Genomic DNA, 144,179 nt, shown 5'->3' on the forward strand with positions numbered 1-144,179 from the left:
AATTGCTGAAATCAAGGCAAACAGTGTGTTGTGATCAATTCTTAACCTTTATCTGGTAAAAACCTTGGAAATGAATGGAATCTTTATTTCACTTTTAAACTAGGGTATACAAAATAAAACATAAATGAACACAACAAATATCACTGACCAAGTTGAAATGCTATTCTAATTTAAATATAACTGTTTTCCTTAGTACTCTTAAAGGGATATAAAATGGTCTGTTTCATTGATATAATACAACAAGCATAAAGCAGGGGGTTATCCTTAAAGGGACATTGCACACTAGATTTGTCTTTGCATAAATGTTTTGAAGATGATCCATTTATAGAGCCCATCTGGTAGTGTTTTTGTAACAATGTATAGTTTTACTTATTTGTAAGAACATTGTGCTGATTTTCAGACTCCTAACCAAGCCCCACAGTGTCAGATGTATACACGCTTGTACAGACTCCTGCTGGCTCCTGTTTATGTTATCTGTCTTTCCATATGCAGGGAAGAGGGAGGAGTGTCTGCTCGTCTTGTTTTACCAGCCCTTTTCAGTGAGTGTCCCAGCCTAACCTCATAAACAGTGCTAAACTTGTACCTTCTAAGTAAGTTTTTAAAAGGTTCTATACTGGATTTTTATATCAGTATCTGCATTGTATTCTTTATAGTAGTGTCTATTACATGCAGTTATATGGAAATTGGCGTATACTGTCCCTTTTATAGAAATCATTGCCATAAGTATTATTCATCATTTAAAATGAATTTTACCTTTTATTTCCCTTTTTTTTTTACTTTTGATTTTTATTAAGGAAAGTATTTGTACAACAATTGTAATATTAACAATACGTTACATAAATCCTTATTTTAGCAATATTAACAAAATATCATTTAGCCTGTAATAGCAAAATTGACTAGGGATAGCTTTACATATCATATCATATATCATATCTAGAGAGGAATGTCCCAACTTTAATGTAACTTAAAAGAGGGTTCAAACGACCACAATAATAGTTGTTCAAGTCAGTTGCTGTGAAGTTCTTACATGAGTATAATGACAAAAGTAAAAAGTGTGAGGTGAGACAAAGTACCCAAACAATTAGCAATATCATAGCTAAAGCTAGGTGTGTAGGGAGAACAAACTTGAAGAACAAATAGAATAGCACTAATGAGGCAATCTAATTACAGTAAAAATATGACCCATTTAGGTAGCACCACTAGGGTCCAGGGAGTTTTAGGGGGTATAGGGTAAGAGGAATGAGAGTGAGAAAAAGAGAAAAAGGGTTGCACTGAGGAGCGCTAAAGCAAGAAACTGAAGTGAAAAGGCGTTCATAGTTCAGTCGGGCAGAATCAACTCCTTTTTTTCTAAACTCAGTCTCTAAATTCGAACCATGGTTCCAAGATTGCCCAGTAGCGATCCATATTATCTATTGCATTGTAATAGCCTTTTTGCATGTTGGCGAGATGGTCGATCATTTGTATAACCTGAGGTATGGTAGAGGCATCTATTTTTTTCCTACACCGAGCCATACATACTACTGCTGTAAGAATAATAGATATTAGAGCTTGCTGAGATTTTGCAGTATTCTTAATACCTATGTGTAGTAATGCCAAAGCTGGGGTTGAAATTACTGTTATTCCCATATCTGTGAACAAGCAAAAGACTTGTGCCCACATAGAGGAGATTTTCGGACATGACCACTAAATATGTGTGTCTGAACCAACTTCTCCACACTGTCTCCAGCAGTCTGGCGAAGAATTGGAGTAAAGTTTAGCTAATTTATGTGGGGTTTGGTACCATTTTAGGAGAACCTTAAAATAAGTTTCAATATATGAGATACAATGTATAGAACCTTTAGTTAGAATGGTTGCACGTTCTATATCTTTAAATGTAAATTGTTCATTTAGTTCTCTTTCCCAGGCTTTGATTTGCAAAGGAATGGCTTCACTATAGTCACTAAGCAAGAGGAGATGGTGGACCATGACTGGTTTAATCAATTTACTCCCCGCCCTCCATCTTTTTTCCCAATTAGTACATTCCTGGAGGTTCATCTTTGGATACCCCCAAGCTTGACAAAGACTCAACACTCTATGACTTTCAAAAGGGAGCCATTTAGGTGCCTCATCTATCTGCTCTGTAATCTGTCTGGAGTTAAGCAGTTTGTTTTGTCTGTAGAAGTCACTTATTTCTACATAATTCCAATTGGACCAGTCAGAGTCATCTATATTTGGGAGGCCAGTAAATAGACCTTTAAGACCGTGTACGGGCGAAGGATGTGGGGATATCTCTTTATGCTGTCTAAGTGTATTCCGGGTATGGCAATTTCCTATAATTATATCAATAGTGAGCAGAAGATCCTGCAGTCTCTGTTTAGGAATCCATATTAGATCCTCTAGCTTTATACCCTTGGGAAGAAGGGCCACTTCAAGATGAAACCATCCTGGTTTTTCTGAATTATAACTCCAGCCCGCTATATGGCCAATCTAGTGGCATTGTGGTATAGATAGATATTGGGAAAAGCAATGCCTCCCCTAGAGTATGTGAGTTGGAGGATGCAATTAGCAAATTTTCAGCATTTTACCTTTCCAGACATATTTTAGGAATAGGGAATGTAGTTGGGATAAGTATAATTTTGGAATCGTAAATGGGATAAGTCTGAATAAATACAGAACCTTGGGCAAAATTGACATTTTAAGGGTGGCAATGCGGTCCATCCATGAGATTTCCCATTAGTCTCATCTGAGTGTTAAGTATTTTTTTATCTCAGATTTTAATGGATCAGCATTGCTCTGAATAACTCTAGAGATCTCTGGGCCTAACAAAACTCCCAGATATTTAATCAGGCCAGTTTTCCACCCAAATCGAAAGTGACTGTTAAGATCTACTAAAGTCTCTTCATCAATATTAATTGCTAGAGCTTCAGTCTTAAGAACATTTATCTTATACAGACTAATTTTACCACATTTCTCTAAAATATTAAAAACTTCTCTGATTGAGGATGTAGTATTAGTTACCAGAATAGTCACATCGTCTGCAAAAAGACAAATTTTCTCTGTAATGTCACCTTTTGTTATACCTTCAATTGTGGAAGATATTCTGATCACCGGTGCCAGAGGTTCCATAACTAATGCAAAGATTAATTTTGAAAGGTGACAACCCTGATGGGTTCCGTTAGTGATGTTAAAAGGTCTGGACTGAAAGACTATCCCTCTGACTGTGGCAAATGGACTAGAGTATATTGCTAGGACATTGTTAATAAATTGTAAGGCAAAACCAAACGTCCGTAAGACATGCCAGATATATTCCCATCGCACCCTGTCAAACGCTTTTTTCAGCATCTAAGGACAGGGCTGCCATGGGAACTCCTCATTTTGCTGCCTCAGAAAACACATGGAGCTGTTTTCGAGTATTATCAGTCCCTTGTCTACCAAACGTGAATCCCACCTGATCCAAGTGAATGATGGTGAGTAGAAGATTAACAATTATATTGGCTCACAATTTGGAATACATCTTTACATCTAAATTTATTAGGGAAATTATAGTTCCCGCAATGCAGAGGATCCTTGCCTGGTTTTGGGATCGTAATAATTGATGCCTTCAATAGTTCTATAGAAAACCTTCCCTGGCTTCCTACCTCATCAAACAACAATTGTAGAAGGGAGGATATATGTTGCCTAAGTATTTTAAAAAAGGTTCTCAGTCGGTAGAGCATGAGACTCTTAATCTCAGGGTCGTGGGTTCGTGCCCCACATTGGGCGTAATTTGTTTATAGCACTGCAGAATCTGTTGGCGCTCTATAAATAACCGATAATAATAATAACCATCAGGCCCAGGGTTTTTATTGGGTTTGATCTGCTTAATCACTTGATTAATCTCGTTTATGGTGAACGGTTCTAAAAGCGAGGTTTGTGATTCTGCTGGGAATTTGGGCAATTTAAGTGTTTGAAGCAATCTTTCTACTGATTCGAGCGGGGGGTGTTATCACTTTCAAACTCTTTGAGATTATATAGCTTAATATAATAATCAGCAAAAGTGTTACCGATAGCTTCAGGTGCCAAAACTCTTTTCCCATCTATATCAAGACCTTGTATCCTAGAACACACGGTTCTATCTCTGAGCTTTCTAGCAAGAAGTTAATTGGCTTAATTACCTTTATAGTACATTAAGTGCTTGAATTTTAGTAGATTAAATTTAACTCTTTCTGACTCTCGTTCTAGGAGTTTCTGCCGAAGGGTAGCAATTTCCCTAGATAAAACATCTGTTGGGTTTTGTCTATTAAGTTTTTTCATTTTTTGGAGGTTAGCTGCCAATAAACCTAGATGGCCCCCTTTCTTTTACTTAAGTTTCGCTGACATGGATATACAAAACCCTCTAGTATATACTTTATGAGATTTAGCGAGACAAATTAAATCTAATAAATTTAGTGACTGTGTTTATAAGGTTGTCTCGAAAGCATTGTTCCTCCCAGAGGTAGTTAAGGAAGTTCCATACTGGCCTACCCTGAGGGGAATGTGGAGTGAGTACATCAATGGTAACTGCATCATGATCTGACCATGTGCAAATCTGTATACGAGAGTCAGTAATGTAATTCAGGAGTCTTGAATCTAAAATAATGTACTAGAATATATCTGGTGTGAGTTTGAAAAAAAAAGTATAGTCTTTATTGTCTGAGTAGCATGTCCTCCAAACATCATAAAAGTCATGTTGCATAGAGACTGCTTTAAATTTAGCCGCTGAGAACAGAATGTATGAGTTGATCTTTTTACCTTGTTTCAATTTTTTGTTAAGGATTGGGTCCCATATTACATTAAAATATCCCCCAACCATGATTGAACCTTGTTTAACCACTGTCATCTTACTTAGGACTATTTTAATAAATGGAATTTGTTGTTGAATTGAAGCATATAGGTTTACAAGGGTAAATCGTCGGCCATTGAGTTTTCAAACACAGATTATGTATCTGCCTTTGCAGTCTTTTACTATGAGCACTTGTTCAAATGCTACATCTCTGTGTATTAAAATCACGACTCCTCTGGTTTTTTCAGAATAAGAGGCTGTGAAGCAGTGCGGGTAGAACGGTGATTAATATGACTTTAGCTGGTCTAATGTCCAGTTAATTTCTTGCAGAAGGAAGACATCAGCTTTGAGCCTCTTTCTTTATGCATTTAATAAACTACGTTTAGTGGGGGTATTTAGACCTCATTTCCTTTTTTTTTTAACTTCATTTATGAAGAGTCCATTAATTCCTGTCACTCCACTTCGTGTGGTCTCTAGAGGAAGGCGAAGGAGTAGCTTTTCTTGCAAAAAAACATATGACAGTAGAACTGAAGTTCTGTAATGCTAGTTATCTTATCTAGCTGCAGGTATATTTCCAAGTGCTGTTTTAGAAGGAAAACAAGTAAGTTTGTTGCTATTTTTAACACCATCTGTTTCTTTTTATGTTTACTTTGATTTAACTTTTTATTTTAAATAAAGGAGTTCTGTTTTGTATCCCTTTAATGTAGTGTTGGTCAATATCTGTGCAAGATAGACCTTGGTGTCAAAATAAGTTAATGGATGACTTATCTTTAAATGTTTGCCCTTTTTACACAAACCAAGCCTTCAGACTAAAGAAAAAGAAAAGGTCTGGAAAGCATTTCAACTGACAGGACCAGGGGGGGATTTGAACCTGTGGCTCTGAGTCTTCTGTCGTGTTTTCTTGTGTTTTGAGCCACAGCCAGCTCTAGCTGTCTGGGAATATAAAATGCAATCTCATGCAACTTAAAATAACTGCCAAATGTGTATTTGTCTAATTGTATTTTCACCTGTGCAAATCACAGGTGCTCTCAATTTTGGTTATACTCTGAGCCAATCCTATGCAAAACCTCCCTATTTAAGGTTGCCTGTTAGCCTGCACATTGTCTTCACGTTTCTGTTTTGTCGCAAGCCAGAACCTGTTTCCTGTATTTCAGTACCTACTTGAAGGAAGACTTCACCTCTCAACCTGCTACACTGTTTACAAGTTTGTTTTCTGCTTTGTGCAGATTCCTGCACTTCAGTTCTTACCAGGAGAAATAATTTTCGTCTAAATCTGCTACACTGTTTGCAAGTATGTTCCCTGCCTTGTGCAAATTTCTGCACTTCAATTCTTACCAGGAGAAATACTTCATCTTTTGAATCTGCATCTCTGCTTACTTGTTTATTCCTTTCCACTCCTGGCATATGTGAACATAATATACCTGAATAGTACATATTTAAAATATTCTGTAAGTATATGCTCATTCAAAGTATTTTGTTATTTAAATAAATTTGTTATCTTTTCAATCTATATGGCTTCTACTAATCTTCATTTAAAGAAACTGTTCCAGACAATGAGGCTCTCAAAAAAATATCCTGAGACAGAACATGACACCTTTGAATATATAAATGTGTGCCAGAAACTAATTATAAAAATAATATTAACATCACATTTGAAAACAATTGTTTTAAATGCAAATTTAAAAATACATAATTAAGATATAAAATAGTTGCCCATCTATATAGATTTTAAGAATTCTGTTCTAAGTTCCACGAATATTTCCTTTTTTACTCACATTTCAATAAGCCACTTCTATTGGTAAGGATTTGTAATGAGAGTCGAAGTGTGATGTCACTAGATGGGGGCTTGGCCTATAGCCGTTATAGTCTATATCACAGTTACTAAGTCCTTTTGATGTACACAAGCTGAGATAAATATTGGACCATGTGAATTATTTGGGCAGGTTCCTACCAGATTTATCCACAGTAATCCACCCTATCAGTGAGTTGTTGAAGAAAGATGTTGCCTGGGTCTGGGGAAGAAGCTTTTATACAGGTCAAGTCCCTGCTGGGGTCTGCCCCAGTGTTGGGGTTCTACGACCCTTCTAAAAAGAACATGGTTAGTGCTGATGCAAGCAGTTATTTGCTAGGGGCTGCCCTTTTGCAGCTGAATGAGAACAAACTACAGCCTATTGCTTACTGTTCTCGTACACTGACGGCTGCAGAATTGAAATATGCCCAAATTGAGAATGAGTGCCTGACTGCAGTTTGGGCCTGTCAGCGCTTACAGCGTTACCTAGTGGGTTTAGAGAAAGTTAGTTTTGAAACTGGCCATAAACCACTAGTCTCTCTAATCAATTCATATTATATTGACAAGACACCCCTAAGATGCCAGATACTTCTTATGAGGCTGCTCAGGTTCAATGTTCAGGCAGTGCATGTGCCGGGGAAACAACTGGTAGTGGCAGATACACTTTCCAGGCCCCCGCTGGCTGCTGCTGAAAGATCTTCAACTGAATCAGATGTGAAAGTGTACATGGATTCAGTTCTTGCATCTAAATCCATCTCATCAAGGAAGCTAGAACAAATAAGAAATGAGACACGTTTAAATACAGATCTTCAAGAGGTTATTAAATACATACAGAAAGGTTGGGCCAAGAGCCAGGTAGCCTGGATGTCTGAGCTCTTGCCAGTCAGAGTTCACAGCTAATGGAGCTGGATGGTTTTGTGCTGTTCCAAGACCGCATTGTTATTCCTGTTAGTATGTGGCAGGAGATGTTAAAGGGACAGTCAAGTCCAAAAAAACCTTTCATGTTTTAAATAGGGCATGCAATTTTAAACAACTTCCCAATTTACTTTTTTGTTCTCTTGGTATTCTTAGTTGAAAGATAAAACTAGGAGGTTCATATGCTAATTTCTTAGACCTTGAGGACTGCCTCTAATATGAATACATTTTGACCACTAGAGGGCATTAGTTCACATGTTTCATATAGATAACATTGAGCTCATGCACGTAAAGTGACCTAGGACTGAGCACTGATTGGCTAAACTGCATGTCTGTCAAAAGAACTGAAATAAGGGGGCAGTCAGCAGAAGCTTAGATACAAGATAATTACAGAGGTAAAACATGTATTATAACTGTGTTGGTTATGCAAAACTGGGGAATGGGTAATAAAGGGATTATCTTTCTTTTTAAACAACAAAAATTCTGGTGTTGACTGTCCCTTTAAGAAAGATTTTCAGTGGCCACTTGGGCATTACAAAGTGCAGAGAAAGGGCAGCTATGGCAGTATAGTGGCCTGGGATCAGCACCAACATTGCAAGCCACGTGTCAAATGTGCCTTTTGCTAGGAACGCCGGCCTACTCAGAGAAGAGAGCCCTTAATTTCTACCCCACTGCCTGCAGGCCCATGGCAGAAGATAGCCACAGATTTGTGTGCGCTCCATGGGAAGAAGTACCTGGTTGTGATCGACTTCTATTCCAGGTATTTGGAGATTGCACCCCGGAATGAGACTACCAGTCTGGCTGTTATCACTCATCTCAAAAGCTTGTTCGCACAGTGGGGCTAGTGGAGCTAGTGAGTGATAACGGAATGCAGTTTGCTTCCATGGAGTTAAGATCTTTCAGCAGTAATTATTTCATCCATTCTATGTCAATTCTGCATTACCCGCAGGCCAATGGAATGGCCAAAAGGGCAGTTCAAACAACCAAGTTCATTCTGAAGCAATCTGATATGTACCTAAATCTCTTGGCCTATAGGGCAACTCCCATCCAAGCAACGGGTTTAAGCCCAGCACAGCTGATGTAAGGACACCAGATCCGCACAACTCTACCCTCTGCGGGTGTCTTCCAGCCAGCCCCCTCTATTCCATGGCATGAGGTCCTTAGGAGGAATTAAGAGGCGAAAAGGGGCTACCGATTATTCTACGAAAGAAAGCACCCTGTGAGGCCCTTGCAGGAGCTGAATGTGGGCCAAAATGTCAGAGGTAAACTGGATGATAAGAAGACCAAGGTCTCATGTAGTCTTTACTGAAGGAGGGACAGTCACACGTCAAAATAAGACATCTTAAACCAGTACCTGAGAGTTTGGGACTGGATGCCTCAGAGCCACAGCTGGTGGGATCCCCTGTTTTAAGAGGGGGGACTTCCCCTCAGCAATACCACAGCTGGGATACTTATTTGCATGAAGCAGACTCTCAATCACCTTCTACTGTATCAGAGGATAGTTCATGTAAAATGACGTCAAGTGGAAGAGTTGTGAAACTTCCAGCCCGCTACCAGGATTAACACTGTAGTTAGAGCAGTGACCAGAAGAATGGGCAGAATAATCCCATGGTCACTGTGGACTAGGGTAATCTACCCCGATGTCCAAGACAGGATTGCATTTCTTGTTGTTCATATATATTCTCTTATAACTTGTTATTTGTTGTATACTAAAGAAAAAAATGTATGCTTCTAGTATACCTTATTTGTTGTACTCTAAAAAAAAAAAAAAATGTATGCTTTATCCTTTGAAAAATGGGAAGATGTGATGAGAGTGGGACATCACCAGATGGGAGCATGGCCTATAGCTGTTATAGTCTGTCACAGTTACTAAGTCTGATGTGTTTTGCAGTCTGTATACTTCTATGCTCTGCATTAAAATAGGGTTTTACCTTCTATGCTGTGTCCTGCATCTCATGACAGGATCTTTTTTAAGCCACTACAATATTCTATATTTTTTTATCCAAACATATTTAAATGGAATTCTGTTACTTTTTCTCCATTATTCATTACATTTATACCACTGAAAAAATATGCTCAGTTTAAAATGTCATGTTAAAATATTTTTAAGATGTTAAAGGGCCATGATATGGAAATGTTGAAACACTTAAAAGTGATGCAGCATAGCTGTAAAAAGCTGACTAGAAAATATCACCTGAACATCTCTATGTAAGAAAGAAAGATATTTTACCTCAAAAGTTCCTCCGTAGCCACATCCCATTGTAAAGGACTTCTAAGCAGCAAATCAGTATGTCTGTCCCGGGACAGCTAAGGGAGTGAGCTTTGTGAACACTCATGAGATTTCATAGTAAACTTCCTTAAACTGATTAGGGAAATAAGATGAGACTTAAGTCAAATCTCATGAGATCACAGTAAAAGAGTTCATGACCTCCGCACTGTTGATGCTGATTGGCTGCTGTTCATTTCTTCATTTTTTTAAAAAAAATTTTTTACCTGCAGCTGGGCAGTAACTGAAGCATAACTTTTTACACAGAACCTACTCTGCTGAGCTGAGGAAGTTGCGAGGTAAAATATCTTCCTTTTTTACATAGAGATGCTCAGGTGATATTTTCTTGTCAGCTTTTTACAGTTATACTGCATCAGTTTCAAGTGATTTAGCATATGAGTATTATGTCCCTTTAATTTTCATTTTTACATTTCTATTTTTGTAGTAAACATGTTATGAGTAACTGGATTTAGATACTCCATATTTTGTCATATAACTAGATCTAAATACTCTTTAAGTTTTTATTTTTTTTATTTTGTGTGTTTTTTTTACAGGACCATAACTACTGGCATCCCTGTCACTAGCAGTTGTGACTTGCACCAGACCAAAATCTTTAGACAAAAAAGTAACTTAATCTCTAGAGGTAGCAAACATCTGGTGAAAAGGCCTTTTCCTGACAGCATTGTGTGTCTATCCCAAATTTATAGCAACCTGACCACTCAATTCCTAATTTATTAACACTTAATTTGACCTGGTATAAAGTCTAAAAAATGGTCATAAGGCAGGTAAACCTCATTTAAGATGGTTCAAACATTAAGTTATTAGAACATAAAACCAATTTTTTTACTGAGAGCTAGCTGCTGATTGGTGACTGCATATATGAAACTTGTCATTTGCTCACCAGATGTGTTCAGCTAGCTCCCAGTAGTGTATTGCTGCTCCTTCAACAAAGGAAGCCAAGAGAATGAAGCAAATTTGATAAAAGGAATACAATGGAAAATTGTTTAAAATTATCATTTGATATCAGTAAGAAGTATAAAAACACAATCTTTATTCCAAAAACATATTGGGAAAACATGTATAAAGCTGTGAGGTGTAGCTTTATGTAGCTTTGGTGCAGGCGATCCTGCAGTCTATAGTTAAGAAGCAGTGGTCATCAGACAGCTGCTTCCTACCCCTCACGCCAGCTCTGAGTTGGCAGATTAAAATCACCCTGGACAAGTCTGACTGGAGTGATTAACATCCTCTGCTGGCACGCTAGCAGGGGGTGGCATTGCACCAGCAGCTGGTGGTGCAATGATAAATGTGGGCAGTGTATTGCCATCCACTTGCTGTGATACCGGGCGGACAGGTTTGCTGGAGAGAGCCTTGTCCACCCGGTGCTTCTTATGTTGGCCTAAAAGTGCATCTCATGCAACGTAAGATGGTTAGAAAAGTACATGATCTTGTGCATTTTGGTGTTTACTAGGCCAGAGCACTCAATGCATAGTAAGATATTTAAAATAAGTTTTCTAAACAGTGAAAATTATTAGTGTGAATTCTAGTGTGAATTAAATTAAACTTATCCAGTTAAACAGTAGCTAACACAATAACTTTTAAAATCTATATTTAATCATAGATTACGAGTTTTGCGTTAGAGGCTATGCGGTGCAAACGAGCAGTTTTCCCTCACCGCTCACTTAAATGCAGCGCTGGTATTACGAGTTTTCAGAAACCCGTTGTTAAAAGACAAGAAGTGAGCGTTGAGCAAAATTTTGCTCATTACCGCACTCCAATACCAGCGCTGCTTAAGTTAGCGGTGAGCTGGTCGTACGTGCTCGTGCCCGATTTCCCCATAGGAATCAACGGGGAGGGCCGGCTGAGAAAAAATCTAACACCTGCAAAAAAGCAGCGTGAAGCTCCCTAACGCAGCTCCATTGATTCCAATGGGAAAATAAAAGTTATGTCTGCACCTAACACCCTAACATGAACCCCGAGTCTAAACACCCCTAACCTTACACTTATTAACCCCTAATATGTCATCGCTGACATCGCCAACACCTACATTATATTATTAACCCCTAATCTGCCGTTCCGGACACCGCCGCCACCTACATTAGTTATGAACCCCTAATCTGCTGCCCCCAACATCGCCGACACCTACATTATATATATTAACCCCTAATCTGCTGCCCCCAATGTAGCCGCAACCTACCTACATTTATTAACCCCTAATCTGCTGCCCCCAACATCACCGACACTATATTAAAGTTATTAACCCCTAAACCTAAGTCTAACCCTAACACCCACTAATTTAAATATAATTTAAATAAATCTAAATAAATATTCCTATCATTAACTAAAGTATTCCTATTTAAAACTAAATGCTTACCTATAAAATAAACCCTAAGCTAGCTACAATATGACTAATAGTTACATTGTAGCTATCTTAGGGTTTATTTTTATTTTACAGGCAAGTTTGTATTTATTTTAACTAGGTAGAATAGTATTAAATAGTTATTAACTATTTAATAACTACCTTGCTAAAATAAAGACAAATTTACCTGTAAAATAAAACCTAACCTAAGTTACACTAACACCTAACACTGCACTATAATTAAATAAATTAAGTAAATTAAATAAAATTACCTAAATTAAATTGGCTAAAGTACAAAAAAACCCACTAAATTACAGAAAATAATAAACAAATTACAGATATTTAAACTAATGCAACTAACTATGCAATAAAAGTTTTAAGTTTGTTTTAACAAAACTTGAGCCTGGAGATTTAATACAAGCAAACCACTACCAGACAGTCTACCTTTTGGAGGGCTGCTGTATATCGAAGAAGAGCCATAGAGAGCCAGCTGGTCAGCTCTGATTGCCAGCCTGCTTCCACAAGCCCACTGGTGTGCTGCGCCAAAGTGTGAGTACCCTGTGTACAAAACATTAGTAGTGGGTGCTGACATTATTCAATCTGATACACACATTTGTGCACCTCTCTTCTTGTGTATATTTACACCTAATCTAATAGCCCTATTAAAATAAAAAAGCCCCCCAAAAAAAAAAAAATCCTAGCCTAAACTACCAATAGCCCTTAAAAGGGCCTTTTGCGGGGCATTGCCCCAAAGTAATCAGCTCTTTTACCTGTAAAAAAAAAATACAAACAACCCCCCCAACAGTAAAACCCACCACCCACACAACCAACCCCCCAAATAAAATGCTATATAAAAAAATCTAAGCTCCCCATTGCCCTGTAAAGGGCATTTGGATGGGCATTGCCCTTAAAAGGGCAGTTAGCTCTTTTGCCGCCCAAACCCTAACCTAAAAATAAACCCACCCAATACACCCTTAAAAAAACCTAACACTAACCCCCTGAAGATCGACTTACCGGGACACGTCTTCATCCAAGCCAGGCCGAAGTCCTCAACAAACCCGGGAGACGTCTTCATCCAAGCCGTGCGAAGTGGTTCTCCAGACGGGCAGAAGTTTTCATCCATCCGGTGTGGAGTGGGTCCATCTTCAAGACATCCGTCGTGGAGCATCCTCTGATTGGAACAGCCAATAGAATGTGAGCTCAATCCTATTGGCTGATTGGATCAGCCAATAGGATTAAACTTCAATCCTATTGGCTGATTGCATCAGCCAATAGGATTTTTTCTACCTTAATTCCGATTGTCTGATTTTCTATCAGCCAATCGGAATCTAAGGGACGCAATCTTGGATGACGTCACTTAAAGGTACCTTCATTCAGTAAGAAGACTCCGGATGAAGAGGATGCTCCACGTCGGATGTCTTGAAGATGGACCCACTCCGCGCAGAATGGATGAAGATAGAAGATGCCGTCTGGATGAAAATTCTGCCCGTCTGGAGGACCACTTTGCCCGGCTTGGCTGAAGACTTCTCCCAGCTTCGTTGAGGACTTCGGCCCGGTTTGGATGAAGACGTCTCCGGGTAAGTCGATCTTCAGGGGGTTAGTGTTTGGTTTTTTTAAGGGTGTATTGGGTGGGTTTTATTTTTAGGTTAGGGTTTGGGTGGCAAAAGAGCTAACTGGGGGGGGGCTTTTTTATTTTAATAGGGCTATTAGATTAGGTGTAATTAGTTTAAATATCTGTAATTTATTTATTATTTTCTGTAATTTAGTGGGGGGGGTTTTGTACTTTAGCTAATTTAATTTAATTTAGATAATTGTATTTAATTTAGTTAATTTATTTAATTATATTGTAGTGTTAGGTGTTAGTGTAACTTAGGTTAGGTTTTGTTTTACAGGTAAATTTGTCTTTATTTTAGCTAGGTAGTTATTAAATAGTTAATAACTATTCTACCTAGTTAAAATAAATACAAACTTGCCTGTAAAATAAAAATAAACCCTAATATAGCTGCAATGTAACTATTGGTTATATTGTAGCTAGCTTAGGGTTTATTTTATAGGTAAGTATTTAGTTTTAAATAGGAATAATGTAGTTAATAATAGTAATTTTATTTAGATTTATTTAAATTATATTTAAGTTAGGGTGTGTTAGGGTTAGGGTTAGACTTAGGTTTAGGGGTTAATAAATTTAATATAGTGGCGGCGACATCGGGGGCGGCAGATTAGGGGTTAATAAATGTAGGTAGGTGGCGTCGATGTTAGGGACGGCAGATTATGGGTTAATAATATTTAACTAATGTTTGCGAGGCGGGAGTGCGGCGGTTTAGGGGTTAATATGTTTATTATAGTGGCGGCGACGTTGGGGCAGCAGATTAGCGGTTAATAAGTGTAGGTAAGTGGCAGCAACATTGTGGGCAGCAGATTAGGGGTTAATAAATATAATGTAGGTGTTGGCGATGTTGGGGGCAGCAGATTAGGGGTTCATAAATATAATGTAGGTGTCAGTGGTTTCCGGAGCGGCAGTATTATAGTTTTTTGCAATGCGGGAGGGCCTCGGTTTAGGGGTTAATAGGTAGTTTATGGGTGTTAGTGTACTTTTTAACACTTTAGTTTTGAGTTTTATGTTATGGCGTTGTACCATAAAACTCTTAACTATTGACTCTTAATTGTGTTAGGACACTTGACAGGGTAGGGTGTACCGCTCACTTTTTGCCCTCCCAGGAAAGACTCGTAATACCGGCGCTATGGAAGTCCTATAGAAAAAAGACTTTACAAAGTTTACGTAAGTCGTTTTACAGTAAGGCCAAAGAAGTGTGCGGTGAACCTAAACTTTCAAGACTCGTAATACCAGCGGGCGTAAAAAAGCAGCGTTAGGACCTCTTAACGCTGCTTTTTTACCCTAACGCACTACTCGTAATCTAGTCGAAAGACAGGTAAATATATAAATAATTATGCACAAAAGTCATTAAACTATACTCATGTACAGTCCAATATCCTGATTTTTTAAAATTTAAATACTCAATAACTTTTAACTTTCTGCATACGTTTAAAGAGAAAAGCATAAAAAATATATTCTTATGCCCACTTAACAAAAATAATGAATAACATTGTAAAAAAAATGGTAAATACATAAATAAATAATTACTGCTAGTTAATAAAATCATAATCCAAATTAAACCTTTAGGGAACATGGCTTTTAAGTTTAAAAAGCCAAAACATTTTTTGTTTGGACAACTTATGTTTGTCACCTCTTCTTTTGACCAACTCAAATTCATTATATTTTAAAGGTATCTACCCTTTTTTCATGGACATTAATAAAGTGGTAAAAATTATAAATGATGTTTATTAGTTGTAATATAGCTGAGTCACTTGAGTATTTATGTCTCTTTTAGTCATATTTACATACTGCTTGCAAGAATGAGAGCATCAAACAGACATGCTATAAAACAGGTAAAACAATAAATGCAAAAAATGAATTGCCTAGTGGTCCTGTTCCTTTGTAACTGGGTAAACTTTCCTCTACTCTCATATCAACAGTTTCAGTGCTTCACCCCTACATTGTATATGGGCCCCATGTATAAAACTGCATGCAGACAAGGTTCTCAACTTGAGAACTTGTCTGCACGACTTTGTGGCATACAGACAGTGGACACTGTTCACCTGCAGCCCATATGTGTAATTATACACTCAAGTGAGCATGCAATGCCACCCTCTTTCCTCGAGCGACCAATCGCATGAGAGAAGGGCCCGTCAATCACCCAGAGCATGTACAAACCTGATAGCAAGGGCTCTGAAGCAGCTTGCACTGCTTAGTACATGGCGCCCATAGTGTACTGTAGACATATGTTTAAACTCAATGAAACTCTCCTGCTCATTTGCTCACTTTTTTAAATTTTGGAGACTAATTTTGACTATTGTGCAAACATCCTGGAACCCAAGTTTCTCAGAATTTCTTTTCATCTCTTTAATACTTTAATAATTTAACTCAAGTGCTTGGTTTCTATAACATTTTTTTAATGTAAACTTCCTTATAATTTTATTAATGTAAACAAATTATCTGAAAAGGATCAAAATCCCTTATAGGATTGAAGACCAATCATTTAAAACCCACCTTTCATCATCAGTCATGTTATATGTAGAGAGATTAATCAGGCTAACACTATTATTCCACTCTTTTTACTTCCTATAGGTAACACCTCTTCTGACTCTAAGTGCCTTTCTTGGTTCCTTGCCTTTCTGTTTTCTTCAAAACTGGACAAAAAAACAAACTAATAGTACTGGGGGTATGTTCTCTGATAGTTTCAGGAGGACCCTTATTTTGTTGGCTAGAACTTACTTTCTTGAGTTTCTTATAATTAATCATTAACTCTGCCTTAGTCCTGGCTCCCATGTCCAATGTATTGATACTTTTACCTCTATGCTGCTCAATGTGGGGGGCAATCCCTTGTCCCCCTATCTTACACATTATAACTAGGGATGTCAAGATTGGTCTGAGAACAAATATTATCTTTGTGCCTGAGGTCAAAAAAGCAAATGGTGAAGCATCATCTTCCATAGTTTTCAACTTTGTACCTGAAACAATAATCATTTTTTGAACTGGTAAAATTATTCATAGTTCTTATTATATGATGACTTAAACTGTATGGCATGTTTAATGCATTTTTAATTGAATGCTTTACATCTAAAAGATCATTTGACAAAGCACAAGTGCATGCCTTCCACATGTCCATTTGGAATTAATCTTTATTAATTATAATTTTATGTTTGGGATTTTAAACATGAGTACATTTAACTAAAACAATTAATATCTGATTGGCTGCCTTTAATTATATTAGTTCATTTAGAGCTCATTTAATTTGTTATCATTAGTGAAGTTTTTTCTTGCGTGTCATTTTGGAATTTGTTCTTTTATTTATGATTCTTATGTTTACAACATATCATTTTAGAAGACAACTTCTATTAAAGTAATTACCTTGAAGAAGGTGACTTTATTTACCCAAAGATATATAATTGTAAAAAAAAAATAACTTTCTGGAGATTGGACAAAATATACTGTAACAATGACTAATAAAACTTAAATTGAAAAAGAAAATCAATAACAAAGTCGATCAATATTTTGTTCTGCTACGAGGTACAATATGATTATATTTTATTTCAGCTATAGTTCATTAATTTAATTCTTTTATGCAGTACATACATAATATTGTAAATTGGTATTTTGATTGCATTTGAAAGAACTATATAAATTGTTCCAAAGTCAACGCATTGCACACATACATATATAAAAATATATACTGTGTATATATATATATATATATATATATATATAATCCATTATAGAAGAGGACTGCACTCACTGGATTTGGTATATAAAATAAAAAATGTTATTAAGGTGACGTTTCGGGGTACGCAGACCCCTTCCTCAGACCAGGCCTGCGTACCCCGAAACGTCACCTTAATACATTTTTTTATTTTATATACCAAATCCAGTGAGTGCAGTCCTCTTCTATAATGGGTTATTGATATACCTGACTTGGCACCCTGGTTGATGTCCCTATTGCATTGTGAGTGCAGACACACATGGAAGATATATATATATATATATATATATATATGTGTAAATCTTCAGAAGTATAGCATTTTTTGAAAGCAAAATAGAATATGTACTAAATTGTGTGACTTAGATTTATCTGCTGGCACAGCCACAAAGAGCTGATTATATGTACATTTTTTAAATGGAAATCAGTCCTTAGAACATTTCAGATGAAATACTTGAAATAATCAAACACGATACACTGAGGACTTTCATCATAATGCTGCCCTATATGTTTCTTTTTTTTAATATTTGTTGTTTTTTTTCTAGCTTAACAAGAATTAACATTAAGAAAATGCCTTTGCTATGATAATATTAGTGGAACAGCATCAAAGATAAAAAAATGAGAGGATTTATTAAAGTGAACATAAAATGTATGATATTTTTGGCATAGCATGTTTGTAAATTAGACAAAGGAGCTTTATGCTTTTAAGGATTTTTGCCTTAGGAAAGGGAAACAAAATTGCAATTATCAATACAACAGATGGGCAGATATATGTGTGTGATAGAAAATGACATTTTCTCTGGAATAATGTTTATGATAACGTAGAGTAACCTAGCATGCAAATGAAGATTATAATATGTGTTATGCAACATCTTCTGTCACAACAAACGTTATATCATGTAAAAAAATCATATACAACAGAAATTGCTGAAAGTGATTGTAGCAATCATTTTCAATAAAGGATAACTGCTTGCTGATGAGACCTCCCTAATGTATGGCCCCTGTTTATATCAAAGCAAATTTCCTAAGGAAGAGCACTGCATGGCTTTTTGGGGGGCTTTTATATTCAAGCCTGCTCTAAAACATTTTAAAATCTTTTTGTCTAACTCTTTTGACACTATAGAGTGCATGGGGGCAATTAGACACCTTTATTCCATTTACATTTTATTTAGTATTATGGGATCTTTAATAAAATGAACTAATCACGTAATACTACCTTCCAAATGATTATAGTAAAATATTTGTTAAAGGGACAGTAACGTCAAACTTAAAGGATTAGTCAAAATTAAACTTTCATGATTCAGAGAGAGCATGCAATTTTAAGCAACTTTCTAATTTATTCCAATTATACATTTTCTTTGTTCTCTTGCTATCTTTATTTAAAAAAGAAAGAATCTACGCTTAGGAGCCAGCCTATTTTTGGTTTAGCACTTGGGTAGAACTTGCTAATTGGTGTCTAAATGTAGCCAAGCCAATCACCATCTTGATAATTAATATAACATACATGTGTTCAAATGCTATCTACCTTCACATTATTTTCATATTCCCATCCTTGGTCCTATATTTTCCCTGGTATCTTTTGTAAAATATATATGTGGAGAGAGAAGAAAGTTTGTGTTAATGCAATGCCATTACATTTTTAGTTTCAAAACAATTTACTGTATAAATTTTGCTGTATTTAGGGTCTGCAATGTATACATTATTAAATATAAAATCAGCCTCTTATGGGGGGAACTTCCGGGCAGCGGCCATGACTGGTCTCCACATGCTGCTACAGCATTTCACTGAAAATCCTGTAAATTTTACTTCTACGTACTTGATCTACACCATACTTTTGGAGAACTAAACTACATATTGGAAGCCGCACCCAAACTACCTAAACTCATGAGATTTGCTGCTGGCATTGGAGCCCGGAGCCGATATAAGATCTAGGCCTCTATCATACCCCCCCGGCGGGACGTTCAGCCCTGTCGTTAAGCTGCGCTCTAAGTGCTTTATTTTACAAACAAAAAATGTTCCTTTGAGATTATCATAGTGCTGTGAGTGCATGTTCCGTGACGAGACAACGCTAATTCTTTGTACAAGAAAACTTCGTACACCTGCCTAACGCTTTTGCTGAACTCTTTGTGATGGAGGTCCCTGCACTTTTTTTGGAGGAGCTACGCAGCTTACTGAGCAGACATCATGCTGCTTTGGAGGACTCGCTAATCGCATCTTTTGGAAGTAAAAACCCTGACCTACCTCAGCAGTTCTGTCGAGCTAACTCCAGTGAGGTGCGATGCGGGGGTAGTGGTGCCTTGGGGCCCCGGCGCTTGCTGCCTAACGCTACCACTTCTATGGAGAAAATGAGTGGCCGTGATGTAGAGCCTACGCTTTGCTGTGACAGGGAGCCAGTGAGATGGCCAGAGTTTGCATGGGGAGACCTACTTGTTATTTCTCAAGTCACTAATCCTGCACCAAATATGCCCAAGCTAATTGTCAGGGAGATCAAAGAGGCCTCCACTCGTAGCGAGCCGGCTTTCCCAGCCCAGAAATCAGGTCAGAACAAGGGAGGACTTCAAATAGCATATTTCCCTGTGGCTGTGTTGCTGCCTTATCAGCTTATTCCTGTGGCTTTACAGTTTTACAAATGGGATCCGGGCGGTCCGGTTCATCTTATCACTATTACAGTATGACCTGGACTTTCAGACTCAGGAGATAGCTTGGAGGTAATTACCTATAACAACTCCCCATACAGTGCATTTGATGGTACAGGGCGACAGGAGTGACTTTCTTTTTATCTACGAGGGATTGTTCCATATTATAGCCTAATACTTATAGCTGAACTTTTGGACGTTTTCTTCACAGAGAGGCCATCCAGTCTTTCCACTATAAGCGGCTGCCTACCATTCTGTGGACATAAGATCTAGCTTATTGAACTTACTTTTATAAGCATGGTCTTCATAGATTAATAAATCATAGGGTCCGTTTCACCACAATCATTACTGAGATTGCATGCTTACTGTAACGCACACATGCTTGGTATGTCTTTTTTCTGCAGGCTGGTCCTGCACTTCTACTGGTTATCTTGTACACAATAATGGTCGTTTAGGGTAGCCCATTTATTTGTTGGAGGGCATTTATGTACTTACAGGGTACACCTGCATAACATAGATTAACTCATGGTTGTCCCAGAGAGATGACATAGTTTCTATCTAGTCTAGCATGCCTTATTACTATAGCTCCTTAACCCTATATATAGATTATGAGCCATTTATCATACACTGCAAAGCTGATACAGCCCCAGAATATATTTGGGCAATCATATAGGACCAGTCTCCTGCTAGACAATCTCTGCCTTAACCGCCTGTAGTGAGGGATCTCCTAAATTATAGTTAGGCATCCTTTTAGTAATATTTCAACTTTGAATATCCCTTGTTTCAATGTTTAATGTTTGAGCCTATTTTATGTGTGTCTCTATATTTCAAAGTTAAAGTTGCGACTCCAAAATCTAAAAAATGAGGTAAACAGTATAAGATCCATGAGTGGTCTTTTATAGTACAGGTAGCCTTTTCTCATAGCAAATAACCCACTTGGTCAGGGGTCCAAGAGTGGCCCTTTACATTTAAGGAGAGGCTTACACTATCACTGGCATGACTGAAGAATATACCTATTACACATTGTAAACACTTTTTTGCATTTTTGTCATCTTATTTGTTGATTTTATTAACAACGCTTGTATTTACCTTCCATGTATTGCATGCTCAGCTCTGTATGGCGTTTTCTGTGATGGTATCTATGGGGTGTTTTAATATTGTATATGTATGCCAAGTTTTACCTTAATAAAAATTATAAAAAATAAAAATAAAAAAAAAATCAGCCTCTTATGACTCCATTTTCTTTCCAAAATACATACATTTTTCATTCTACATATTCTTTGTCTTCATATATGTTTTTTACTCTTGCTTAAAAGCTGTGATTTCTCATACCAAACAACCAAGTTATTCAAGTGTTGCAAATATAACCATTGACTTTCAATGACAATCTGAAACAAACACCTGGAGGAAGTATTCATAAACCACTCAGTCTTACAATGCCAACCACAACACTTACATGGTACAAATATATTGTCAAAACATAGAATTTTATTTCAGTGAAATGTTCAAACCCTTTGCCTAAGGAGAAATGACATTATTTATTGAGTGCATTAGCGAGGTTTATAACAAACAGCCTTGATGCATTCCTGGGCACATTAGCAAGACATTTTTATGATCATTTTTACAGAGTTATGTTATACATAGCAATGAGATTGCTGGTTTGATGCAAAATAAATACATCTTTATGATAAAATACAGTCTGGTAATAATATTGACAGAAGTTCACTGTGACGTTTCTGTGCTTCAGAAGTAAGAGCCAAAATATATCTTCTCAATAACAGCAGATAGTTGTTTTTGTAAATATTTTGGTTAGAGAAGTAAGAAATACTTGGGAAATGTGTAAGTATTGCAGTGATTTGAATGTTCATACTTAAAGGACCAGCAAATACTGTAGATTTGCATAATCAACAAATGCACGATAAAAAAAGACAATGCAATAGCACTTATTGGCCGAATTACCAAGCTGCGAGCTGCTCGATAACTTGAGGCAGCGGACAGAAATCAACCGGATCGAATACGATCGGGTTGATTGACACCCCCTGCTAGCGGCTGATTGGCCGCAAATCTGCAGTGGGCGGTATTGCACAAGCAGTTCTGGTCAACTGCTTGTGCAATGATAAATCCAGACAGTGTATGCTGCCTGTCGGCATTTATCGATGTGCAGCAGACATGATCATGTCCGCTCGCACTTTGATAAATATGCCCCTTCGTCTGAACTTCAAATAGGTAGTAGATTTTTTTTGGACAAATTTCAAAGTTATGTCTATTTCCACTCCTCCTGTATCATGAGACAGCCATCAGCCAATCACAAATGCATATACGTATAGTCTATGAATTCTTGCACATGCTCAGAAGAAGCTGGTAACTCAAAAAGAGTAAATATAAAAAGACTGTGTACATTATGATAATGGAAGTAAAAAAGTTGCTTAAAATAACATGCTCTATCTGAATCATGACAGTTTAATTTTGACTTGAGTGTCCCTTTAAGGGTCCCCAAATATTATATTTTCATTCAGCCCCAAAAACTTTTTGAAAAAAATCTAATCCTATAAATCAAAACTGTAGTTGTGAAATTTTGGGTAACAGTCCTAGTGACTTAGGAGGGTGGTCGTGAGCGGAAGATTATTATGCTCTAGACGGGAGTTCTATAATATGTTTTATGGTAAGGAGTATTTACGCATCCTGTCAATGGATTCCAGGTTCCTGGAAGCTCTTTTGGGATTTTCTTAACAGGGATGATGGTAGCTTACAGTGACATTAAAGTAAAATATAATGGATAATGGTAGCTTACAGTGACATTAAATTAAAAATGCAAGCTATACAGTAAAGTAAAACTTATTTTTAGGTTAGAAATATTATATTTATTGTTGATAGCTGCTGCTTTCCACTGTTTGTTTATCATATGTCAACCAAATGCTTTCTGTGTTTTACTACTTCATCAGCTTGGGATTGGATGCAGTATATTTAACTAGAAAAATATATACCATGTTATCTCCTGTGTTGCCTGTTTTGGGAATATTAATTCAGTCTAAGCATAGTTAAAAAATATAATAATAATAATTTTGGCCTAGATTGCAAGTGAAGCATTATCGTTATCCCAGAGTCACTCAAATAATTGTGAGTTAAAAAAAAAAATACTACAAGTTCACTTGTGAGAGCAAAAGATTAAATACCACTTTCATTACTTGTAATGGCAAGCACAATGCGTAAATTAACGCTCATTTTACAAGCTGATGGTTATGCACGGTGCTTGAGTGATAATTAATTTTGACCAAAGAGAAATGTTCTGGTGAAGAGCTATAATACAACTGTAGCACTAAATACCCTTTGCACGCGAGAGATATTATCACTCCACTTTGTAATACCAGTGCACGCTAATGTGCACTGGAATTACAAGTTAAGCGCAATGCGAACACAACCTTGCATTTGCATTACTAGGAAGCATTGCTTTCACGAAAGCGCGCTTCCTTAGTCTCCAATAGGAGAATCGTTCTGCTGCCGTCAGAGACAGCACAGAACCTAATTGCTGCATTTTTAAATATATATGTATATGCTTATATACATATATATTTATGGGTTAATATGTTTATATACACACATATTAACACATAAATATATATGTATATAAGCATATCCATATATATATATTTACAGGGAACACACAGTTCCCATAGACCACAATGTAAAACTTTCCAGTGCTTTTTTTTTCCCTAACACCTCACACCCGCCAACATTAAAGCCCCAAAACTGCATAGTGCAGCTTTTTTTATTAAATAAAAGCATGTTACATTTTTTTTAAATAAAAAACTATAACAAGGACATTTGGGACACTATTAGAAAATTGACCAGAGATCTAATCTTTGGTTGATTTTATTAGTGCTAAATGCTACCGTCAGTTAATGGTAGCAATAACCAGCCACTAATAATGGCTGGTTATTTATTGCGCGCCCGCAAATGGCAAATTTGCCACTTTGTGGGCACGCAATAATTTAGCGCTTCACTTGTAATCTAGCCAAAAATCATTACAACTTCTCATGATAGACCAAAAAACTGGCCTGTTTTATTTTCACACTATTTAAAAAACATTTTAGAAAGGAATTTTGCTTTTGTGCATGGAAACACATTGACGCCCTTTTAGATTTTGAATATACAATGGACTACCTTCCTTAAGTTTTACAGTCCTTTGCTATTAGTTGGTACTGAAATTGAAATATTTAAATATATTAACTGTCCAGTTATATGTAATGTAACACAAAACATGAGAACCAGTAGAAACTGAGAATGTATAAATCAAAATCGCAACATCTAGTGCAAACACTTTTATAGAATGGCCTACTTTCCATTGAGGTGGTAAATTGTTGAAACTGGTGATAAAAACATTTATCTCCATTAAAGTCTATGGAGATTTTTTATGTTACCACTAGTTTCCATGCTTTACCACCTTAATGGAAACTACCCCAATGCCGGTATGTATTTTCTACATGTTTTCTGCTAGCTGCCACTAGTGCATTGCTGCTGCCTCAGCAAAGGATAACACGATAATGAAGCAAATTTAATAATAGAAGTAAATTGGAAAGTTGTTTATAATTGTATGTTCTATCCAAATAATGAAAGACAGTTTTGGGGTTTCCTATCCCTTTAAGTAAATTTATTTCCCAATTGTTGGGGCTATAATAACAAAGAACCAAACACCTGATTCTAAACAGTAATAGTTTAACATGTAAACTTTGTAAGTTGTAAGTCCCGCAGCGATTACTAAACAGGTATCCACCATTAGAGATTATCTGTTGTAGCAATTCAGAGCAGACAAAAACACCAGTGGCTGCTGAAGCCTGCAGAACTTAAAGTGAATGTCAAGTTTGATGAATCAGTGCCCGGTTTTTTAAAACCCTATTAAAAACAGGGGCACTTTCATTCATCAAACTTTCCATTTCACTCGTTTTGTTAAAATGCTTACCTTTTAATCTTGAAAGCCACTCCCGCACTTCTTCCGCCTGTCACAAGCCTCTTGATATGTCAAAAATGACGAATCCAGCTTGGAGGATGCTGTATTCTTCATTGCTGACGTATGAAGTGACAATCGGCAGGAGGGGGACTCGCTGGAGCGGATTTCAAGATTAAGAGGTAAGTATTTTAACAAAACGAGTGAAATGTAAAGTTTGATGAATGAGAGTGCCCCTGTTTTTAATAGGGCTTTTAAAAATTTAATTCATCAAACTTGACATTCATTTTAGGTTCCAAGTGCTTTCTGTTGTACAATACACATTAACTCCCTAGGGAGTTAAGATATTTTTTCATGAAGTGGCACAAATATGCACATATATGCATTTGACATTTGATTTTACATATTGATAATAAAGTTATTGCAGAGTGGTTTTAAAGTTGTATTCCCATTTTTATTTTGTGTAAGTAAATGTTTTATTTAAAGTGACACACACACCATCCATGTGATTGATGTAAATGTCAATTATACAAATACATTTTTGTGAACTTTGAGTGCTGTATTTCTTATTGTGGGTTTTTAATTCATTAATCCAATACTTCTAAGTTTAAATACATAGCACCTATACCCAATATATAAAGAAGTGAATGGGGTAGTCCTTAGAACTGAAAAGGTAGTGTTATTGGGACTTATATCTTAAACTGTTTTGTATTAATATGCAGGCACTGTCCACCCAAACTAAAACAAAAGTGTTAGACTTTAGAAAGGCTCATTTCTCATACATGGAAGAATACCTGAACAACATTTTTAAAGGGCAAACACACACACTTATTATGGGGGAACTAGAACCGAGGCCGCCTGATACACAAACTCCAATACGTGTTTCAAGGTACAGGCCTCTTCATCAGGTAATATGTGATGTGTTGTCCTACTTTCTTTTCATAGGAAAAGTTATTTATTGATGTATGTTTTATTTGCTTTTAATTTAATTCTAAAACTTTTCTTACATATTGCTAAATAATATGCAAACCTAATTGTGAACTCAATGTTTTATGAAATTATGCAAATTGTATATATGTTAAGTAAAGGAGGAGCAAACCAAAAGAACTTTTCCTATGAAAAGAAACGTATGACAACGCATCACATGTCAGCTGATGAAGAGGCTTGTACCGTGAAACACGTAGTGGAGTTTATGTATCAGTCGGTCGGACATCAGTGATTATCCTGCAGTGAAATTTTAAGGATTAAGCTCCTTTCACTATTAATGCAAGAATCAATTTTTTAGCATATTTTACCCTGTAAATTGGATTGATATTTTGAAAAAAGATAAATTTGATCTGTTTTATTAGCAATATATGTTTCTAATGAACGCTGTCCTTTTCCCCTATCTTGGTCAAAAGGTGGAAATTCACGATTGTTTTAAAGTAAGATTAATATCTATTGGATAGCTGCTTTCTAACATAATGCAATTTCATATTACACATTGGTTAATATTTAAAATACATTTCTTGTTTACAGATATATATTCTAGAATACAATTTCTTTTAAAAAAATATTTGAAGAAAACATATTTTTTAAATATTGTTCAAAGACATGCTCTGGGGTGTATTATATACCAATATTTTAGGTTTTTATAAAAATAACAGACAAACACAGTCAGATTATGATATGCAAATATGGATATGCAAAAAAAAAAGGCTAAGCATTTAATTAGGAAGCCTATCTCACATGTGGCAGAGAAGATAGCACAGTTAGTGAGACCTGGAAACAAACCCTTTATTAGATGTGTCACAGAAAGGAGATTGGAATAGTAAAATTGAAAACAGTTGATGGTCTAATAGTAGAAGGAGATAAGCAAATTAAGGGATGCTACATTAAGGGATGCTACTAAAAATGGAAATGTGCTCGGCACTAATCTTTTTAAATACCTGATGTTTTATTGGTATTAGCAAAAATACATGTAAATAAGTCAGTGGGTCCTGAAAATATTCATCTAAGCATTTAATCAGTCACCATTAAGAAATTGTTCTAAATGATTGTAAAATAGCAAATGTAGTCCCTCTTCATAAAAGGGGCAGTAGGATATAATCTGGTAATTACAGGCCAGTCAAGTTAACTTAATTAGTAGAAAATTAACAAACTAGATAGAATTAAGATTTACATTAAGACAAACAATTCAGAGGACCAAATTCACTATGGTTTTTATTTGGGGAAAACATGTCAGACTAATTTAATTTACTTCTTTGATTATGTAACTAAAGTATTACACCAGGGTAAAGCAGTTGATGTAGCATATCTAGATTTTAGCAAAGCATTTGACACTGTCCCATAAAACAACTAGTTAATAAACTGTATCTCCTTGGTCTAGACTCAAAAATTTTGAACTCGGTAGAATTCTGGATAAACAACAGAATGCCTTAGTAAATGGAGTGCATTCAGCAGAGGGAGCAGTTACTATTGGTGTTCTGGGGACTGTTTTGTTTAACATATTTAGCAGTGATATCAAAAAAGGGCTACAGGGTAAAGTATGGCTGTTTGCAGATGACACAAACATTTGTAATAGAGTTGATGTTCCATGAGTTGTGGACCAAATGTATATTGTTATATTATATATCAAACAATTGGAGGATTGGACAAATCACTGGGATCTAAAGTTTGACATTGCAAAAAGACAAATTATGCATTTAGGTAAGAAAAATCAAAACATCAATTACAGACTCAATGACACTTTACTGACTATTGCAAATGAGGAATGTGACTTGGGAATCATTAATTCAGAAGATTTCAAATGTATTTAAACAAGGTAGTATTGCATTGAGTAAGGTCAGCAGAATGCTTAGTAGAGGTATTTGAAGTATAAATTGTAAGTTTCTTATGCCACTTTACAAATCACTAGTTGGGTTCAGTTCTGGAGGCCATATCTCCAGAAGGATATAGACAAACTGGAATCTACATACATGGTCTAAAAAATAAAATTTAGGCTCAATGGCCTAAATATGTATAGCTTAGTGGAGAAAAGGGAAAGAGGTGACATGACAGTAACTTTGAAGTATGTTAAGGGGCTTAGTAAAGCTGATTATGTGAGTATTTTTCATTGAAAGAAAAAATTAAGAACAAGGGGTCATTATCTCAAGCGAAAGGGTTGTAGGTTCAGAAGTAATTTGTGGAAGCACTTCTTCACAGGAAGGGTGGTTGATTCTTGGAATAAACTTCTGTTAGAGGTGGTAAAGACAACCCTGTGGGGGACTTCAAAAATGCCTGGGATAAGCATAAGGTTATCCTGCAATTTAGATACATTTACATTTTTAGGGTAATTGGGCACACTTGTTGGGCCTATTGATTCTTAGCTACTGTCAAAATCTAAGTTTCTATGTTCTCTTTCAAACTGAAAAATGTGGGTGTATGATAGAAATCATTTTAAAAGTACAGTATCTTTTGTTTTGATGTGGTCATAATAAAAGAAATACATTGAGGTTGTTGAATTAATGGAATTTTTACGACATTGTTAATTAATACATTTGAGTGTGTGTTCCAGTAGGTGCACTATAAGATTTAACAGACATATATTTTGTAGTATACTGTTACATTTCTTATGTTGAAGAATGTATTTATTTATTGTTATGCTGCATTTTATTGCCAGAGTTTTAAAAGGACAGTCTAGACAAAAATAAACGTTCATGATTCAGATAGGGCATGTCATTTTAAACAACTTTCCAATGTACTTTTATTATCAAATTTGCTTTGGTCTCTTGGTATTCTTAGTTGAAAGCTAAACCTAGGAGGCTCATATGCTAATTTTCTTAGCCCTTGAAGGCTGCCTCTTATCTGCATGCATTTTGACAGTTTTTTTAACTAGAGGGCATTAGTTCATGTGTGCCATATATATATATATATATATAACATTGTGCTCACACCCATGGAATTACCTAGTAGTCAGCATTGGCTATAATGCAAGTCTGTCAAAAGAACTGAAATAAGGGGTAGTCTTCAGAGACTTAGATACAAGGTAATTACAGAGGTAAAAAGTAAATTAATAAAATCGTGTTGGTTATGCAAAACTGGGGAAAGGGTAATAAAGGGATTATCTATCTTTTTAAACAATAACAATTCTGGTGTAGACTGTCTCTTTAATTAAAAATATTAAACTGTTACAAGTCATATGAAGAGCTTATCTGAGAATTAAATCTTTGATGAATATTTCACTGAATTTCCTTAATTTACTGCTGCTAATTTTGTTTTTAATTTTCTCCCTTTACATGAGTTTTTAATTTATAATTATTTTGCCATAATGAGATTATTTTTTAAAGGGCTGTAAGTGTATTCATTTTTTTTTTTAATTTAGCAGCTTGCTGTACTAGATACCACTACACTAAAGTATACAATTTTGCTCTCATTAAAAAATGCAACAGTAGGGGGGGCGTGCCTAGTCGGCGCCATGACAAGTTGCACTTTATAGCAGCTCTGGATCTAATATAAACTTTCAATTCAATTTTGTTTGAACCCCAACAAACTACTGATCTCCAACGCTTGTATCTGATCCCTAACAACGGCAGGTACTGCTAGTCATAAGTAAAACTTCGTTTCAGTGCTTTTTGAAGACTAGCATTACATCGTCGCAAGAAGCGGCACCGGCCGTCAACTACCAACTCTACTAGAACCCCTCCAGATAGCAGAGTACAATAAAGTCACCATACTGCTAGTTCAATATGAAACACATAGATATTCATACCATACTGATGGATCTTGTAAGTAAGGCAGACAGACGGTTTGACGAGCTTACCGCCATTATCAGAGGCATACCAACACAGGACCACATCAGATACCTTACTAATAAGGACTCAGTCTCTACGGATCTAACGGAGGACATATCCCCAGTGCAGCAGTGCTTACAACCACAGAGAGAGGAGTCTGACGGCGCCCCAGGCTACAATCCAAGAATTAGCAATGCAGACGGCGCTGTATGCAGCCTAACCAGCACACCACCCTCCTACGTTGGGTACACCCAGCAACATCTACTTGCGAGTGCCGACCTACCAGTCCTCAAGTTTTCTGTGCTAGCCACATGCGCTCAGCCTATCCGACTGTTGACAGTTCCTTTCTTGTGCTCTGGAGAGAAACAGGCACCTGACCAGTTGTCTCTGTCCTCTTGCTGGGGAGATGCGGCCGGCTCCTCTGGTCGGAGATTAGGGCCTACTCGTTATCGGCTTATTAGTCTATTGGCATATGACGTGACCCACTTAGCTAAGAGAGCTTTACCCCAGCACATTTTGGAAGTTGGATCTGTCATGCTGGTTCATAACAGACTGCAGCAGTATCATTTGAGTGTTGGAGTGGGCTGACTCTTAAAGACATTGCAACTAATCTATGGCGGAATGCCTCTCATACAAGTTTAACAACTTTTTTTGTTTTTTTTTTGTTTTTGTTTTTTTCTTCCTTTGTGTTGTGGTTCTTGTATATTAAGAAGAGTTTGTCATATAGAAACTGCTCTAAGCTTTTAGTTCTACATGTTGTTTTTATGTGCATTAGACTGGTGTATTCCTCAGCTCTCATGTTAACTCATATGTCTTATCCCCTTTAGCTAACCCCAAAATAATTGCCCCAGACATCTCTGAATAATCTATCTAGCATATGAAAGACGGTCTGTGTTGCTGCAGGTTTATGTTATTGCGGGGACTTGACAGGACCGACCCATTCTTCCCAAAAGATATATTTGCCCTCACTCCTCATAATATAATCCTTCACTGCTTCATTGTGTAATTGACCTACCAGAGTTCAGCCATAGCGTGACACTAGCTATACTCGAATGAGTCCTACTTGCATTAAACTTAGTCTTGAGGCTGTGTATTAATACTGAACAATCTGTTCATATCTTGCACTATATGTTACATCTAGGCAGACCGCTCTTCTATTTTCAAGCTCCTGAGCCTTAAAGCTGTAGCCCTCATATATAGGTCCAAAAGTGACAGAGACAGGTATTTACCCCCCCCCCCATCCCTTACTCTTCTAGAGGTGGGTAGGTCTAAGGGTGGCCTGTGTATTATGTGGGACACACAGGTTGAAAGAGTCTAACACCAAGGTTTTATACTTATAATTCATGAATACCTACGTATGTTAGAAGGGAAGTGTTTACATGGCTACTATTCTGTCCAGTGCAATTAGCTAGTAGCAGAACATGACATTGCAACCTATATGACTAACCTATGTGACATAAATCTGCTACATATGAGAATAGATACTATAGAAATGCAAGGTTTACTTTACTGTATAATTTCTACTCTTGCTCCTGGATATGATATTTCAGTGGATAAGCGGTAATGCCACTAGCTTCCTATAATTGTTCTTAGGTGTAATTGTTCTTAGATATACACAGCACTATATATATATGAAAAATTCTCTATCTATCTGCACTTCGCCTTACATTTATATAAGAGCAGCTCTAGTCATAGCATTATAGATTAGTATTATCCAATTTTTATTCAAATCTGTCCCTCCAGTACCAACTCCTAGCTACATTCCCTGCTCCCATCTATATACTCTTAGCTGACTGGATTGTACTCCCAAAACGCCTCCCCAACCCTTTTTTGAGCGGCTCTTTCCCTCTGCATCCCCTTACCCCATTTATCTTCTCACTAACTATGTTCATCATATATTCACTTTAAAATGATTTTTTGCAACTATATAATCCATTAGTCTTAAATCAAGGCTATGGGCGCCATGTACTAAACGGCGGGTGGACAGCTTCTTAACTCGCAAAGCTGTCTGCCCGCCTCCGCTACACATGGGCAGCGGATCTGTTGATCCGCTTGCCCGTATGTATCATTACACACTCATCGGAGTGTGTAATGCCCACCCCTTCAATCGCATGACCAATCACGCGACTGAAGGGGCTGTCAATCACCGAGAGCGAGCGTGCTCTCAGTGATTTTGCTTTGCCACCTAAGAGGTGGCGTAGGGTGTAGGAAGCAGTGGTCTAATGACCACTGCTTCTTACATTGCGGGAAGCATGCTCGCATATGCGAACCTGCCCCGCAAAGGCTCCGGAGCAGCTTTCGCAGCTTCGTACATGGAGCCCTATGAGTTACTTTTACTTTTAATTTACATGTGTTGTTTTTCATTTAGTCTATACAATGCCTGAGCAGTAGTTACCATAATCTGATTTATAATACAGAAAATGAGGTCCTTACTATACAGACTTAACATAACCCTTGACTACCTTTCATCATATCTAAAGTAAAATAAATACCTACACAGTACTTTATGAATATCTGTATCCTCCTTTTTGCATGTATACCAATATGATATCTTTGTTGTCAATTTTGATGTTACTAGAATTGTAACTTCTGAGTCTGTACTGAAAACTTTATGTCTTTAGAATGTTAAAGTATGATCTCTTGATGTATGTTCTGAACACCGCAATAAAAACTTTATTTAAAAATTTTTTTTTAAAAAATGCAACAGTGTAAAAAAACAATTAAGTGAACAAATTATATGTATGGAAGACCAGAATAGAGTGTCAGGCAAATGAAAGTCAAGTAGTTCTCTGCAAATCTACTCAAAAAGAAACAAATATAATAAAAGAATCATATGCGCTAAAAAAGCTAGACGACCCTACGCTAGAGATAATAAACATATAAACAACAATAGTTAGCTATTATATAGAGCAGAAAAGAGAAACATTCTCTCAAAAAAGCTGAATAGTATATACTATTAGGACATAAAGTAAAAATCTTATTAGGACATAAAGAATACAAGCAAGATAAATATCAAAACACAGTTTACTAATACATATAAAATTAAATCCACCGGTGGACTAAATACAAATGTACATCTATGATAAAAAATGAATCTATAAAAACAAAACTCCAATAAAATGAATGCTCTTTAACATCAGAATCTGCAAGATACACCACTTATTTGGTGAAGGAGTGTTCAAAAGTAATGTTCAGATAGATTAAATACTGGTTGGCTGTGATGGCCAAGCCCCATCTAGTGGTAGATCCTTTTGTGAAAGAAAATTTCCTTGAAATTTCTTTATATTTACTGTCTTTACCAAATGTTATCTGTGATAACGTGCTTTTGTAACATACACCACACTGTATTCTTCACAGTTCACTTACCCGCAATGTTCCTCCAAAGATAGATAATGAGATAAAAGAAGGCGCCAACATAGTGCAGATATCAATGGGGTAGGACACGCAATACATATAAGTCAATATACTCACAGGATTTCAGACACTTGATAAGTGTCACAAAAGCCTCCTGGACCCTCAGAGTTGTCCAGCTAACTCCCACTCCACTGTGGTAGGAAGAATCCGCTCGTATCTACCGGCTGTAATGGCTCCGCTATTGGTCTCAGCTCCAAACTCTGTTCCAAATTGACAGACCTGTGGCCAGCTCAGGATATACAAAAGCGGTCAGTGCTCTCCGGTAAGGAGTCAAAAGGCAAGACAACTCAAAAGTTGGTGATGTATTGGCAAAATCAAGTTTACCAGTTAAGAATGTAAATGAAAGTTCGTGGCTACAATCTTAAAAATAAATAAGACTTTAATGGCACAACGTTTCTCAGTCTGTACGTGACCGTTTCCTCAGGTGCAAAAGTGTATAATAAAAACACAAACAGTCACAAACTTATACATCTCAGCACGGCGTCCTCTATTGCACACCGCGCATGTACGTAGGTGTGTCCGAACACTGGGAGTTCCATTTACGTCACTTGTCCAATGAGGTGCTTGTAGTAAAACACACCTCACTAGTTCCGTAAATCATAGGTTTATACAACTAACCAATGCAGTGCTTGCAATAAACCGCACCTCTATATTGACGGTAAAGTTGTTGTTTGCAGTGTAGTGAAGAGCCACAATCGGCCCAAATTAACTATGGTTGTGATGTATAATATAAAAACTACCAGATTGGACATACCTACTGTTGTAAGGCACAATAAATGTAATACAATCCTAAAAAAGACCAATAACTCATGGAATCATAACAAATAATACAATATAAAAATAAAGTTAAAAATATATATACAAATACTGTACATAGTAAATCTAAATATACAATAAAAACCAATAATGTGGCTACATCTAAAACATCGCATGAAAGTATAAAACTTTACATGTCACTAAAAAATCAAAAACGATCGCATTAATAAAAAAAAAAAAAAAAATATTTTTACTATATATTATTCAAAATGCATATTACGTCCTCTTAGAGAGGTGCAGTGGACCAACAAGAAAGTGTTTATGGTATTATAAAATATATTGAAATTAAAATCCCTATATAGCCTCAACTACTAAATGTCACTGTTAAACTAGATAACCGTCCCGAAGACGTGCTAATAAACAGCTTATGGCTGCTATAAAGTCCCCAAAATAATGTTATTGATATAGATATATTGATATTAAATCCCTCTATAGCCTAAACTACTAAATGTTAATATAAAACTAGATGCCCGTCCCGAAAAAGTGCTCCTAAACAGCTTGTGGCTGGTAAATATACCCCATTAAATGGGGTCCATGGGCTACAGTGGTGATCCTTAATCCTGTCAATGTGCGAAATACATCGCTTGCATAAATCTTACATATAAGATGGAATAATATACTATAAATAACCAAAGAATGTCAATGTGGTTGTGAGTATTATGGATCAGGGATACACAAATGTGAGTGGATAGTACACAACAGAGCGAACTCAAGCTCACCCCACATACTGATGATGATGTTGGATCTAGAATGTATTGCATATATATTATACGGTTAACAATTTGTCATAGTCAAATTGTAAAAAAAAGGTATCTACATCTATATAGATAAAACTCTAATAGGAGGTTAAGCCTCCTGTCTACCTTATATGGGACCAACAGTGTATGTAAACTCTCTAATGGTCTAACAAAGGGATAGGTTTGCAAGGATACGGAAATGTAGATACATATATATACACACACCTTATTATGTAATATGTTAATCCAAATAGATGGCCTCAAAAGAGAAGCTATACGATCAGCTTCTTTGATGTAATCTTGGATGTTCTGTATTACTATCCCCCCTCCCTTGTCCACCTGTCTTATCGCCAGATTTTTATTTGCTGCCAGTTTTGATAAAGCTGTTAATTCATAAGCATTTAGATTGGGATTTTTTATATTCTTTTCAGAAAGTTTACTAAATTCTTCCAAGACCAGATTTTGGAAAATTTCTAAACTGGTTCCTGTACAAGGGGGATTGAAATTTGATTTGGGGATCAAATCTGAGTGTAGATAATTGTCAAATAATTCCTCACATAATGTCTCGGGCTCAAAGTATATAATATCTGTTAAGGGCCTTTCTGCCATTTCATTTGTTAGCATTGGTGCATGACCAGTACCTTTAAGTTTTTTGTCACAAAAATATCGTTGAATTGACAACTTGCGCACAAATTTGTTCAGATCTACGAATAATTCAAACAAATTATGATTTTTGGAGGGACAGAAAGAGAGTCCCCTATTTAGAACTCCCACCTCCTCATTAGTTAAGACATGATCTGATAAATTAAAGATGTTCTCCCTCATTCGTTTAAATTTCTCCTTTTGGGATGACTTAGCTCTCCCTCTGCTGCCACGTTGGCGTATGATCTTTTTTTCGGAGTGGTTGTTAAATGCTCTCTTACTGGACCTCTCTCTAGTTGTTTTAATCGTATCGTTGTGTGTCTCACATGCGGGGAATTGTATGTTGTTCTCTGGGCCTGCTGAAAAACCTGCGGGCTATTGGTATGTTCTCTCTCATGTCTCTGTGCAAAATTACTGTTGTTCTCTATATGGCTCCTAACCTCATTAGGATGACTGTTCCTAGACATATAGGTGCTATGATCTCTTGAATTATCTGAAAAATGGTGAGGTCTAGAGTGATGGTGACCGTATTCGTTTTGATGCTCCCTATTGGACCAATGTCTCCAATCATCATTATAATTACTCTTGGGCATATGATTGTAATTGCCAACCCCTCTATCCTGATGGGAAGTCTGATTCCATTGATTAGATGAATGATTGCTATTATTAGCAGAATTCTTCCTATCTCTATTGAAATTATTATTCCTAAATTGGACGTTTTTCTTTTTGTCCTTAGGTTTCCTATAGTCTACTTTAACCCAGGTGTTTACCCCAGCTGCATTGGATGTAGACACCTGGTTGTCAGATTCCTCTGCTTTATTGTTAGAGTGTGAGTCATATACTCTATCCTCTAGATAATCTTGTTCATCCCTAGCTAGCTTTTTAATTTTAGTTGATACAATTTTCTTTTGGAAACCATCAGATTTATCCTGTACTTCTTGGGTCAATTTAGCATAGTCTGTGCTTGACTCAAACTTAATTAAGTTCTTTTGAATGTCTTCTATCTCTACTTCAGTTTTATTCAAAAGAGTCTCCCTAAATTCAATCAAAAGATCTATAAGTTTAAATGAGCATTCAGTTAAAATGCTAAGCCATTTAGTTGTAAGCTCAGGATCCTGCTTAAAGGAACAATGCTTGGATATCCTTAGACCTCTGGGTATATGCCCCCTTTCTTTATATTTTCGAAGTGTATCTATATCCCACCAGTGTCTATGTTCATTCTTAAGAGCCTCCTCTAATTTATGAAATAATTGTACCATAGACAAATCACTGGTGGATTCACTACACATGTCAATAATATTTTCATTACAACTCAAGGCTTTCCTGTTGTTGATCCTTTGATCCTTATTTTGCATCTTCCTGCTCAGTGATTGTGTTCTGGGAAAAAAAAAAATATATATATATATATATATATATATATAAAAATATATAAAAATGTATATGTGGTGTTGGTAAATAATATAATCTAGTGATATGTAATAAACACGTGTGTGATCTATTCTTATATAAAAAGGGAAAGAGAGAAGTGATAGTAAAAAAATATATGTGATCAACTCAATGCGATACGCAAATATCAAAACTCTGAGTACTACCCCAGTAGATAGTGTTAAATCTGTGATATGTATCAAAACTTAGTTAAATAAAAATGGTCAAAGTGACCCAAAAACACAAATATTGTTTTGATGTGCAGAATGACCCTGTCGCTACCTGATCAGTTCCCAAAAAAGTGCAATCAGAAAAATATAAAAAGATAATCAGTGCGCCAATGGTCAAATGACTGCTATATATATATATATATATATATATATATATATATATATATATATATATAAAAAGTGGTTAACTAAATAAGTGGATATCATAAAACAATTGTTAAGAGACTGGAACCAGATGTGATAGCTCCTGTGCAGATAAATAAAGGATAATATAGTAATAATACGTTAATAATACGTTATAGAAAACTCATTAACGAATGAGTTGATATAGCATTGATATACAAAGTATGAGTCATATAGAAGACAAGATGTTGTTGAGGTATATAAATGAGACAGTCCCAACCACAAAGTCCTATGTGTGCCATATATATATATATATATATATATAACATTGTGCTCACACCCATGGAATTACCTAGTAGTCAGCATTGGCTATAATGCAAGTCTGTCAAAAGAACTGAAATAAGGGGTAGTCTTCAGAGACTTAGATACAAGGTAATTACAGAGGTAAAAAGTAAATTAATAAAATCGTGTTGGTTATGCAAAACTGGGGAAAGGGTAATAAAGGGATTATCTATCTTTTTAAACAATAACAATTCTGGTGTAGACTGTCTCTTTAATTAAAAATATTAAACTGTTACAAGTCATATGAAGAGCTTATCTGAGAATTAAATCTTTGATGAATATTTCACTGAATTTCCTTAATTTACTGCTGCTAATTTTGTTTTTAATTTTCTCCCTTTACATGAGTTTTTAATTTATAATTATTTTGCCATAATGAGATTATTTTTTAAAGGGCTGTAAGTGTATTCATTTTTTTTTTTAATTTAGCAGCTTGCTGTACTAGATACCACTACACTAAAGTATACAATTTTGCTCTCATTAAAAAATGCAACAGTAGGGGGGGCGTGCCTAGTCGGCGCCATGACAAGTTGCACTTTATAGCAGCTCTGGATCTAATATAAACTTTCAATTCAATTTTGTTTGAACCCCAACAAACTACTGATCTCCAACGCTTGTATCTGATCCCTAACAACGGCAGGTACTGCTAGTCATAAGTAAAACTTCGTTTCAGTGCTTTTTGAAGACTAGCATTACATCGTCGCAAGAAGCGGCACCGGCCGTCAACTACCAACTCTACTAGAACCCCTCCAGATAGCAGAGTACAATAAAGTCACCATACTGCTAGTTCAATATGAAACACATAGATATTCATACCATACTGATGGATCTTGTAAGTAAGGCAGACAGACGGTTTGACGAGCTTACCGCCATTATCAGAGGCATACCAACACAGGACCACATCAGATACCTTACTAATAAGGACTCAGTCTCTACGGATCTAACGGAGGACATATCCCCAGTGCAGCAGTGCTTACAACCACAGAGAGAGGAGTCTGACGGCGCCCCAGGCTACAATCCAAGAATTAGCAATGCAGACGGCGCTGTATGCAGCCTAACCAGCACACCACCCTCCTACGTTGGGTACACCCAGCAACATCTACTTGCGAGTGCCGACCTACCAGTCCTCAAGTTTTCTGTGCTAGCCACATGCGCTCAGCCTATCCGACTGTTGACAGTTCCTTTCTTGTGCTCTGGAGAGAAACAGGCACCTGACCAGTTGTCTCTGTCCTCTTGCTGGGGAGATGCGGCCGGCTCCTCTGGTCGGAGATTAGGGCCTACTCGTTATCGGCTTATTAGTCTATTGGCATATGACGTGACCCACTTAGCTAAGAGAGCTTTACCCCAGCACATTTTGGAAGTTGGATCTGTCATGCTGGTTCATAACAGACTGCAGCAGTATCATTTGAGTGTTGGAGTGGGCTGACTCTTAAAGACATTGCAACTAATCTATGGCGGAATGCCTCTCATACAAGTTTAACAACTTTTTTTGTTTTTTTTTTGTTTTTGTTTTTTTCTTCCTTTGTGTTGTGGTTCTTGTATATTAAGAAGAGTTTGTCATATAGAAACTGCTCTAAGCTTTTAGTTCTACATGTTGTTTTTATGTGCATTAGACTGGTGTATTCCTCAGCTCTCATGTTAACTCATATGTCTTATCCCCTTTAGCTAACCCCAAAATAATTGCCCCAGACATCTCTGAATAATCTATCTAGCATATGAAAGACGGTCTGTGTTGCTGCAGGTTTATGTTATTGCGGGGACTTGACAGGACCGACCCATTCTTCCCAAAAGATATATTTGCCCTCACTCCTCATAATATAATCCTTCACTGCTTCATTGTGTAATTGACCTACCAGAGTTCAGCCATAGCGTGACACTAGCTATACTCGAATGAGTCCTACTTGCATTAAACTTAGTCTTGAGGCTGTGTATTAATACTGAACAATCTGTTCATATCTTGCACTATATGTTACATCTAGGCAGACCGCTCTTCTATTTTCAAGCTCCTGAGCCTTAAAGCTGTAGCCCTCATATATAGGTCCAAAAGTGACAGAGACAGGTATTTACCCCCCCCCCATCCCTTACTCTTCTAGAGGTGGGTAGGTCTAAGGGTGGCCTGTGTATTATGTGGGACACACAGGTTGAAAGAGTCTAACACCAAGGTTTTATACTTATAATTCATGAATACCTACGTATGTTAGAAGGGAAGTGTTTACATGGCTACTATTCTGTCCAGTGCAATTAGCTAGTAGCAGAACATGACATTGCAACCTATATGACTAACCTATGTGACATAAATCTGCTACATATGAGAATAGATACTATAGAAATGCAAGGTTTACTTTACTGTATAATTTCTACTCTTGCTCCTGGATATGATATTTCAGTGGATAAGCGGTAATGCCACTAGCTTCCTATAATTGTTCTTAGGTGTAATTGTTCTTAGATATACACAGCACTATATATATATGAAAAATTCTCTATCTATCTGCACTTCGCCTTACATTTATATAAGAGCAGCTCTAGTCATAGCATTATAGATTAGTATTATCCAATTTTTATTCAAATCTGTCCCTCCAGTACCAACTCCTAGCTACATTCCCTGCTCCCATCTATATACTCTTAGCTGACTGGATTGTACTCCCAAAACGCCTCCCCAACCCTTTTTTGAGCGGCTCTTTCCCTCTGCATCCCCTTACCCCATTTATCTTCTCACTAACTATGTTCATCATATATTCACTTTAAAATGATTTTTTGCAACTATATAATCCATTAGTCTTAAATCAAGGCTATGGGCGCCATGTACTAAACGGCGGGTGGACAGCTTCTTAACTCGCAAAGCTGTCTGCCCGCCTCCGCTACACATGGGCAGCGGATCTGTTGATCCGCTTGCCCGTATGTATCATTACACACTCATCGGAGTGTGTAATGCCCACCCCTTCAATCGCATGACCAATCACGCGACTGAAGGGGCTGTCAATCACCGAGAGCGAGCGTGCTCTCAGTGATTTTGCTTTGCCACCTAAGAGGTGGCGTAGGGTGTAGGAAGCAGTGGTCTAATGACCACTGCTTCTTACATTGCGGGAAGCATGCTCGCATATGCGAACCTGCCCCGCAAAGGCTCCGGAGCAGCTTTCGCAGCTTCGTACATGGAGCCCTATGAGTTACTTTTACTTTTAATTTACATGTGTTGTTTTTCATTTAGTCTATACAATGCCTGAGCAGTAGTTACCATAATCTGATTTATAATACAGAAAATGAGGTCCTTACTATACAGACTTAACATAACCCTTGACTACCTTTCATCATATCTAAAGTAAAATAAATACCTACACAGTACTTTATGAATATCTGTATCCTCCTTTTTGCATGTATACCAATATGATATCTTTGTTGTCAATTTTGATGTTACTAGAATTGTAACTTCTGAGTCTGTACTGAAAACTTTATGTCTTTAGAATGTTAAAGTATGATCTCTTGATGTATGTTCTGAACACCGCAATAAAAACTTTATTTAAAAATTTTTTTTTAAAAAATGCAACAGTGTAAAAAAACAATTAAGTGAACAAATTATATGTATGGAAGACCAGAATAGAGTGTCAGGCAAATGAAAGTCAAGTAGTTCTCTGCAAATCTACTCAAAAAGAAACAAATATAATAAAAGAATCATATGCGCTAAAAAAGCTAGACGACCCTACGCTAGAGATAATAAACATATAAACAACAATAGTTAGCTATTATATAGAGCAGAAAAGAGAAACATTCTCTCAAAAAAGCTGAATAGTATATACTATTAGGACATAAAGTAAAAATCTTATTAGGACATAAAGAATACAAGCAAGATAAATATCAAAACACAGTTTACTAATACATATAAAATTAAATCCACCGGTGGACTAAATACAAATGTACATCTATGATAAAAAATGAATCTATAAAAACAAAACTCCAATAAAATGAATGCTCTTTAACATCAGAATCTGCAAGATACACCACTTATTTGGTGAAGGAGTGTTCAAAAGTAATGTTCAGATAGATTAAATACTGGTTGGCTGTGATGGCCAAGCCCCATCTAGTGGTAGATCCTTTTGTGAAAGAAAATTTCCTTGAAATTTCTTTATATTTACTGTCTTTACCAAATGTTATCTGTGATAACGTGCTTTTGTAACATACACCACACTGTATTCTTCACAGTTCACTTACCCGCAATGTTCCTCCAAAGATAGATAATGAGATAAAAGAAGGCGCCAACATAGTGCAGATATCAATGGGGTAGGACACGCAATACATATAAGTCAATATACTCACAGGATTTCAGACACTTGATAAGTGTCACAAAAGCCTCCTGGACCCTCAGAGTTGTCCAGCTAACTCCCACTCCACTGTGGTAGGAAGAATCCGCTCGTATCTACCGGCTGTAATGGCTCCGCTATTGGTCTCAGCTCCAAACTCTGTTCCAAATTGACAGACCTGTGGCCAGCTCAGGATATACAAAAGCGGTCAGTGCTCTCCGGTAAGGAGTCAAAAGGCAAGACAACTCAAAAGTTGGTGATGTATTGGCAAAATCAAGTTTACCAGTTAAGAATGTAAATGAAAGTTCGTGGCTACAATCTTAAAAATAAATAAGACTTTAATGGCACAACGTTTCTCAGTCTGTACGTGACCGTTTCCTCAGGTGCAAAAGTGTATAATAAAAACACAAACAGTCACAAACTTATACATCTCAGCACGGCGTCCTCTATTGCACACCGCGCATGTACGTAGGTGTGTCCGAACACTGGGAGTTCCATTTACGTCACTTGTCCAATGAGGTGCTTGTAGTAAAACACACCTCACTAGTTCCGTAAATCATAGGTTTATACAACTAACCAATGCAGTGCTTGCAATAAACCGCACCTCTATATTGACGGTAAAGTTGTTGTTTGCAGTGTAGTGAAGAGCCACAATCGGCCCAAATTAACTATGGTTGTGATGTATAATATAAAAACTACCAGATTGGACATACCTACTGTTGTAAGGCACAATAAATGTAATACAATCCTAAAAAAGACCAATAACTCATGGAATCATAACAAATAATACAATATAAAAATAAAGTTAAAAATATATATACAAATACTGTACATAGTAAATCTAAATATACAATAAAAACCAATAATGTGGCTACATCTAAAACATCGCATGAAAGTATAAAACTTTACATGTCACTAAAAAATCAAAAACGATCGCATTAATAAAAAAAAAAAAAAAAATATTTTTACTATATATTATTCAAAATGCATATTACGTCCTCTTAGAGAGGTGCAGTGGACCAACAAGAAAGTGTTTATGGTATTATAAAATATATTGAAATTAAAATCCCTATATAGCCTCAACTACTAAATGTCACTGTTAAACTAGATAACCGTCCCGAAGACGTGCTAATAAACAGCTTATGGCTGCTATAAAGTCCCCAAAATAATGTTATTGATATAGATATATTGATATTAAATCCCTCTATAGCCTAAACTACTAAATGTTAATATAAAACTAGATGCCCGTCCCGAAAAAGTGCTCCTAAACAGCTTGTGGCTGGTAAATATACCCCATTAAATGGGGTCCATGGGCTACAGTGGTGATCCTTAATCCTGTCAATGTGCGAAATACATCGCTTGCATAAATCTTACATATAAGATGGAATAATATACTATAAATAACCAAAGAATGTCAATGTGGTTGTGAGTATTATGGATCAGGGATACACAAATGTGAGTGGATAGTACACAACAGAGCGAACTCAAGCTCACCCCACATACTGATGATGATGTTGGATCTAGAATGTATTGCATATATATTATACGGTTAACAATTTGTCATAGTCAAATTGTAAAAAAAAGGTATCTACATCTATATAGATAAAACTCTAATAGGAGGTTAAGCCTCCTGTCTACCTTATATGGGACCAACAGTGTATGTAAACTCTCTAATGGTCTAACAAAGGGATAGGTTTGCAAGGATACGGAAATGTAGATACATATATATACACACACCTTATTATGTAATATGTTAATCCAAATAGATGGCCTCAAAAGAGAAGCTATACGATCAGCTTCTTTGATGTAATCTTGGATGTTCTGTATTACTATCCCCCCTCCCTTGTCCACCTGTCTTATCGCCAGATTTTTATTTGCTGCCAGTTTTGATAAAGCTGTTAATTCATAAGCATTTAGATTGGGATTTTTTATATTCTTTTCAGAAAGTTTACTAAATTCTTCCAAGACCAGATTTTGGAAAATTTCTAAACTGGTTCCTGTACAAGGGGGATTGAAATTTGATTTGGGGATCAAATCTGAGTGTAGATAATTGTCAAATAATTCCTCACATAATGTCTCGGGCTCAAAGTATATAATATCTGTTAAGGGCCTTTCTGCCATTTCATTTGTTAGCATTGGTGCATGACCAGTACCTTTAAGTTTTTTGTCACAAAAATATCGTTGAATTGACAACTTGCGCACAAATTTGTTCAGATCTACGAATAATTCAAACAAATTATGATTTTTGGAGGGACAGAAAGAGAGTCCCCTATTTAGAACTCCCACCTCCTCATTAGTTAAGACATGATCTGATAAATTAAAGATGTTCTCCCTCATTCGTTTAAATTTCTCCTTTTGGGATGACTTAGCTCTCCCTCTGCTGCCACGTTGGCGTATGATCTTTTTTTCGGAGTGGTTGTTAAATGCTCTCTTACTGGACCTCTCTCTAGTTGTTTTAATCGTATCGTTGTGTGTCTCACATGCGGGGAATTGTATGTTGTTCTCTGGGCCTGCTGAAAAACCTGCGGGCTATTGGTATGTTCTCTCTCATGTCTCTGTGCAAAATTACTGTTGTTCTCTATATGGCTCCTAACCTCATTAGGATGACTGTTCCTAGACATATAGGTGCTATGATCTCTTGAATTATCTGAAAAATGGTGAGGTCTAGAGTGATGGTGACCGTATTCGTTTTGATGCTCCCTATTGGACCAATGTCTCCAATCATCATTATAATTACTCTTGGGCATATGATTGTAATTGCCAACCCCTCTATCCTGATGGGAAGTCTGATTCCATTGATTAGATGAATGATTGCTATTATTAGCAGAATTCTTCCTATCTCTATTGAAATTATTATTCCTAAATTGGACGTTTTTCTTTTTGTCCTTAGGTTTCCTATAGTCTACTTTAACCCAGGTGTTTACCCCAGCTGCATTGGATGTAGACACCTGGTTGTCAGATTCCTCTGCTTTATTGTTAGAGTGTGAGTCATATACTCTATCCTCTAGATAATCTTGTTCATCCCTAGCTAGCTTTTTAATTTTAGTTGATACAATTTTCTTTTGGAAACCATCAGATTTATCCTGTACTTCTTGGGTCAATTTAGCATAGTCTGTGCTTGACTCAAACTTAATTAAGTTCTTTTGAATGTCTTCTATCTCTACTTCAGTTTTATTCAAAAGAGTCTCCCTAAATTCAATCAAAAGATCTATAAGTTTAAATGAGCATTCAGTTAAAATGCTAAGCCATTTAGTTGTAAGCTCAGGATCCTGCTTAAAGGAACAATGCTTGGATATCCTTAGACCTCTGGGTATATGCCCCCTTTCTTTATATTTTCGAAGTGTATCTATATCCCACCAGTGTCTATGTTCATTCTTAAGAGCCTCCTCTAATTTATGAAATAATTGTACCATAGACAAATCACTGGTGGATTCACTACACATGTCAATAATATTTTCATTACAACTCAAGGCTTTCCTGTTGTTGATCCTTTGATCCTTATTTTGCATCTTCCTGCTCAGTGATTGTGTTCTGGGAAAAAAAAATATATATATATATATATATATATATATATAAAAATATATAAAAATGTATATGTGGTGTTGGTAAATAATATAATCTAGTGATATGTAATAAACACGTGTGTGATCTATTCTTATATAAAAAGGGAAAGAGAGAAGTGATAGTAAAAAAATATATGTGATCAACTCAATGCGATACGCAAATATCAAAACTCTGAGTACTACCCCAGTAGATAGTGTTAAATCTGTGATATGTATCAAAACTTAGTTAAATAAAAATGGTCAAAGTGACCCAAAAACACAAATATTGTTTTGATGTGCAGAATGACCCTGTCGCTACCTGATCAGTTCCCAAAAAAGTGCAATCAGAAAAATATAAAAAGATAATCAGTGCGCCAATGGTCAAATGACTGCTTATATATATATATATATATATATATATATATATATATATATATATAAAAAGTGGTTAACTAAATAAGTGGATATCATAAAACAATTGTTAAGAGACTGGAACCAGATGTGATAGCTCCTGTGCAGATAAATAAAGGATAATATAGTAATAATACGTTAATAATACGTTATAGAAAACTCATTAACGAATGAGTTGATATAGCATTGATATACAAAGTATGAGTCATATAGAAGACAAGATGTTGTTGAGGTATATAAATGAGACAGTCCCAACCACAAAGTCCTATTGTATTCGAATGTATTAGGGATAATATCCAAGTCACAGGTGGCAAGCAGCTTCTTCAAACGATCCCTGTTGGTGACCCAGGGCGAGTAACTAGATAGATAATGAGATAAAAGAAGGCGCCAACATAGTGCAGATATCAATGGGGTAGGACACGCAATACATATAAGTCAATATACTCACAGGATTTCAGACACTTGATAAGTGTCACAAAAGCCTCCTGGACCCTCAGAGTTGTCCAGCTAACTCCCACTCCACTGTGGTAGGAAGAATCCGCTCGTATCTACCGGCTGTAATGGCTCCGCTATTGGTCTCAGCTCCAAACTCTGTTCCAAATTGACAGACCTGTGGCCAGCTCAGGATATACAAAAGCGGTCAGTGCTCTCCGGTAAGGAGTCAAAAGGCAAGACAACTCAAAAGTTGGTGATGTATTGGCAAAATCAAGTTTACCAGTTAAGAATGTAAATGAAAGTTCGTGGCTACAATCTTAAAAATAAATAAGACTTTAATGGCACAACGTTTCTCGGTCTGTACGTGACCATTTCCTCAGGTGCAAAAGTGTATAATAAAAACACAAACAGCCACGAACTTATACATCTCAGCACGGCGTCCTCTATTGCACACCGTGCATGTACGTAGGTGTGTCCGAACACTGGGAGTTCCATTTACGTCACTTGTCCAATGAGGTGCTTGTAGTAAAACACACCTCACTAGTTCCGTAAATCATAGGTTTATACAACTAACCAATGCGGTGCTTGCAATAAACCGCACCTCTATATTGTTGTTTGCAGTGTAGTGAAGAGCCACAATCGGCCCAAATTAACTATGGTTGTGATGCATAATATAAAAACTACCAGATCGGACATACCTACTGTTGTAGGCACAATAAATGTAATACAATCCTAAAAAAGACCAATAACTCATGGAATCATAACAAATAATACAATATAAAAATAAAGTTAAAAATATATATACAAATACATAGTAAATCTAAATATACAATAAAAACCAAAAATGTGGCTACATCTAAAACATTGCATGAAAGTATAAAACTTTACATGTCACTAAAAAATCAAAAACGATCGCATTAATAATAAAAAAATATATATATATTTTTACTATATATTATTCAAAATGCATATTACGTCCTCTTAGAGAGGTGCAGTGGACCAACAAGAAAGTGTTTATGGTATTATAAAATATATTGAAATTAAAATCCCTATATAGCCTCAACTACTAAATGTCACTGTTAAACTAGATTACCGTCCCGAAGACGTGCTAATAAACAGCTTATGGCTGCTATAAAGTCCCCAAAATAGTGTTATTGATATAGATATATTGATATTGAATCCCTCTATAGCCTAAACTACTAAATGTTAATATAAAACTAGATTCCCATCCCGAAAAAGTGCTCTTAAACAGCTTGTGGCTGGTAAATAAACCCCATTAAATGGGGTCCATGGGCTACAGTGGTGATCCTTAATCCTGTCAATGTGCGAAATACATCGCTTGCATAAATCTTATATATAAGATGGAATAATATACTATAAATAACCAAAGAATGTCAATGTGGTTGTGAGTATTATGGATCAGGGATACACAAATGTGAGTGGATAGTGCACAACAGAGCGAACTCAAGCTCACCTCACATACTGATGATGATGTTGGATCTAGAATGTATTGCATATATATTATACGGTTAAAAATTTGTCGTAGTCAAATTGTAAAAAAAAGGGTATCTACATCTATATAGATAAAACTCTAATAGGAGGTTAAGCCTCCTGTCTACCTTATAAGGGACCAACAGTGTATGTAAACTCTCTAATGGTCTAACAAAGGGATAGGTTTGCAAGGATATGGAAATGTAGATACATATATATACACACACCTTATTATGTAATAGGTTAATCCAAATAGATGGCCTCAAAAGAGTCTGCATATTGGATGTAATTAGCAGACATGTTGACAATGATAAATGGGACTTTATATGGAATAATTAGTTGAAAGCAGCCATGTAGATATTTGCATTTAAGCCGCCAGGAGACAAGGTACGCAACTTCCAAATCCAAAAAGTCTCCCTTTGTCTTAAATGCAGATATCTACCCCATTTGGGGTTCACTTGTTCTAAAGGAAAAATACTAAACAAATTTGATGTATCTGTATGGCATAGATTAGCATGTCTAGGGACACTGTGGTTTGCAATGTTTTTACTGATATTCCTTAGATGCTCACCCCATCTTTTTTTGAGAGGTCTCGAGGTTCTTCCCACGTATTGAACCCCACAGTTACATTCTAACAAATAGACTACAAATGCTGAATCACACGTAAAATGTGTTTTGATATGAAATTTTTCCTTACTTGTATGAGACACAAATTCAGTTCTCTTATTGTTGGTATATTGGCACAATCCACAATTGGCCCTATTGCATTTAAAAAAACCTGGTTTACCTAGAAGTCTATTGCCTATTTGACTTGTTTTTTTGCCAGTCAACACCCTTTTCTTCATTACAATCTTACTGGGAGCTAGTACATTTTTTAGCGTGGGAGCACGTCTAAAAGTACAAACGGGTGAATTCCCTATACTCTCCCTCAGCAGAGGGTCCCCTGTCAAGATGTGCCAGTGTTTGCCTAAAATATTTTTAATTTTATTATGGTTGTTATTAAATTGTGTTATAAATCTGACCTTCTCATTCACCTTAACAGGTCCTCTGATTGATGTAGTCTCCTTATTTTTGACAAAGAAATCCTCTCTACATTTATTTCTATCTCTCATGTAACTATTCTCAATTAGATATAAGGGGTAATGTTTCTCAATAAACCTTTTTTTTAAAATATTCGCTTGCATGTCATAACTTGCTAAATCTGTGCAGTTCCTGCGAATTCTACAAAATTGATTGTAGGGGATATTTTTCTTCCAAGGTAAGTGGTGGTTGCTATTATAGTTTAAATAACTATTTGATTCCACCAACTTAAAAAAAGTTTTGGTGGAGATATTACCTAAGGTATCCCATGTTAGTATAAGATCCAAAAATTCTATGCTGTTAGCATCTAATTTAGAAGTAAACTTAAGGCCCAATGAATTCTTATTTAAACTTTCAATAAAATTCTGAGCTAATATGGTCTCCCCCTCCCAAATAAACAGGAGATCATCTATAAAATGGCCATAGAAGACCAGGTTCGCCCCATATGAGGATGGGTAGTGTTCCTCAAAGAATCCCATAAAGAGATTAGCAAAACTAGGGGCGAACCTGGTCCCCATGGCCATTCCCTTAATCTGCAAATAAAATTTCTCCTGGTATACAAAATAATTGTTTTCCAATACAAAAGATATGCATTCCAATAAAAAATCCCTCTGTTTGACTGGCATGTAGATGTCTCTCTTTAAATAATATTCAATGGCTTGAATTCCCAAATGGTGAGCAATGTTGGAATATAAAGCATAGACATCACAGGTCAGCCAGACCAGGTCTCTCCCTTCTTTCTTGATGTGGGATAGCTTATATATTAAGTCTGGCGTATCCTTAATATAGGATTTTAAGGTGATCACAGATTTTTTTAAAAATGAATCAACATATTCGGATAAATTGCATGTTAAGTTGTCAATTCCTGATATGATGGGCCTCCCTGGAGGATCCACCATACTTTTGTGGATCTTGGGGAAGTGATAGTAATATGCCAGGTTAGGTGCATATGGTATTAGATAATCTCTCTCTTTCTTTGTGAGTATTCCCTCTAACCAGCCTGAATCAACCATTTTAATCAGATTTGTAAGAAATTTAACTGTGGGATTGAATGTTAATAATCTATAATACTCAGTGTCTAAAAGTATACGATCAGCTTCTTTGATGTAATCTTGGATGTTCTGTATTACTATCCCCCCCTCCCTTGTCCGCCTGTCTTATCGCCAGATTTTTATTTGCTGCCAGTTTTGATAAAGCTGTTAATCAATAAGCATTTAGATTGGGATTTTTATATTCTTTTCAGAAAGTTTACTAAATTCTTCCAAGACCAGATTTTGGAAAATTTCTAAACTGGTTCCTGTACAAGGGGGATTGAAATTTGATTTGGGGATCAAATCTGAGTGTAGATAATTGTCAAATAATTCCTCACATAATGTCTCAGGCTCAAAGTATATAATATCTGTTAAGGGCCTTTCTGCCATTTCATTTGTTAGAATTGGTGCATGACCAGTACCTTTAAGTTTTTTGTCACAAAAATATCGTTGAATTGACAACTTGCGCACAAATTTGTTCAGATCTACGAATAATTCAAACAAATTATGATTTTTGGAGGGACAGAAAGAGAGTCCCCTATTTAGAACTCCCACCTCCTCATTAGTTAAGACATGATCTGATAAATTAAAGATGTTCTCCCTCATTCGTTTAAATTTCTCCTTTTGGGATGACTTAGCTCTCCCTCTGCTGCCACGTTGGCGTATGATCTTTTTTTCGGAGTGGTTGTTAAATGCTCTCTTACTGGACCTCTCTCTAGTTGTTTTAATCGTATCGGTGTGTGTCTCACATGCGGGGAATTGTATGTTGTTCTCTGGGCCTGCTGAAAAACCTGCAGGCTATTGGTATGTTCTCTCTCATGTCTCTGTGCAAAATTACTGTTGTTCTCTATATGCCTCCTAACCTCATTAGGATGACTGTTCCTAGACATATAGGTGCTATGATCTCTTGAATTATCTGAAAAATGGTGAGATCTAGAGTGATGGTGACCGTATTTGTTTCCTCCAAAGATATCTCTGATTTTGCGGTTAGTAAGAACTGACTTGTCCGTCTGCCAAGTTGTAATGGCCCAGAGTGGCGTGTATGTCGGATCAGCTCTTTGTTTCTGGGTTGATTGCGTCACTTTATCATGTGATCCTTCTTCTGCCAATGGCAATAGCTGGATAAGTTCCTTACCACAGAGAGCGCTCTGTTCGTAAGATTATTGGACCTTGAGTACCATCTATGCTTTTCAGCCTTAGCCTTTATTAAGATAAGTTAGTTAGGTTCTTAGTTAAGCCCTTCTCCCATTATATAGGGATATCTTCTTAATAGTATGTATCTCTTAATTGGTATCCTCCGCTGTCAATCTAAACTGCACTTTTTTCTCTTTGACATAGAGCCAAAAGAGTTTTTTATATAAATTAAAAGGATGTACATGATGTATACTATTTAAAATCACAAATTTACTTATTTTATTAAAAAATCTTTTTCATATTAATACAAACAGATAAATAAAAAAAATCTATGTCTAGCAAAACAATTTTTCTCATCAAATTCATAATAATTCTTACATTGGAATATCTATTTCAATGATTTTATCTATTTCTTTTAATTTTAAATGCTAATGAAGAGGAAATGTCTAATAGTGGTAATATCAGACTATGTTAATATATTCTCAACAAATTGGTTTATCAATGGTATGTTATATATATATATATATATATATATATATATATATATATATATATATTAATTAGTGGTAATTAATCTAAGAAATTATTTAAATCCAGCTCTGCATTCAACCTATTTAAGTGCAAGCTTTGGAATGAAAATATTAATTCTGCCTCATTATACAACATATCTTTCTCTCTATTTCCCCCTCTATAGTTTCTGCTGATTTTTTTTCACTCCCCAATATTTCATAACTTTCGAATTTTTATTATGTACTTCTTTAAAATGTTTTGAAACACAGGTGCCCTTCAAAAGCATTTTTTATATTACAAATGTGTTCTTTGATTCAATCGCTTAACATCCTTTGCGTTTGACCAAAATATTGTTTTTGGCATTAACATTGTATCATATATATAAATATTTTGTCTTTGCATCTTATGGTGTCTCTAATGGTTATTACACTATTATTCACTGTTGATTTAATTTTCTTTCTCTTAATACTATATTCACAGGCAGTGCAACTAGAACAGGGAAAGAAACCATGTAATTTTTCCCATGTAAATTAACTTCTTTCATTTCTTTCTTGTTTTAAAACTCGCTTGGGGCCAACATGTTCTTTAGATTTTTTTATTTTTTAAAAACTATATCTGGAAGATTCTTAACCCTGTCTCTCAGAATATTATATTTTCTAATTATATTCCAATGTCTGTTTATTTTAGAGATTTTTAAAATTTATTTTTGAGAATTATATTTGGTTATGAAAGGAATACAGAGTTGTTCCCTTGTGTCATCAATTTGTGTATTCTTTCTCTCTTTTGCTGTTAGTAAGCTTTCCCTATCAGTGTTTCTTCCCAGATCTCTGGTCGGTGATGAAGACAAGCACACTGGTACGTCTCACATATGAAACCGCTATAATACTGAGCGGTTACTTGGAGTTCCGGATTAAAAAGTTCCCCTTGACTAAAATTGGCGCATTGCACACGCACCAAACACAGGGACATGAAGGATAGAAAAGTTGCTACAATCACAGGCAGAAGACGATGCTGATAATGAAACAGCGGAGGGGATAGGTGGACATTTTAAATTGGCAGTGGAGCAAACCATAAGTCATTTTACTTTCAAATGATATATGGTAGAAAATTGGGCTACATTTGTAAATAATAATCGTTTGTCAGTTTATATGTATCACTTAGAACCGATTTTCGGTTTACTGTCCCTTTAAACTGAGCTGTCAGGTGTAACAGGATTCAGAGGATCACCCCCTCTGCAGGTAATACTCAGGACATCAACCCAAGCTGGTCTGACTCATACCGGTTTCAAGATTAACAGAGAAAGTTAAGTGTCAGTTGAAGTTTTATTGCCGTAGAGTCGTTGTACTATTACACTTGTCCCGTGTACCCTTTTTTCTATGTATGTCCTGTATCATTGAATTATTAAGCACAATTACAAGTGGAGTGGTATTTTTTTTTCACAATCACGAAAACTCTGCTAGAGTTAAGCTTTTTGCACTAGTCAGGTTGCGTTGGTTAAAAAGGCTAACACCTGAGATTGCGCAATTATCATCACATTTTCGCATTTCCCATCGCACAAACAGCATAGCATTTTCACACTAGCAAATGTGATTTTTTTTACAGTAAATACATAGTTAAATTCTTTATTAAATATGAATATTGCATAAATATGTTTTATCATGTTTACATCTACTGAATGGAAGAGGGCTCTAAATCACACACACATATATATATATATATATATATATATATATATATATATATTTGTAAATATTTATTAATGTTTTACATGTGTATATCTGACTGTAAATACATATATACACATATAAATACATTAATATACACTATATATATATGTACATATATATATACATAACAACATTTAAAATTATGGGGAGGCGAAAAAGTTAGTTTAAAATCCATCACTAGGCACAAAATATAGAGAAAATAACTCATTGTGTAGTTCATTAACAAATCTAAACAAGCCAGAAGTCTTGTTTTTCCCACAGAAAACCCCTGAATTACATTGTTTCCAATGCAGCAAAAGATTATGGGTAAGATATGCAAATGAGGTTTACAATGACTCACTTTTTTGACTCAAGTCTGCTTTTACGCAGACTCCCTTTATGCCATAGCATTTGTGCAATATTTATTTTTTTTATAATTTTTATTAGACAGTGTTTATATAAGTGCAACAGTACTTTGAATTTTTTTTAAGTGTTTTGTTCAACTTTTTTGTTTCGGAAAACAGTTACCACAGCTCTGAGATCACAGTAAAGATTGAAGTGAACTTGTAATATTAGCGCAAAACCGTTTGCACCTCACTTGTAATCTAACCCTTTGTAAATTAAAGGGAAAGGAAACTTCCAATTTATTTCTATTTTTTATTTTCTTCATTCTTTTGGTATCCTTTGTTGAAAGAATAGCAATGAACATGGGTAAGACAATAACATGAGGCATATATGAGCAGCCACCAATCAGCAGCTCCCAAGCCTACCTAGGTATACTTTTCATCAAAGGATATCAAGAGAACAAAACAAATTAGGTAATAGAAGTCAATTTGAAAAGTTGTTGTTGTGTTGTTGCACCTTATATCTGAATCATGAAAGAAATAAAATTGGGTTTCATGTCCCTTTAACATTACGCTCATAGTCTATTTCTGCACATTTCTGAACATCTCCAGTTTATCCGTCATACGGCAGTTTATCATCTGACAGTGCCGTATATGTGATTCACCCGATGTGCGAGGTGAACTTAAGGGTGGCATGGGTTTCAGCAGTTGCTCTGAAGCCTACGCTGTATATGTAATCTTGCCTCCTGTTGATTGTGATTCACTTGTAATCTAGCCCTATGTATTTTAACCATATATATATAAATTGAATACAAAAATAAAATTGTACATATTATTTGAGCTTAAAGTGATGGTAAAGTTTCCAATTTGGATAATCATATCCTGAATGGAAACAATATTTTAGATAGACTTTAATTCATCCACGCTAATGAAGATATCCTATAACTTACTTTTTAACACCCTGCTCTCCAGCCACCCACTTCAAAAATATTTTTTTTTTTGTGAGCTAAAAGTTCGAACTGTTCTCCAATCACCGTGCTAGGCATATAGAAATCACACATTTCATTTATTTTTTTATAGCTGGAGCACTGATTGGAGAACATTTCAAACCATTAGCTCACAAAAAAATACTTTTGAAGTGAGCGATCACTATATTAAAATTAAGTTATAGTGTATGTTCATTAGAATGGGTGACTTAAAGTCTATCTAAAATATTGTTTCCATTCCAGATCTGATGATATGAATTGGAATCTTTACCAACACTTTACGTACTAACGGCTAGATCACGAGTTTTGCGTTATGTTGAAAAAGCAGCATTATCAGGTTATAACGCTGCTTTTTCACTACTACTGCTATTACGAGTCTTGCAGGTTTAGGGGCACCGCACACTTTTTTGGCCATAACGCAAATCAACTTACACAAATTGCATAAAGTCTTTTTTCAATGGGATTTTCATATCGCCAATATTACAAGCTTTTCCTGGGAGGCCAAAAAGATAGCGGTACACCCTATACCATCAAGATTTGTAACACATTCTAAAGTCAGTAGTTGTAACATAAAACTCATAAATAAAGTGCTAAAAAGTACACTAACACCCGTAAACTACCCATTAACCCCTAAACCACATCGCAAACGGGCCCTCCCGCATCGCAAACACTAAAATAAAATTATTAACCCCTAATCTGCCGCTCCGGACATCACCGCCACTATAATAAACATATTAACCCCTAAACCGCCGTACTCCCGCATCGCAAACACTAGTTAAATATTATTAACCCCTAATCTGCCGTCCCTAACATCGCCGCCACCTACCTACATTTATTAGCCCCTAATCTGCCGCCCCCAACGTCGCCGCCACTATACTAAAGTTATTAACCCTAAACCTAAGTCTAACCCTAACACCCACTAACTTAAATATAATTAAAATAAATCTAAAGTAAACCTACTATTAATAACTAAATAATTGCTATTTAAAACTAAATACTTACCTGTAAAATAAACCCTAAGTTAGCTACAATATAACTAACAGTTACATTGTATCTAGCTTAGGATTTATATTTATTTTGCAGGAAAGTTTGTATTTATTTAACTAGGTAGAATAGTTACTAAATAGTTATTAACTGTTTACTAACTACCTAGCTAAAATAAATACAAATTTACCTGTAAAATAAAACCTAACCTGTCTTACACTAACACCTAACCTTACACTGCAATTAAATAAATTACCTAAATTAAATACAATTAACTAAATTACAAAATAAAAAACAAATTACAAGATATTTAAACTAATTACACCTAATCTAATAGCCCTATCAAAATAAAAAAGCCCCCCCAAAATAAAAAAAAACCCTAGCCTAAACTTAACTACCAATAGCCCTTAAAAGGGCCTTTTGCGGGGCATTGCCCCAAAGAAATCAGCTCTTTTACCTGTAAAAAAAAAAATACAAACAACCCCCCCAACAGTAAAACCCACCACCCACACAACCAACCCCCCAAATAAAACCCTAACTAAAAAAAACTAAGCTCCCCATTGCCCTGAAAAGGGCATTTAGATGGGCATTGCCCTTAAAAGGGCATTTAGCTCTATTGCTGCCCAAACCTTAATCTAAAACTAAAACCCACCCAATAAACCCTTAAAAAACCTAACACTAACCCCTGAAGATCCATTGTCAATGAAGCCAGGAGAAGTCCTCAACGAAGCAGCATGAAGTCCTTAATGAAGCCGGGAGAAGTCTTCATCAAAGCCGGGAGAAGTGGTCCTCCAGACGGACAGAAGTCTTCATCCAGACGGCATCTTCTATCTTCACCCATTCATCCGGCGCGGAGCGGGTCCATCTTCAAGACAGCCTCTACTTATTAGCATCTGAACTCTGTACTCTACTCTGTACTCTACTCTGTACTCTACTCTACATTTGAGACAGATACTCTGGTAACTGACCAAATCTGATTGACACACTGCAGTTATCCATTATTTAACCCTAAGATACAAATCTGATTCTTGAATATTAGTGATAGTATTTGCTGTAATATCACTTTGCTGGGGAAATCTTTCCCTTCATTAATCGTGTGTGGTTTAGTTACTAGAATTAGGTAACTAAGGAGAATCTCACTTTTAGATCACTAGAAATACGGTGACATTGAGGCCGAATCTTAATATTATGTGATCTAATTTATTCAGTAATTGTCATAATTCTACCGGTGCAACTTTTATCTTGTATGTCATTTAACCAAACAATTTTGGTTTTTTAATTTCACTAATAAAAGTTATATTTTATTTATCCTGTTAGTGCTAATCCCACCATTTAGTCAGGGCACAGAGTGCTCTTCATGCATACTTTTGGAATATGGTTGTTCTCTTATAACCATTTTCCTATGTGTTTGTGAGCCAATAGGATTGAGCTTGCATTCTATTGACTGATTGGAACAGCCAATAGAATGCAAGCTCAATCCTATTGGCTGATTAGATTTCAACCTTAATTCCGATAGGCTGATAGATTTCTATCAGCCAATCGGAATCTGAGGGATGCCATCTTGGATGACGTCACTTAAAGGAACCTTCATTCATCGGGAGTCGTCATAAGAAGAGGATGCTCTGTGCCGGATGTCTTGAAGATGGACCCGCTCCGCGGCCGATGGATGAAGAAAGAAGATGCCGTCTGGATGAAGACTTCTGCCCGTCTGGAGGACCACTTCCCCCGGCTTGGATGAAGACTTCTCCCGGCTTTGTTGAGGACTTCTTGCCACTTCGTTGAGGACTTCTCCCAGCTTAGTTGACGATGGATGTCCGGTCTTCAAAACTGTAAGTGGATCTTCGGGGGTTAGTGTTAGGTTTGTTTTAAGGGTTTATTGGGTGGGTTTTAGTTTTAAATTAGGGTTTGGGCAGCAATAGAGCTAAATGCAGTTTTAAGGGAAATGCCCATCCAAATGAATGCCCTTTTCAGGGCAATGGGGAGCTTAGGTTTTTTTAGTTAGGGTTTTATTTGGGGGTTAGTTGTGTGGGTGGTGGGTTTTACTGTTGGGAGGTTGTTTGTATTTTTTTTACAGGTAAAAGAGCTGATTTCTTTGGGGCAATGCTCCGCAAAAAGCCCTTTTAAGGGCTATTGGTAGTTTAGTTTAGGCTAGGGCTTTTTTATTTTTTTTTGGGGGGGGGGCTTTTTTAATTCGATAGGACTATTAGATTAGGTGTAATTAGTTTAGATATCTTGTAATTTGTTTTTTATTTTGTGTAATTTAGTGTTTGTTTTTTGTAATTTAAATATTTGTATTTAATTTAGTTAATTGTATTTAATTTAGGTAATTTATTTAATTGTAGTGTAAGGTTAGGTGTTAGTGTAACTCAGGTTAGGTTTTATTTCACAGGTAAATTTGTATTTATTTTAGCTAGGTAGTTAGAAAATAGTTAATAACTATTTAGTAACTATTCTACCTAGTTAAATAAATACAAACTTTCCTGCAAAATAAAAATAAACCCTAAGCTAGATACAATGTAACTATTAGTTATATTGTAGCTAGTTTAGGGTTTATTTTACAGGTAAGTATTTAGTTTTAAATAGGAATTATTTAGTTATTAATAGTAGGTTTTCTTTAGATTTATTTTAATTATATTTAAGTTAGTGGGTGTTAGGGTTAGGGTTAGACTTAAGTTTAGGGGTTAATAACTTTAGTATATTGGCGGCGACATTGGGGGCGGCAGATTAGGGGTTATTAAATGTAGGTAGGTGGCGGCGATGATAGGGGCAGCAGATTAGGGGTTAATAATATTTAACTAATGTTTGTGATGCGAGAGTGCGGCGGTTTAGGGGTTAATCTGTTTATTATAGAGGCGGCGATGTCTGGAGAGACAGGTTAGGGGTTAATAAGTATATTGTAGGTGTTGGCAATGTCAGGGCGGCAGATTAGGAGTTAATAAGTGTAAGATTAGGGGTGTTTAGACTCGGGGTTCATGTTAGGGTGTTAGGTGTAAACATACATTTTGTTTCCCCATAGGAATCAATGGGGCTGTGTTACTGAGCTTTACACTGCTTTATTGCAGGTGTTAGGCTTTTTTTCAGCCGGCTCTCCCCACTGATGTCTATGGGGAAATCGTGCTCGAGCACGTACAACCATCTCACCACTGACTTAAGCAGCGCTGGTATTGGAGTGCGGCATGGAGAACAAGTTTGCTCTACGCCCACTTCTTGTCTTTTAACTCTGGGTTTATAAAAACCTGTAATACCAGCACTGTAGGGAAATGAGCAGTGACAATAACGTGCAAGTTAGCACCGCACCCCTCATAACGCAAAACTTGTAATTTAGCAGCATGAAAATTGCCTTTAAAATCTGTAAAATCACAATTATTTTGAAATATTGAAAAAACAATGGGCTAGATTACAAGTGCCGCTGTAAATATTTTTTTTGCATTAGCGAACACATCTCTAGAGTTAAGCTTTTTGATTGAAAAAGTTGAAAAAAAACGTATTTTGTGCTAGTGGTAACCCGAAAAGCGCAAAAATCCTAAGCAGAGTTTTCTCGTGCGCATGCATGCATTCCCCCATAGAAATTAATGAGGAATTATATTGGAAAAAAACACCCTACCTGTGCAAATTACCTTGCATTTTTGCATTCCCCTTAGAAGTCAATGGAGAAAAAAATGTGAAAAAAACATTAACACCCTACCATAAACCCCTAGCCTAATAACTGCTAAACCACCATCCCCCCACATTGTACACACTAATTAAAACTATTAACCCCTAAACCGCCATCCCCATATAACAAGGTACTTAAATAAACATTAAAGCCTAAACCATAACCACCCCCACATCACAAAGTAGCTAAATAAATTATTAACCCCTAAACCACCATCCCCCACAATACAAAGTTATAAACTAATCTCTAAACCCCCTAACCTAACACCCCCTAATTTAACCCAAATTAAAATACCCCTAAATTAAGTAATAAAGTAAGTAATCCTAGCTACCTTAAATAATAAAAAACAACTTACTTGTAAAATTAAATAAAAACCTAATATTACCTTTAAACATAAAAACTTAACATTACAAAAAAAACTAACATTACACAAAATAAAAAGATAGCATTACAGTAAATAAAAAATGAGATTACCAAAAATAAAAAATTGTAATCCTATTCTAATACCCCTTAAAAAATCAATCCCAAAATAAAAAATAACCCTATTCTAAAAAAAAAAAAACTACTAATAGCCCTTAAAAGGGCCTTTTGTAGGGAATTGCCCTAAAGCGATCAGCTCTTTTTGTGGAACCCCCCCACTAATTACCCTAACATTTCAAACCCCCCAACCCCCCCCCCCAAAAAAAAAAACTATCTAAAAATAAATAAATTATCATTTGGATGGGCATGGCCCTTAAAAGGGCATTCAGCTCTTTTGCTGCCCGTATACAAATAAAATCACTAACCACATAAAGGTACTCACCGATGATGATGGTGGCACTCCATCTCCTTCCTGCAGGTGGAGGTCCATCTTCATCCAGGCAGCGGTCCATTTTCTTCATCCAGGTGATGGTGGCAGTGACGTCAGTCTTCATCTTGCAAGCTTGAACAGGGAGGTCCTCTTCATACGGTCTCCAGCCGCACACTGAATAGTGAATGTGAGGTACCCCTTTTATAGGGTACGCTTGCATTCCTATTGGCTGATTTGAATTTTAAGATTCAAATCAGCCAATATGAATGCAAGGGTACCCCTATATAAAAGGGTACCTTGCATTTACTATTAAGTGTGTGGCTGGAGACCGTATGAAGAGGACTTCCATGTTCAAGCTTGCAAGATGAGGACCGACGTTGCCGCCGCCATCGCCGGGATGAAGAATACGGACCGCTGCCTTTTAAGAGCTATTAGTAGTTTATTTTTAGAATAGTTTTTTTTATTTTGGGGTTGCTTTTATTAAGGGGCATTAGAATAAGATTATTTTATTTTATTTTTGTAATATTAGATTTTTTTTCTGTAATGATAGTTTTTTTTATTTTTTGTAATGTTAGGTTTCAATTTTTTAGATAAGTTTAGGTTTTTATTTAATTTTTCAGGTAATTTTTTAAGGTAGTTAAGATGTTCTTTTAGTTAATTTAGAGGTATTTTAATTTGGGTTAAGTTAGGGGGTATAAGGTTGTGGGGGGAAGGTGGTTTAGGGGTAAATAGTTTATTTAGGTACTTTGCGATGTGGAAGGATGCTGGTTTTTGGTTTAATAGTTTATTTAGGTACTTTGCAATGTGGGGGAATGGCAGTTCATGGGTTAATAGTTTTAATTAGTGTTTGCTATGTGGGGGATGGCGGTTTAGGAGTTAATAGTTTATTTAGGTACTTTGCAATGTGGGGGGATGGCAGTTTATGGGTTAATAGTTTATTTAGGTACGTTGCCATCCAGTTTAGGGGTTAATAGTTTTAATTAGTGTTTGCGATGTGGGAGGATGCAATTTTTTATTTTTGGAAACCCGTTTACCACAGCTCTTAGCAGAAAGCAATCGCGATTTTGCTCAGATTGTAATATCAGCAGAATCAAAATGGCTCGCAAAATTGCCCTAGTAAAAAACCATTTGCACCTTACTAGCCCCATATGTGTTTTTTATTTTATTGGTATAATGTAAATCACAAAATCAGAAGAACTATCTCTCATACAACGATATCATTGTTATAATGTACAAGTAAGCAGGCTTATTTCAGTGTAATTACAATGATTAAAATAAACTCAAGTCAGCATTAGTTCATCTAAATAATAATGGTTTTACCCTTATTGAAAAATCTGTTCCTTTCAAAGTTTTATAATTGGTTATCTATGTATTGTGCTTTTAATAACAGTATTTACTTAAGTATTGACTTCTTGCTTAAATAATCGAATCCTGTTATTACTGTTTCAATTTAAAAAGGATCATTTTAATTCCATTTTCAATTTATTGCACGTGTGTTTTCCAATATTGTCCTCTAGGAGAACCCATTAATATTCTATAATATGTATTGCAAGTTTCCTAACATACTGCAACAAAAGCATATTTAATTATTTAATTTGTAAAATGTATAAATAGAAAGTGAGTGCCTTAATGGAAACCAATTTACAGTAGTCTTTACACTGCAGCAATCTATTATTGGTGTAGGATGTTGCATTTGAATACCCAGCAAATGGAAATAGTTGCTAGAGGCATCGGAAATCATACAGTGTATTTTAAACTTTGATTTTTACAAAATAATTGTATTCTCCAACTATAAAATAAAAGAATGTGCATTGTTTTAAGATATGATCTCCAGCTATATCTCTTTTTTATTTGTATGTCATGGGGCTGTTGCAGTCTTTAGAGGCTGATAAGAAGGATGCCCTTTAAAGTATATCCTTTCTAGTTAGCCTTTGAAAACATTATCTTTTGAGTAGTATAGAAACAGTGTTACCACTTGGCAACAGGTGCAAAGCAACATGTCAACCTACTTGAAATTGTCTAGTAGTTAATTCTACACTTCAATGAATTGTTGCTATTGGAATGTAATTGTAGAATGTATATAAAATAAGATCAGTTACTACAGCTTAAAGGGACACTGAAACCAATTTTTTTTTTCTTTCATGATTCAGATAGAGCATGCAAATTTAAGCAACTTTCTAATTTACTCCTATTATCATTTTTTCTTAATTCTCTTGCTTTCTTTATTTGAAAAAGAAGGCATCTAAGCTATGGAAAGCACTTGTTTATTGGTGGGGGAATTTATCCACCAATCAGCAAGAGCAACACAGTGTGTTCATCAAAAATGGGCCGGCATCTAAACTTAAATTATTGCATTTCAAATAAAGATACCAAGAGAATGAAGAAAAGTTGATAATAGGAGTAAATTAGAAAGGTGCTTAAAATTGCATGCTCTATCTGAATCACAAAAGAAAAAATTTGGGTTCAGTGTCCCTTTAATAGACTGACTAAAGAATGGGATTTTTGTTGTTATTATTATTCATTATTATTATTATTATTATTATTATTACTGTATTATTAATAATAAAACATAATTTTAAATTATTTGTTTTATTTTATTTTTGTTTTAAGTTTAAGTGTGGTTCAGACTTAGTGATCTACCTATATTTTCCACATCCCACCAAATTTTCTTCATGGTAATTAGGGGAATATATTTTATACCTCATTCATTCATATGTTTCATAATTTCTCTATTTGTGGGATTTTGTAAAAACGAAAAAAAAAGCTTAATGTGTATATATTTTCTATCTATCTATCTATCTATCTATCTATCTATCTATCTATCTATCTATCTATCTATCATCTGTATGCATTTAAAATATAGATAGATAGATATCTAACTGTCTGTATGCATATAAAATATAGATATATATCTAACTATCTGTATGCATATAAAATATAGATAGATATCTAACTGTCTGTATGCATATAAAATATAGATAGATATCTAACTGTCTGTATGCATATAAAATATAGATAGATATCTAACTGTCTGTATGCATATAAAATATAGATTGATATCTAACTGTCTGTATGCATATAAAATATAGATATATATCTAACTATCTGTATGCATGTAAAATGTATATATATATATATCTATCTATCTGTATGCATATAAAATAAATATAGATAGATCTGTCTGTCTATCTACATGTAAACTAACAGGTTTTATGTAGCTTTCCATACAAGTTTGCACACACACACAGGGACGCCACTAGAAATTTTGGGGCCCCTGACTTAACCATTGATCAGGGCCCCCCTCCCTCCTTTGACATGTGCAATTTTTTACCAAGTGACTCAAACGTATATGCACTTTATTCTTAACTGTCTATTTAAACTTGGAAATGTTGTAAAGGTAGTAACATACACAAACACAGACACACTCATACACTGAAACACACACACACACACACTCACACATAAGGATTTACATATAGACACTCTAGCAGACACGCAAAGAAACACACTCATACACTGAAACACACACACACACTCAGACATAAGGATTTACATATAGACACTCTAGCAGACACGCAAAGAAACACACTCAGACACAGACACCCAAACAGACACTCAGCCCTTGTTTATATTGACCTGACAAGTAATGAGGTAAACTACAATTTTGTAAAAAAAAAAAAAAAAAAGAAGAGATTTAGAAAACAAAATATGGAGTTCTGATTATCTTTTTGTAAAGGAAGATGCCAACTAAATGATGACAACAGCATGCAGTAGCTGAAAGGAAGGGCCCTGAAGTGCCTAAACAATAATTGAAAGGTTAAATGGTGAATTAGTGACTTCCGGAAAGGTCTTGTTAGCTCAAAGTCTGTAGAAAGATGTGAATAATCAGTAGTAAGGTCAAAATGTCCTAAAAATGAACAGACAATGGACACACACACACACACACACACACAAACTTGCACATACACCCAAGGAAACACCAACATAGACAGCCTCAGAAAACACACAAAGACATACACACACACACACACAGAGACACCACAGAAAACAAACACAGACATATACACACAGAGAGACAACCACATAAAACACACAAAGACATACATGCAAACACCCCCACTGAGAAATCCACAGAAAACACACAAAGACATACACACACCCTCACAGAGACACCCACAGAAAACACACACCCTCACAGAGACATCCATAGAAAACACAGGCAACACACCCACCCTCACAGAGGCATCCAGAGAAAATACACAAAGACAAACATACACACACCCTCACAGACACCCATAGAAAAATCTCAAAGACATATGCACACACCCTCACAGACATCCACAGAAAATGCACAAAGACATACACACCCACCCTCACAGAGAGACCCACAGAAAAAAATACATACACACTCATAGAGACACAAACCAAAGCACCAAGACATAAACACAGACACCCACAGAAACACTCACAGGAGGAAAGATTTATGCACCTTGCATCCCCTAAATCAACAGTGTGTGACATGCATGATAAAAAAATTGCAACAATTAAGAGATCACTTTTTAAAGAATCATATTTGTAAATGTGCAAAAAAATGAATTCTGTGAATTCAAAATTGTACATTAATGATCTGGGTAGATTGCTAGATAAAGAAAAGTACTTTTAAAAGGTTGACATAAGTTTGTTTGTTTTTTCCCCGTTTTCCCCAACCAAGAGCATCACTTCAAATATAGTGTACAAATGTTCCCATCTGTCAGCTGTATTTATGGATTTTGAAAATGCTGTACTCTATATGGTCTTGGTGGAACCATAAGCTATGGTACTCATACCATTAGATCTGGTTAAATGCAGGATTTAGGCTTGTTGGTATGTATTTCAAAATTAAGTCAGCTGTAGTGTAAATTGACCAGTTTTAAGTTAACCTGTCTCATTTCAAACACTGAGCAATCTTAGTCTGAGATTATAACATTTTATGCAGATGTAAACATATAAATGATAAAATGCCTCCTTGCATCTGTAAAGTCCTTGAATAAAGGGGCAGTAAACTGGAATGTAATATATATATATATATATATATATATATATATATATATATATATATATATATATATATATATATATATATATATATATATATATATATATATATATATATACATATCTGCCAAAAGGGCACCTACCATTTGTGTATTGAGGAGGAAACATTTCTGCATGGTTTTAAATATAGAATTTTTACAGCATTGTCAAATAATCATAAATACACTGCTGCTAAAAGAAAATGTGTTTTTATGGACCCCTGTCCCCACCATACAACTACTACCACATTGAAGTTGCAATCTGAAATTGCACAAAGAAATAAAAAAACATTTGCTAAGTAATTCCTACCTTCTCTGCAAATGAAAGTGATCTGCCATCTTACTCAGGCACACACTGTACAAACAATGTGCCAAGTCTGTCTCACACTGTGCACAGTGATTTAGTGCACACTCAGAAATCCTCTCAAATGCTAATACTTTACTCCTTGTAATAACATTTCCCATGCTCAATTAGCACTCTGCTGTAGTATCAACTGGTGGCTGCCAAATTTTTTTTTTTTTTTAGTTCTTGCCTCATTGGGCCCCTGACAGCAGTCACTCCTGTCACCCCCTGATGGCGGCCCTGCACACACACATATACCCCCCTACTAATTATTGAGTTCAGATTTTTAAGCCACATCCATTGCTGACAGGTGTATACTCTCCCTCGTGCTGTAAGGCTTTGCCCTAATCTTTCTTCCTTTAAATGCTCCCTGAAGACTTTTCTGTTCAGAGAAGCCTACCACCCAGCTCAATAATAAATTAATTTCACTTACCTAACAACATTTCCCTCATCTAACTCTGCATTAACATCTTTCTCAACCTTGCAGTCTTCGTCTCCTGTTTCTCAACCTCCTACCCTTCTAGATTGTAAGTTCCCACGGGAATAGGGCCCTCAATTCCTCCTGTATGTGTTTGTAAATTTTGTCCTGTCTCCTACAAGTTTTGTTATCATTGTTTTATCTAAATGAATTGTATCCATGGAAAGCACTGTGGAATATGTTGGCGCTTCATAAATAAAGTATAATAATAATAATATACAATCCAGCAAATAGGCGTGAATTTTCCTTAGACAAACATTGGCACTACAATGAGTTGTACTGAATAGGTCAGTGCTTTAAATGAGGCACTGTGCTAAGATGCCACATTTTTGCCACAATGTCAGTTTGTAAAAGGTCTGCCAAATGCAGAAGCATATAACGTGTAAAAATCATCTCTCATCTGTTTCATCACTCTCTACAATATAAGCACAAGAACTATACATCAGGCACTTTATGAAATGGGTTTCCATGGCCAAGCAGCTGTATATAAGACTCACATCCCCAATGTCAAGTGTAAACGTATTCTCCAGACTGATAAATCATGCTTCACTATCTGGCAGTCTAGTGGTGGAAGCCAGAAGAATGCTACCTACTGGTGCTGTTGCTAGAGGCTTAAGGTAGGCCCCTTAGTTCCAGTGACAATACATAGGTGATGATTTTGTAAAATTTGCCCATCTAGACAGGTTTTTCCTGCCGACACTCCTAGGGGCAGCCCTCATAAAACTCTATAGAAAAGGGACTGTCCCTGCAAGTAGCGAGTTGTCTCCCATAGAAATAATGAGAGCTTTCTGTTACATAAAAGTTTGCAAAATTATGCTGTTTTCAGTGTAATGTATCTTAAATTTGTTGTTATTTTCATATGCATAAGTTTTCCTTTCTGAGTAATTAGCTTCTTTAGTATTTTGATAAAAAGCAGTGAGAACTGTAGGGCGGAAATGTTTAAAGATTTACGCTGGGATTTGAAAAACAATTTCATATAGGCTTATAGAGCACCCATGTTCAGTCAATTTAAATAAAAAAAAATAAATTACACTTTGTATTTTGTACTTATAATTACGAATTCCTATGTGTTTTTGCACATTCAGTGTACTTAAATTACAATTTATGCTGTGCATATTTAATATGATTTATTTCTGTGAAATTTACATACAAATATTATTTTTTTTATAAAATAATTATTTTTGGTGAACAATTGTGTTACAATTGTTGATGCACCTTAACAATACGATTTATTGTATTGTTATTGTTTACAGTATTTTTGTGTGAATGGTTCAACTATTTGTTTTGTTTCATTTTTAAATTACAATTTTCATTGTGAACTTTTGTAATGTATGCACTTCCTTCTTATACGAGTATGCAGTATATGCCCCTTAGCGAGACACCCTATTGCATACTATTGGGTTGATTGACTCCTCCTGCTAGCGGCCGATTGGCTGTGAATCTGCAGGGGGCAGCATTGCACAAGCAGTTCACCAGAACTGCTTGGCAATGATAAATTCTTGTGCAATGATAAATAATTTATCGATGTGCAGTGGACATGATTGCTAAAGCGGATCATGTCCGTCCTCACCATGATGAATTTACCCCCATGTTTTGATGACTTTGGTTTGAAGAAAGACGAGAGCCCTGACCTCAACTCCAATGAACAACTCATGGATGAATCTGAATGCTAGATGTAATGCAGACCTTTTTAGCAGCTCCCTTGTGGTACTTTAAAAAAAAAGAATACTATCAGCCAATCGGAATTGAAGGGACACCATCCTGGATGACGTCATCAGCCAATAGGATTGAAGTTCAATCCTATTGGCTGATTGCATCAGCCAATAGGATTTTTCCTACCTTAATTCCGATTGGCTGATAGAATTCTATCAGCCAATCGGAATTGAAGGGACGCCATCCTGGATGACATCATTAAAAGAAACCTTCATTCAGTCATAGCCATGGAAAGAAGAGGATGCTCCACGTCTGATGTCTTGAAGATGGACCCGCTCGCGCCGGATGGATGAAGATAGAAGATGCAGTCTGGATGAAGACTTCTGCCCGTCTGGAGGACCACTTCTGCCCGGCTTGGATGAAGACTTCTGCCCGTCTGAAGGACCACTTCTGTCAGGTTGGGTGAAGACGTCTCTTGGTAGGGTGATCTTCAGGGGGTTAGTGTTAAGTTTCTTTAAGGGGGGATTGGGTGGGTTTTAGAGTAGGGTTGGTTGTGTGGGTGATGGGTTTTAATGTTGGGGGGGGATTTGTACTTTTTTTTACAGGTAAAAGAGCTGCTTACTTTGGGGAAATGCCCCGCAAAAGGCCCTTTTAAGGGCTATTTGTAATTTAGTGTAGGGTAGGGCTTTTTTTATTTTGGGGGGGCTTTTTTATTTTGTTAGGGGAGATTAGGTGTAATAAGTTTAAAAATCTTGTAATTTGTTTATTATTTTCTGTAATTTAGTGTTTGTTTTATTTTGTACTTTAGATAACTGTATTTAATTTAGGGAATTAATTTATTAATAGTGGTATTGTTAGGTGTAATTGTAACTTAGGTTAGGTTTTATTTTACAGGTACTTTTGTGTTTATTTTAGCTAGGTAGTTTATTAAATAGTTAATAACTATTTAATAACTATTCTACCTAGTTAAAATGAATACAAACTTGCTTGTAAAATAAAAATAAACCCTAAGCTAGCTACAATGTAACTATTAGTTATATTGTAGCTATCTTAGGGTTTATTTTACAGGTAAGTATTTAGTTTTAAATATAATAATTTAGTTAATGATAGGAATTTTAATTAGATTTATTAATATTAGATTTAAGTTAGGGAGTGTTAGGGTTAGAGTTAGATTTAGGGGTTAATAGCTTTAATATAGTGTCAGGGACATTGGGGGTGGCAGATTAGGGGTTAATAAGTGTAGGTAGGTTGCGGCAACATTGGGGGTGGCAGATTAGAGGTTAATACATATAATGTAGGTGTCCGCGATGTTGGGGGCAGTAGATTAGGGGTTCATAAGTATAATGTAAATTGCAGCGGTGTCCGGAGCTTCAGATTAGGGGTTAATAATATAATGTATGTGTTGGCGATGTCAGGGGTGGTAGATTAGGGGTTAATAAGTGTAAGATTAGGGGTGTTTAAACCCAGGGTTAATGTTAGGGTGTTAGGTGTAGACATAAATGTATTTTCCCCATAGGAATCAATGGGGCTGCGTTAGGAGCTTTACGCTGCTTTTTTGCAGGTGTTAGGTTTTTTTTCAGCTGGCTCTCCCCCATTGATTCCTATGGGGAAATCATGCATGAGCACGTTCAGCCAGCTCACCGCTAATGTAAGCAGTGCTGGTATTGAGGTGAGATGTGGAGCAAAATTTTGCTCTATGATCACTTTTTTGCGGTTAACGCCAGGTTTGTAAAAACCCGTAATACCAGCGCTGTCTGTAAGTGAGTGGTGATCATAAACTACTCATTAGCACCGCATAACCTCTAATGAAAAACTCGCAATCTAGGTGATATTTTTTCATTTTTTTGGAATGTAATACCTGGATGTGTGACACTTTTTTCTACATACATATAACTATATTCCAAAGAGAGGTTGCGAATTTTAAAAACCCTGTCTTGGAGAACCACTTGTGGATTCTGCTGCAATTCACAACCATTTGTGGTGTACTGTCTCAAAAAAGAATGACACCACTGCATGCAGGGAGATAGAAGTGAGAGATAAGGTCAGGACAGAGGTATATTTACTTTAAGTTAACAAAGTGCATGAGTCACCATAAGACTGTGCTTGGGAAGAGATATATATTGCAGGGAGTGTACAAAATGGCAAGGGGCCCTGTCTTCAGTCTGGCCCTGTATACAGGTAATACAGTGCAGTACATTGCTCCCCTCTGCCTAATTAATATTCTGCCTATCAGTAATATCCTTTGCAAACACATATTTGCCTAAATTAAGCAAATCCTTCAAAATACCACCAGTAAGTCCTAACTTGCCCCACAATTACACAATCAATTTACAGCAAGATTGAGAATTTCTATCTCCCTAACCAAAGGATCCTAACTGTCGGGACAATTGCCCCCTAAATCCCCCACTGTGTGCAGCCTGCAGGGGGGAGGGCTGTGTGCTGGAAGGAGCAGACTGTGAAGGGAATACTGTGAACACAAGTGCTGGTGGCACCGCCTCGTTGAATGCTGGTGGCACCGCCTCGTTGAATTGTGACTGGCCAGCCCCAGCTGGTTTCCTTGTTGACCAGTCCAGCCCTGACAATAAAAGTGAGCTAGTTTAAAACATTATTAATAGAAGAAAATCCATATGAATAACCAAGTATAATATTTGTGAGAGCCTATTGAAAGAGAAAAATCTCCTTATATACTAGTGGAGCAGTATTTACTGCTCTCACTCAAACGCTAACTCTGCTCGACCTGCTCTTTGTGCACATCGCGAAAGTGCTCATATTACAAGTTGAAAGTAGATATTTTTCACTTGTGTGCTAACCCAACGTATATCACAACCACATTAATGTACTCTCCCATAGACATCAATGGAGAGAGAAAAGTCATTTGCACGAACACGTGGTAATTTACACACACCATATTTTCTATGGTGTGGTGTTGAGCAGCAATGTCCGCTCGAATTACTAGTTGAATGCAATCGCATTTAACGCTTAAACATTTTAAAGAGTTTTGGCAGAGGAAACAGTTACACTAAACTACTTTATTAACCTCTAAACTAACAAAACCACATCATAAAATAAGCCTTGACCCTTTTAACCCCTAAACCACCACACCCCATTTCATCAAATACCCCTTTACACTATTAACCCCTAAACCGAACATAACCCTCTCCACAAACTCCCTTTCTACTCTTTTAACCCCTAAACTGCCACACCCCTACATCACAAAATACCCCACTACTCTATTAACCCCTAAACCGCCACAACCCTCACCACAAAATACCCACTAACAACTAAACCCCCTAACTAGCTAACACCCTAAACTTTAAAAAAAACTAACCTTAAATTAAAAAAACACTAACTTTACCTGGAAAATAAAATAACCTAACATTACAGAAAAAAACTACCATTACATATAAGGAAAAAAAAACTACCATTACAGAAAAAAAAATTGTCAAAAATAAAAAAACGGTCATGCCTATTGTAAAACCCTACTAAAAAAACAACCCAAAAAGCAGCCCCCCAAAAAAACTATACTAAGAATAAACTACAGCAATAGCTCTTAAAATGACCTTTGTAGGGCATTGCCCTAAACTGATTTAGCCATTTTTCAATTTAAAAAAACCCAACACCAATCTATAGGTAAGCCCCATTTGGCAGGAAATAGTCCTTAGAAGGGTATTTAGGACTTTTTCTGCCCAAAATAGAAAATAAATAAAAAAATCCTCATCTTAAAAAAAACACTACACCCCAAAGATGTTACTTGCCAAAGTTGAAACGGGCAGCAGCACTCCATCTTTATCTTTGGGGTGTAGTGTTTTTTTACACTGGGTTTTTTTTTTGGGGGGGCATGAAAAGAGCTAAATGCCCTTTTAAGAGCAATGCCCAACCAAATGCCCTTAAAAGTGCAATTTTTAGAGTAGTTTCATTTAGATAGCCTTTTTGGGGGAGGTAGGCGGTTACTTGTAGATTGGTGTTGGGGATTTTTTTAATTGAAAAAGAGTGAAATCCGTTTAGAGCAATGCCCTACAAAAGGCCCTTTTAAGGGCTTTTGCTGTAGTTTAGTATCAGTAAAGTTTTTTGTTTTTGTTTTGGGGTGTGATTTTTTTAAGTGGGGTTTTAAAATAGGCATTACTGTTTTTTTTTTTTGCTAATTTGTTTGTTTTCTTAGATGGTACTTTTTTTTATTTTCTGTAATGTAAGATTATTTTATTTTAAAGGTAAGGTTATTTATTATTTTTTTTCATGAGAGGTTATTTTTTTTGGTAGAGGGATATTCGAAAGGGAGTTTGCGGTGGGGTTATATCCAGTTAGGGGTTAATAGTCTAGAGTAGCATTTTGCAATGTGAAGTGAGACGGTTTAGGGTTTAATTGCGTTGAGGGGTATTTTGTGATGTGGTTGTGGCAGTTTAGGGGTTATTAAAGTAGTTTATTGCAACTGTTTCCTCTGGTCAAACTCTTTAAAAAGTTTTAGCATTACATTGGTTTGCGTTAGAGCAATCACATTTACTTTTAACTTGTAATAAGAGCGGATATTTCTGATTAGTGCCATCCATAGAAAATATGGTGAGCATAAATTACTGCGAGTTCACACAAATGAATTTGCGGTAATATAAACAGTGCGCCATTGTAATATGGATTTGATTGTAAAGAACACTTAGATTTACGCTCCTTGTGCTAATGATAATGCTCCACTCTGGTCCAAAGTGTTTGTTTTTGGGGGGTTTTGATAGAGTTATTTTCCCAATAAAAATATTAACATTCCTAAAAAGAAATAAAAACATTAAATAAGCAAATCACATGACCCTCTAGCTATTAATGAATAATGCATTAACTTAAAAATACTCAATTAAACTTAGCTGTAATTATGTATTGTATTTGTCTATGATGATAATGATTTTGAGTTATTTATTTATTTTTGTTCTTTCAGAAAAACAATTGGGGAGGTAACATTATCAAAAATTATGGTAATTGTGAAACCAAAATTACATAAGTAATAAATCAGTCCGATTACAGAATAAACAACAATTCTTTTTCACAAATTACAACTTAAAACATAGCTAGTTTATTTAAAATATGTTTTTATTTTATATTACTTTGTATGATTCATTTGTTACGTTTTTCCTTTTTAATATAGAACTATAGATTTATTTATTTTTTTTCTTATTTTTTTAAAAAAAAGGAGAAAATGATTACTTCTATTCATGGAACACACATTTCTTTGTGCAATATCAATGAAAACTGTTACCAATGACTTTAGAGTAAACAAAATTAATATTTTAACCTTTTGTAGATTTTTATGCCAAAAATACAATGTTGATTATAAGTAAATACAGTCTTCTAAGGAACTGCTACATAAGTCTTTCGGCTAGATTTGGAGTTTGGCGTTAGCCGTGAAAACCAGCGTTAGAGGCTCCTACCGCTGGTTTTAGGCTAACTCCGGTATTTGGAGTCACTCAAAAAAGGGTCTAACGCTCACTTTTCAGCCGCAACTTTTCCATACTGCAGATCCCCTTACGTCAATTGCGTATCCTATCTTTTCAATGGGATCTTTCTAACTCCGGTATTTAGAGTCGTGTCTGAAGTGAGCATTAGAAATCTAACGACAAAACTCCAGCCGCAGACAAAAGTCAGTAGTTAAGAGCTTTTTGGGCTAACGCCGGTTCATAAAGCTCTTAACTACTGTACTCTAAAGTACACTAACACCCATAAACTACCTATGTACCCCTAAACCGAGGCCCCCCACATCGCCGCCACTCGATTCAATTTTTTTAACCCCTAATCTGCCGACCTCCACCTACGTTATACTTATGCACCCCTTATCTGCTGCCCCTAACACCGCCGACCCCTATATTATATTTATTAACCCCTAACCTGCCCCCCACAACATCGCCGCCAGCTACCTACAACAATTAACCATTTATCTGCCAACCGCAAAGCGCCGCCACCTACATTATCCCTATGTACCCCTAATCTGCTGCCCTAACATCGCCGACCCCTATATTATATTTATTAACCCCTAATCTGCCACCCACAACGTCGCCTCCACCTGCCTACACTTATTAACCCCTAATCTGCCGAGCAGACCTGAGCGCTACTATAATAAAGTTATTAACCCCTAATCCGCCTCACTAACCCTATAATAAATAGTATTAACCCCTAATCTGCCCTCCCTAACATCGCCGACACCTAACTTCAATTATTAACCCCTAATCTGCTGACTGGAGCTCACCGCTATTCTAATAAATGTATTAACCCCTAAAGCTAAGTCTAACCCTAACACTAACACCCCCCTAAATTAAATATAATCTACATCTAACGAAATTAATTATCTCTTATTAAATAAATTATTCCTATTTAAAGCTAAATACTTACCTGTAAAATAAATCCTAATATAGCTACAATATAAATTATAATTACATTGTAGCTATTTTAGGATTAATATTTATTTTACAGGCAACTTTGTAATTATTTTAACCATGTACAATAGCTATTAAATAGTTAAGAACTATTTAATAGTTACCTAGTTAAAATAATTACAAAATTACCTGTAAAATAAATCCTAACCTAAGTTAGAATTAAACCTAACACTATACTATCATTAAATTAATTAAATAAAATACCTACAATTACCTACAATTAAACCTAACACTACACTATCAATAAATAAATTAAATACAATTCCTACAAATAACTACAATGAAATAAACTAACTAAAGTACAAAAAATAAAAAAGAACTAAGTTACAAAAAATAAAAAAATATTTACAAACATAAGAAAAATATTACAACAATTTTAAACTAATTACACCTACTCTAAGCCCCCTAATAAAATAACAAAGACCCCCGAAATAAAAAATGCCCTACCCTATTCTAAATTACTAAAGTTCAAAGCTCTTTTACCTTACCAGCCCTGAACAAGGCCCAAGCGGGGGCTGGCGATCCAATCAGCCAATCAGATTGAGCTTGCATTCTATTGGCTGTTCCGATCAGCCAATAGAATGCGAGCTCAGTCTGATTGGCTGATTGGATCAGCCAATCGGATTGAACTTGATTCTGATTGGCTGATTCCATCAGCCAATCAGAATATTCCTACCTTAATTCCGATTGGCTGATAGAATCCTATCAGCCAATCGGAATTCGAGGGACGCCATCTTGGATGACGTCCCTTAAAGGAACAGTCATTCTTCAGTTGGACGTCGCCGGAAGAAGATGGGTCCGAGGTGGAGGTCTTCAGGATGGAGCCGGTCGTCATCGGATGAAGATTGAAGATGCCGCTTGGATCAAGATGGTTGCCGGTCCGGATCGCCTCTTCTTCCCAGATAGGATGAAGACTTTGGAGCCTCTTCTGGACCTCTTTAGCCCCCGGATGATGGATCGCCAGCCCCCGCTTGGGTTGGATGAAGATTTTGGAGCCAGGACGGATCGGTGATACCTGGTGAGGTGAAGACAAGGTAGGATGATCTTCAGGGGCTTAGTGTTAGGTTTATTTAAGGGGGGTTTGGGTTAGATTAGGGGTATGTGGGTGGTGGGTTGTAATGTTGGGGGGGGGTATTGTATGTTTTTTTTTACAAGCAAAAGAGCTGAACTTCTTGGGGCATGCCCCGCAAAGGGCCCTGTTCAGGGCTGGTAAGGTAAAAGAGCTTTGAACTTTAGTAATTTAGAATTAGAATTGTATTTAATTTATTTATTTATTGATAGTGTAGTGTTAGGTTTAATTGTAGGTAATTGTAGGTATTTTATTTAATTAATTTAATGATAGTATAGTGTTAGGTTTAATTCTAACTTAGGTTAGGATTTATTTTACAGGTAATTTTGTAATTATTTTAACTAGGTAACTATTAAATAGTTTTGTGTGCTATTTTTAATCTTTTTTAATTTATATCAGGCCATTTTATCCAATGAAACACATTTTTTTTTTAAATCGTAAAATGGATCATTTAAAGATTACAGTCTTTTTTGCAAAAGATCTGGTGATCAATATCATAATGAAGCTTTTTTCTGTTTTTGTTTTTTTCCATTTTAACACGTCAACAATTTCAATTAATTAGTAAATCCTCCAAATCAACTTGCAAAAATTCCCAAGGTACATTACAATATTTCTGAGCTCCTGAAATATCTTGTCTTACAACAAGAAATGTGTTGTCTTACAAAAAGAGAAAAAAATATACATCAAGGCTGCTTTTCTGTACTTTACTTAAGCATTAATAGTATTTTGGCTTTCTGAGGGCCTTCACATAGGATGTGGGATTAAAACAATTTAGAAAAACAAAACAAATAAATTGGCCTAGATTTATTAGAACATTCTTGCTGAAAAAAACTTGCTGCAACTTTGTCATTGAAAAATAGTAAGAATGATAAAGATTTGTAACCACTCCACATCAGAGAGGTGAGTTGTGATTCCTTCTTTTTTTGTAAACATTTACAGCTAGATTTAGAGTTCTGCATTAGCCATCAAAACCAGCGTTAGAGGCTCCTAATGCTGGTTTTGGCCACTCGCTGGTATTTAGAGTCAGTCAGGAAAAGGTCTAACACTCACTTTGCAGCCGCAACTTTTCCATACCGCAGATCCCCTTACGCCAATTGCGTATCCTATCTTTTCAATGGGATCTTTCTAAACGCTGGTATTTAGAGTCGTGGCTGAAGTGAGCGTTAGAAATCTAACGACAAAACTCCAGCCGCAGAAAAAAGCCAGGAGTTAAGAGCTTTCTGGGCTAACGTCGGTTCATAAAGCTCTTAACTACTGTGCTCTAAAGTACACTAACACCCATAAACTACCTATGTACCCCTAAACCGAGGTCCCCCCACATCACCGCCACTCTAATAAAAAAATGTAACCCCTTATCTGCCGACCGCACACTGCCGGCACCTACGTTATCCCTATGAACCCCTAATCTGCTGCCCCTAACACCGCCGACACCTACATAATATTTATTAACCCCTAATCTGCCGCCCCCAACGTCGCCTCCATCTACCTACAATTATTAACCCCTAATCTGCTGACCGGACCTCACCGCTACTATAATAAATGTATTAACCCCTAATCAATAACCCTATAATAAATAGTATTAACCCCTAATCTGCCCTCCCTAACATCGCCGACACCTAACTTCAAGTATTAGCCCCTAATATGCTGACCGGACCTCACCGCTACTCTAATAAATGTATTAACCCCTAAAGCTAAGTCTAACCCTAACACCCCCCTAAGTTAAATATAATTTAAATCTAACAAAATAAATTAACTCTTATTAAATAAATTATTCCTATTTAAAGCTAAATACTTACCTGTAAAATAAACCCTAATATAGCTACAATATAAATTATAATTATATTGTAGCTATTTTAGGATTAATATTTATTTTACAGGCAACTTTGTATTTATTTTAACCAGGTACAATAGCTATTAAATAGTTATTTACTATTTAATAGCTACCTAGTTAAAATAATTACAAAATTACCTGTAAAATAAATCCTAACCTAAGTTACAATTAAACCTAACACTATACTATCTATAAATTAATTAAATGAAATACCTACAATTATCTACAATTAAACCTAACACTACACTATCAATAAATTAATTAAATACAATACCTACAAATAAATACAATTAAATAAACTAACTAAAGTACAAAAAAAGAACTAAGTTACAAATAATAAAAAAATATTTACAAACATTAGAAAAATATTACAACAATTTTAAACTAATTACACCTACTCTAAGCCCCCTAATAAAATATCAAAGACCCCCAAAATAAAAAAATTCCCTACCCTATTCTAAAATTAAAATAGAAAAGCTTTTACCTTACCAGCCCTTAAAAGGGCCTTTTGCGGGGCATGCCCCAAAGAATTCAGCTCTTTTGCCTGTAAAAAAAAAAACATACAATACCCCCCCCAACATTACAACCCACCACCCACATACCCCTAATCTAACCCAAACCCCCCTTAAATAAACCTAACACTAAGCCCCTAAAGATCTCCCTACCTTGTCTTCACCACACTGGGTTCACCAATCCATCCTGGCTCCGACGTCTTCATCCAAGCCCAAGCGGGGGCTGAAGATGTCCATGATCCGGCTGAAGTCTTGATCCAAGCGGGAGCTGAAGAGGTCCATGATCCGGCTGAAGTCTTGATCCAAGCGGGAGCTGAAGAGGTCCATGATCCGGCTGAAGTCTTGATCCAAGCGGGAGCTGAAGAGGTCCATGATCCGGCTGAAGTCTTGATCCAAGCGGGAGCTGAAGAGGTCCATGATCTGGCTGAAGTCTTCTATCAAGCGGCATCTTCAATCTTCTTTCTTCCGGATCCATCTTCATCCCGCCGACGCGGAACATCCATCTTCACCGACGACTTCCTGACGAATGACGGTTCCTTTAAGGGACGTCATCCAAGATGGTGTCCCTCGAATTCTCAGCCAATCGGAATTCGAGGGACGCCATCTTGGTCCCTTAAAGGAACCGTCATTCATCGGGAAGTCGTCGGTGAAGATGGATGTTCCGCGTCGGTGGGTTAATAATTGTAGGTAGGTGGAGGCGATGTTGGAGGCGGCAGATTAGGGGTTAATAAATATAATATAGGGGTCAGCGGTGTTAGGGGCAGCAGATTAGGGGTTCATAGGGATAACGTAGGTTGCGGCGGTGTACGGAGCGGCAGATTAGGGGTTAAAAAAAATGCAGGTGTCAGCGATAGCGGGGGCGGCAGATTAGTGGTTAATAAGTGTAAGGCTAGTGGTGTTTAGATTCGGGGTACATGTTAGGGTGTTAGGTGCAGACATAGGAAGTGTTTCCCCATAGGAAACAATGGGGGTGCGTTAGGAGCTGAACACTGCTTTTTTGCAGGTGTTAGGTTTTTTTCAGCTCAAAATGCCCCATTGTTTTCTATGGGGGAATCGTGCATGAGCACGTTTTTGAAGCTGGCCGCGTCCGTAAGCACCGCTGGTATTGAGAGTTGCAGTGGCGGTAAATATGCTTTTTGGAGCCTAACGCAGCCCTTCTGTGAACTCTAAATACCAGCGGTATTTAAAAGGGGCAGGGGGAAAAAAGTCAGCGTTAGATACGCGGGTTGTTACCGACAAAACTTTAAATCTAGCCGTTAGTTCTCAATGCACATAACAATTTTACTTTGCAGGATCCTGGTATCACAACAAATGTTTTACAAATGTTACAAAAATAGTAAATTCAAATAAAAAAAAATAAAAACAATGGGCTAGATTACAAGTGAAATGCTAACAGTTTTACACTAGCGCAATTGTGTTTTTGCAAGCACATATTAAGTTTTTGCTGATATTACAAGTGGAGGGAAATTGCGATTGTGCTAGCGCAATTGCCCATAATACTTAAATCCTCACTGCAATCTCAGAACTGTTGTTAACTGGTTTACTAAACTATAAAGTTGCACAAAACACTTGCACAAAATACCTGACACAGTACAGTACAGTTAAATATGGCTACAAACATTGACATTGAAACTTTGAAAGCTCTCTCTAAATACTAACAAAAATATAAAATATAAAATCAACTAATTGTATAGATGAATGCAAATCAATTTATTACACAATTAAGACAACAATAATATATATATATATATATATATATATATATATATATACCACCAGTGGATTTGTTTAAAAATGTACTAATACATAAAAGTATGTTCTTATAAAAGACAATATTCTTGAATGGAAATAATTTGCTGTTCCAAGTCCTTGAAAAGAACTAAATGTATGTCTTTAGATGTTACTTGGTACGTGACCATATAGTGTTAGTACCGTTGTTATTTGTATGACTGCCCTACAACAAAATAATGTTAATTTTAAAAAATTATTATGAAAAAGAGAGAGTAGTTAATACTGCTGACATTGCAAATAATTTTACCACAGAAAAAGAAGAGAAGTTAATTAGGACATACAATACTATCCTAACAGAGAAAGGGATAATTACCAGCACACGATATGATTATTCAAATATCATTTATTATGTCACAAAAAGTACCACATATCCACCTGTTAATGCTTCACAGCACTTCATGAAATAAAAGCATATTAACATATATATGGGAGACCGCAGCCAAAGGAAACATCACAAACATGCATTCACAGAAAGTAAATATGTTGATAAATATCTGCGTCCTTTTTTGGTAACTTTGTCTTCTTATGTGAAAGATACGACTGACCTTCTTAGAAAGCTTGATGGGGTTTCGGTGAGTGAGAATACTGTCTTGGCATCCCTAGATGTAGAGGGTCTCTACTCCTCTATCACCCACAAGGTGGGTCTTTTAGCAATAAAAAAAATCCTTGATACAAGGGGCCCTACATATAAAGAACATGCTGAGATTGTCCTGTCTCTGTTGGAATTTATTCTAAAGAACAACGTATTTACATTTGATGGTAAAATGTACCGCCAGTTAAGAGGCACAGCTATGGGGGCAGTATGTGCCCCCACATATGCATGCCTCCATTTGGGGGCAAGGGAGCTTTTTGATATCTTTAAAAACCACAGTAGAATTTTTGATGAGAAAGTACTAATGTGGGTTAGGTATGTGGATGATGTTCTTGTCCTTTGGGATAGCACAATATGTGAATTTGATGGATTTGTTGCCACCCTTAACCATAATGACAAGAACATCTTCCTAACCTCAGAAACTAGCAAAAAGGAATTGGCCTTTTTTGACCTAACCCTTAAAAAAGAAGGGAAGGTGATTGTCATAGAGAATTTTAGAAAAAGTAATGCTACTAATAGTATATTGCATGCGAGAAGTGACCATCCTGAGCACCTGAAAAAGGGTATTCCATATGGCCAATTCCTCCATCTAAGGAGAAACTGCTCCTCACTATCGAAGTGTGAGTTTCATGCTTCGGTGATGAATTATGTTTCAATGATGAAGGACAGATTCCTTGTGGTAGGCGAAAGGCCACTAATGGTAGCTAGAAAGGCTCCGAGCTTAAGGGATAAATTGGTCAAAAGCCAATTTATTAAAGGACCGTCCTACTCTGATTGGCAAGGAAAAACAAAAGGATAAAAGGCAGCTTTCCATGGGGACATTGTGTTTACTGTGTCCATATGGATAGTACCAAACAATTCCCTACTGTTGATGAAAAATATATGATATTAGATTTTTCTTTAATTGCAAATCAGAAGGGGTGATTTACCTCTTGCGATGTTCGTGCCCATTTTTTTACGTTGGGAAAACCAAAAGAGTGATAAAGGACCGGGTACAGGAACATAGAGATGATATTCTTTTCTCCAGAGACACAAATGTGGCTAGACACTTTGCAACAGCACATAATAGTAAGGTTCATTCAATGAAATTTATAGTGATAGATAAGGGGATAACCTCTGGCCGTGGAGAAAATAATGATAAGGTTCTACTTCAAAAAGAAGCCAAATGGATCTTTAGACTGAGGGCTAGGCTCCCGGTAGGACTTAATGATAAGTTAGAATTTGCAAGCTTTTTGTAACTATGTCTATATGAAAATGCACCTCAACAATTGGACTGCTATATGTATGGAAAATGTATATATGTATATAGATCACGGTGGTTGGTTTTAGATAAATGTTGAAGTTATATGTGATCTCTTCAAAGTGAGTGCCATTCAAAATGAAATGAGAACATAGTGCATTTAGATGATGGAAATTATGATTAACATATTCGCTAGGAATTATGTGTTTTTTGTTAAAATCATATCTATCTTTAAGATGGGCAGTGCTTCAAAGGAATAGCCTTTAGGTGGTAATGTCCTCTTTAAGGAAGTGGACCAAGCATGGAAGTAATCACCTGAATGATACCAGTTGTTATATAAGGAGGAGGTCCGGAGTGGACTGAGTAAGCCCTGATGAAGCCCCTGAAACACATACTCTATGTGGGGGTGAAACGTGCGTTGGCACATAGGTGTTTGGCACCTATGTGTTTTAACTTAACACTGGCGTAAGTCGACTATCTCCAGTGTGCTTTTTTCAAGTTTATGGGAACCGTAACAAACATTATGCTGTTTGGGATTGGAGAGCCGTTCTGAGATGCTCCTTGTTTGGTTGCCAGCACTGTGTTTTAAAGTGCAATTGTGGAACAACACATCCATACTGACAGTAAGGACTCAGTTTTCCATTGTGGGGTGTATCCGCAACAGTATCAAGTGTAATGAAGTGTTTACAAATGGACAGTATTCTTTCAAAGGATTTGTGGTTTTTCAATAAACAAGCTGTATCATCAGCTGGGAAAGCATCTGGCCAATAAGGAGCGGCCTTTGCCTGTTGGAACCACTCATGGACAGTTGTTTCTGATAAGCCACTCCTCTACCATACGTCATGCAGTTCAAAAGACGCCCAGAGAGGAGGTGAGGAGTGAGCAGCAATGCTGAAATTTCTGTTGTATATGAGAAAGTATACCTTCAGAGGAATTTGCAAGTATTTCACATGACTGTGCTTTACTTTGTGACCTAGAGTGCAGCTTAGTCTGTGGTCCATGCTATACTTTGCTTACTAAGCTTCTTTTAGTAAATTACATAAGACTGGGATTCCTCTTAGGATATAGAGTGCAGTTTAGTCTGCCATTCACTATTCTGCTCATATTGTCTGTTCTGTTACACTCTTTGGTTGTATTTTATAATCAGCTGATGTGTTAGGGATACGCACTTTCTGTGAATGCATGTTTGTGATATTTCCTTTGACTACGGTCTCCCATATATATGTTAATATGCTTTTATTTCATGAAGTGTTGTGAAGCATTAACAGGTGAATATGTGGTAATTTTTGTAAGTTAATAAATGATATTTGAATAATCATATCCGTGTGCTGGTAATTATCCCTTTCTTTGTTAGGATAGTATTGTATGTCCTAATTAACTTCTCTTCTTTTTCTGTGGTAAAATGTTAATTTTCTGTTTGTGGATGTGATTTTGCTTCGAACTTGAGACAATCGTATAACAATGGTTTAACAAAGTCTTGAAATAGTATGCCGTTATTCTCCAAATGATATAATGTAAACCGGAATACGAAAACTACTAATATTAGCTGTTTTCTCTAACTTTTTTTCTTTGCGTGTCTGATTTTATCCCACTCTACGTTCTCTCTGCCAAGTCCAAGCTCCGTCCGTGACGTAATACGATCACGTGTATGTTGGTGTCCAATAGGAAAAGAAGGTTGCTGGTTTTAATTTGTTTCAAATTAAATGACACTTACTTTGACTGATATGCAGATCGGTGAATAATCCCCAGTAAATTCCTCACAGCGCTCCTGAGGTTTGCTAGGTTAGGGCACTCACCCTGTAGGGGCAAAACTACAGAGGGTGCAGAGGTCGCAATTGGGACTGGGCCCCCAAGGGTGGGGGCCCAGCTTAAAAAATATATATATTTTTTTAATAAAAAACGTTGACCTGCCACTGTCTGCACTGATATCATGTGAGTGTGACATGATGCTTCACTAGTGTCTGTGACTACAGGGGTTAGTCTTTCTGTTTTACCCATTATTGTTTATGTGTGTATGTGACTGACTGTGTGTGTATTTATGCATGTATGTGTGTGTGTGTGTGTGTGTGTGTATTTATGCATGTATGTGTGTGTGTGTGTGTGTGTGTGTGTGTGTGTGTGTGTGTATTTATGCATGTATGTGTGTGTGTATGTTTGTGGAACCAGCAAATTACAGACCTTGTTACTGCAGCATGGGTGTGCGGGGGTAAACAGTGTCACTATACAGTACCACTATATACAGTACGAGGGGGTTGGACCATGTCACAGACTACTGTGGTCACTTTATAAAGTACCGGGGTGGGTAGGGTCAGGCCAGCCATCTTACCGGCAGATTGCAGACTGTGTCACTGACTTACTATATACAGTACTGGTGGGTTAAACAGAGTCACTATATACAGTAATAGGGGTCAGACCATCTCACAGACTGTGGGAACAGGGTACCTCCTTTTGCAGACATGTAATCTGATTTACATTTTTTTTCTGTGTTAAATGTAAAAAAAAAAAAGATATGTATCAAATTCACTTTTTTTTTGGGGGGGGGGGGAGCTTCTTAGATTCTTGCATCTGGGCCCTGTGGTTTCTAGTTACACCTCTGCTCACATGTATGGCTTTGTTTTGTTAACTGAATATATATCCTTGAGTTTTCACATCCAAACACTTAGCGTATTCCAGCTTGTTACAGCAAACAGTCTGGCTAACAAGATATGGAGTCACGCTAATGTCAGGGTATAAAGGAGAGACTAATTACACACAGGCTCATCTTGAAAAAAGCACCCCTTCTGAAACGTGTTGATGATGAGCGGCCTGTGTTGGCCAGATTGTTTGCTGTAACAAGCTGGAATAAACACATACACACTCACACATACACTCACACACACATTCACACACACACACTCTCACACACACTCACACACACACTCTCACTCTCACACACACTCACACACACACTCACACTCTCACACACACACACACTCTCACACACACTCTCACACACATTCTCACACACTCTCACACACACTCACACACACACACACACACACACACACTCACACTCACACACTCTCACACACTCTCACACACACACATAATCAGAGGGGGCAGAAAGAGATACAGAGCATTATACCTAAACATAAATAAATATATGTCCTTTAGCTTTTAATTGTACAAAAACACATTTAACATTTATTAAATGCCATCTGCAGAGTGCAAGCAAGTTATGGTGACAACAGCATCACACATTACCACAAAAGAACATGTCTTTTTTTTAAGCCATTTTAATGAATAAAAAGAGAAAGAGAGAGCAATATAGATATATAGATATACACGCACTTAGTTATGTTTTCTTCTTAAACCAAATTTATAACCCTTATAATAACAAGTCATAATATTTCCTCTATTACAGTAAAACTTGAATAACATTTCCGTGAACTGAATATAAAACATCCAAACATTTTGTCCAGTGCATGCATAATAAGCATTAACTAAAAATACGGTATGAACTGAACCCTTCTTACACTTAATATATGGGTTGGTAACATTTTTTTTTCCTTAGAATGAATACTTAGCATTTTATATATATTTCACCATTTGAACTAAAATTAACATAACATGATTATCATTATCATGTTCCCTATCTTACACTCAATTCTTAGCTTTCTAACAGGGAGTAATATAGAATCAGCAGAATGTAGCAGGGGGCCCAGATATATAAAAGTTCATAGTGTATTGCAAAACATGGGGCTAATTCCAAACTTTCCCATGTTTTTTACTGATGTTGGAAAAACATAACAGATATTTTTTGTTAATGAAGAAACACAGCTGAGATTGTTAATTCATATAAGATTTTATCTCCATTTTCAATTGCTCTTGGAACTGCCAATAATGGATGTTGATCACTTAAAGGGACAGTAAACAGGCAAATTTTGCCCTTTAAGGGCACACAATAAATTGGTGCTTCACTTGTAATCTAGGCCTAATTATTTAAAAAACCCAATACATAATTTTGGTTACTTATTGTTATATATTAGAAACGCTGATCCCACATCTATAAGCTTGTAAGAAGTAAATTAAATATGTATTTGTTCATTGTGTGTTAGTAGCCAAGCTCTACCCACCTATTGTGTGTATATTTTGGTATGTTAAGTTTCTCCAGTCACAGTCAGCTTGTGAATAAGTTTCCTACTTGCGTACGCTGATTTGTGCATGTGCAATTTGCTGCAGCTACCTGAAAAATAGTAAAGGGACAGTCAACACTAAAATTGTTAGATAACACCTTTACTACCCATTCCCAAGCTTTGCACAATTAACATTGTTATATTAATATACAACATTTAAACCTCTAAATTTCTGCTTGTTTCAAGGCTACTCTAGACAGCCTCTTAATCACATGCTTTTTAATTTGCTTTTTACAACAAGAGACTGCTAGTTCATGTGGGTCATTTACATAACATTGTGCCAATGCCGTGGGTCATGGCACACACTGCAATTATTGGCTAAAATGCAAGTCAATAAATAATAAATAATAAGTCATGTAATCAGTGGCCAGTCAGAAGAGGCTTAGATACAAGGCAATCACAGAGGTTAAAAGTATGTTAATATAACCATGTTGGCTTTGCAAAACTGGGGAATGGGTAATAATGGGATTATCTATCTTTCTTTTACAAAGATATGACAAGTCCACGGATTTAATTTTTACTTGTGGGATATTAACCTCCTGCTAACAGGAAGTGGCAAAGAGCACCACAGCAGAGCTGTATATATAGCCCCTCCCTTCCCCTCCACCCTCATCATTCTCTTTGCCTGTGTTATACTAGGAAGAGGTAAAGTGAGGTGTTAATGTTAGTTTTCTTCAATCAAGAAGTTTTTTATTTTAAATGGTACCGGTGAGTACTGTTTCCCTCAGGGGGGTTTGGAAGAATAATTCTGCCCTGAGGTTGATGATCTTAGCAGCTGTAACTAAGATCCATGTTGGTTACAACAGATCTGTAGGTAATACAGGAGTCATCTTCAGTGTGGAGACTGTGTCATGCTGTCTGCAGCATTTGCGGTATGTGCAGCCTTTTATTCTGAAGAGACTTAGTATGTCAGAAGACGGCTGAATATGTATTCCCTTTTTAGGGAGGGGGTAAGCAGTAGACCTATTTTCAAGGAGGGTGTTACTGAAACCTGTTTATTTTTATTTCCTGTGATATTTGGGCAAGGTTTATAATGAGGGCTATGGCTACGTTTTCTCATTATATGACACTGGGGTTTTATAGATGCCTTGGCAGTAACGGTGGTTTACATTTTGCTTGTTGCTTGGGGTAAATAATTCCACATGGCTATGTTTGTTTAAACCGCTCCCCATGCGGTTGTTTGGGCCTGCTCGGTCATTGGTCCTGATGGGCGGGGCTTATTTCCGCACGCTTAGACGCGCTTTGTATTCTGAATAGAAGGCAGCTGGCTTTAGCTCCGGTGGAGCTTAAACAGAGTTCTTCCTCTCCTGATTACTGTCGAGTCCTTTCTAAGTGCAGAGAGTATTTTTGTGCTGACATTATATATGGCTATAAATTCTGTTTAGCAGTTTATCTTTCCCTTAATAATCTGGGTGCAATACTTTTTGGAAACATTATTAATTGTTAATTTTGGAGTCAAATTAACGTTTATAAGCACTTTTGAAAAAATTGTTCACTTTTTATTTTTTAAAGGCACAGTACATGTTTTTTTGTAAACGGTTTAAAGCATGTATTTAAGTGTTTAAACAACTTTTTGGTCTGTTCAGCATGTCTGCATTGAGGAAACTCAGTGTTCTATGTCGTCTTGAGACAGCGAGGCCTAGCAGTGGCACCTTATCTGGACGATATTCTGATCCAGGCGTCAACATATCAACTGACAACGTATCACACGGACACAGTGTTGTCTTTCCTGAGAACTCACAGTTGGAAGGTGAACATAGAGAAAAGTTCTCTTGTTAAACAGACAAGGGTTCCTTTCTTGGGAACTCTGATAGACTCGGTAGCGATGAAAATAATTCTGATGGAGGTCAGAAGATCAAAGATTCTAAATACTTGCCGAGCACTTCAATCCATTCCTCGGCCATCAGTGGCTCAGTGTATGGAAGTAATTGGATTAATCATAGCGGCAATGGACATCCTTCCGTTTGCTCGCTTTCATCTCAGACCACTGCAGCTGTTCATGCTCGGACAGTGGAATGGGGACTATGGAAATTTATCTCCTCAGATAAATCTGGATCAAGAGACCAGAGACTCTCTTCTTTGGTGGTTGTCACCGGATCATCTGTCTCAGGGGACGTGTTTCCGCAGACCCTCATGGGTGATAGTGACAACGGATGCCAGACTTCTGGGCTGGGGCGCAGTCTGGAATTCCCTGAAGGCTCAGGGTCTTTGGACTCAGGTGGAGTCTCTACTTCCAATCAATAGTCTGGAACTGAGGGCAATATTCAATGTGCTTCAGGCATCGCCTCAGTTGCCTTCGGCCAAATTCATCAGATTCCAGTCGGACATCACGACTGTGGCTTATATCAATCAACAAGGGGGAACAAGGAGTTCCTTAGCGATGAGAGAAGTATCCAAGATAATCCGTTGGGCAGAGGCCCACTCTTGTCATCTGTCAGCAATCTACATCCCAGGAGTAGAGAACTGGGAAGCGGATTTTCAAAGTTGACAGACTTTTCATCCGGGGGAGTGGGAAATTCACCCGGAGGTATTTGCCTCATTGATTCTCCGATGGGGCAGACCGGAATTGTATCTGATGGCATCTCGACAGAATTCCAAGCTTCCAAGATACGGATCCAGGTCAAGGGATCCCCAGGGCGAACTGATAGATGCCTTGGCAATGCCTTGGTCATTCAGCCTAGCTTATGTGTTGCCACCGTTTCCTCTCCATCCACGTGTGATTGCTCAAATCAAACAGGAGAGAGCTTCAGTGATCCTGATAGATCCTGCGTGGCCACGCAGGACTTGGTATGCGGATCTAGTGGACATGTCCTCTCTGCCACCGTGGAAACTTCCTTTGAGACAGGACCTTCTCATTTAAGGTCCTTTCCAACATCCAAATCTAATGTCTCTGCAGCTGACTGCGTGGAGATTGAACACTTGATTTTATCAAAGTGAGGATTCTCTGATTCGGTTATCAGTACTTTGATACAGGCCAGAAAGCCTGTCACTAGAAAGATCTATCATAAGATATGGCATAAATATCTTTATTGGTGTGAATCCAAGGGTTACTCATGGAGTAAAATTAGGATTCCTAGGATTTTCTCCTTTTTCCAAGAGGGATTGGAGAAAGGCTTATCAGCGAGTTCCTTAAAGGGACAAATTTCTGCATTGTCAATTTTGTTTCACAAATGTTTTGCAGATGCGCCAGATGTTCAGTCTTTTTGTCAGGCTCTAACCAGAATTAAGCCTGTATTTAGACCAATTACTCCTCCCTGGAGTTTGAATTTAGTTCTTCGAGTTCTTCAAGGGGTTCCATTTGAACCTATGCATTCCATAGATATTAAATTGCTATCTTGGAAAGTTCTGTTTTTAGTTGCTATTTCTTCTGCTTGAAGAGTTTCTGAGCTTTCAGCGCTACAGTGTGATTCTCCTTATCTCATTTTTCATGATGGTGTTACGTACCAAACCTGGATTCCTTCATAAGGTTGTTTCAAATAAGAATATTAATCAGGAAAATGTTGTTCCTTCCTTATGTCCTAACCCTTCTTCTAAGAAAGAGCATATGTTGCATAATTTGGATGTGGTCCATGCCTTTAAGTTTTATTTACAGGCAACTAAGGATTTCCATCAATCATCTTCATTATTCATTGTTTATTCTGGAAAGCGTAGGGGTCAGAAAGCTACGGCTACCTCTCTTTCTTTTTGGCTGAGGAGTATCATCCGCCTGGCATATGAGACTGCTGGACAGCAGCCTCCTGAAAGAATTATGTCTCATTCTACTAGGGCTGTGGCTTCCACATGGGCATTTAAAAATGAGGCTTCTGTTGAACATATTTGTAAGGCTGCGACTTGGTCTTCCCTTCATACTTTATTCAAATTCTATAAATTTGATACTTTTGCTTCTTCTAAGGCTGTTTTTGGGAGAAAGGTTCTTCAAGCAGTGGTGCCTTCCGTTTAGGTCTCTGTCTTGTCCCTCCCTTTCATCCGTGTCCTGTTGCTTTGGTATTGGTATCCCACAAGTAAGAATGAAATCCGTGGACTCGTCATATCTTTGTAAAAGAAAAGTAAATTTATGCTTACCTGATAAATTAATTTCTTTTATGATATGACGAGTCCACCGCCCACCCTGTTCTTTTTAAGACAGATTTATTTATTTTTTGTAAACTTTAGTCACCTCTGCACCTTTTAGCCTTTCCTTTTCTCTTCCTATACCTTTGGCCAAATGACTGAGGGTGAAGGGGAAGGGAGGGGCTATATATACAGCTCTGCTGTGGTGCTCTTTGCCACTTCCTGTTAGCAGGAGGTTAATATCCCACAAGTAAGTATGAAATTCGTGGACTCGTGATATCGTAAAAGAAATTAATTTATCAGGTAAGCATAAATTTACTTTTTGAAACAATGAGTTGACTGCCCCTTTAAATGTGCACTGATAAACTGAAACAGCTAAATGAACAAGAAGAAAACTGTGGAGAAACTGGCGGAGCTCGGTGGCCAGTTTCAGCTGCTAAAAAAATTATGATTAGTTAAAAGTTTCATGTACTTCTTACAAACTTATAGATGTGGAACCTGTTGCAAGATGTTTGTCTGGTATGTAACAATAATTAATAAAGAAGAAGTATTGGGTTAAAACTGTCCCTTTACATTTCAAATGGGTTAATGGGGTTGATAGAGGTTATGTGTGTTTTGCAGTTGAATAGATCTTTATAATAAGTACCAAACAATATGAATGCCATTTGTGTATGGGCATGATGGGTATACTGGAATGTTTTAATCAATTATGTTTTCAAAAACAATTAGGCCTAGATTACAAGTGGGAATACCAATCAAACTAGTGGTTATAATAGAAAAAGTGGTTCCTATAGAAACAACTCACAGGACCAATATACACGATTTAACAATAGACTCCCTGAAAGGAGCAACAACAATTCTGGAAATAGATTCAATACAGGATATGTAAATAAAGGTGGAGTACCAGCGCTAAAACTTAAATCTTTGTTGGTTATTGTGTTATAAAGCTTATAGGTCTGTGTATAGTATTAATCTATACCTGCCTAAAGTATTTATACAAGTGTAAGGGGCAAATGTCCCAATATAAATATTTCTGATCGTGCTGCATGAAAATTATACAGTGTACCCTTAACACTGCTAAAAATTGTAATAAACAAGAGAAAATCAGTATAGCTCAGCGCACAGATAAAGTCTTTTTACATATATTGTAAAATATTAACAGTCCAATGATGAAAAAATAATATAGATGGTAAATGGTTTTCTTCTTACCAGAGATTATCCCAATCATATGAGGTAATGTTTGCACTCGAAAACCAGTGGTGTGATGATCCTCCAGTCTAAGATTCCTCTCCTCGATTGTTTCCTTAGATGGATGAATATTGTAGATGCTCCAAACCAATAGATGGAGAGAAACTTCCTGGTTGAAATTTCCAGCTCTGTCTGTAGTGATATATATTTGTATCCCCCAGGAATATGGTTTTATGGCAGTAGTTCTCAGTGGAGTATTATGAAAAGATAACGGAAACTCACATAGTGTAACTTTGTCAAAAAGGTGATTTATTATTGTTAAAAGTATAACGATTTACACTTACATTTATTGCCCTCAATCCTTAATGAGGTAAGCATTCAAGCATAAACATATAAGTGGTTAGATAATATGCAGATACATTGGCTGTTGTGCCTCTGGTCTCTGAGGTTTCAAATATCCTTACGCATTTCAAAGTGTTTGTATTCTTCTTTGTCGAAGGCAAAGAGAGAGCTGAAAGTTTCTACCAGGAAGTTTTTTTCCATCTATTGGTTCGGAGCATTCTACAATATTCATCCATCTAAGGAAACAATCCAGGAGAGGAATCTTAGACTGGAGGATCATCACACAAACATTACCTCATATGATTGGGGTAATCTCTGGTAAGAAGAAAACCATTTACCATCTATATTGTTTATTCACCATTGGACTGTTAAGATTTTACAATATATGTAAAAAGACCTTATCTGTGCGCTGAGCTATACTGATTTTCTCTTGTCTATTACAATACAGGACATACCTATAAGAATGGTTATACCCCTAATTTTAACCCCAGACGAGAATATGATTATAACTCGGGAAATAGACATAACACAGGACATATACTTAAAAATGGATATACTCCCAATTCACATCAAGTCGGGAATATGATAATTTGATAATAGGTTTATTACACAAAGAAATGACAATCATAATCACAGTCATTAACCAAACACAATGTCAAGAGGGCTGTGGCCTTCAATACGTTGAACAGACCACACGCAGCGTTAAAGAGAGAATTAGGAAGCATCTATTAGCCATCAAACATAATAGAGACAATGTCCCATTATATAAACAATTCCAAGAAAAACATGGAGGTAAAAAACACAAGTCTTAAATATATGGCCATTTGTAAAGTGCCAAAACAATGGGGGGGGGGGGGGATTATGGCAAAAGATTGTTACAAGCTGAAGCCAAATTGATTTTTTATATAGATTGTATATACCCACAGGGTCTTAATGCTGATATTGAAATTTTCCATCTTTTTAACTAACCACATATTTCTAATTAATCAGCATTTTATGTTTCCATCCCCTCCCTTTTTTATAAAGATTTTTATAAAGATTCTTTTGATACATTTTTATAAAATGTTTTTTATTAAATGTTGTTTATATAATGTTTTATGATATGTTTTAATATAATACGTTTTTATATAATATGTTTTTTATGCAATACATTTTATGCATTTTTATATTGATTGTATAAGTTTCTTGTGTAAAGGTTTTTAAATATTTATTGTGGAGGATTTCTCTAATAGACTTCTCTAAAATCTATGAAATATAATAGCGATCAATATGTTTTGAGTATATTGTTACAATTTTAATTATTGTTCAATTTCTTGTGAACTATCAATACATGTGAGATCACAATAATGATCCTTATATTTTATATATCTATAAATTTCAAATTATAATTTTAGGATTTAATTTCCCCTATGATATTAGATTTATTATTGTTACTATTACTGATTAAGACTCGAGCATACTATTACAAATTTTTGCATTAATTTTTACATTATATAGCCTTAAATACATTTTTCTAGTCCATTAAATCTAAAACTACCTTTCCCAGAATTCCATTTATAAAACCGGCAATGAGGGCATATTGCTGACTGAAGTGCTGCACAGTCCATAACACCGGAAATGACACGTCATCCGGAAGTAATGTAATATCAAGTTTAATATTGCCGTTAACAAAAGTGGTCTAACAATCCGGATTCCATGAGACATTTAATTTTAATGATATTACTTTTTTGGTCTATAATATGTATTAAGAGATGATGTAATCTTGTCTTATGTTTGGGTTCAGAATTTTAAAGGTGAAATGGTCTTTTTGAAAATAACCGATACTGGAAGTGACATAATAATGGTATCAAGGATTACCATTTTAAGTAAGGGCAATAACCTGAATTAGAGATGTATGTAAGGCATTTTCAAGGCGGGAAAAGGTCTCGATCATGATTGGTTACTACAGGCTATTTAAGTCTCAATAATATTAGCAGTTGACATCTTGAAAAAGGCCCATGGTGGCGCCTAAATGCGTCGATTTAGACAGTCACTGCTCGAGTCTATAAATAGGGTAAGCCTATTCCTATTAGTATCCTATATTTTAGCAGTATTGCACTATGTGAATTTTTTTTTTACAGGTATCAACTTTATTGGAATCTTGAAACTTCTCTCCCAGAAAAACAGCGCAGACTGTGAAAAAAAGAAGGACTCCAATAGTGCAATATTGTATGAAATAAGCACTCTTTATTTACAACAGACAAGCCAAATACTCACAATATCTGGCGTGGTTAAAATCACATAAAGGTATCTTTTAAAATAACAGCTGATCTTGAGCAATCCTGTGGTCTGTACACGCTTAGGAAGTGAACAGCGATGTACCCGGTCGGCGTGTGACGTCACCACCCGACAACAGCTGATTCTGTTTAGCACTCCGTCTGCATCCACTGACTCACAGTGCTCTCTGAATCTCTGAATCTCGGCCTCAACGCGTTTCTCGCCCCCTGCTGGGCGCTTTTTCAAGAGGAATAATTACAACTCCTTTGCTGCTCTATTTATACATAGTCTGCTAGCGCCATCTAGCTTTCATGAGCAGAATGACCATTGGAATATAACTAATATTTCTATATACATAATACACAAATGACTATCTTTTTTCAATTCCATAGAAACAATTGATAACATATATGACATCATTTCACCTCAAATGGTTATTATTATAAAACATATATTATGTAAAAATAATTAATTCTATATAAATTACCTTCTATTTAACTAAAAACACTATTTAAAATATATTGAAATAAAATAAACTAACTACATACAATACCACATATAATAAAATTTCATAAAATTCCGATACTTCTAAAAATCTAAATTCATACACCAATTCATATTAATTGCTAAATTACAACACCTTCTAGTCCTCAATCAGATTGTTAATAAAATTGTTTATAAAACTACGTAATAAAAGCTGCCACATCTAAATCAACATTTAGACCATTAGGCGCGAGAGTCCCCAGTTTATAAATCCAAAATGTCTCTCTGCGCCTAAGGTCCAAAAGTCTATTACCACCCCTGGGATTGGGTTTAACCACTTCAATACCTTTCACAGTCAAGCATTTTGGATCACATGCATGGCTTTGAGAGTAGTGAATTGGTACACTATGTTTCAATATTGGTTTTTTTATATTGTAAACATGTTCACTATATCTTTTTGATAGGCATCTCTTCGTGCGACCTACATACTTCAGCCCACAACTGCACTCTAATAAATAGACTACATAAATACTCTTGCAGGTAATAAATTGTTTAACCCTAAACTCTTGTCCTGTTACTGATCTAAACATAGATCTCTCTTTATCAATGCATTTGCACATGGGACATCTTGCTTTATGGCATCCATATGTGCCCTTCAAACTCAAAAAATTATCATTAATATTACATTGTATTGGTTTACTCTCTTTTAACTTACTAGGGGCAAGTAAGTTCTTTAAACTAGTATTCTTCCTATACACTACCGTCGGATTTATATCTAAACTTTCTCTCAATAGGGGGTCCCCCTTCAGTATGGGCCAATATTTATGTAATATTTTCTTCACATTCATGATACCCTCACCATATGTGGTGATAAATTTGACAGACTGTTTTTCTTGTTCGCAAGATATTTCTTTTTGTTTGCTTAATAATGTTTCCCTATCTAAATTCTCAACTTCATCCATAATATATGTAATATGTTCACCATTATGTGCTTTACAAATTAATTTTTCTTTTAAAACCTCAGCTTCAGTATGGTAGTCACTTATTCTAGAACAATTCCTTTTTAGCCTTATAAATTGACTCTTGGGAATATTTTTAACCCATTTTTTGTAATGGCCACTAGTGGCATGCAATAGACTATTACTGTCCACTGATTTTCTATAATTCTTAGTATAAATTTTATTGTCCTCTACAAACACCAATAGATCCAAGAATTCAATCATTTGGTTTTGAATATTACCAACAAATTTTACATTGAACTCATTGGTGTTTAAAAAGTCAAGCTGAGGTTTTAAAAGAAAAATTAATTTGTAAAGCACATAATGGTGAACATATTACATATATTATGGATGAAGTTGAGAATTTAGATAGGGAAACATTATTAAGCAAACAAAAAGAAATATCTTGCGAACAAGAAAAACAGTCTGTCAAATTTATCACCACATATGGTGAGGGTATCATGAATGTGAAGAAAATATTACATAAATATTGGCCCATACTGAAGGGGGACCCCCTATTGAGAGAAAGTTTAGATATAAATCCGACGGTAGTGTATAGGAAGAATACTAGTTTAAAGAACTTACTTGCCCCTAGTAAGTTAAAAGAGAGTAAACCAATACAATGTAATATTAATGATAATTTTTTGAGTTTGAAGGGCACATATGGATGCCATAAAGCAAGATGTCCCATGTGCAAATGCATTGATAAAGAGAGATCTATGTTTAGATCAGTAACAGGACAAGAGTTTAGGGTTAAACAATTTATTACCTGCAAGAGTATTTATGTAGTCTATTTATTAGAGTGCAGTTGTGGGCTGAAGTATGTAGGTCGCACGAAGAGATGCCTATCAAAAAGATATAGTGAACATGTTTACAATATAAAAAAACCAATATTGAAACATAGTGTACCAATTCACTACTCTCAAAGCCATGCATGTGATCCAAAATGCTTGACTGTGAAAGGTATTGAAGTGGTTAAACCCAATCCCAGGGGTGGTAATAGACTTTTGGACCTTAGGCGCAGAGAGACATTTTGGATTTATAAACTGGGGACTCTCGCGCCTAATGGTCTAAATGTTGATTTAGATGTGGCAGCTTTTATTACGTAGTTTTATAAACAATTTTATTAACAATCTGATTGAGGACTAGAAGGTGTTGTAATTTAGCAATTAATATGAATTGGTGTATGAATTTAGATTTTTAGAAGTATCGGAATTTTATGAAATTTTATTATATGTGGTATTGTATGTAGTTAGTTTATTTTATTTCAATATATTTTAAATAGTGTTTTTAGTTAAATAGAAGGTAATTTATATAGAATTAATTATTTTTACATAATATATGTTTTATAATAATAACCATTTGAGGTGAAATGATGTCATATATGTTATCAATTGTTTCTATGGAATTGAAAAAAGATAGTCATTTGTGTATTATGTATATAGAAATATTAGTTATATTCCAATGGTCATTCTGCTCATGAAAGCTAGATGGCGCTAGCAGACTATGTATAAATAGAGCAGCAAAGGAGTTGTAATTATTCCTCTTGAAAAAGCGCCCAGCAGGGGGCGAGAAACGCGTTGAGGCCGAGATTCAGAGATTCAGAGAGCACTGTGAGTCAGTGGATGCAGACGGAGTGCTAAACAGAATCAGCTGTTGTCGGGTGGTGACGTCACACGCCGACCGGGTACATCGCTGTTCACTTCCTAAGCGTGTACAGACCACAGGATTGCTCAAGATCAGCTGTTATTTTAAAAGATACCTTTATGTGATTTTAACCACGCCAGATATTGTGAGTATTTGGCTTGTCTGTTGTAAATAAAGAGTGCTTATTTCATACAATATTGCACTATTGGAGTCCTTCTTTTTTTCACAGTCTGCGCTGTTTTTCTGGGAGAGAAGTGTTTGGTGATTAAGCTGCAAGACAAGCAGTGTGTTTGAAATAGCTGCAGCTGGGTCTGAAAGGAATATCCTTGGAACAACTACAATCAACAGTAAGACTGAGTCCACATTTGGATTTATACTCAACTATTGGTTCTCATTTATAAGACTTTATTCTAGTTTGTTTTTTTTATTCTTTTTATTATTTCACAATTAATATACTTATTTTCATATATATATATATTTATTTTTTATTTCTTTAGGCATAATACTGTTTATCTTGAAATAGAATATTTATTCAAATTTTGCATATATATTTTATAACTATTTATCTTTAATTTTTGCTGGGATAGTATTGCGCTGTATCATTTGGTGGTAGTTTGTGTGATTAGTATTGTTTAGATCAGCAGCATAACTATTTAGCAATCATGAGTAGTTTAAATTTTAGAGCAAATAGGAGAAGATCTTTTGACCTATTAGAGGATGAAACTATGGAAGGGATTTGTGATGAGAACCCAAGAGAAATTTTGAAAGAATATGAAAAGTTATTAATTCAAGATGCAAAAGACTGGCAAGATATAATATTGTTAGAAAATTATATCAAACATAAAATTATCCCAAGGGGATTAAGGTTGTTAAAAAAGCCAGCTTTTGCATTAGATGAAGTGGAATTCATGACAGAGTGGGAGACAACATTAGATGCTTGCTCCTTCAAATTAATTAAACTATTAATAAAATATAGGGAAGGTAGACTTGAAAAAATACAGGTAGAAATTGATAAAATTGAACAACAAGTGAACAACTTCTTGACAAATGAGGAATATAAAAAATTGTACGATAATATTGTTAAAGGAGTTGAAAAATTGACAAGAGATTTGAGTATTAATAAATCAAACAAATTAAGAAGAGATAAATTAGATTATAGAAATGACCAAAAATACAATTGGAAACCAAAAAATTCTACTAATAGTAATAAAGCTTACCAACTGTATGGAAATAGGAATAGAACAAATGAAAAAACAAATATGAATTCTAGTCATTCTATTATGAATAGAAGAGACCAAACTAGTCATCAACAGTCCCAATCAGATAAAAATAAAAATGGAGATCGTTACTTTGATCCAAAAAATAATACAGATGTAACAGATAATTACCACCATGGAGTACCAAGAAGGATGGATAACAGTAATCATATACACCAGTCAGATTATAGTTATGCAAATAGGTTTGAAGTTCTAGATAATAGAAATAGAGACTCAAGATTTGAGGGTGCTAGACCAAAAGTTCACCATGATCAATATCATAGCAAGAATTTAACTGAAAATGAACAATATAGAGAATCAGCAACAGCTTTTTTAGGGTCCCCACGGAGACAAATCAAGTGGAAACCACATCTAGCAGAGAGGGAGGACAGGGATCAGAGAAGGAATCAGAATTGGAGAAAAGAGACAGACCCACATATTCTAGAGAGGGAGGGGGGGCAGAACCAACGAAAAAGAAGATTCAGCGAAAGAGAGGATGTAGAGCAGGGAAGAGGAAACAACTTCAAAAATGCAAGAGTGTATTAAGAGATAAAAATGAAGCAAGTATTTATAATCTATCATCATATACTATTGACAATGGAAGTATGGCTTTGTTGAGTAAGGGCTTATCTTTTGCCCCAAAAAAGAATCTGGATAAATTCCAGGTATTCATTGATTTCCAGAGATTCATAAGAAACATTACGCTCAAGAGATTTTTTGCTCAGAAAAATTTACAGTCTGGAGCAAGATACAAAAGTGTACTTCAGGTTGATGATGTTGAAACTCTGGAAAACATGAATTTGTTATTAGGAAGTGACTCTCCCATTGAATCAAATGACATTTTTATACATAGTGATAAAAAAGCGAAATCTACATTTTACCCAATCAATGCACAAGGTGAATATATTAAGACTTTTAAAAATTTGGTTGAAAAAGAACTTGAATCATTACCAGTTGATATAAATTTTAAAGATAATCTTAACAAATTTGAAAGAAGTAGTTTGAATCAATTAATGAAAAATAATAATATCACTATCCGCCAAGCCGATAAAGGTGGGGGGATAGTGATACAAGATCGTGAAGTTTATATTGCTGAGGCACTACGTTTATTAAATGATTCAACTACATATACAAAATTAAAGAATGACCCTACAAAGGCATTTTTATTAGAATTGAAAGGTGTTTTAAATATAGGATTGTCAGAAAAAATTCTAACGAAAGATGAGTTTAATTTTTTATATAATGAACACCCTAGATTGGCTGTTATGTATCATCTTCCCAAGATACACAAATCGATCTCCAATCCTCCAGGGAGACCGATTGTATCTGGGATAGATTCATTAACGGCCAATCTATCGAGTTATATTGATTACTTTCTGAATCCACTTGTTACCCAACTCAATTCTTATCTTAGAGATGGTGTACATTTAATACAGGAACTTAAGAAGGTTAATTGGAATAGTGACATGAGATTCATCACTTGTGATGTAACCTCATTGTACACCATAATACAACATTCAATTGGAATAAAAGCTAGTTCATATTTTTTAAAGAAAAAAAGAATTTTTCCAGCCAATCAAATTAAGTTTTTAGAACATTGTATGAAATTTGTCTTAGAACACAACTATTTTCAATTTGAAAAGGATTTTTACCATCAAATATGCGGCACTGCGATGGGGACGAAATTTGCCCCATCGTATGCTAATTTATTTATGGGTTTATTTGAGGATGAATTTATTTGGAGAGATGGCCTTTTTAAACATAATTTAATATTTTATAAGCGTTTTATCGATGATGTCTTTATAATTTGGGAGGGATCAGAGATTGAGGCAGCTAATTTTATTGACTTTTTAAACACCAATGAGTTCAATGTAAAATTTGTTGGTAATATTCAAAACCAAATGATTGAATTCTTGGATCTATTGGTGTTTGTAGAGGACAATAAAATTTATACTAAGAATTATAGAAAATCAGTGGACAGTAATAGTCTATTGCATGCCACTAGTGGCCATTACAAAAAATGGGTTAAAAATATTCCCAAGAGTCAATTTATAAGGCTAAAAAGGAATTGTTCTAGAATAAGTGACTACCATACTGAAGCTGAGGTTTTAAAAGAAAAATTAATTTGTAAAGCACATAATGGTGAACATATTACATATATTATGGATGAAGTTGAGAATTTAGATAGGGAAACATTATTAAGCAAACAAAAAGAAATATCTTGCGAACAAGAAAAACAGTCTGTCAAATTTATCACCACATATGGTGAGGGTATCATGAATGTGAAGAAAATATTACATAAATATTGGCCCATACTGAAGGGGGACCCCCTATTGAGAGAAAGTTTAGATATAAATCCGACGGTAGTGTATAGGAAGAATACTAGTTTAAAGAACTTACTTGCCCCTAGTAAGTTAAAAGAGAGTAAACCAATACAATGTAATATTAATGATAATTTTTTGAGTTTGAAGGGCACATATGGATGCCATAAAGCAAGATGTCCCATGTGCAAATGCATTGATAAAGAGAGATCTATGTTTAGATCAGTAACAGGACAAGAGTTTAGGGTTAAACAATTTATTACCTGCAAGAGTATTTATGTAGTCTATTTATTAGAGTGCAGTTGTGGGCTGAAGTATGTAGGTCGCACGAAGAGATGCCTATCAAAAAGATATAGTGAACATGTTTACAATATAAAAAAACCAATATTGAAACATAGTGTACCAATTCACTACTCTCAAAGCCATGCATGTGATCCAAAATGCTTGACTGTGAAAGGTATTGAAGTGGTTAAACCCAATCCCAGGGGTGGTAATAGACTTTTGGACCTTAGGCGCAGAGAGACATTTTGGATTTATAAACTGGGGACTCTCGCGCCTAATGGTCTAAATGTTGATTTAGATGTGGCAGCTTTTATTACGTAGTTTTATAAACAATTTTATTAACAATCTGATTGAGGACTAGAAGGTGTTGTAATTTAGCAATTAATATGAATTGGTGTATGAATTTAGATTTTTAGAAGTATCGGAATTTTATGAAATTTTATTATATGTGGTATTGTATGTAGTTAGTTTATTTTATTTCAATATATTTTAAATAGTGTTTTTAGTTAAATAGAAGGTAATTTATATAGAATTAATTATTTTTACATAATATATGTTTTATAATAATAACCATTTGAGGTGAAATGATGTCATATATGTTATCAATTGTTTCTATGGAATTGAAAAAAGATAGTCATTTGTGTATTATGTATATAGAAATATTAGTTATATTCCAATGGTCATTCTGCTCATGAAAGCTAGATGGCGCTAGCAGACTATGTATAAATAGAGCAGCAAAGGAGTTGTAATTATTCCTCTTGAAAAAGCGCCCAGCAGGGGGCGAGAAACGCGTTGAGGCCGAGATTCAGAGATTCAGAGAGCACTGTGAGTCAGTGGATGCAGACGGAGTGCTAAACAGAATCAGCTGTTGTCGGGTGGTGACGTCACACGCCGACCGGGTACATCGCTGTTCACTTCCTAAGCGTGTACAGACCACAGGATTGCTCAAGATCAGCTGTTATTTTAAAAGATACCTTTATGTGATTTTAACCACGCCAGATATTGTGAGTATTTGGCTTGTCTGTTGTAAATAAAGAGTGCTTATTTCATACAATATTGCACTATTGGAGTCCTTCTTTTTTTCACAGTCTGCGCTGTTTTTCTGGGAGAGAAGTGTTTGGTGATTAAGCTGCAAGACAAGCAGTGTGTTTGAAATAGCTGCAGCTGGGTCTGAAAGGAATATCCTTGGAACAACTACAATCAACAGTAAGACTGAGTCCACATTTGGATTTATACTCAACTATTGGTTCTCATTTATAAGACTTTATTCTAGTTTGTTTTTTTTATTCTTTTTATTATTTCACAATTAATATACTTATTTTCATATATATATATATTTATTTTTTATTTCTTTAGGCATAATACTGTTTATCTTGAAATAGAATATTTATTCAAATTTTGCATATATATTTTATAACTATTTATCTTTAATTTTTGCTGGGATAGTATTGCGCTGTATCATTTGGTGGTAGTTTGTGTTATTGGAATCTTGGTTCATCAATTTTTGGTTCATTAATTTTTGCTTCACCATTTTTGTATATTTTTATTTTTTATATTTTTTATGGGATCACTGACAATCACTTAATTAGGATTCATTTTTGACACATTGGACATTTTTTGAGGATACTTACAGAGAACACCCATATCCATTGAACATTATCTTTTGGACACTTATTTATAGCCACAGTTATTACTGGTTATAACATTCACTCATTGCTTTTATTTGTTTTAATTTGTTTCTTGATTTGTGTAAAGGGTACCCTATTATATGTAATTTTTGTAATAAATGCGTTTTTTAACTATATTTCTAACCTTGATATTTAGCATATGTAGATACTTTAGCATTTTTGGCACTTCCTATTACCTTCATGTTTAGGAGATTGCGTTATAATTGTTGCGAAAAGTGTTGAGTCAAATATGGCGCAAAGAGTGTGACTTGTATTACATGGCTTAAACATGGTGCACATAGATTTTTCGAAAAAATAAAAAGGAAGTTAGCTATATTATGTTGTGTATTTATTTCATTTTTATCTCTATAGCTATTAGTGCAACAAGTTTGACTGTCCCTTTAACTAACTGAATGACAGAACTGATAGAATACTCTACTTCCAAATGACAGATGAAGGGTGAGTGCCAACTTTTGAGCTAGAAACAGAGAGGCAGAAAGTGGGAAAACTACTTATGATCATGGACAGACATTGGAGTCATAAATTAAGTTTATATCAGAAAGCTCTCAATATGGATGTGAGCTAACCACGACTGATGTTACTGGCAATTACTATAATACTGTGGGATATGGCCGATCTGCTGGATGGCAACTACTGGAATGGCTTTGTGCGCGGACAAATTATTAGAATGAAAAATAATTAATATTTAATTAAAAAAAAAGAAGTTGGAGGTTAGGAATACAAACAGTGTTGTAAGCACATCTGAAGGAATTAGGAAAACTAATACAAAGAAACAGGTAAAGGAAAGAAAAGAAATGAAATATATTTTTTCTGTTTTATATACTTCAATTCCACTATTTCAAGCCAAGACTATACCAACCTCTGCTGACTTTAGAATGGAAGCATCTTCCTCTGAGCAGCGCGCCGGGCGGGAGGAGATAAAAATACAATCTAGCTATGCAAGTTGTGTAGTACTATGCAACGTGCATAGGGAGATTGTAATTTAACTCCTCCTTCATCGGTTTTCAATTATGTCAAGCCAGGCACTGTAGGGAGCTGTGGTGCGACGGGGTGACACCATCAGAGGAGATTTATTCCTGCTTGATGGTGTCAAGGACCACCAACATCTTCTCATGGACCACCAGTGGTTCATGGACCACTGGTTGGCGACCGCTGTACTAGTGCACCAAATGTGGAGCAATATTATTGTTTGATTTAGAAAGGGTATACAAATTTAATAAAGTTTCTTATTTACTTTTATTATGTCATATGCTTCATTCTCTTGCAGCATCAAACATAGCTTTCTGTGTTTTCCGACTCCCATTGAGTTCTATGGCATCCGTGACCTCAAGGGTGGCGGATTGAAAACTAGGTATTCTGAGTCGGAAAAGACGCAAGCGTAAATGTAGACATTTTGATAGCTTTGTGAGAGCTTCAAACACTGTCGATTAGGAGGGCGAATGAACAAAATTACGCTCGAATACCACGGTTTTCAACTCGCATCGATCTTTGTCAGATTGAGATTGCGCAATCATATTTTACGTCGCAAATTTCAGAATTTGCAGATCTTGATGGTTTGATAATTACGGCAAATCAATCTTACGATGCAAGTATTTTCAGTTGATGCTTTGATAAATATGCCCCAAAGTGATAACACCTACTCGGAATTTCAAATAAGCAGTAGATTTTTTTCTGACAAATTTATTTTGTCTCCCATTTTGCTGCCCCCTGTATCATGTGACAGACATCAGCCAATCACAGACTAGTATATGCATACCCTTTGAGCTTGTGCACATGCTCAGTAGGATTTTGTTCCCCAAAAAAGTGTGAAAGACTGTGCAAAGTTTAATAATGGAAGTAAATTGGAAAGTGTCTTAAAACTGCATCATAAAAGTTTATTTTCGCTTGAATGTCCCTTTACAAAAAAAAAGCAATAGAAGTGTACTTGTTGAATGCACAGAATTTCTCAATAGAACTACCAGAGGGTGAGTTTCCATCAACACCATAGTGTGGTCTGTACATTATTATTATTATTAGCAGTAGTAGCAGTATATTTATGTATTTATGCATTTATTTACTTATGTATTTATAAATTGTCAATATAACCTATAAAGTATACAAAAGTACACCCTAAGGGGCCGATTTAGGAAAGTGCAAGCGGACATGATACGATGTAGCATATAATGTCTGCCACACATCGATAAATGCCGATTTTATTAATTTATTAATCAAGTCCCATGTGTGCCTCTCTGCTACAAGGAAGTTGTATCTATCTATATATCTATCATCTATCTATCTATATAAATATGCATATGAGAGATGTTTAGCATGGCTGCACTATCCATTGAAAGTATAGGACATGCTAAAGAGAAGTCGGCCATGCTAAACATTCTCTGGTAATTCATTTTTACCACTGATTTGTGTGGTATTCTGAGCACGGCCTGAAATATTGATAGCATACCCTGCTTGTTATATCGAATATATTAATCACACCAATTTAACAGATTTAAAATGTTGAAAAAAGTTTCCTTATTATGTATCATTAGTTTATCAATTAATCATACCTATAGCAGACGATAAGGAGAAGGATATCATATTGTTAAGTGGAAAAGAAAAAAAAACAAATCCTGCTCCAGATGTAACCTCTCCTCCTGCCTTGTTCCCTATGGAGAGGAATATTTTAACAAAATATATGTATGCGAGAGATATATGTAGTTATGTATATTTTATGTACACTTAAAAATAATAATAATTATTTTATTCTATACAACCTATAAAAGTAACACACCTATGGAAGCCTTCTGAATCTGTAGATAGCAAAGTGGTATTTATTCTTTATTTTCTTGTGTAAGTGTCAGTTAAATAATTTTTTAAAAATCTGAAACCTTTTTAAAAATAAAGGAAAAGTATATTTCTCTGAAAAACACCAATAATTACATTTCATTTGTTATTTTGCACTGTGATTTCAAATTCTAGTTTCGGGTCTTGCATCCTATTTGCTTTAATTTACATTTTTTATATTTTAAAGATCCCTGTCTATTTTCAGTTTGTTTTATATCTTTATCTAATTTTCTTTCCTCATATTTTTTTTCTGTAATAAACAGTTTTTTTCAGATTAGAATCATGTTCTACCTATGATCTTGATTCATACAAGTTTGTGAGCCTACTGAGGAGCCTTGCTGTAAAGATCATGTTAAAGATTTATTTAGACTCACTTCACCTATTTTTTTTCCGCACATCACAACTGCTATTGTGGATAAACAATAATTACAACCACAACATTTGAGAAATACTCTTGTAACACACTCTTGTACAATGATTCATGTAAATGGTTGTAACCCTAGTTAATGGTGCAGCAAAATGGCTAATCTTGGATTAGTATTAAAGGGACATGAAATTCAAAATTATTTTTTTAATTTATCAGCTAAAGCATACAATTTTAAACAAATTTTCAATTTACTTTTGTTATCAAATTGTGCTTCATTCGCTTGATGTCCTTTGTTGAAGGAGAATCAGTACACTATTAGGAGCTAGCGGAAAACATTGAGTAAGCCAATGACAAGAGGCAAATATGTTCAGCTACCAATCAGCAATTAGCTCCTAATAGTGCATTGCTGTTCCTGGGCATATCTAGGTAAGATTTTCAAGAAAAAAATACCAAGAAAACAAAGCAAATTGAGTAATAGTAAAATGGAAAGTTGTTTAAAATGGTATCCACTAGCTGAATCATGAAAGAAAACTGTAGGTTTTGTGTCCTATAAGCAAATGTACTGATTTATGCATCTAAATTTGAAATGTTAGGACGTGTACATATCAAGCATTTCTTGGAATTTAGGACCTTGTTGACATACTGTAAATATATGGTTGAAACAAAATACATTGCTCTGTTTTTTGTAGGGAGTCAGCAGGTTCCCCCTCTTAAAGGGATATACAACAGGTTGAGATCTATACATATCCTAAAAGGGCTAATTAATTAATAATACTTAGCATTAAAAAATTGATTAAAAAATGTTGGCAAGTATTTTAAAATAATTTTCAAAAATAAACAACATAAATTAATAGCTACGCTACCTGGGGCAGCCAATGCCACCACCACCACCCCCCTTCCTTATCAGTGTTTAGACACAGGCATTGTATTTCAATGAGTTCACAGATTCTAGGCATGCTCAAGCAAGTAATCCCTATTCACTTTTGTATTCTACCAAAAGCAACAATAGATATAGATACAACCATAAAAGGAATTGTGTGGGGGGAGTTAGAGCTTTGCAATTCAGGAACTAAAAATAAAGAGTTAATGGCGAGGCACTGCATTATAAATTTGCAGGTTAAGTAATTAAAGTACATATTAAATTTTGTCTCTATCCCAACTTGTTTTATGTCCCTTTAATATTTCTACCACTGCAGTCTTTCTAAACCAATCATGATTGTTTAAGTGCTACTTATTTTCAATATTTGTATTTTTGCCTGAAGAGTTTTTTTTTTTTCTGATGGTGGAAGCAGTTATTATGTCTTTTGCAGCCTCCTTTAAAACCGAACATGAAACCTCCCAAACAACATCTTAAGCCATAACACTAATGATGGCTTAGAAATATTCCCCAAAAACACAGTGGGGATGTAAGATCGAGGTGCTTTAGCTGAAAAACTCTTCATTTTACAATGTTAAAAATATTTTTGGTGGTAGGTGAAGGGGGTATGGGTAGGGAGAACATGAAACCTCTCAACTACTAATGATGGATATATAGATCAATAGATATATATATAGATAGGTAAATACCGGTAGATAGAGACAGACAGATTTATTTTGCGCTAGCGCAATCGTGTTTTTGAGAGCCATTTTCATTTAACTTTTACAAGTGGCGCAATCGCCCTTTACGCTTCAATCCTTACCGTGTTCCCAGAGCTGTGGTTTACTGTTTTCTGAAACAAAACATTTGCACATAACACTTCATAAATAAATTACAAAGTACAGTTACACTAATATTAACACTGTCTAATAAAAAGTATTTCATAAATATAGCATAAAAAAGGGCTCAAAGATTGGAGATCTTGGGTGTTATTAAAAAAAAAAAAGGCAGGCAAATGTCTATAACATTGAGACATGCACATATACATTGCTAAATATATATTTGTATTCATATATATATATATATATATATATATATATATATATGTGTGTGTGTGTGTGTGTGTGCATGTGTACATGTATATTAATGTATTAATATGTGTATATATGTATTTACAGTCATATATACACATATAAAAACATTAATATATATGTACGCATATATAGACATATATATATATAAGTGCATTATATTCCTTTGCCATTAAGAAGAAGAAAACATGATAAAAATATTTAAACAATATTAATATTTAATAAAGATTTTAACTATGTATTTACTGTAAATTTTAAACAACTTTCCATTTTTCTAATTTTTGCTAATGCGAAAGGATTTCTATGGGGGAATACATGCACTCCCACGTAAAAAAAAAAATAGTTTTTTTGCACTCTTAGGGTAAACACTAGCGAAAAATAATTTTTTGGGGAAAAAAATAATAATGCGCCATTTGTAATCTAGCCCAATATGTATGATTAATTTTTCTTTGCTTTTAGCATATTTTGCACTGGAGATTATCCTTCTTAGGCAAGCAAGTGTAAAGGGGAAAATCCCAGTCATCACCGTTTGTTAAAAATAAAAATAATTGCTAAAACAAATAAAGCAGCCATAAGCTATTTCTTCTATAAAAATAGCATCCTATCTATTAAAAAAACAAACATAATTTATGTAAGAATTTACCTGATAAATTAATTTCTTTCATATTGGCAAGAGTCCATGAGCTAGTGACATATGGGATATACAATCCTACCAGGAGGGGCAAAGTTTCCCAAACCTCAAAATGCCTATAAATACACCCCTCACCACACCCACAATTCAGTTTAACGAATAGCCAAGTAGTGGGGTGATAAGGAAAGGAGTAAAAATCATCAACAAAGGAATTTGGAAAAATTGTGCTTTATACAAAAAAATCATAACCACCATAAAAAGGGTGGGCCTCATGGACTCTTGCCAATATGAAAGAAATTAATTTATCAGGTAAATTCTTACATAAATTATGTTTTCTTTCATGTAATTGGCAAGAGTCCATGAGCTAGTGTCGTATGGGATATCAATACCCAAGATGTGGAACTCCACTCAAGAGTCAATAGAGAGGGAGGGATAAAAATAAACAACAACCATTTCACGCTGAAAAAATAATCCACAACCCAAAATATAAATTATTCTCATAAGGAAAAGAAAAACTTAAAACATCAGCAGAAGAATTAAACTGAAACAGCTGCCTGAAGAACTTTTCTACCAAAAACTGCTTCTTAAAAAAGCAAATACATCAAAATGGTAGAATTTAGTAAATGTCCACAGACCAAGTTGCTGCTTTGCAAATCTGATCAACTGAAGCTTCATTCTTAAAAGCCCACGAAGTGGAGACTGATCTAGTAGAATGAGCTGTAATTCTCTGAGGCGGGGCCTGACCCAACTCCAAATAAGCCTGATGAATCAAAAGCTTTAACCAAGAAGCCAAGGAAATATCAGAGGCCTTCTGACCTTTCCTAGGACCAGAAAATATAACAAATAAACTAGAAGTCTTCCTGAAATTTTTAGTAGCTTCAACATAATATGTCAAAGCTCTTACCACATCCAAAGAATGTAAGGATCTTTCCAAAGAATTCTTAGGATTAGGACACAAGGAAGGGACAACAATTTATCTACTAATGTTGTTAGAATTCACAACTTTAGGCAAAAATTTAAATGAAGTCCGCAAAACCGCCTTATCCTGATGAAAAATCAGAAAAGGAGATTCACAAGAAAGAGCAGATAGCTCAAAATCTTTTCTAGCAGAAGAGATGGCCAAAAGGAACAACACTTTCCAAGAAAGAAGTTTTATGTACAAAGAATGCATAGGCTCAAATGGAGGAGCCTGTAACGCCTTCAAAACCAAATTAAGACTTAAAGGAGTAGAAATTGATTTAATGACGGGCTTAATAGGAACTAAAGCCTGTACAAAACAGTGAATATCAGGAAGTTTAGCAATCTTTCTGTGAAATAAAACAGAAAGGGCAGAGATTTGTCCCTTCAAGGAACTTGCAGACAAACCCTTACCAAACCTTCCTGAAGAAACTGTAGAATTCTAGGAATTCTAAAAGAATGCCAAGAAAATTTATGAGAAGAACACCAGGAAATTTAGGTCTTCCAAACTCGATAATAAATCTTTCTAGAGACATATTTACGAGCTTGTAACATAGTGTTAATCACCGAGTTAGAGAAACCTCTATGACTTAGTACTAAGCGTTCAATTTCCATACCTTCAAATTTAATGATTTGAGATCCTGATGGAAAAATGGACCTTGAGAAAGAAGGTCCGGCCTTAACGGAAGTGGCCAAGGTTGGCAACTGGACATCCGAACAAGATCCACATACCAAAACCTGTGTGGCCATGCTGGAGCCACCAGCAACACAAAAGATTGTTCCATGATGATTTTGGATATCACTCTTGGAAGAAGAACTAGAGGTAAGCAGGATGATAACACCAAGGAAGTGTCAGCGCATCCACTGCTTCCGCCTGAACATCCCTGGACCTGGACAAGTATCTGGGAAGTTTCTTGTTTAGATGAGAGGCCATGAGATCTATCTCTGGAAGACCCCACATCTGAACAATCTGAGAAAATACATCTGGATGGAGAGACCACTCCCCGGGATGTAAAGTCTGACAGCTGAGATAATCCGCCTCCCAATTGTCTACACCTGGGATATGCACCGCAGAGATTAGACAGGAGCTGGATTCCGCCCAAGCAAGTATCCGAGATACTTCTTTAATTGCTTGGGGACTGTGAGTCCCACCCTGATGATTGACATATGCCACAGTTGTGATATTGTCTGTCTGAAAGCAAATGAACGGTTCTCTCTTCAACAGAGGCCAAAACTGAAGAGCTCTGAGAATTTCACAGAGATCTAAAATATTGATTGGTAATCTCGCCTCTTGAGATTTTCAAACCCCTTGTGCTGTCAGAGATCCCCAAACAGCTCCCCAACCTGAAAGACTTGTGTCTGTAGTGATCACAGTCCAGGTTGGCCGAATAAAATAAGCCCCTTGAACTAAACGCTGGTGATTTAACCACCACGTCAGAGAGTGTCAAACATTGGGATTTAAGGATATTAACTGTGATATCTTTGTATAATCCCTGCACCATTAATTCAGCGTACAAAGCTGGAGAGGTCTCATGTGAAAACGAGCAAAAGGAATCGCGTCTGATGCTGCAGTCGTGAGGCCTAAAACTTCCATGCACATAGCCACTGAAGGGAATGACTGAGACTGAAGGTGCCAACAGGCTGCAACCAATTTCAAACATCTCTTGTCTGTTAGAGACAGAGTCATGGACACGGAATCGATCTGGAAACCTAAAAAGGTGACCCTTGTCTGAGGAATCAAGAAACTTTTTGGTAAATTGATCCTCCAACCATGTTTTTGAAGAAACAACACTAGTTGATTTGCGTGAGATTCTGCAGAATGTAAAGACTGAGCTAGTACCAAGATATCATCCAAATAAGGAAACACCACAATACCCTGCTCTCTGATTAAAGAGAGTAGGGCACCTAGAACCTTTGAAAAGATTCTTTGAGCTGTTGCTAGGCCAAATGGAAGAGCAACAAATTGGTAATGCTTGTCTAGAAAAGAGAATCTCAGGAACTGATAATGTTCTGGATGAATCGGAATATGAAGGTATGCATCCTGCAAGTCTATTGTAGACATATAATGTCCTTGCTGAACAAAAGGCAGAATAGTCCTTATAGTTACCATCTTGAAAGTTGGTACTCTTACATAACGATTCAAAACTTTCAGATCCAGAGCTGGTCTGAATGAATTTTCCTTCTTTGGGACAATTAATTGATTTGAATAAAACCCCAGACCTTGTTCCTGAAAAGGAACCGGCATGATTACCCCTGAAGACTCCAGGTCTGAAACACACTTCAGGAAAGCCTGAGCTTTTACTGGATTTGCTGGGATACATGAGAGAAAAAATCTTCTCACAGGAGGTCTTACTCTGAATCCTATTCGATACCCTTGAGAGACAATGCTCTGAATCCATTGATTTTGGACAGAATGTATCCAAAAATCCTTGAAAAACCTTAATCTGCCCCTTCCCAGCTGAGCTGAAATGAGGGCCGTACCTTCATGCAGACTTAGGGGCTGACTTTGTTTTTTTAAAAGGCTTAGATGTCATATCAGCATTCCAAGATTTAAGCCACAAAGCTCTTCAAAATGCTGAGAAGCGCATGTCAACGTAGAAATCTTAGCACAAACTTGCTTCACCTCCTCCATAGGAGGCAAAGTTTGTAAAACTGAATTGTGGGTGTGGTGAGGGGTGTATTTATAGGCATTTTGAGGTTTAGGAAACTTTGCCCCTCCTGGTAGGATTGTATATCTCATACGTCACTAGCTCATGTACTCTTGCCAATTACATGAAAGAAAAGAGCTTTATTGCGTTTTTTTGCACACATTAGGCTTTTCAATTGTATTACAAGTTGAAAGTAAACACTATCAATTGAGCGCAATTAAAGTTAAAGTGCATCGGGTTAGCACGTCCTCAGAGTGTCACAAAACACATAAAAATGTATTACAAAGTACACTTACACTCATAATAACACCATTTAATAAAAATTATATACATAAAAACAAAAATAAATCCAAAAGTTATAAGGGATCAAATATATGAGGTCTCAGGTGTTAGAAAAAAAAAGGCTGCAAAGGGCTTTAACCTATATATATATATATATATATATATATATATATATATATATAACACATAGAAACACCCAGCACTAAGCAGCTAGCTCACAGCTAAGATAAAATCACAACTGGAAAGGTTAGTCACCGCATCTGACCAAATGGGAAAGCTCAGGCACCACGTCAAGGTCCTTTCCATTGCCTGAGTCCCTAACACAGCCACACCATCATGCAAGCTCACAAAGCCAAACAGACTGAGAACAAAGAAGGGGTGCACAGGTGGATGTTATCACCCATAGAAAATACAAAACATGGAAGGGAACTGCACTCCAAGACCGGAGTATATATATATATATATATATATATATATATATATATATATATAGAGAGAGAGAGAGAGAGAGAGAGGTTGTAATCCCAAATACACACACGGCCTAGTATGTCTAGTATCCGGAAAAAGCAGCAACACAGGATGATCAAACAGCAAGCCTTTTATTCCAATCAAATGAAAAAAAGCAGGGCCTTAACCCATAACGTTTCGGTCTACACTTAGACCTTTATCAAATGGAGCCCATGTGAGAGATACAGAACCAAATAAGTGACCCAACATATATATACAAAATAATAGACAACATTTACATGAACCGCGCCAAACTGTGTTGTAGCGATCCACCCGGTGCAGTGAAAGTCCCAAGTGCGTCTACGTCAACGTGATGACATCACGCGTAACGGAAACAAAAACTAGGCCGTATCAGGGAGTCATGGCAACGGTAAACATAAAGCCGTATGTCATGTAACAGACCAAGGCGGAGTGCTAGGAGATGTGTACACAGAGGTGTGTGCACATCGGTAGGGCAGGGGAACCAATTAGTGAATACAAACAGGTAAAATAAACTTAGAAAGAGTAGAGGAACTACGCAAGTGACGATATCACAATAGTAAATAAGCAGCATACAGACTAAGAACTGTAATACAAATGCCATAATAAACATAGTAGTCAATTACACTTGTAGATACAAAACCAATCTATACTGTGTAAGTATCAATGGAAGACTACTAGTGCAGATGTGGCAATTGCGTCACTTGTAATCATATGGTGACTGCGAACAGCTTCCATCATCCCCACACGAACAGAAAATATAAGATACTAACCGGATACTAACACTGTGGAACGCAAGATGCGTTCCACACTCGATAATTTTTGCGCACTTTTGGAGTAACACTGGATTGGTGAGATGTTATTTAGAAACACTATAAAATGTGATATGTTTGTTTGTAAGTTGATGCTGATGAAGGGGTTGTGAACCCCGAAAACGTTCCATTAAAGAAGTTTTGTGGAAGTCCTGAGAGTGCATCTGTTTCTGTTACATATACCTTGTATTTTTGCACCCAGGCTGATGTCTCTTGGTGGGCTGAACTGGAAATTGTTTGCATATATATATATATATATATATATATATATATATATATATATATAAAAAAAACAGTAGGAAATATAAGATAAGATAAAAAGTCAGAAAAAAAGGATTCCATAGCCAGCACTATCCTATTCTAATACAATCTATACTAGGAAAGTATGGCACCAAGGAGACATGCAAAACCAGGTGCACAGCAATTCACACATGCACACATCCAATTACAAAACAAAACTCTTTATTGATCACCTACATATAGATTAAAAAGGCATACTGGTAATACCTTGAATGCATTTAGAATATAAAATGGTATAAAACAGACCTATGGCCATAGGGGGAAACTATATGTCTATATAATTATACCATCACAAAATTAATAGATATCATGCAGAAATGTCATAAGTGACATGACATATAATAACGGTATAAAGGATACAGACAAAGATATAAGAGACAGGTTTGATAATGTCCTGTAGTTATATATAGCTGTCATCAGACAATGCAATTAGCAGCATGACATAAACAGTTAGGTTAAATGTGGTCATTAATGGATTCAGACAATGCATGCATATAAATAGTTGTTAGTACATATAAAGATTGCATATGTATACTCATTAATGAATCAAGGCAGTCCAGGCATCCTTGCATACAGCAATTTGCAATATATGATACCACTTCGTTATGCTTCTGTGTGACCGCTTTAGTGTTACAGCTGTCTCCGTTTCCCTTTCCAGGGCCCGGTCAAGGCACAACAGATCCTCTTGTTCAAACAAGAGGATCTGTTGTGCCTTGACCGGGCCCTGGAAAGGGAAACGGAGACAGCTGTAACACTAAAGCGGTTTGGAAAGTGACGATTACCGCAACGGAGGTCACGCAGAAGCATAACAAAGTGGTATCACATAGCCCAGGAGGTGGTGAGAGTGTATATGGGACCCTTAGATGGAAGTATATCTTTCAGTAGGATTGTCCCTAAATACCGATGATTGTGAACCTGCATACGAAATGCTATATTTGTACTAATGACCGCATTTGCATAAACTGCTTTCTAACAACTTACAGCTATTTGTGAATACAGGATTGTGTCCTGAGGGAGCTGAATGACATATGCATGAACTGCTTTAACTAACATATGGCTTTGTCTACACCTATTTACCTAACAACAACATTTGCATGAACTGCTTATATCCTATATTGCCTTATTTCAACCTATAAACAACAGGGCAATATTGCAAATTGCTGTATGCAAGGATGCCTGGACTGCCTTGATTCATTAATGAGTATACATATGCAATCTTTATATGTACTAAAGCTATTTATATGCATGCATTGTCTGAATCCATTAATGACCACATTTAACCTGTTTATGTCATGCTGCTAATTGCATTGTCTGATGACAGCTATATATAACTACAGGACATTATCAAACCTGTCTCTTATATCTTTGTCTGTATCCTTTATACCGTTATTATATGTCATGTCACATATGACATTTCTGCATGATATCTATTAATTTTGTGATGGTATAATTATATAGACATATAGTTTCCCCCTATGGCCATAGGTCTGTTTTATACCATTTTATATTCTAAATGCATTCAGGGTATTACCAGTATGCCTTTTTAATCTATATGTAGGTGATCAATAAAGAGTTTTGTTTTGTAATTGGATGTGTGCATGTGTGAATCATTGCTGTGCGCCTGGTTTCGCCTGTCTCCTTGGTGCCATACTTTCCTAGTATAGATTGTATTAGAATAGGATAGTGCTGGCTATGGAATCCTCTTTTTCTGACTTTGTATCTTATCTTATATTTCCTACTGTTTTTTTGAGAGAATTGTAACATTTTGATTCCACCTAGCAACCTTGGCTCATACATTAGTAGTCATAGGTAATCCTATCTTTATATAGACTATATCAGGGGCTCTTAGAGCTGGTCTGACTAAACTATTGGAATATATATATATATATATATATATATATATATACACACACATGTCTAAATATGTGTATGTATGTATGTATATATAAATATGTTTATATGTGTTTACATATATATTTATGCATTTATATGTGTATATATGTATTTGCAGACATACATACACATATAAACACACAAATACATATGTATACAAGTGCATTGGAGCCATTTACAGTTAAAGGGACACTGAACCCAAAATGTTTATTTTGTGATTCAGATAGAGCATGCAATTTTAAGCAACATTCTAATTTACTCCTATTATCAATTTTTCTTCGGTCTCTTGCTATCTTTATATGAAAAAGAAGGCATCTAAGCTTTTTTTCTTGGTTCAGAACTCTGGACAGCAGTTTTTGATTGGTGAATGAATTTATCCACCAATCAGCAAGGACAACCTAGGTTGTTCACCAAAAATGGTCCGGCATCTAAACTTACATTCTTGCATTTCAAATAAAGATACCAAGAGAATAAAGAACATTTGATAATAGGAGTAAATTAGAAAGTTGCTTAAAATTTCATGCTCTATCTGAATCGCGAAAGAAAAAAATTGGGTTCAGTGTCCTTTTAAGAAGATGAAAACATAAAAGCATATTTATGTAATATTCAGATTTGATAAAGTGTTATACTGTTTTGTACTGTACATATTCCACGTTCCAATGTTCTTTAGATAGATGTTCTATGTATGTAAATAGATATTCATATATATCTATATCTATATATATATATATATATATATATATATATATATATAGGATCAAGTATATATACCTATATAATCAATTTAGAAATATGTATTTTTGAATAAATATAACATATTTTTCTATGTGAAGAACATTGGAATGTGAAATATTCATATTTTCATGTCGGGTTAGCGCACTTGAGAATACGCAATTGTGTTTGCGCACGAGTAGAGTGTTAGTTTTTTCTCACTTTTTGTACTCTATTGACTTCTATGGGGGATATTCTAAGTTCGGCTACAAGCACGACCCAACGCACACAAAAATCTTGCTTTGAGCGCAGTTAACATTTGAGCATTAAATAGCATTCCACTTGTATGAGGCCCTAAATTTTCTTTGTAGCAGATTAAAGGTCAAAATTATAGCTCTAATTTGCTTTATTCACATGTAATACATGCATGTCATTTTATTGGTTTCAGTCACTGAGAACAGTGAATTGAGTGATATAATCACACTTCCCCACCACAGTTTTGTCTAACAAATTATCAAAATATACTGAACTTATTCTGTAGAGCACATGCACTCAATAAGGTTTAAACCATCTATTCCGTCCTTCTTACTGTCTAATACCTTTTCTAGTAAATAAGACACAACACCACTTGTTTGGGAGAAAGAACCGGTCACGGTTCACGTTTATTAAATAAACGCTTTAACTTGTGCCTAAGCGTCATTCAAATTACCCTTAGGCACTTGATCAACCTATCAACGAAACTTGGCAACAAGTTCGTGATCCTAAACGTTGGCGGCATCTCACCCTAACCTAGCCCCTACTAAAAGATGGTCAAGGCCCCTTTCGATACCTGCAGCGTGACACCCGGCTGTCACGCCCCATGGCACTCAGAGAGAGCTGTGATGTTCAGAGGTCTTCGGTCCCATTGCGAGGGAGAGGACCCCCAGGCCGGCGCCTGGCAGGCATAACCCCTCCCTTTTCCAGGACCATCACTCTTCTCTCCTTGTGCCCGCTCCCAGGGCATTGACCAACCGCCAGCTGAGGCATGTCCAACCAGCCTGGTAAGGCACCATCTGCCAGCCGAATCGCACAACTCAACTGCAGGGGTGGATGGCTACATTAAAGGCTCGGTCTTACTGCGGGCTAGCTCAATTAAACCCACCCCTGCCGAGCCAACTCACCCTACACAGCCGCATCGTAGCCGCCAATCTCTTCATCCAGGGACGGGTGGGCGGGGAAACCTTCTCCTTGAAGTCTGGAAACTGAAAGAGGCTGATCTCACTGTTGCAGGACCCTATAAAGGTAAGAAACAGACACCTCCTCTCCTCATTGCAACATTGTAACAACACCATTTAGCATTACTCCACACTTCAAGTTGGTAAACCCTTAATTTTGTTCCAGGCCCACTAGAGGGCCCTCCACTACCATAAGGTTTAAACCATCTATTCCGTCCTTCTTACTGTCTAATACCTTATCTAGTAAATAAGACACAACACCACTTGTTTGGGAGAAAGAACCGGTCACAGTTCACGTTTATTAAATAAACGCTTTAACTTGTGCCTAAGCGTCATTCAAATTACCCTTAGGCACTTGATCAACCTATCAACGAAACTTGGCAACAAGTTCGTGATCCTAAATGTTGGCGGCATCTCACCCTAACCTAGCCCCTACTAGCAGATGGTCAAGGCCCCTTTCGATACCTGCAGCGTGACACCCGGCTGTCACGCCCCATGGCACTCAGAGAGAGCTGTGATGTTCAGAGGTCTTCGGTCCCATTGCGAGGGAGAGGACCCCCAGGCCGGCGCCTGGCAGGCATAACCCCTCCCTTTTCCAGGACCATCACTCTTCTCTCCTTGTGCCCGCTCCCAGGGCATTGACTAACCGCCACAAGAGCCAGGTGAACTCTTGCCGCCAAAACCAAACCAACAGGAACCCAGTAATTAACCATAATTTAACTAACATAACAATAACAATATAACGATTTAACAGATTGCAACACCAACCATTTCAGCACTCATATTAACGAATAACCCCCAACAATGCTCCCCTGACATCCCTTAGGAACATATCCAACCCTACGTCCGTAAGGTGTACTCCAGCTGGCCTAAATAGGTCCCTTTTGTCGGCCGTTATCGTTTCGTGCCTAACCACGAAACCCCCAATGCCCATGACCGCTCTTCCCATCTCCCTGTTCACCTTCTTGCGCACATTATATGCAGCCCTCTGTGTGACAATGTGCCGCCAGTGCAGTCGAGCAACTACATTTGACCACCCCAAAGTCACACCCTGCAACCAAGTGTGCATCCATTGCACATCCGCTGTCATTCTCTTGATCAAATCCAGTGCGGGCAATGCCCCCAAGTCATTTCCCCCGAGGTGCAGCACTAAAATGTTAGACCGCCCCCACCTTTTGTGCGCCTCCTGTAAGAGTGCCGGTAAATCGGCCCACGACAATCCCCTGCGCCCTAACCACCGAAAGCTTGCCTTGGACGTTGGGAATCCAAGTTGCTGTCCCTCCGGTGATCGCAACACCCTGAGATGAGCCCAATGGATGTATGAATGGCCTACTATCCATACACGAACCGGAGGCGCTTTCACATTCTCAACACCTGATGAAACAGAGTACACCACCATGAACAAAATGCCCCTGCACAGCCTGGGTCCCCCAAGAAAAAACCCCCTTCCTTGGAATTTTGACCCTCCACACGCCTGCGCTCTAGCATTGCCCTTTTGCCGGCCTAATATACGTTTTATACTGGGAGGATTTCCATCTACCCAAGCGCTTAATCTCCGCCACCGCAACTCCTTTTTGAGCTGCGTTGGTCGCTGCGCCTATTCTAAAAGAATGTGGGGCGATCCTGCTCGGATCCAGCCCTGCATGTTTAGCCGTTTTTGCCAGTACCTGGCGGAATTGAAAGACCGACAGTGCCAAACCATCCTCATGTATCAGGAGCAGTTGCCCTCCCTCCAGCCTCACCTTAAGGTATTGCTCCACACAAAACACAGCGCAGCAATCCTCAAACTCCTGTCGTTCTAGGGGTAACCATGCCCCCACCCCCTCCTGGTCTGTCTTGGACCTGGGTACAAACAGCAGGAGCCCCCCGTCCTTAAAACGGACGTGCCCTAACTGTATTCCACCGCGGCCCTTATCTTTGGCCGACGCCACAAGTTCCCCCACCCTGAGCACTCCTGCAAACGCCAATGCAAATGCCATTTTAAAAAGAAGCTGCTCATAATATGAGGTGCACACTTTTGTCACGCCCTTTGCCAATGCCCTCAGCCTCTCCTGGGTAATGGGTTCCCTCCAATCTTTTTGCCGGGGGGCCAACCTGCCCCACCCTTTCAACACCTTCCTTACTAGGAATGTTCCAGAGTGGTCCTCCAAGCCAAGCGCCTTGTTAAAGAAAGCCAACGCCGATAGCCTACCGCTCGCGCCAGCCTTACTGACCCCTTCCGACCGCAATAAAGCCAACCAATCTAACACCAGTACTCTAGAAGCCCTTTGTACCTGCACACCTCTGTGTTGACAGAACACCTCCCAGCAGTCCCAGTGACTCTTATAAGCTGACCATGTCCTTGGCACCAAAGATGCCTTAACCAAGGCCAGTACGCTCATCCAACCTTCACCAGCTGCCAAAGAGAAGAAGGGCATGTTAACCCCTCCTCTGCCGCCATGGGTGCCGCTGCTCTAAACTGCTCCCATTTAAATCGAGAGAGTGCATCCGCAATAATGTTCTGCACTCCCGGGATGTGTTTGGCGGTAAATTGTATATTGCACTGCAAGCATCGTAACACCAGATGCCGCAGGCAGCACACCACCGCTGGCGATGATGCAGACAGCCTGTTAATGGCGTACACCACACTCAGGTTGTCCGTCCAGAACACCACCTCTCTATTAGCCAATCTATCCCCCCAAATTTCCACAACCACCACTATCGGGAATAATTCCAAAAGCGTCAGGTTTTTGGTGTATCCCACAGCTATCCATTCCCTTGGCCATGGAGCAGCGCTCCATTCACCATCCAGATATGCTCCATACCCGAAACCCCCCGCTGCATCCGTGTACAAGTTTATTGCCTTGTTAGGTACTTTCCTACCCCTCCATAGGCACACCCCGTTAAAATTCACCAAGAATTTTTCCCATATCTCCAGGTCCTCCCTGACGTCTGCCGAAACACTTGCCCATTTCGCCAGACCAGTAGGGCCTTTCAGAAGGCCCTCCAATCTACGGTTAAATGCTCTACCCATCGGGATCACCCTACCCGCAAAATTCAGGAGGCCCAGCAGTGACTGCACCTCTTTTATTGCCACCCTGCTTGCCCCTTTCAGCCTTCGGACCGCATCCAACATCCGAATAACCTTGTCCATGGGTAGCCTGCATTCCGCCTGCACTGTGTCTATTTCTATCCCCAGAAATTTGAGACAGGTGCAAGGCCCCTGCGTTTTGTCATCCGCGAGCGGCACTCCAAAGCGTGACATCATGTCCTGCATGACCTCCATAAGCCGTTCACACTCCGTGGAACCAGCCCTCCCAACCAGCAAGAAATCGTCCAAGTAGTGAGCCACTGCTCCCCCACTGGACGCCTTGTACACTACCCAATGCAGGAATGAGCTAAAACACTCAAAGAGGGAACAGGACAATGAGCAGCCCATCGGCAAACACCTGTCCACATAATAATCCCCTTCAAACTTCATGCCCATGAGTCTGAATGCCGAGGGATGCAGCGGCAGTAGGCGGAAGGCCGACTCAATGTCTAGCTTCGCCAACAACGCCCCCGGCCCGCACGCTCTGACCACATTCAGCGCACGATCAAACAATTGATAGTGCACAGAACTCAATACTGGGTCAATTGCTTCCCTTTTGGGAAAGAAAGGTGATGTATTAACCTGAACTTCCCTTCCTCTTTCTTGGGCACAACTCCCAATGGGGAGATCACCAGATCTTCCATCGGGCAGGTGGAGAATGGCCCTGACACCCTGCCCAGCGCCACCTCCTTTGCCAACTTTTCCCGGACTACGTGTGGGAATTCGTAGGCCATTTTCAAATTTCTGTGCACTGGGGAACCCACCACCCGTCCCATGACCGGTATCCGAAAACCCCATTCCAACCCCGACCTCAGCAGCTCAGCTGCTTCTATGTCGGGGTAGTTCGCCAGCCATATCAACATGGCCTTAAACCTAAGCGGGGTTGGTACCCTTGACTGTAACTCCTGACTTAGGCGGGAGTTTGGGCTGTCCCTGGTCCTTTCGTTTCCCGCAATCAGCTCCTGGGTGAGGCCCTGCACAGAATTTGCAGATGTGACGAAAGGAGCAACTGCTCCCCCTATCACACTGCCTATCCTGGAATTTCCAGCATTCCCTCCCCTTCCTACCCAGCCGCAGCCCTTGGCGCGGCGGAGCTTGACGTGACGTCCACTCCCAGTTTGGACCACAAGTGCATATCCTGCGTCCCAAAATGCAGTAAGGGGTTCCCTACCATCTTTCTCCTGAAGGCCATGTCGTATTCACGCCATGCACCTTCCTTAAATCTCGTACGGATATCCTCTATGGTACCCTGGTACTTAAACAGGTTGTGCCCCTGCAATGGCCATCTGTCAACATAGCACGCAGCCAGCACGCGGAAGCATTTAAGCCATTCCTCGTACGTCTCCGGCCTACGCACTTTCTTTGGGCCTGAGCCGTCCGCCGCTCTTTCTTTGGCCCTAAACGCGTCAAGAGAGAGCTCAAATACATTAACGTATTTTCCCTCCTGTATCTTTTTAACGACCTTCGCTTTCAAATGGCCGTAAAGCGAGTGGACCAAACAGGGGTACGTATCCCCTTGTGCCGCCACTTTACGTGGCACTGGTCCCACTTGCGTTATAGCACCCCCTAAAGATTGCGACCCCTGCAGCTCAAGTGCCTGATCCCTAGCGCCTGCCTTGTCTTTAGCTTGCGCGGACGCCATCTTCTTTATCCACCTAAACATCCTGCGCTGACCCTTCACCACTAATCCGAGATCCTCCCCGCTATCTGATCCTGACTCGCTAGAGGATGACCCCGTGTCAGTGTGCATGATGTCTGGTGCATTGCACTCACCCTCGCCTTGAGTCCCAGCTCCAGAATGGGTTGCCTGACTTGCAGCACTCTGTATTCCGCTGGGCCCTGCCACTGCCAGGGCGCTGCTTGGGCTTGATGCCATCTCTGCTGTGCTTGACTGGACCTGTTGAGACAAAACAACTTGGGGGGCACTCTGGTCTGCAAGAGGGACAACAGGTGAAACTCCCTCTCTCTCCTCCCCCGGCCTCCCCCCAACTGACATACCCAGCACATTAGCCACAGCATTCCTAATAATTGCCTCCTGCGCAGCCCCATCCCGGGCGAAACAAGTAAACCCAGGCTGGGGCCTCACAGTATCCCTTACATGTAGTGCTGCCTCAACAGCTCTCCTGATCATATCCTCATCCACCCCACTATGTGTCTGACCCCCTCTAGGGATCTGCCCCCTGTCATACTGCATTTCATTCAGCACATCACTCGGTCTCACAACTCCCCCAGCCCTAAACTGAGAAGTTCCCTCATATACATGCGTTATCCCCGCATGGCCATAACCCCAATGTGGTTCATAACTCATTCCAGTCTCCAATCGACCATATGCCCCCATAGGCCCACCGGCCTCAGGCACTGCATCTGTGCCTGCATACCTCAGGTTCATACCCCCCCTCATGCAAGCGTGACCCCTCTACCAGCGCTCCGTAATGTGCCTCCACTCTCTCTCACAACAATCGCGGGCCTTTGCCCTTCATTGCCTCTATCTGTAACCACCACCTGTGCACTCGTGCTAGGCCGCTCTGAAGGCCTTTCCCCTGAACACACTGGTCTGCCTGACACACCTGATGGGCCTGCATGAGGACCGCGATCTACCGCCCTGTGCGCATGCGCACTATCAACATGCATAGCCACGTGGGAGCCAACTGCGCCACTCGTTCTCCTCCCGGCACCCGGACCATCAGCCATACTCATACCCGGTAAGTGACCCCCACTGCTACCTGCCTGCCCCCCTGGTGACCCGCTCGCGACCCGGAGTCCCCCCAAGTTACCTTCGGGGCTCCGGTCACGCGAGCCGGACCGTTCACCTCCATGTCCTCCCTCAGAATGGCGGCCGCGATCTCCCTCCTCCTCAGAACTCTCGGAGGAGGAGATCTCGCGGGAACTGCCATCCGAAGGGCCAGACTCCGCTGCGCACTCTGCAATGTGGCTGCACTCTGGGCCTGGTCCCATACCACCGCCGGCCCCCGCGCCAGCCACGCCAAGGCCCCGATCCCCCACAGGAGAGCCCCCAGTGAAAGACTGGGCCAAGGCTAGGACCGCCACCAAGGCCACCGGCGGCAAGGCCGCAATCTGCCCTGCTAGGCTGGTCCCTGCATCCGATGGGGCCACCGGATTTGACCCCCTCTCAGTTCCCACCATAGCACCCCTCACAGTAGAGATAACCCTGCCTGGCTTCGGCCCAGGGCTGGATGCTACCTCCTTAACCCCACTAGTCTGGGCCTTCCCCTTAGGGCCTGTACCTCCTACGGTTCCCCCAGCTTTCCCCTTTCCTTTATTAAAACTCCTAGCTGGTGGGGATTTTTGGGGAGTGGGAGGTACCACATCTTCTGACTCAGGCTCCTGTCTTTGCTTTGCAGGTCCTTTTTTCCTCGCAGCCATCTCCACAACCTCCCTGTAACGCTTGGGATGAACAGATCTTCTCTTGGATCTCTCCATGCTTCACTTCAAGAACCTTCAGCCAACTTCAGAAACCTTCTCCTTGAAGTCTGGAAACCGAAAGAGGCTGATCTCATTGTTGCAGGACCCTATAAAGGTAAGAAACAGACACCTCCTCTCCACATTGCAACATTGTAACAACACCATTTAGCATTACTCCAGACTTCAAGTTGGTAAACCCTTAATTTTGTTCCAGGCCCACTAGAGGGCCCTCCACTACCATCAACTACACCCACTCTTGTGACCTGTAAAATGATAACATCTGATGTATATTAAAGTTTTTTTAAATACTCAAGACCATACATATCAGTTCTATAATTATCAGTGGTAATCCTTTGTTTTGCTAATAATATCTAATACCTAGCTAATAACACAACAATACACAAATTATTATCAATTTCACTTAATTATTATTTCATATTATTCCCTTAATTTTTACTTATGTCTATTAATAAACAGTTTTACATTAATATAAATAAAAATGTTCTAAACTTTCAGCTGCCTTTTTGGGAATCAAACCAAGAGCATTTCACTCTACATTGAGAGCTATTAATACATCTAGATTTAGATTGCTTTTATATCACAATTTAACAACAAGCAATATTAAAAGCCATATAAATGAAGTTTATGTTAAATTTTCCTCTTTTGGAACTGAATTTGAGGTTAATCAAAATGGTTTCCATTAAACTACATTTTTGAAAAAAATTATAATTTAAACTTAGCTTTAAAAACTTTAAACTTTATTTTATTAGTTTAAAAATGTATTTATCCCATAAAATACATGGAAGCATATAACACACTTCAGATAACCTTGTTCACAGACTTGAGCTATAATAGAAATGTAATAGATTTTTTACTTACATATAAAAATATGAATATATAATACAAATATTAACTACAATTTGTACTTCTCTATATCAAAATCAAACTCTTTATACCCAAGACAAACAGGAACACTTTAGAGACCATCCTGGAATCAGTTGATGATTATCAAACCGCCCATCATCAGACATAATCAGACTTCTAAAGTCATCAGCTAATGTAAACAATTCTGAGTGATGACTTCAGCATGATTAGGAGATTACCTAACTGATTACTTCACAAGCATGAACAGCCAGTGAAGGACTCTAAAGTCATCTAATTTTAATATTTTGGCCTTTCGGCATACATCAGGATGGCTTCTGATGACTAGTCTGGAGTCATTGATTACTTCAGAATGACTCCCGAAAGATTATCCTTTTGACTAGGGTAGTTCACTCTAGTATAAAGGGAGCTAATAGTAATTAGATGTCCTTTATGTTTAACATAAGAATTTAACAATACATAAAAATCTATATGAAAAAAATAAATTTGAATATTTTTCATAGGTGATTGAAACCCTGGTTTTGGATCCAAATGTTGCCACTGAGATAATCTTGAAGAAAAATGTCAAATTTTATTTCTCTTGCTTCAGAAGCCAAATGAGATAAGACAGAACATTTCAATGGGAGTGAAAGTTACAAAATAAATATGTATTCATTATGGGAAATGATTTCTTCATGTCTATTTATAAGCCATCACTTGTTGTTGTCAAGGGCATGCCCATAAAAGTGGGCTGAGCCTGCTGGTAACCCACACCTACTAATGTTATATATGTCTAAACACACAGCCTAATAGTCAAGCAGCCAACTACTATTATTGGACCACTTAAGAAGGACTGATCCACTGATCCATATATATATATATATATATATATATATATATATATATAGTATATATATATACACACACACACACACACATACAAACACCCAAAGACTTCGTTATCTTATCTCTGTCTGAGATAATAATAAAAATCCTTTGGATGTTTTTGTTTAACCCTTTAAGGACACAGCTTTCAGTTTGCTCAATGGTTTTATGACGGAAAAATTCTGTCATATGTCCTTAAGAGGTTAAAAAAAACAAATCAATTATTTATGTACATGTGATAAATTTTAATAGCAAGCTTTCAGAACACTAAGGTCCCTTCATCAGGAGTAGGAAAATATATGATTATATCCATATATCTATGCTTCCAGGTAAGATCCTGGAGTATAGGGCGTTTTGAAAGCTTATATATCAGCCCCCTAACCCAAAGTGACAAAAACTATCCATTTCATCTTCTGATTTCCAGTTTTTAGTTTTTATTGAACAATCTAGACATACAATTCTCAATGTGGTTATTTAGAGAAGATAAACTGATGCTAAATGAAGAAGCATAAAATATGTGTTTGAAATAGCTGAAACAATGGCTCACATGCTGCTATTTACCCTTTATGCTGTAGAAAAGTAAACAAAAACATATTTTTTTCTGTAAACTAAAATAATTGACTAAAAATGTGAGGTCGGTTGAAAAAAAGCATAACATTTAAAAGTGAATGCAATTGGTACCAAAAGAGTAAAAACAGAGAAAAAAAGTCTTACGTTTTGAGATTTTTAAGAATAGTACTTAATATATTTACTAGACAGTTGGAACTAACATGCTCTGATTCTTTGCCTAGTAGTGTAGCTGTAAATGAGAGGTCAATATAAGGGACAACTCTTTTAGAGTACTGCCATTAGTTAAACTGTTATGTAACTATTTCTATATTAGTCTTTGAATGTTATAAGAGATCTAGCATATGACATTCAAAAAGATGACTTGCATTCAAATGGCCTCAGTGTATTTGCTTATGGCGTAAAAGTGTCACCCAGACAAAAGGAGATGCAAAACTTTATTTTTCTGTGTTCTGATACTAAAGTTTTAAATAAAGATGAAAGATCAAAGAGATGACAAACACATTCTCACTCTCTATTCTTTTGATTCAATAATTTTTATTGGTATTTTAGTTTCAAAACATTACAACCAAAAATGTCAATTTCAGCATATGAAACATCTTTTAAATACAATAACAATTGTCAACAATCAAAACATAACTGTGGACATCTTCCATACAAAACAGGAAAAAAGAAAAAAAAAAAAAGAAAAGACATCAAGCAAAACATCAAAGACATTAAGATACTATTTACCATCTATTGATAGGATGCTGTCCAATGTTTGTGTTCCTAGCCAAGGGGGGGGGGGGGAAGAGGGGAAGAAGGGGAAGGAAAAAAGGAAGAAAGGATGGAAAGGGGATTACATGTAGGTGAGATAGGCTCTGTAGGATCAATAATTCGGTTGCGTCTTAGATGTCCAGAGTGTGAAGGCCCTGCTCCCAGATAAAATACATGTCAGCAAAGAACTCTCGTTTTCCCACATAATAAAAGTGTTGTTTTTCTAATTCCAAAATGTGCCCTATTTCCACCACCCACTGTGTGTGGGTCGGAATGTTTTGGGTTTTCCATAATCTAGGAATCAGTCTCTTTGCGCACGCCAACATCAGTTGAAGTAGTCTTGTGCGGTACAAGCAATGTAAGTGCGGGAGAACATTGAGTAGGACTAGTTTCGGGTTTAGGGTAATATCCAAGCCCAAAATTTTATTAATACAGTGTTCTATCCTGCACCAAAAGTCAGATAGAAGAGGACAGTCCCACCAAATATGGGTCATAGTACCTTGTCCTCCGCATCGTCTCCAACAGGCTGATGAGGCAGTTGGGAAGATATATCTAAGTCGATGGGGTGTCAGATACCATCGGGTGAGTATTTTGTAGTTCAACTCGGAGATAAATAACGAAGTAGAGGCGGAATGTGACATTTTAAAGCTATTTCTCCAGTCATCGTCTGTGAAATTATCTGACAATTCTGATTCCCATTTCCCAATGAATGAAGGGCGTTGGTCTGGGAAAGTGCTTCGTAACAGTTTGTATGCTATTGATAAGTACGCCCTTTTATTGTCAGAGTTTGCGCATATTTTCTCGAATGTGGTCAGTGGTCTAAATACGTTAGGTTTGTAAGTGTTGTCAGAAAGTGCGTGTCTTATCTGTAAATACGAATACCAGTAATGGAAGGGTGAGCCTAGTTCCTCTTGTAACTTTAGTCTATCTTTGATCCCACCTGACTCTACAATGAGGTAAATTGGTAGATTTTTTAAGTGTATTTCCCTATGTGTGTGAGAAAAGGATGGATCTTTCAAAAAAATCTGTTTGTGCAATAGAGGGGTAAGAGGCGAAACTGGTGTGGAGATCCCTACTACGTGTGTTATCACGTGGTCCCACACGTCTAGGGTGGCTTTAATATAGTTATTGCGGTATGCTAGCAGTGGTCTGTGAGCTTTGGGCAACCATGCTATATCTCTCATGGGAGCCGCCCCCAATAGAGAACTTTCAATTTGCACCCATAAGGCAGATTTAGAAGATTGGGGGCGTTAAGTCCACCGTCCGTCTTGGACATGTATAATGTCTGTTGGGATACTCTGGGCTTTTTGTAGGACCAGATGAATGAATTCAACATATTCTGTTGGGTTCTTAGGTATGAGACTGGCAGGGCCATCGGCAAAGTCTGGAATAGGAATAGGTATTTTGGTATTATCATCATTTTTATAGTGTTAATTCTTCCCATCCACGACAGGTGACCCTGTCTGTGCCATCCTTCTAGTAGTGTTTTTACCGAGTTTTGGAGATTGATATAATTACTTTGGAATAAGTCTTGGTGATTGATTGGAATTATCAGTCCTAGGTATTTCAGTTTGTCTACAATCTGGAATGATGTCTGTTGCCTAACAAAATCTCTATCACTCTGGGGCGTATTCAGTAATATGATTCCCGACTTCTCCATATTGATTGAGAAGTTAGATACCCGCCCGTATTCGTTCAGGGTTTGTAACAATGCTGGTAGAGAAGTAGATGGGGCACGGAGGGTATAGATCACATCATCAGCAAATAGTAAGCATTTCTGGTGTACCTGATTAAAATGTATGCCTAATATTTCTTCATTGTCTCTTATTTTAATAGCTAGAATTTCGATGGTTATAGCAAACAAGAGTGGAGACAAGGGGCACCCCTGGCGGGTTCCATTAGTGATTGGGAAAGGTTGAGATAGAGTTCCGTTAACTCGTACTCTAGCTTGAGGGTTAGAGTATAGCGCTTGGATTCTATCTACGAAAGCCTCAGAAAATCCAAACCTCGACAGGGCCCCCCACATAAATTGCCAGCTGACCCTGTCGAAGGCCTTCTCAGCATCCGTTGAGAGAAGCGCTAGAGGAGTTTTGTTATTGTGTGCAGTCAGCAGAGAATGTAGGACTCCAATTGTGTTATCCTTGGCTTCCCTACCCCTGACAAAACCCACTTGATCCGGTGTATAAGCTTAGGTAGGATCATATTGAGGCGATTCGCCAATATCTTAGCATATATCTTTATATCAATGTTCAGGAGTGATATGGGTCTATAGTTACCCGCCAGGGTTCCCACCTTGCCTGCTTTCGGGATTACTGTGATTGTAGCCTCCAATAGAGATTTTGAAAAGGTCTCCCCCTTGTCTATTGACGTAAATAAAGCATATAAGGGCGGGCATATCTGTGGTTGAAATAATTGATAAAATTTAGCCAATAGGCCATCCGGCCCGGGGGACTTCCCATTAGGAAGAGCCTTAATAGTATTCATAATTTCTAGGTTTGTTATAGGGGCATCTAGCTTGTGATTGTCGTCCTCTGATATTTTAGGGGTCTCTATAGTATGAAGGTAACGTGTGATTATATTATTAGAGTCTTGAGTGATGTTGGGGTTGAGGTTGTATAGCTTAGAATAGTAGGATACAAATGTATCCGCTATTTCTTCATGTCTGCTGACCATTTTGCCAGAATGATGTGAAATAGTTCTAATAAACAATTTGTATTGTTGTTTTTTAAGTGACCTCGCCAGAAGGCGCCCAGCTTTGTTGCTGTCTGCATAAAACTTGGCCTTAGTAGTTAAGGCCCTCAAGTGTGCTTTTTGGGTCAGTAATTTATTGAGATTTTCTCTAGCTGAGGTAAGGTCTGCAAGCTTTTGAGTCGAGGTCGGGTCATTTTTATGTAATCTATCTGCTGTAGTCAGGGAATCAGTTAGGGATGTCATCTGGGCCTTCCTCAGTTTCCGTATCTTAGCTGTGTGCTTTGTAAGGAACCCCCTAATATAACATTTATATGTTTCCCAATTGTTTCCCGCTGATGTATCTTCAGGTTTGTTGTTAAGAAAAAATTCATCAGTCATCTTAGTCAGTTCATCTATTGTATCTTGGTTCGTCAGAATGGTTTCATCTAGTCTCCAGTTCGACGTGTTTATTGGCTTAGTTAGCCACTGGAAGGTAGATAAGACCATGCTATGATCTGACCACGAGGTATGCGATATTTTAGATTGGGCTAAGTTAGTTAGGAGCGTCTGGCTACATAGTATGTAGTCTAGTCTGGAGTAAGAGTGTTGGGGATAGGAAAAGAATGTGTAGTCTTTCTGCGTGGGGTGTGCTATTCTCCAGGTGTCGAACAAAGAGATGGAGTGAAGGACAGCGCAGTTAGCTTTCAGTGCTCTATGACTGAGATAAGACTTCCCCGTGGAGTTATCCACGGAAGGGTGCATGGTAAAATTAAGGTCCCCACCTAGTATAATTGGGCCTTTTGAAACATCTAAAATGGAATTGATGATTGATTTATAAAACTTGGGGGTAGGTCTGTTTGGGGCATAGACATTGACCAAGGTAATTAAGGAGCCATAGAGCCGTCCCACCAAAATTAGCAGTCTTCCCTCTTTATCTGAGTGTTTCTGGAGTAGTTCGAAGGGGACATTACGTTTGATTGAAATACATACTCCATTTTTCTTACTTAATCCTGAACTAAAGAAGTGTTTATCAAAATAGCGTTCGGCTAAATGAGGTTCCTTTCGTCTCCTAAAATGGGTTTCCTGAAGCATAACAACATCAATACCCTTTTTATGGAAGTCAAAGTAAGCTATGGAGCGCTTCTCAGCGGATAAAAACCCTTTTACATTTTGGCTTGCTACAGTTATAATGTTAATTTTTATAATGTAGAGTCTGCAGTCTAGTACTTGGGACTAAGAAGTCTTTCTTGTTAGTTGGTCACTGAAAAAAGAAAAAGGGAGGAAGAAAGAGGAAGGGGGGAAGGAAAGGGAACCTGGAGGAATCAGAGCACTGAGTTTTGGACAGAACTTGATGTGTTGTATCGTCTGTTACAGTCACAAACAGAAGTATGGAAGTAAATATAAAATCACTAACGTATAAACTTGAAAAACTTTCAATATATGAGGCAGGTTGACAAGCCTTGTAGCTACATACATTGCGCATTTTATATTCAGCACAACCTAAAAATAACATTCAAAAAGAGATTATACTGAGAGAAAACTTTTTGCTTAAGAATGCAATGCTAGCTGATTAAGAGGTACATTCATGAATTGGTGCAGGTTTAGTTCAAAAGTATACATTTCAATGTCAACTTTAACTGTTCTGCTCCGCCGCTACACCCTTTTGGATTCTTTAGTTAGTTTTAAAAAGTGCACTGAGTCAGATCTAGCGCACCCCAGGGCACCCACGGCGGACCTCCTCCATCCCAAGCCGTAGCTGGGTTAGATTGAGGTGTGATCGGGTAAAGAGAACCAGGTTCGCCCCTGAGCATACAAGGGCGCAAGAGAGACGACTACGGGCAAAGAGATTAACTAACTACATTACCAAGTCACTAACCGTAATCATTCTTAAAAAATCATTATATAATTAAATTGAACTTTGGGTAAACTGGGTTAAACATGTTGCTAAAAAGGTAGACATTACAATCTTGGATTTCTTTGTGATAAGGTAGTGAAAAACTAAACTCACAACAGTTTTAAACTACAAGAGCATCATATTAAACAGCTAAACGTATTTGCAACTGGTTTGTGTACAGTTCAACAGTGTTTCTGCAAATAAAATACTTGCCACTTTCTACGGAATGTCATTCTTCTTCTACTTACTGATAATTGCAAGCAAAGTCCAGACTCCAACAATTAAGAGTCAGCATTATCAGATATATGGGTCAAATCTTGCAGAATGGTAGAAAACAAAGATAACTGGCCCAGTCAACCAGGTTGCGACAGTTCTGAGTCTGCAGGGCTGGACTGCTTTCTTTTTAGGTGACTTGTCGACTTTGTCGGCCCAAGGTTTCTCTGTGGTTTGGGGGCCATTTTCCCTGTCAAGGAGTCATGAGGCGATAGTTCCGAATTTCCAACTGGGGCAGGAATTCCCAGCATGTGGCAGAATTTGTCGATGTCTGATAAGCTCCGACATTCGAATCTTTTCCCATTTTTTGTAGAAATCACTGAGGTGGGGAAACCCCATCTGTAAGGGATCTTGAGGTGCCTAAGATGAAGTGTCAAAACTACAAATTCTCTCCTTTTTTGTAGTGTCCTTATAGATAAATCTTGGAAAATCTGTATACAGTGCCCTTGATAAGATACTGTTTGCTGTTTTCTGGACAAGTTGTATATATCCTCACGGTGTTGGTAACTCTGGAATCTTACGATAATGTCTCTGGGTGGGGAGTTTTCATCGGGTTTGGGGCGTAGGGCCCTATGTGCCCTGTCCAGAGTAACATTTGTCAGATCTATATCCTCTGCCCCAGCCATTTCTGAGAAGAGACCCTGCAGATAGTCTCTTATTTCATTATTTTGCACCGTTTCGGGGATGCCCCGAAAACGCAGGTTTTGGCGCCTGGTGCGGTTTTCGAGGTCATCCAATTTATCCTCTATTTCTGTGAAATTTGGATGTTGGTGCGAGACTTTAGTTGTCAGCTCCGCCATTTTCTGAGAGAATACGTATTCATGTTCCTCAAGTGAATCAACTCTGCGGTTCAGGTCTGAAATTTCTTTTTTCAGGTCAGCGCATTCTTCCTTTATGCAAATCTTGACTTGATCTATTAAAGCTTTAATAGCTGTATAGGTAATAGGAGGATCAATAGCTGTTTCCGGGGCTTCAGGTGTTGACCCTCTGGAGGTATCAGTGGTATCTTCTCTATCTTCTGAGACAGTAGGGTGTGGGGGGGGTCGTACCATTCTTTTGTTTGTTTTTATCCACCTGTTTAAAAAAGGTGCTGACAGCCTCCTGTGGTCGCTGGGGTGGTTTTTGAGGTTTGTCTGATTTCACCAACCTTCTTTGTGACATTTTCTCAGTTATTAGTATTGGCTGAACTGCAGAGGATAGAATGTGCAGCGCTTAATTAAACCTCAATCCCCGGGAAATTTACTCTCACAGAGTGATCTCGGGAAAAGGAGAGTGGGTATGACCCGTTAGTTTTAGAGACAGCGGGAAAGGGAAGGGGATTGAGGTTAAGCACTACAGCACAGCTATAATATGTGGCCTCTTGTGTCTCTCTCCGTTTTTTGTTTGTACTTGGGATCAGACTGAGGTAGATCTCTGCTTGCTATATTGTAGGCAAATTAGGAGTGTCCAGATCTGTTTCTATTTCTAAGGAGGCATACAGGTCTACTGAATCAGTGTAAATACTGCGTGATGGGATTTGAACTTAGGCCTCGGGAAGACAGTTCAGGGCCTAGGAGATCTGCCTATATTTCTAATAAGCACCTTCAGTGATGTAAAAGCAGTGTGGAAATTGCCCCATTTGTAGAGTCAGTCTTCTATAATGACAGTCTTGTGCAGTGGGAAAGCTGCCAAGTTTAACCAGGCTGTGTTAGCATGTGTAGAGCCTTGTGCCGTTTACCTGGCATATGTACCCCGGATTTTAAAAGGGTTAAGTAGTAGATTCTTTATTTACAAAATGTCATTATCAGTTGGCAGTCAGTGTCTTTACGAGATTGCTTACTCAGAAGCTGCATATATCATATCTATTGACCGCTATGTTATAAGACCTCCCAGGTCTGTCATTAAGTGTACCGGCTTATAGAGATAAAGCAGCGATCAATTTGATATCTTGGCTGTGTACAACTTAGTTCTCCCAGCCCACTACCGGTAATACCAATAGGTGAAAGGGCTTCCTTGCTTTGCAGGGTAGTGCTGCTTTTGTGTCTTCTGCAATAAATCTTCCCCAAATGTTAGCCGTTTCCCTCTTGTCCTACTATTTATGAGATCGACTAGCATGCTAAGTTAGAATTTTACTGCGAACTTGTCGCTTTGCTTACCGATAGCAGAGATAGGCCTGCGTCTGTGTTCGTGTCAGAGTTCAGTTTTCACTATCGCACCGGAGCGGAGCCCCGGCCCTCCTGCGCTGCGATCAACCGTGATGTTTATGAGAGGTGTTAACCCGCTGCAGATGTCATCGGCTGTGGTATCTCCCTTGGGTTAAAAGAAGTGTCGCTTCCATTTGGTCAGAGATAAGTTGAAGTCCTAGTTAAGTGTAGGTCCGGTGATCGTGAAATAACTGCGTCACATGTATGGATGCTCCGTGCTCCACTATATTGTACATCACTGTCCGGGTGAATCAGTTTATCTTTTGAAAGGTGTCCAAGGAGTCCTGATGTGCTCCCAAAGCTGAATGCACCTCTATTTCTCAAAAAGGGGCTGATTAGCGTGAGTTAATTTTAGTAGCTCTCGACTTGTTTTAAGAGCCTTAGTGTTCAGCGGCCATCTTTGTTGGCCGCTTGCTCCGCCTCCCCTCACTCTCTATTCTTGAAGCCTATCAAGACAGTATATTGACAAGATGGATACAGTTTTTACTTTTTAACAAACCAGAAAATAGATGTGTAGGGGCATCAATATCTGTAGGCAATTATGCTAAATGCCACAGTCTGACCTTACATAAAGATATGAAAAATACCTTCTTTGGTATCCTTTGAAAAACTGACATTTGGAGCCTTTATATAAAGTACACTTACTTTCAAATACTTACTTCACATTAATGGATCTGTGGATATAAAAGAAAAAAGAAAGGTATGAAAGGTTTAAATCCAACCTATTAAAGCATTTTAATGGAAAATATACACATTATATGTGCGTGTGTATGTATATATATATATATATATATATATATATATATATATACAGTGGATATAAAAAGTCTACACACCCCTGTTAAAATGTCAGGTTTCTGTGATGTAAAAAAATGAGACAAAGATAAATCATTTCAGAACTTTTTCCACCTTTAATGTGACCTATAAACTGTACAACTCAATTGAAAAACAAACTGAAATACTTTAGGTAAAGGGAAATAAAAATAAAAAAATAAAATAATGTGGTTGCATAAGTGTGAACACCCTTTTATAACTGGGGATGTAGCTGTGTTCAGAATTAAGCAATCACATTCAAAATCATGTTAAATAGAAGTCAGTACACACCTGTCATCATTTAAAGTGCCTCTTATTAACCCCAAATAAAGTTCAGCTGTTCTAGTAGGTCTTTCCTGACATTTTGTTAGTCGCATCCTACAGCAAAAGCCATGGTCCACAGAGAGCTTCTAAAGCATCAGAGGGATCTCATTGTTAAAAGTTATCAGTCAGGAGAAGGGTACAAAAGAATTTCCAAGGCATTAGATATACCATGGAACACAATGAAGACAGTCATCATCAAGTGAAGAAAATATGGCACAACAGTGACATTACCAAGACCTGGCTGTCTCTCCAAAATTGATGAAAAGATGAGAAGAAAACTGGTCTGGGAGGCTGCCAAGAGACCTACAGCAACATTAAAGGAGCTGCAGGAATATCTGGCAAGTACTGGCTGTGTGGTACATGTGACAACAATCGCCCATATTCTTCATATGTCTGGGCTATGGGGAAGAGTGGCAAGACGGAAGCCTTTTCTTACAAAAAAAACATCCAAGCCCGGCTAAATTTTGCAAAAACACATCTGAAGTTTCCCAAAAGCATGTTGCAAAAGGTGTTCTGGTCTGATGAAACCAAACTTGAACATTTTGGCCATAATTCCAAAAGATATGTTTGGCGCAAAAACAACACTGCATATCACCAAAAGAACACCATACCCTCAGTGAAGCATGGTGGTGTCAGCATCATGCTTTGGGGCTGTTTTTCTTCAACTGGAACTGGGGCCTTAGTCAAGGTAGAGGGAATAATGAACAGTTCCAAATACAAGACAATATTGGCACAAAACCTTCAGGCTTCTGCTAGAAAGCTGAACATGAAGAGGAACTTCATCTTTCAGCATGACAACGACCCAAAGCATACATCCAAATAAACAAAGGAATGGCTTCACCAGAAGAAGATTAAAGTTTTGGGATGGCCCAGCCAGAGCCCAGACCTGAATCCAATTCAAAGTCTGTGGGGTTATCTGAAGAGGGCTGTGCACAGGAGATGCCCTCGCATTCTGACAGATTTAGAGTGTTTTTGCAAAGAAGAGTGGGCAAATCTTGCCAAGTCAAGATGTGCCATGCTGAAAAAATCATACCCAAAAAGACTGAGTGCTGTAATAAAATCAAAAGGTGCTTCAATAAAGTATTAGTTTAAGGGTGTTCACACTTATGCAACCATATTATTTTTTTTTTTATTTTTTTTTTCCCTTTACCTAAAAGATTTCTGTTTGTTTTTCAATTGAGTTGTACATCTTATAGGTCACATTAAAGGTGGAAAAAGTTCTGAAATGATTTATCTTTGTCTCATTTTTTTACATCACAGAAACCTGACATTTTAACAGGGGTGTGTAGACTTTCTATATCCACTGTATATATATATATATATATATATATATATATATATATATACACACTGCTCAAAAAAATAAAGGGAACACTAAAATAACACATCCTAGATCTGAATGAATAAAATATTCTAATTAAATACTTTGTTCTTTACATAGTTGAATGTGCTGACAACAAAATCACACAAAAATTAAAAAATGGAAATCAAAATTTTCAACCCATGGAGGTCTGGATTTGGAGTCACACTCAAAATTAAAGTGGAAAAACACACTACAGGCAGATACAACTTTGATGTAATGTCCTTAAAACAAGTCAAAATGAGGCTCAGTAGTGTGTGTGGCCTCCACGTGCCTGTATGACCTCCCTACAACGCCTGTGCATGCTCCTGATGAGGTGGCGGATGGTCTCCTGAGGGATCTCCTCCCAGACCTGGACTAAAGCATCCACCAACTCCTGGACAGTCTGTGGTGCAAAGTGAAGTTGGTGGATGGAGCGAGACATGATGTCCCAGATGTGCTCAATTGGATTCAGGTCTGGGGAACGGGAGGGCCAGTCCATAGCATCAATGCCTTCATCTTGCAGGAACTGCTGACACACTCCAGCCACATGAGGTCTAGCATTGTCTTGCATTAGGAGGAACCCAGGGCCAACCGCACCAGCATATGGTCTCACAAGGGGTCTGAGGATCTCATCTTGATACCTAATGGCAGTCAGGCTACCTCTGGCGAGCACATGGAGGGCTGTTCGGCCCCTCAAAGAAATGCCACCCCACACCATTACTGACCCACTGCCAAACTGGCCATGCTGGAGGATGTTGCAGGCAGCAGAACGTTCTCCACGGCGTCTCCAGACTGTCACGTCTGTCAAATGTGCTCAGTGTGCCCCTGCTTTCATCTGTGAAGAGCACAGGGCACCAGTGGCGAATTTGCCAATCTTGGTGTTCTCTGGCAAATGTCAAACGTCCTGCACGGTGTTGGACTGTAAGCACAACCCCCACCTGTTGACGTTGGGTCCTCATACCACCCTCATGGAGTCTGTTTCTGACCGTTTGAGCAGACACATGCACATTTGTGGCCTGCTGGAGGTCATTTTGCAGGGCTCTGGCAGTGCTCCTCCTGTTCCTCCTTGCACAAAGGCGGAGGTAGCGGTCCTGCTGCTGGGTTGTTGCCCTCCTACGGCCTCCTCCACGTCTCCTGATGTACTGGCCTGTCTCCTGGTAGCGCCTCCATGCTCTGGACACTACGCTGACAGACACAGCAATCCTTCTTGCCACAGCTCGCACTGATGTGCCATCCTGGATGAGCTGCACTACCTGAGCCACTTGTGTGGGTTGTAGACTCCGTCTCATGCTACCACTAGAGTGCAAGCACCACCAGCATTCAAAAGTGACCATAACATCAGCCAGAAAGCATAGGAACTGAGAAGTGGTCTGTGGTCACCACCTGCAGAACCACTCCTTTATTGGGGGTGTCTTGCTAATTGCCTATAATTTCCACCTGTTGTCTATCCCATTTGCACAACAGCATGTGAAATTGATTGTCACTCAGTGTTGCTTCCTAAGTGGACAGTTTGATTTCACAGAAGTGTGATTGACTTGGAGATACATTGTGTTGTTTAAGTGTTCCCTTTATTTTTTTGAGCAGTGTATATATATATATATATATATATATATATATATACATACATATATACTGTATATATGTGTGTGTTTGCACTTGAAATTTCCACTAGTCCACTAGTCCTGGACCCTTAAGAAATTGCAGTAGATGAGCACACATTTTGACTTTTCATATCTTAACATTGAGTGAACTAGTAAAATTTTCTCTCTGGGATAGTAACTTTTATCCCCCTAATTAATAAATTATAGAAATATTTTTTTCCACAGAATCAAATTCTAAACCAAAGCTGTCTGTGTTTTTTTTTAGTTTGTCTATATTAAGGAACAACATGTTTGTTGTTTGTTATTCCCTAAAATAAAGCATAACTACACATGAAAATACATTAACTGCTGGCACATCTAGAAGTTTTCTTTAAAACTACTATTGCTGTTGAGATGCCAAAGGGCTCATTACACATGTGGCATCAATAAATCTTGCAAATGCAACAAAATAAGTGAAGCGCACTTAAAAGGCAAAACGAGTGACAGCATTTTAAGATAAAATGTTACACACTGTAAATGTGACACGTGAGAAATTATTTCATCTTGAAAACCACATCTTTCAACATTTCATTAATCCTTTCCCCACAGAATTGCTGCACTTAGCATTTAATGGAATTTGCAGTGGGAGACTTGTTTTGCAAATGGTGGACTAGATTACAAGTGGCGCCCTAAATGTTGCAAGTGAGCGATAAAAGGCCAGATTACAAGTGGAACACAATTTAACACTCCCAATTGAGTGTAAACTGAGCTGGAAGTAAGCTTTTTGCGTGCGTTAGGTTGAGCTAGTATTTTGAGTTGAAAGTAAACTGTTTTTGTTTGCATGCTAACGGGAAGAGCGTAAAAAGCTGAATTTAGGATATGCACCTGGGACCTCATATCTTTGAGCCCTCGTAACCATTGTTTGAATTATTTTTTTGTAATAATTGTTATTAGATATTGTTATTATGAGTATAAATGTACTTTATAATGTGTTGTTGATGTGTTTTGTGACACTTTTGTATCACGAAAAAGTTAACTAAAGCTCTGAGGACACAGTAATTATTCTTGCAATACGAGCAGAAAACTCGATGCGTGCAAACAGCCACAATAAATCCCTTATCGCTTGCGCGTAACTGTTAATGCATAACTCATAATCTGGTTCAAGAGGTTTATCATGACTCTTTGCTTCGGTTGTAAATAGCACACGTATTGCAAGTTGAAAGTAAACGTACTCACTTGAAAGCAATAGAATTTAACATGCTTCGGGATAGCGTGACTTGCGGGGGGGGGTAGTTATCAAGCCGTCAACCTCAAATACGCTGCGTATTCCGCAGCGTATTTGTGGCGAGGCTGATACGCCTTAGTTATCAAAGGCTCGAGACCGGCAAAAGTAGAATTTTGTGACGTCAGCTTCGATCCGCCGGACTCAGTCCGACACAGATCGATTCTTACGTCACTCCAGATGTTCCGCACACAAGTGCGGCACATTCTCACTACTTTTGCTAGCTATCAAAAAACTAGCAGGTACGCTCGGCACTTTTACGGCCCAGCGTACCTGGTTTTCAAAGCGCCAGCCTGGAGGCGGCGGATCCCATAGGAATCAATGGGAGTCTGACCATAGCGAAAGTACAAGTTCGCTGCTGACAGACATCCCATTGATTTCTATGGGAGCTGTCTACACCTAACACCCTAACATGTACCCCGAGTCTAAACACCACTAATCTGACCCCCCCTACACCGCCGCAACTAAATAAAGTTATTACCCCCTAAACCGCCGCTCCCGGAGCCCACCGCAAGCTACTCTATACATATTAACCCCTAAACCGCCGCTCCCGGAGCCCACCGCAACTATAATAAATGTATTAACCCCTAACCCGCCGCTCCCTGAACCCGCCGCAACCTATATTAAATGTATTAACCCCTATCCTGCCCCCCCTACACCGTCGCCACCTATAATACATTTATTAACCCCTAATCTGCCCCCCCTACACCGTCGCCACCTATAATAAATTTATTAACCCCTATCCTGCCCCCCACTACGCCGCCGCCACTGTAATAAAATGATTAACCCCTAAACCTAACCCTAACCCTAACGCCCCCTAACTTAAATATTAATTAAATAAATCTAAATAAATTAACTCCTATTAACTAAATGAATCCTATTTAAAACTAAATACTTACCTTTAAAATAAACCCTAATATAGCTACAATATAAATAATAATTATATTCTAGCTATCTTAGGATTTATTTTTATTTTACAGGTACCTTTCAATTTATTTTAACCATGTACAATAGCTATTAAATAGTTATTAACTATTTAATAGCTTACCTAGCTAAAATAAAGAGAAATGTACCTGTGAAATAAATCCTAACCTAAGTTACAATTACACCTAACACTACACTATACTTTAATAAATTATTCCTATTTAAAAATAAATACTTACCTGTAAAATAAACCCTAAGATAGCTACAATGTAATTAATAATTATATTATAGCTATCTTAGGATTTATATTTATTTTACAGGTAACTTTGTATTTATTTTAGCTAGTTAGAATAGTTATTAAATAGTTATTAACTATTTAATAACTACCTAGCTAAAAGAAATACAAAATTACCTGTAAAATAAATCCTAACTTAAGTTACAATTAAACCTAATACTACACTATCATTAAATTAACTAAATAAACTACCTACAAAGAACTACAATGAAATACAATTACATAAACTAACTAAAGTACAAAAAATAAAAAAAGCTAAGTTACAAAAAATAAAAAATTAAGTTACAAACATGTTAAAAATATTACAACAATTTTAAGCTACTTACACCTAATCTAAGCCCCCTAATAAAATAACAAACCCCCCCAAAATAAAAAAAATCCCTACCCTATTCTAAATCTCTTTTACCTTACCAGCCCTTAAAAGGGCCATTTGTGGGGGCATGCCCCAAAAAGTTCAGCTCTTTTGCCTGTAAAATAAAAATACAACCCCCCCCCCAACATTAAAACCCACCACCCACATACCCCTAATCTAACCCAAACCCCCCTTACAAAAACCTAACACTAATCCCCTGAAGATCATCCTACCTTGAGTCGTCTTCACTCAGCCGAGCCACCGATGGAACTGAAGAGGACATCCGGAGCGGAAGAAGTTAATCCTCCAAGCGGCGCTGAAGAAATCTTCCATCCGATGAAGTCATCATCCAGGCGGCGCTGAAGAAGTCTTCGATCCGGCCGATGTCATCTTCAAAGAGGCGCTGAAGAGGTCTTCTATCCGGGCGAAGTCATCTTCCAAGCCGGGTCTTCAATCTTCCTTCCGCCGACGCGGAACCACCTTCTTCACCGACGGACTACGACGAATGACGGCTCCTTTAAGGGACGTCATCCAAGATGGCGTCCCCTCAATTCCGATTGGCTGATAGGATTCTATCAGCCAATCGGAATTAAGGTAGGAAAATCTGATTGGCTGATGGAATCAGCCAATCAGATTCAAGTTCAATCCGATTGGCTGATCCAATCAGCCAATCAGATTGAGCTCGCATTCTATTGGCTGATCGGAACAGCCAATAGAATGCGAGCTCAATCTGATTGGCTGATTCCATCAGCCAATCAGATTTTCCTACCTTAATTCCGATTGGCTGATAGAATCCTATCAGCCAATCGGAATTGAGGGGACGCCATCTTGGATGACGTCCCTTAAAGGAGCCGTCATTCGTCGTAGTCCGTCGGTGAAGAAGGTGGTTCCGCGTCGGCGGAAGGAAGATTGAAGACCCGGCTTGGAAGATGACTTCGCCCGGATAGAAGACCTCTTCAGCGCCTCTTTGAAGATGACATCGGCCGGATCGAAGACTTCTTCAGCGCCGCTTGGAGGATTAACTTCTTCCGCTCCGGATGTCCTCTTCAATTCCATCGGTGGCTCGGCTGAGTGAAGACGACTCAAGGTAGGATGATCTTCAGGGGATTAGTGTTAGGTTTTTGTAAGGGGGGTTTGGGTTAGATTAGGGGTATGTGGGTGGTGGGTTTTAATGTTGGGGGGGGGTTGTATTTTTATTTTACAGGCAAAAGAGCTGAACTTTTTGGGGCATGCCCCCACAAATGGCCCTTTTAAGGGCTGGTAAGGTAAAAGAGCTTTGAAATTTATGTAATTTAGAATAGGGTAGGGATTTTTTTTATTTTGGGGGGGTTTGTTATTTTATTAGGGGGCTTAGATTAGGTGTAAGTAGCTTAAAATTGTTGTAATATTTTTAACATGTTTGTAACTTAATTTTTTATTTTTTGTAACTTAGCTTTTTTTATTTTTTGTACTTTAGTTAGTTTATGTAATTGTATTTCATTGTAGTTCTTTGTAGGTAGTTTATTTAGTTAATTTAATGATAGTGTAGTATTAGGTTTAATTGTAACTTAAGTTAGGATTTATTTTACAGGTAATTTTGTATTTCTTTTAGCTAGGTAGTTATTAAATAGTTAATAACTATTTAATAACTATTCTAACTAGCTAAAATAAATACAAAGTTACCTGTAAAATAAATATAAATCCTAAGATAGCTAGAATATAATTATTAATTACATTGTAGCTATCTTAGGGTTTATTTTACAGGTAAGTATTTATTTTTAAATAGGAATAATTTATTAAAGTATAGTGTAGTGTTAGGTGTAATTGTAACTTAGGTTAGGATTTATTTCACAGGTACATTTCTCTTTATTTTAGCTAGGTAAGCTATTAAATAGTTAATAACTATTTAATAGCTATTGTACATGGTTAAAATAAATTGAAAGGTACCTGTAAAATAAATATAAATCCTAAGATAGCTAGAATATAATTATTAATTACATTGTAGCTATCTTAGGGTTTATTTTACAGGTAAGTATTTATTTTTAAATAGGAATAATTTATTAAAGTATAGTGTAGTGTTAGGTGTAATTGTAACTTAGGTTAGGATTTATTTCACAGGTACATTTCTCTTTATTTTAGCTAGGTAAGCTATTAAATAGTTAATAACTATTTAATAGCTATTGTACATGGTTAAAATAAATTGAAAGGTACCTGTAAAATAAAAATAAATCCTAAGATAGCTAGAATATAATTATTATTTATATTGTAGCTATATTAGGGTTTATTTTAAAGGTAAGTATTTAGTTTTAAATAGGATTCATTTAGTTAATAAGAGTTAATTTATTTAGATTTATTTAATTAATATTTAAGTTAGGGGGGCGTTATGGTTAGGGTTAGACTTAGGTTTAGGGGTTAATCATTTTATTACAGTGGCGGCGGCGTAGTGGGGGGCAGGATAGGGGTTAATAAATTTATTATAGGTGGCGACGGTGTAGGGGGGGCAGGATAGGGGTTAATAGGTTTAATATAGGTTGCGGCGGGTTCATGGAGCGGCGGTTTAGGGGTTAAACTATTTATTTAGTTGCGGAGAGGTGCGGGATCAGCAGGATAGGGGTTAATAATTTTATAATAGAGGGCGACGGTATAGGGGGGCAGGATAGGGGTTACTAGGTATAATGTAGGTGGCAGTGGTGTCCGGGAGCGGCGGTTTAGGGGTTAATACATTTATAAGACTTGCGGCGGGGTCTAGGAGCGGCGGTTTAGGGGTTAATACATTTATAAGACTTGCGGCGGGGTCTAGGAGCGGCGGTTTAGGGGTTAGTAACTTTATTTAGTTGCGGGGGCCTCCGGGGGCGCCGGTATAGGGGGTAGAACAGTGTAGTTTAGTGTGAGTGCTTAGTGACAGGCTAGCAATAAAGCTGGGAAAAAGCCGAAGGGCAGCGAGATCGGATGAGTGATAACTGTCACAGTCCGCTGCTCATCGCCCCGCGGCTTTTTGACAGCTTTATTTGATAACTTAGGCGAACGTATTCAAGGTCCGCGGCGGCGAAGGTAGGCGAGCTTAGGCGGACGTATTGGGCCGGCGAAGCCAGAAAAGTAGACGGCTTGATAAGTAGCCCCCCAGAGCTCTGGTTAACTATTAAACTCAACAAAAAAGTTGCACAAAACACATGAAAAGTACACGTAAAAGTACAGTTACACCAAAAATAACACTGTCTAATAAAAATAATTTTTCTAAAAATTGCATAAAAACGTTATAAGTGCTCAAATATATGAGGTTTTAGGTGTTAGACAAAAAGGCAGACAAAGGGCTTTAACATAGAGATACATAGATATACATGTCAAATATATATATATATATATATATGTAAATATTTTACATTCTATAGTTCTTCACATAGGTAATATGTTCTAAGTATTTTTAAATATATATATATACATATATATATATATAAATTCACTATTTCAATAGAGAGAAACACGAAGAGGACACAGTAGTGTCCTCTCCAAAGAAAGACAGGGATTTCAGCACTCCAAAATTTTTTTACTCTTTAATAGAAGGTATAAAGTATTCAATTTATATATGTAAAAAATGGTGCTCCCCACCCCAGCGCAACCTGATCAGCGGCCGGGCCCCCTAAGTCAAACCACACATAGATAGTTAATAAATGAATTTTATTACAAGTGCGAATAAAGATCAAGTGTTTCAAAATGTAAAAAAGACATAGAAAAAGCTGGCCAGCTCACATTGGTTGCTAACAATGCAATGATAATAACCTTAAATATAGTTGTAACAAAGTTATTTGGCAACACCCCAATCCAGTGGGTAGCCCTGTGATAACACAGGAATCTGCTACCATGGATATAGGAGGGGATCCATGCAAAATAACTAAGAAGACAGCAACAAGTATTGGCAACACCTATCTCAGAGGATAACCCAAACTGATTGGAAATATGTTATCATGAGGTAAGTACCTGAGGATCTATGCCTAATACTTCTAAATATAAGCAAAAAGTTACATGCAAGTTGTTATAACATGTAAGGCTTATTTTTACACTTTCGTACTAATGGACAACACCCTTACCAGAGGATAGCACCA

This window comes from Bombina bombina, chromosome 2 (genome assembly GCF_027579735.1).
Source record: "Bombina bombina isolate aBomBom1 chromosome 2, aBomBom1.pri, whole genome shotgun sequence".
Taxonomy (NCBI): Eukaryota; Metazoa; Chordata; class Amphibia; order Anura; family Bombinatoridae; genus Bombina; species Bombina bombina.